At 40.3% G+C, this 132,824-nt stretch overlaps 8 protein-coding genes across 11 annotated transcripts; 7 read left to right on the top strand and 1 right to left on the bottom strand.

Moving 5' to 3' along the window:
• Positions 1-470: 470 nt before the first annotated feature.
• On the bottom strand, positions 471-3,498 carry evx2 (even-skipped homeobox 2). Its single transcript, XM_023801836.2, has 3 exons — positions 2,927-3,498; positions 2,292-2,539; positions 471-1,357 (listed from the first exon to the last, which is right to left on the bottom strand). The coding sequence occupies exons 1-3, from the start codon at positions 3,339-3,341 to the stop codon at positions 752-754; spliced, it is 1,269 nt and encodes a 422-aa protein (XP_023657604.1). The 5' UTR covers positions 3,342-3,498; the 3' UTR covers positions 471-751.
• A 16,826-nt stretch (positions 3,499-20,324) lies between these two features.
• hoxd13a (homeobox D13a) lies at positions 20,325-22,306 on the top strand. Its single transcript, XM_023801769.1, has 2 exons — positions 20,325-21,035; positions 21,765-22,306. Exons 1-2 carry the CDS (start codon positions 20,471-20,473, stop codon positions 22,004-22,006), a joined length of 807 nt encoding a protein of 268 aa, XP_023657537.1. The 5' UTR covers positions 20,325-20,470; the 3' UTR covers positions 22,007-22,306.
• Positions 22,307-26,013: 3,707 nt separating this feature from the next.
• hoxd12a (homeobox D12a) lies at positions 26,014-27,460 on the top strand. Its single transcript, XM_023801768.2, has 2 exons — positions 26,014-26,626; positions 26,838-27,460. The coding sequence occupies exons 1-2, from the start codon at positions 26,059-26,061 to the stop codon at positions 27,074-27,076; spliced, it is 807 nt and encodes a 268-aa protein (XP_023657536.1). The 5' UTR covers positions 26,014-26,058; the 3' UTR covers positions 27,077-27,460.
• Positions 27,461-30,294: 2,834 nt separating this feature from the next.
• On the top strand, positions 30,295-33,555 carry hoxd11a (homeobox D11a). Of its 2 annotated transcripts, none has more exons than XM_023801767.2 (2): positions 30,295-32,248; positions 32,784-33,555. In XM_023801767.2, the coding sequence occupies exons 1-2, from the start codon at positions 31,648-31,650 to the stop codon at positions 33,014-33,016; spliced, it is 834 nt and encodes a 277-aa protein (XP_023657535.1). In that variant the 5' UTR covers positions 30,295-31,647; the 3' UTR covers positions 33,017-33,555. The 2 variants fall into 2 exon arrangements, with proteins under 2 accessions (XP_023657535.1, XP_023657534.1); XM_023801766.2 differs by having other exon boundaries at positions 30,295-32,254.
• Positions 33,556-37,859: 4,304 nt separating this feature from the next.
• hoxd10a (homeobox D10a) lies at positions 37,860-40,805 on the top strand. The gene is made up of 2 exons (XM_023801764.2): positions 37,860-38,978; positions 39,842-40,805. Exons 1-2 carry the CDS (start codon positions 38,249-38,251, stop codon positions 40,114-40,116), a joined length of 1,005 nt encoding a protein of 334 aa, XP_023657532.1. The 5' UTR covers positions 37,860-38,248; the 3' UTR covers positions 40,117-40,805.
• Positions 40,806-42,759: 1,954 nt separating this feature from the next.
• On the top strand, positions 42,760-44,614 carry hoxd9a (homeobox D9a). Its single transcript, XM_023801676.2, has 2 exons — positions 42,760-43,449; positions 43,738-44,614. The coding sequence occupies exons 1-2, from the start codon at positions 42,900-42,902 to the stop codon at positions 43,980-43,982; spliced, it is 795 nt and encodes a 264-aa protein (XP_023657444.1). The 5' UTR covers positions 42,760-42,899; the 3' UTR covers positions 43,983-44,614.
• Positions 44,615-54,842: 10,228 nt separating this feature from the next.
• Positions 54,843-57,673, top strand: hoxd4a (homeobox D4a). The gene is made up of 2 exons (XM_023801736.2): positions 54,843-56,377; positions 56,791-57,673. Exons 1-2 carry the CDS (start codon positions 55,969-55,971, stop codon positions 57,090-57,092), a joined length of 711 nt encoding a protein of 236 aa, XP_023657504.2. The 5' UTR covers positions 54,843-55,968; the 3' UTR covers positions 57,093-57,673.
• hoxd3a (homeobox D3a) lies at positions 56,770-88,676 on the top strand. 3 transcript variants are annotated; one of them, XM_072700215.1, is made up of 8 exons: positions 56,770-56,887; positions 65,410-65,474; positions 68,371-68,936; positions 69,785-70,495; positions 82,876-82,949; positions 83,281-83,340; positions 84,243-84,381; positions 87,650-88,676. In XM_072700215.1, the coding sequence occupies exons 3-5, from the start codon at positions 68,489-68,491 to the stop codon at positions 82,887-82,889; spliced, it is 1,173 nt and encodes a 390-aa protein (XP_072556316.1). In that variant the 5' UTR covers positions 56,770-56,887; positions 65,410-65,474; positions 68,371-68,488; the 3' UTR covers positions 82,890-82,949; positions 83,281-83,340; positions 84,243-84,381; positions 87,650-88,676. The 3 variants fall into 3 exon arrangements, with proteins under 3 accessions (XP_072556316.1, XP_023657503.1, XP_023657502.1); XM_023801735.2 differs by lacking the exons at positions 82,876-82,949; positions 83,281-83,340; positions 84,243-84,381; positions 87,650-88,676 and adding an exon at positions 76,047-77,961; XM_023801734.2 differs by lacking the exons at positions 82,876-82,949; positions 83,281-83,340; positions 84,243-84,381; positions 87,650-88,676 and having other exon boundaries at positions 69,785-71,552.
• Positions 88,677-132,824: the final 44,148 nt, after the last annotated feature.

The raw sequence follows: 132,824 nt of genomic DNA, 5'->3' as shown, positions 1-132,824 counted from the left end.
TTCCACATTCGAAGGAGGTCCGGGTACATGATTGGCAATTTTCGTCATAATCTTCACATCAAATCTGACACGGTGGATGCAGTGAATTTGATTTTCCAAGCTCAAAGTTTCGGAAGTACGCTATAAGGTAGGCTGCATCCTTATGGAAGATATGACTAACTGCCCATGGTTGTCTCATTAATGTTAATGTGACTAACCCATTGTGAATCTCACTTTTGCTATACACTGTTTTAGGAACGACACATGAAAATGGGTTACCAGGTTTCACAAAATTTGGTAATTCATCAACGTGTATTACTATTAACTTTAGTAAGAAATATACAAAAAAATTACTAGGTGACGGAGAACAAAATAAATAAATAAATAAATAAACAAACAAACAAATAAATAAATGAACAGCAAAATTTACTTGAATGAAATCTGTTTTCCCCTTCATTTTAGAATTAAATATACTAAAGTTAGTAGTCTGCACTTAATTTGTCATATATCTGCCCAGGGCAAATTTAATTTTATTTTCGAAGAGCTCACAGCTTACATAACAGTAAATTAAAGATTCTTTGAAAGTGGTTTTGTAATATATACTGACGTACTATTTCTGAAATGTACTTACAATAAAATCGCTGAAAACATTCTGAAATAGACAAAAAGCTATTTCAAATTATCGGAACAATATATAAAGTAACATACCAACAAATATGGTAACATACTATAGCTACTTGACGGTCATAGTGTTTTAGTATCCATTTATTAGTTATCTGTTCAGCGATGCCTCCTCTCTCTGATCCGGCGAGGGAACGGCAGTCTTGCTCAGCACAGCCGCAGAGTAAGGCAAAAATCCACTCTCGGACCTTTGCCCTGCCGCTGTACAGGTGAAGTCTGTACTTGCACTCCTCGAACCCAGAGCGCTGGCCGCCTGGCTGCTGTGACAGCTGAGGCAGGAGCATGGGCCGGCGCCCGGCGGCGCACTGGCCGCAGCAGCCGCCGCTGCCGCAGCTGCTGCCGCGGCCGAGCTGTTGAGGCCTGCAGGTGACTGGTAGAGTCCTGGGTGTCTGAAGCTGCAAAGCAACTCGGGGCGCGAGTACGGATGCGAGAGCGCGCGGAAAGTGTCAAGAGGACGGATGGAAGTTGCAAAAGGTGACGCTGCAGCACCGGTGGCGGCTGCGGCAGCGGCTGCTGCTGTGACACCTACATGCGGGTAATAGTGCAGAGGCATGTGGGAATGAAAAGGGTATGGCAAACTTCCGGTAGCAGCGGCGTGCGTCATCATGTAGGTGTAAAAGCTTGGATCTGCCGGGTGAGGCCAAGACATTGCCAGACGCTGTCTTTTATCTTTCATCCTCCTGTTCTGGAACCATACCTTGAGATAAAGAAAGTGGAGTGTCATTAACACAATATATATATATATATATCCTGTGTACATGCACGCCACTATATTCATTATATATATATATATATATATATATATATATATATATATATATATATATATATATATATATATATATAGTGTGTGTGTGTGTGTGTGTGTGTGCATACAGAATATTAGTGCTCAGATTTTTTTTAAATCACGACCTCAAGAAAGAAATTATCGAAATTATCTATTAACGCACAGTTCAGGATTTTCTTATAAACGCAAACATAACGCTCAACGCTTTGTTAGAAAAATCCGGGTAATGTTGGTTCATAACAGTGAAATAAAATTGTATTTAAGCAATAATTTGTTTTCATGGATTTATGTGAAATTATGATATTTGAAATAAATCAATGAATGCACATACAAAGTCCCTGATTCAAATCCATTTTTTGGTTATATATAATTATGTATAGGCCTACATAAATATTACATAGATAGGAAATATCTGCTGAATTTCATATTACATTAATAAGTATATACATATTAAATTATGAACAAAAAAACAAAATATAATATATTTCCCAGACGCTTCCCCAAGGGGATTAAGATTTCTGAATTATGACTATATTCGAAAATGTGACATTTTTGCGTTTTACAATTCCGTTGAATTTATATGGAGCAAACCTGACAGAATTAAAAACGTATATATTACCTTTTATATGTAAAATTTTAAAAAAGACTTGAACGAATAATCTGCCGCAACGAGAAAATTTGTTTTCTGTTGTGTTTTGCACTAATATATATGTGTTTGTGCTTTATTTGTGTGTGTGTGTGTGTGTGTGTGTGTGCGTGTATGTGTGTGCGCGCAACGTGTGTATACGTGTTAGAAGCGAAGAATAGCTATACAACGTACCAATTATTGGTGTAAAAAACATACCTTTATCGTTGTTTCTGGTAGATTTAAAGCAGCGGCTAGTTCACATCTTCTTGGTCTTGAGACGTAATTTTCTCTGTAAAATTCTTTTTCCAGTCTTCCTATTTGTTCCCTTGTAAATGCTGTCCGGTACCTTCTCACCTGATCCGCATTCGAACTGCTGGAACTGCCTATTGAATTTCCATTGGTGTTTACACTAGACAGTGATGTTGCGCTTGTGGTTGAAGTTCCTGAATTACTGTCGGAAAAACCTAGGAAGAAGCAAAAATAAGAAATAAATAATGAGAGAAGCCGTTACCGTTAGGTTACCAATAGCTGACATTTGGTATAATGTATCAATATTTTACTTTCAGACGTTTGAACAAATGGAATAAATAATGAAATCAATGTCAATCGAGTGCAATATGTTTTATTTCGTATTTGTATAGTTTTAAAAATATGTTTAATGTACGTCTAAATAAAACATCAATTCTGTTATTATTCAAAGTATGTTATATGTGACTTCATTCTACGGAAAAATATAAACAGCATATTACAAAAATCTGAACACAGTTTCTGCACAGCTTATGGAAATTTCTCCACTTTTCTTGTCACCAATATAACATATTTTCGTTTCAAATGTGAAAACTACAGCATACCTTTGTTGTTTTCCTTGTGCTGGCTGGCACTGACGGAATTAGGAGATCGGTGCGCCGGGCAGCCCACCTCCACATCACTATTCATGTCTGAGTCTTGAGAAACTTCTGGATATAGGATGATTTTCTTCCTGTTTTCCGAAGATGTAATCTCTACCGAGGATGCATTGTCGCTGTTGTGGTGATGAGGGCTGAACAAACTGTCTATTTCAAACTTGCCTTTGGTCGGAATATCCCCGACGTTACCGTGCAGAGATGTGGAAGTTAGTCTCGGGCTGAGGCGACCACTGTGCTGGTTTTCGAGGGCCTCGAGCACCGCATTTCCAGCCGAATCTGATACATTCGAAAGCCTTTTCCCAGTACCGGGGCTGTGTAGTCCCCTCTCCATCAGAATCATCTCCTTTCTGATTCTCTCCATGATCGAGCTTTATAAAACAGACCAGAAGTTCCGGGAACGTCGCTCCAATGACTTGCGGCGGGGGCTCAGATCGCATTCAGCTCTGCACCTGCCTAAATAATATTTCACCTTTTATGCGCGGAACGCAAAAACAGAAGAATGCCGCTGCAAGCAACGAATGACTGCTCAAAATGACCCGTGCATCCTCTCTAGTCCGAAATGTCATTCATCAAAAAGTGGTTGCTCGTCATTAAGGTGCGAGTGACGCCGTTCGAATAATCATTTCTTATAAGAGTTTTATAAGCAAATAAATACAAGAGGGCTGTCAGTGTCTGATGGAGGCGGCCTGCGGTCAAACGAATTCATCCCAGTAGAAGGAGAGATGAGAAGTGAAGACTGGAGCTGCCGTCCCTTCGTTGATCAGAGGCTGCCGTAGACTGCTCTTGGGTTGGCCTCTGGGGTGAAATTGACAATCTGATTAATAAAATGAGCGCCGTAACATTTCCCTCCTCGTTTAGGAATATCATTATATTTTGATTCTTCGTTGTTCCTCCCTTCTATTTTAAACCTCAGTTTTATCTTCATCTATAAATAATTTTACTGGGATGTTTTAGGATTTGTCATAATCTGTAGCCTTTATAATTAAGCCTTTATAATTTTGTAGATGCAACCGTAAACATTTACATACGATATTTTTGCACCAGATGATGAACAGTAAAACATGGAAATGCTCGATTTCTTCGAGCATATGCGTATAAGCTAGAAAAGGGGTAGTATTTGGTTTGCAAAACTGGGCTTATATAGTATGGTTTTTACGTTTATTATTACCGTCTTTCTATTCGTTGTTATTTTCGATAATTGATTTTGGACAGCGTATTTACAACTCTGCTATTCTAGTTAAGTATATAGTTAACTTCTGCTTTCAATATTCGGTTGAAAAACATTTTTACTTCAGATTATTACTTTTTATTAGAACATTCATGTTTACGGACATGCTGTTCTTATCGATATTCATACCACGAAGATATATATCAGCTGTAAATCTTTTTGTCTATTTATTTTACATGTCGAACGAGTACATTTTCTTTTATTACCAGTGTTGTAATTGCTAGTTCATAACTACAGTTACCGTTCGGGGTGTTATTATAGTAGGTTACGTGGAATAAAGAAACGTGTTATATTATTAATAAAATAATCTTAAACTCCTCTAAATGACTTCACAAGCCTAAATTTAAGCAGCTATTTTTGCTGGGATAATAATTATCCCAATTCTTTATTTTTAGCACGAATTACTTACTAATCCGCATAGGCCTGCTATTATCCACAGTTTAAATATTCGTAAATTTACAACTACCACACTCTCTATATCTCTTTGGTCATATATTATTGGTCATACACTCGGTGAAAGAATATTTATTTTTATTTCCGTGATAAACATCTATTGTAATTCATTTAAGAAACAAAAACATAGTATATCGCCATGCGTACAGTGTAATATAGGAAATTATTTTAGGAGCATCTTGCTTTTAGACAGCATGCGCGTGACAGAGGATGCTTTATGTCGGTGATACGTACGGAGAATGAGAGTCGGTTCACTGAGGAAGAGGAGACAGAGCAGGTAAAGGAAACACCCCTTGCGCGTCCTTTGGCGCCCCCAACAGATTTTACTAATTAACGAATATATACGAGGTACAGTTTATCTCATTAAGACCCTGATTTGTTCAGGTTTTACGGAAATGCACAATTAGCACCGGACATTTTCTCATCTGATCCGCAGAAGTGCTTGATTTACTTATTGAATTAGCATTGAAATTCCAGTTGGACACTAGTGGAGCAAGTTCTGATCTATATTAACGCTGTTGTAAAGTTTGCAAATAGAGTTAAATACTAAATAAATAAATAAAAAACTAATAAGGTTGTTTCGGATTTATATTTTATTGCTTTTAAGTATTGCACTAGATACGAGATTGATAGCCCATGCAGACAGTAATATAAATTCGCAGAAATTTAAAAAAATTCAAATAAAATCGGTAATAAAACTCACATTTAATCTTCAATATGTATAAAGGCATCACACAATATTGCGTGCGTGCTACAACCATATTTAAAGAATATCTATATAAAGTATTACATATCAAAGTGCAATTCGTTCATTTCCAATCCTTGAGACTAAAGACCCAGACATGGCTAAAATACATGGTTCATTTCAAACTGCATTATAATTATTGATCTACTACCTAGGTGTTAAAAAACAGTAAAATTGTAAGCCATGATACATGTAACCATCCATCCATCCATTTACAAACGGAGTCTTCTGGTCCGGTTTGCTTGGAGGCTATCATAAGCAGAATAGGGTAGTGATTCTCAACCCAGTCCTCGGGGAGCCCCAGACAGCCCACGTTTTTCCTCCTTCTCAACTCCCTGCCAGACAGTCCATATTTTTGGACCCTCCCAGCTCCTTTCCAGGAGCTAGGAGGGACCAAAAACGTGGACTGTCTGGGGGGTCTCCAAGGACCGGTTTGGGAAACACTAGCATAGAGCACAAGGTTGGGATATACCCTGGATGGGATGCCAATCCGTCGCGGAGCACATACATGCGATCAAGCACTGTGGCAATTTAGAGACTATGCATAATCCAACACAAATAGCAGAGGCGGGGTTTGAACCCCCAATCCTGGAGCTGTTAGTGACACCTACAGTCCTGTAGGTCAGATAGCAGTTAACTAATATTGAAATTATAACTGTAATCAATCTTTAGTAGGTCAACTTCATTTATTTATTTATTTTTATGCTACTGCTGTTAGAGAAGTTCTAACAACTCCAGAGGAAACTGTGATATTTCGCTCGGTAAAATAACTGACACAACTGACCAACATTTAACGGTGCTCCCGCGGCTCTAAACTGTATAAGCACTTGGAAGATGGATGGATGGATGGATGGATGTTTTACAATGTCTTGGGCCTGATAATCTGATAATGCTGCTCTTGCTGGCTGAATGGGCAGAAAAATTCTTAAAAGCGTTTATCGAGCATCCATACCTATTCAAATAGCCTGTGATGAATGTGTAAAAGACAAATGTCGCAGGGTGTATGGCCAGAAAATACATGTTATTTTTTTTTTTAAAGTATGAAACAGTGATATTTATACTTTATTGTCATTAGTCACCCTATAATAATCGTTATTGAAAAGTAACTGAAAAACATGAGTTAGCCTATAGTTGAACTTTGCACACAATAGGGAAATTTGGAAATGTAGTTAGAAAAAATGTTTTTTTTATAAAAAAAAATTCATTTTAGTATTAATTTAATAATCCTCTACAATGAAAATCTAATGAGGTTTTATGAAAGAAAATGTAAATAACAAAATGTTTATTTTACTAAATTAGTTGTATAAATATAGTGACAGAAACAACAAGGTAGAGACAAAAAATTGTAACCTGTTTTCTCATTTTTAATTTACTCGAATTAAACTTAAGGCAAATCGTGTGGTACTTATCTGGTGTTTTTCGAAATTTTAGGGAAGCATAATAATAGATAGGTTCCCTTTGTCTTTGGGGGTCTTTTTTACCGATCTCTTTTCCCAATAGGGGTAGATGCTGTAAATAGTTTTTTCTGCTGAATATATACCAATAGGGCCATCTAGTGATAGTATTGCAGTATTACAGGCTGGGCCGGTTTAGTGGTAGTTCTAGGTTGACAAATCATTTGTAATCGGCCTACTGGCGGACAGATGCTGGAGACAACCATATTTCAGCACATAACCCTTAGGGATTTACGATTCTTTAAAGGTGGGTTTGCCAGTCCTGGTGCTGTCGGATGATGTGCAACCTATTTTTTTGTCCTGGATGAATTTCTAATTAATAATGCATGATTGAGCTGTGGTCTGCGTTTTGATCTTGATCAGAGCTGTTTTTCCTGAAAACAATAGATCATCGTGAATAACGAACAAAAATGAATGAGTTTTGTTAGTGTTTCTCCAAGGCCTTTGTTATCCGCAGTTTAACGAATTAATTAAAATTTCTTCTTTGTTGGTTCCCCTTGCGATGGGTTTGGTGCCCCACCCTGGGTTATTCCCTGCCTCATGCCCAGAGCTCCATGTTAGGGTCCAGCTCCTCTCCAGCGTCCACGTGGGAAAAGCACAGTCTGTCAATAACGGGATCATCGATCCTACCTATTTCAGCTGTGAAATGTGTCTTACTGTCGCGTCAGACAGGTGAACAAAACTAAGAAAGAATCAATGCAAACACGTTAGTGTATACAAAATTAACACCAAATTAAATGAAGTTATTAGTCAAAAATCTATAAATGGGCTCAAACCGTGATGTAACTTTCTTGAAAAAAAGAACAACAGCGAGCAGCAATATGACAAGGAAATAAAAGTTCCCAAAGGAAAAGTCAAAGCAATTTATAGAGGAGGAGGCCAAAATTAAGTTCGGAAGCCAATACAACTGCAAGAAGGAAAAACGTAGGATGGGATTGTATAGAAAATATGTGTGTGTAATGCCCTGGCACTGAAGTCAGAAAAAGATGGCATGAATTTCCCAGTGTTGCCAAAATAAGGGATGATGAGGTGAGAAGGCAACGAGCCAAAACTAGTGGTGGGCAATAACAGGCAGGCCCTCTCCTGCCAGAAGAAGAGCAGGTCCAGGTCAGACTGGGGCCAACTACTGAGGAGCTCTCTGGAGGGGTGGATGTGTGATCTAATGAGTTTCCATCCATTTCACCCCAACCCGCCTCTTCAGTGCACCCATTCCCAGCTTCAGTTCTCTCACACTCCACAGTCGGACCAGATAAGCATCATGTTTTCTCCCCGGCCACTTGGCCACATCTGTACAACCTCCTTGATGGTTGCATATAACTTGGACATTTATAGTCGAGAACCTTTTTTGACGGGTGCAGATAGGAGTCAAGAGGCTGGAAGTATGAACGGGGATGACCGTTCCGTCTGCTGCACCTACAAGGCCAGGTATGCCTTCACTGGCATGAAAGCTGATTTTATTGCCATGCAAAGCAAATCGTTTGCAGTTGACATGGTGCAATAGTCCATGCATGCAGGAATTTGGAAGCCGCAGCCGTGCATCACCAACAGTTAATAAAAGAGAAGCTGTCAGAAACTGCAGAGTGGGACTCAGGGCAAAGTTCCGGTGTGTTCTGCATTCCATATCATCATGCACCAGATCTAAGAGGCTTATTATATCACCTGTATTTCTCTATTAATTGTTCATTACTGAGATGGTCTAAGGCAGAGGTGGCCAATCTTATCCGCAAAGGGCCGGTGTGTGTGCAGGTTTTTGGGATAACCTTTAGGTCAGCTGTTCAAACCCAGGTGTGAGGACTCTTCAGCCAATCAGTCCTTTAATTCGTGACCTAATTAGGGAGTTGCAATGAAAACCTGCATACACACCGGCCCTTTGCGGATAAGGATGGCCACCCCTGGTCTAAGGGGTTCATGTCTGCCCACAAAACAGTATTTAGACCAGCAACTTAGCTTCTTGGAGGACGCTGTCTGGAACCCTGTTTGAGTTGCACAGTTTTCTGCATGGCCACAGCTGTGACACCTTCCCATTTTGAAGGATGTGACTGAATACAGTTTGATTGGTGAAGTAATTATGTTCTCAAATGGTATACAAGCGTCAAAACTACAAACAGTCCTTTTTGCGGCAATTTATAGCCTACATTATAATGTTATATTATAATATTGACAAATTATATTATTATTATTATTATTATTATTATTATTATTATTGTGTTGTCCAAAAAAGAACGTCAGAATGACTGCTTATGGCGACTTCCATCTCTCTAACAGAAAAGCAGGCAAAAGTTCAAGTGGCCCTAAAGAACAATGTAGAAAATAACGAGCGGCTATACAGGCTCATTCGTTAATTTGCTAACGAGATTACGAACTACGGGTGGGGTTTCCTGAAATCGATCTATCTTAGCGAATAACGAAGATAACAAACAACGCAAGTTAAGAACGAGTGAGATCCGCAGGTGCTTCCCAAAACCCTCCGTTATTCCAGAATTAACAAACAAACTTTAAGTAGTACTTTGCTGGCTCCTCCCCAGCCTCCGCGTAAGAAAATCACAGCCTGCCGATAATAGGAACATCGATCCCACGTATTTAAAATGGTGAAATATATGTTATATGCTTGTCCTACTAGGCATATATAAATGTAATAAAAAAAACTAATTTGTACTAATTCGAAATCAATTAAAAAAAAACACACGGAAGCACCCAAAATCAAGAACAACATTAATTAACCTATTTGCTGAAATTATAAAATTGGGCTCCAAATGTGGTGTCGCTTCCTTGTAAAAAGAGCAACGGTGAGCAGCTGTAGGAAAAGGAAGTAACGCTTCTCAAAAGAAGCCATAAAACAAGTCATTGAGGCAGTGGTCAAAAATATATTTAGTAAAATAATTACTGCAATGCATACTACACACAATAAGAACAACACAGTGACATTCAGGGGGAAATCGTAGAGCTACTTGTGGAAGCACCGGAAACACATCTCTTACATGCCCAAAGCGCCCTCTACATGTTCTTTGGTGTGAGGTGTTACTCCTCTCCTCACCCACTGTTTGGGGGTTCAACACTGGAGTCAGCAGGTATTGGCTAAGAAGATACCTGCTGTCTCCCAGTAACTAGCCACCAGCAAGCACACCATCCTTTGCCATCTGATATACTCTAAAGCTGGACCAGATATAACCATCATACGTCCTCTCAGGCCACTTGGTGACAATGTCTGTAAAATGTCCTTGATGGTTGCATATCACCTGGACATTTAGGCTTATGCCGCGTTCCATTTACCTCGGAGGTCGGAACTGGGAACTGAGAATGACGTCACACACGAGTTAACAGTGTACAGAAAGTCGGAAAACCATTTAGCAGTACCAGGGACCTGTTTCAAAAGGGTACATTTCTTGCTAACCTGGGGTGTGTTTCCCAAACAATGACAGAATTTAACATTAACGATGCATCGTACTTTGGTAGTTCAAACTAACCAACATTCGAAATACGACTGTTTCCCAAAACCGTCATGCCACAGTAGTTTGCACCACGCAAGTTGCTAACGTAGTTAGTAACTATGGTTTTAGGAAACGCACCCCTGGGTAACTCTTCGGATTTAAGGTACCCCAGTTTAAATGGCCTTTATCTTTGTTCACTTCCATTTAGCCCAGACTACCATAAATTCGACAAGCTGTCTGCTTACGCAAGAAATCCTGCTTAACGAAATGGGCCCCAGTTCTAGCCCAGTTATTTGCTAGCTGTTGTTAGGAATATCAGAGGATAACACATTATGGGGTATTTTGCGTATAGCAACATGTGCACAGATAGCGGTGAGTACGACCGATTTAATGAGCCACAAGTAAGATGTAAATCCTAGTAAACAGCATAAAACTACAGCTTTAACTTCTGTTGATAAAGGGTGCAACCATCTTGAATTCTGAGCTCGGGGTTGTGAGTTCACGAGTCGGAATTCTGACTTCAGGGGGCATTCCAGTTGAAATTTCTGACTAGGAACTTGAGATTTATGAGTTACGAGTTCAAGTGGAATGCAGCATTAGTGCCAAGAACCCTTTTCGACAGGAGCAGATGGGATTCAAGATGCTGTGAGTATGAATAGGGTTGAGTGTCCCATCCACTGCACCTACAACGGTAGATATGCCTGTACTGGCATGCAAACCCATTTTAGTGTCATGCAAAGCATCCCCTCCTGCTTGAAACTGTAGGTAGTTGTGTGCACTTTGCAATGGAAAAGTGATCAATGCATGCACAGATGCAGAATACATCAGCCATGCTGAGGCCATGTGCATCTGTAGGCCTGCCGGAATCCACTGGTGGCGTAGAAGCAGAGAGCTGTCAGAAGCTGCACAGTGCACTGAGTGCGAAATACCAGTGGGTTTCCCTTTTCAATTTATCCTGCCCCATGGGTGTTGTTAGGTCCGATCACTGGGGATTATAGCCCCGAGTATTTTAGCCCAGATGCCAATCTTCCTTCAAAAAAAAAAAAAGTCAAGCCTCAGGGACTTGACTTAGCCCCTAATTTTTCCAATAGCTAGACCAGACCAAGGAGGCTCATTATTTCACCCCAGGCCAGCCTGTATTTCTCTACGACTTGTTCATTACTAAGATGGTCCAAGAAGATCTTGTTTGCCCGCAAAACAGTATTTAGACAAGCAACTTGACATCGATGGACCGAAAGTCGATCATTCCCCCCACGCAGCAGCTGCTTGACTGTGGCATGAGAGATGGTGGTGTTCTTTATAAATATAGCACTGCAGTAATGCTTCGAAATATTTCAGTAATCAGAACTGGGGATAACCTAAAATACAAAACTAACAAACCAAATCCTGAATTAGCAAATGACCGGTAAATATGATTTTCGCTGATTGAGTGCACAAAGCCGCCTCCCCAGATTGTAGTATCTCACCATTTTATTTTTATTTGTTCTATAAAACACCTGCATGCACCAATATGTGTGCAGGACATTGCTACTGGAAGGAGCGATAGCACAATAACCGAAAGTTGCGTTACTGCCTCAACATAACAGAATGTGCAATGTGCTTTACTGTTGACTACTAAGGATTATTCCAGGGTGTTTTGGGGAAAAATATATTTACTTACATGTAAATGAACCTGCAGTGTCGACTCTTATCAACCTCATGAATCAAAGTGTCGATATACAATGACTTTGGCATATTAGACAGGTGTGTGCATTCCAGGGGCGCTAGAAATAAAGGGAACCAAATCAAATCAAATAGAGGACAAGAAACAAGGCAACTATGTCAGATTGCTGTTTGTAGACTACAGTTCAGCGTTCAACACAATAATGCCCAGTAGACTGTTCACAAAGCTGAGGGATCTAGGACTCAGCAGCCGTTTGTGTGCATGGGTGTTGGACTTCCTCACTGGCAGATCTCAGGTGGTGAGGGTGGGTAGGTGTGTCTCCGACAGCGTCTCCACCAATACTGGGGCGCCACAGGGGTGCGTACTCTCACCACTGCAGTACTCCCTCTACACTTCTGACTGTGTGGCCACTCATGGTTCGAACACCATTGTGAAGTTTGCCGATGACACAGTGGTGTTGGGCCTCATCTCCAACAACGATGAGGAGGCCTACATGGACGAAGTGAAGAACCTGACATCGTGGAGTCAGGACAACCACCTCCAGCTGAACGTTTGCAAGACCAAGGAGCTGGTAGTGGACTTCAGAAGGAGTCAGCAGCGAGTCTACAAACCCCTCAACATCAACGGAGCTCCAGTGGAGAGGGTGCTGTCCTTCAAATATCTCGGTGTCCACATGTCCTCTGACCTGACATGGTCTGCTCACATTCAGGTCCAGTCCAAAAGGGCTAGGCAGCGCCTGTACTATCTGCGACAACTTAGGAAGTTCGGGGTCTCTCCAGTAATTCTCAGGACTTTCTATTCAGACGCTGTGGAGAGCATCCTCACACAGAACATCACATCCTGGTATGGAAATAGCTGTATTCAGGACCGTAAAGCTCTTCAGAGTGTGATCCGGGCGGCAGAACGCTGCTGCAGGTCTATCCTACCTTCCCTGCAGGACATTTACATTAAGAGATGTTGGTCCAGAGCAGTCCGAACATTGAAGGACTCGTCCCATCCCAGTAACGGACTATTTCAACTTCTGCAATCAGGCAGAAGGTTCCGCACTATCAGGGCAAAAACAGAGAGACTCAAGAGGAGCTTCTATCCTCAGGCCATTCGAGTCCTAAATCAGACCATGCCCCCACTCCCCTCATAGCATTCCTTAATGAAACAGGACTTTATATGCACACTGTTTTTATATTGCGGTGCTATTATAGCACAATGCACTTTAAAATTATGCACTGGCCTTACATTTATACATTTATACTTATTTAATTGCACTCATTTCTTTACTTATTTTTTAACTTATTTTTTTACTTTTGTTAATGTTTGCACAGTCAAGGAGCGGCTCAGGGTACATTTCACTGTGTGTTGTACTTGTATGACTACGCATGTGACAAATAAAGATCTTGAATCTTGAAAAAAAAAAAAAAACAATAGAGGGAGCCATCCACCTTCAAAAATAAATAAGAAAATACATAAGCAGCAGGGGGTTCCTTATCTTTCATTATGAATTCATTATGAAATGTGATGTTACTTCCTTGTAATTAAAATGCAACAATAGGAAAAGGAAGTAATACTCGTCAGAAGAAGCCGTAAAACAACTTACTGAGGTCAAGATTATATATCATATACAAATCATGTATTTTAATAAAATAATTACTACATTTCTGTACCTTTAAAGGTACAATTGCCTGCAGCTAAGGGTACAATTGGCAGACTCTTGAGGGTACAGCCCCAGTGACAAGAAAAGGTACAAATTTTTACCCTTTTTTCTGAGATTGTAGGCACCGGAACCACATCTCTTACATGCCCAAAAACCCTCTGCAGCAGTCTGTGTTCTTTGGTGTGTGGGGTTACTCCTCTCCTCAGCCACGGTTTGGGAACTCAACACAAGAATCAGCAGGCATTCGCTAAGAGGATACCTGCAGTCTCGCAATAACCAGCCACCAGCAAACACACCATCCTTTGCCATCTGACTCACTCCAAAGCTGGACCAAATATAACCGTCATGTGTCTGTAAAAACATCCTTGATGGTTGCATGTCACCTGGACATTTAGGCCTAGTGCCAAAAACTGTTTTCAACAGGTGCAGGTGGGATTCAAGGGATGGCAAACATGAATTGGGTTGAGCGTCCATCCACTGCACCTACAAGGCCAGGTATGCCTGCAATGGCATGAAAACCAATTTTAGTGTCATGCAGGGCATCCCCTCCTGCTGGACATTGTATGTAGGTGCAACAGAAATGTGATCAATGCATGCATGCACAGGTGCAGGACACAGCAGCCTTGCTGAGGCCATGTGCCTCACATATGGTCTGTAAGAATCCACCTGTGGCATAGAAGCAGAGAGCTGTTAGAAGCTGCACGGTGCACTGAGGGCAAGATTCCAGTGTGTTCCTCTTTTCAATTTATTCTGCACCAGAACAAGGAGGCTCATTATTTCACCCCAGGTCAGCCTGTATTTCTCTATGCATTGTTCAGTACAGAGATGGTCCAAGGGGTTCATGATCACCAGCAAAAGCAGCTGGATGGTGTTGTCTCAAGCGTCGTCTTCTGTTAACTCGCAGAGCTCTCTGCCATTGCTGGTTGTGAGGGGTGATTCGCCTTCCCAATTCTAAAGATGTGACTGAACACATAGCAAGATTGTTTGGTTAGCTCATTATGTAGCCTACCAGGGTTGTTCAGAATTTATGATTTGAATTTTGAATATATCATTTTGTAAGATGTTGAAATGACAGTAAAAAGATTTTAATTCAATGCAATCATACAACACATGAATGTCATTTAATCTAGCAAAGCATAAATAATTACTAAGCAGATTTACTTCCAACATGACAGATGCATATATTGACCTCATGTAAGTACTACTGAGTGAACATTATATTTGTATGATTGTAAGACAATAATTGCTTAATTGTTTCAGCCTATTCTAACAATAAAAAAAGTCCTTTTCCATGGGCACATTTTTATAGCTGTTTTATATTTAACTGTTTATGTGTGTTACTGTTTGTGTGGAGTCTGCATGCATGCAGTAGCTTTTCCTGGGGGTTGTCAGATGGTTAGGGCTGTGATAGCATTACGTTTATGACTGTATGAAGCGCTCTTTCACCATGGAACAGAAAATCACAGTTTATTCTATAGACGACACTTTAAGTGTGGTATTTATTATGAATAGCAGTGACATGCACGGACTTTTCAGGCAGGTCCTGGAAAAGGGGGGGCATGGCCGACGGGTACTTTTTACTGCGGTAAATATTTGTGATCACGTGATGGGGGTATGGGCGGGATTCAGCGTAAACTGTTTATGTTAACATGCTGGGTAATTCAAATTGAAATATTAAGCTGTATTGTTAATGCTGCACTTGCACTGTGTATATGAATTTTTGTGAAATCAATTCATTTTAATTCTACTTTCTTATATTCAAGGTTTAATAGTCATTCTGTACCGTCTTTTCAACTGATTTATGAATTGAATTTGTTATTCAAGGTCATTCTCAAGTCACTTCTGAATAACAACCCAGTTATGTACCCAAATGGCACGCAAGTGTTACAACAACGAGTTCCATTTGTGCTAATTTATAGTCGACATTATAGTTTTATATTGCAGTATTGACCTCTTATTATATCATCAGCATTATGACGTTGTCCAAAAAAGATTGTCAGTGTGTTTTTGTCATCTATTTTGGCCGATATCTGTGACAGGACAGCAGGCAAAAGTCCAAGTAAAGAACGACATATAGAAAATAACGAGTGTGTAAATCTACGAAAGAGATAACGAACTACTTTAGTTACGAAAGGTTTCGGGAAACGCGTGTTAAGTAACGATTGATCTTAAGTACTAGATAACGAACTAATTATTGTTACAAAGCCACCCAAGATTGGCTCAGGCCAACCTTACGAAAGAATATCTTACGTTAGACATACTTAACTAAGGACATTTTGGGGACCACGGGTGAGTTTCCCGAATATTCTTAATGATACGTCATTCGTAAGTTATGTGTTTAAAGATATAACTTACGAATGACGTACCGTTAAACAAGCTTCTGAGAACCCGGGCGAAGCTAACAAACGACGAAGATAAAAGAACGAGATTCGCGTGTGTTTCCCTAAACCCTTCGTTATTCCAGAAATAACAAACAAACTTTAAGTAGTACTTTGTTAGCTCCTCCCCAGCTTCCAGATACGAAAAACACACTGTTAAAAACACCTACACATATTTAAAATGGTGAAATATATGTTATATATAGTTGTCACCTCATACACATGCAAAATGTAAAAATTATACAATGCAAAATATATAAAAAATGTAATTAGAAAATCAATAAAACACACACGAAGCAACCAAAATTAAGGGTAAAATTAGCCTATTTGTTAAACATATATAAATGGGCTCAAAATGTGATTTTCTGCCTTGTAAAAAAGAATATCAGCAAGCAGCAATAGGGAAAGGAAGTACAACTTATCAAAACAACTTATTGAGTAGGTGGTCAAAAATATATTTGAATAAAAAAATTACTGCAATGTTGTGCAGGATATAACACAACAATAACAGCGCAGCCTTGTTTGGGGGGAAACCTTAGAGCTCCCAAGGACTGGTGTAGGCACCAGAATCGCATCACCCACATGCCCAAAGCGCCCTCTATGGCAGTCTGTGTTCTTTGGTGTGAGGTGTTACTCCTCTCCTCACCCACTGTTTGGGGGTTCAACACTGGAGTTAGCAGGTATATGTCCTTGATGGTTGCATATCACCTGGACCTTTAGGCCTAGTGACATGAACCCTATTTGACAGCTGCAGATGGGATTCGAGAAGCTGCAGGTATGACTAGGGTTGAGCGCTCCATCAACTGCACCTACAATGCCTGCCATGGCGTGAAAACCAATTGTAGTGTCATACATGGTACCACCTCCATCTGGAACAGTGTCCTCCATAGTTACTGGCACCCCTCATGAAGATTTGTATAAAGGGTTAGAAAAACAATCCACCTTTTGGTGAAGCAGCTTCATGTCACACTGAAAAAATTAGGAAAATCCAGTCTTTCACTGAAATAAATTTAATCAGGTTGATGTGCACATTTTTTATTATTGCCCTAGCAGTAGAAATTGGCATTTTCAGGTGGGTAGCTATTTTTCATACCCATTCCCTGACTTATGAAGTTCAGTACACTTCTCCTTCATTTGGTCTGTGTGTTCTCTTATCTTTAACATGTTGATGGATGACTAAAGGAATTTGGCCTCTGTGTCACCTCCTGTTTGTACCCCAGTTAATCAGGAAGTCATGGATTACAGCTTGAATGTCCCTACACACTCTAATCAACTCAAAGATGTACAATTCTTAAGGAAAACATGCTTCAGTTACATTGTGTTCACTATAATTTCCAGGGCTGCTAATAATTGTTGTTCATGTGTTTTTTTGAAAATAATTATTTCTTGATGATGGATTTGTTTTTATTTGATTAAATTTATTTCAATGAAAGTTTGGATATTGGATATGGCTTTTCAGCGTGAGATGGATTTTTTCTAACCCTTTCCAAAAATGTTTACAAAGAGTGCCAATAATTGTGGAGGGCACTGTATATAGTTATACCCATGGTTGAAATTTGATAAACGCATACACAGATCTAGACAAAGCAGCCTTTCTGAGGCCATGTGCATCACCAACGGTCTGCAAGTATCCACCAATGGCATAGAAAGAGAGAGCTGTCAGAAGCTGCATAGTGGACTGAGGGCAAAATTGGTGTGTTTCACTTTAATCTGCACCATTCAGACCAAGGACACTCATTATGTCACCCCAGGTCAGCCTGTATTTCGCTATGAATTGTTCATTACTGAGATGGTCCAAGGGGTTCATGTCTGCCCACAAAACAGCATTTAGACCAGCAAAATGACTTCCTGGACAATGCTGTCTGAAATGCCGTCTTTGGTTGAGTTGCACAGTTCTCTGTCATTGCTGACCATGAAGGATGGTTTACCTTCCCACTTCATAGGATGTGACAGAACACATAGCAAGTTCGATTTGTTAGCTCATTCTGTATCAAGGTTGTGCCCCATTCCATTCATCAATTTCCTCACCTTGTAGGATGTTGAATTGGAATTTGAATTTGAATGTCAGGAAGAAGAATTTAATTAATTTTATTTAAAAGAAATTCAATCTAATAACGTAACACAAGAATATAATATAGCAAAATATAAATATATATATAATAGATTTACTTTCTAGATGGTAGATGTTGAAATTGATCTTTTATATGTGCAAGTAACTAAAGTGTACTTCATATTTGCATAATTATAAGATAAAAATGATTCCCAGACTTTTCAGCCAGGTACTCGAAATAACATACATTTTCGTGATAGTGGGGGGATATTAATATATGCTGCTTATGTTAAAATGCTGTGTAATTCGTATTCAAATATTAAGCTGTATTGTTACAACTGCACCTACACGATGTAAATTTATGAGAATTCAACTCCGTTTTAATTCAACTTCCTTATATTCAAGTTCAAATTGCAATTTTGCAACCAGGTTTTAACTAATGTTTTTAACTGAATTTGAATTCAAGGTAATTTTCAGTTCAATTTTGAATGGTGCACGACCCTGTAATGTACTGAAATAGTATACAAGTGTTAAAACGGCGAATTCCTTTTGCGCTTTTATAGCTTACATTATAGTTTTATATTGCAGCATTGACTTCTTATAATTAATACATCATCACCAACATAATTCAAGAGTAAGTGTGTTTTGTGATTTCTGTGTCTCTGTGGCAGGACACAAGCGAAAGTTCTAATAAAGAACCACGTACAAATAGCAAAATAGCGAGTGGGTCGGCGCACTCATAAATCTACGAACGAGATAACGAAGTATTTTAATTATGAATGGATTCGAAAAACACTCGCTAATTAACGATTGATATTAAGGGCTAGATATAACGAACCACTTATTGTTACAAATCTGTCAGGAAAGCCACCCCAGTTAGGTAGCATATTAACTAACTTTTATTAGTTAATAAGAAATAAAATGTAAGCTAATTGTTCAATAATGTGCTGTTGTCCACGTAGCACAATGACGTCACAATGCCATTTAGCAACTTTTGGCAACAAATCGACCTGCCAGTAGCAACTTCGCCTGAAAACTAGTTGACAACACTATGGAAGACCCCACTGTATGTATCACTTTAATAAGGTTTAAATAAAGGAAGTACATTTTTAGAGTTATATTTCTTGACAGTAATTACACCCCGAATTTACATGAAGTTTTTACCATTTTGAAGACTATGCAAATGCCAGGTTTAATAATTACGGACTGAGGAGGATCATGTACGTTTTCTCTTAAATAAACTGAATACATTAGTCTCTCTGTTTAGTCTCAGGCTTGCTATATATGTGGGTCTAAATGTGGTTTCAGTTAAAGGGACTAATATTTTTTTAACAAATGCGTTTTATAAACTGTACAATAAAATATGTGAAGAATTTTCTGTTATTACCGTCAATTCCACACATATAATCATTGTTAATGTATTTTTGTGAGGTGCCGGCCAAATGAATGAATGTATGCCCCAAATATTTTCACTTCAGTCTGCACAGCAAGGTGATACAAGGAGAAAATATCATGATGATTCAGCTTTAATATAGTATCACATTAATCTGTCATTCAGCTATAATGTTTCAGAACAACTAGACCCGATTTAAAAACAAAAGTAGTTTTTGATCGTGTCATTTAACTAATTGTTATTCTAACGATAATTTATACTGCGATTCATATTAGTGTTCAGTTGTTCTCCAGTTATTATTGAATCCTTAGCTTACTATTTCGGTTGTATTTTTATTGTGCAGGGTCTAATAATAATCTCAGTTTACGTTTCCGTTTCTGTTTTCTAAAGCGATTCAACAGGTTATAAATAAATGACGATTCCATATGTGTTAGCCAACCAGAATGCCAAGTTTGCTGTTCTAAACCTAACGCGGCAGACCTGACTAATTTCATCGGAGTGAACAGGCTATTGCACATTAGCCTTATTTTTCGTAAAGGCGATATAGTTCTCCTTTCAAAATTTCATTGGCAGTTCAGAAATAGGAACACTTGGCATACAATACCGGTTAACTTAAAAATTAAATGGCACCATTCTGCCTAAAAAGGATTAAAGGGTATTTTTTTCAAGTTCACTGTCATGTCCTAACGATTATGGTTTAAAATGATGTATTTAAATTTAATTTACTATCTCAGATATATTCATTATTCACATTTTATTTGTTCGATATTTACTACCAACTGCTTTATACATAAGTCCAAACGATGAATTTCTATGGCGAAAAGATAAATTGGAATGTGTTACTAAATTTCAACATATTTGCATATCACGTGATCACAACTAACCAACCGGTAAACGAGTAATCTGTAAAGTAAACATGGAACAAAAACAGCAGAAGGTTATGTCTTCAGCCGTCGTTCGCTTTAATAAATTTACAGAATAGTCATGATCATATTCATTTCTAATCAGTTTGGCCTATTATAATGCTTTGGAAAAAATCATAAGGTGGAAATGGCGGGGTTGGGGCTGGATATCCCTTCGGTCCAGGGAAGAGGCTACTGTCCGTCCTTTCCGACATGTTCAGGCCGTTCTTTTTTTGGGTTAGGGTCATACTCAACAGCGGAGAGATCTACGTCTATCAACCCAGAATCTACTAACCTATATGGTCAGGGTCCGTGCTCTTCAGCCTCCACCACTTCACCAGCTAGTTTCGGTTGTTGTTTTGGAAACAGTCATTACAGTTTCAAAATACAATATAGTACTGGATTCCAGCAGGACATAATTAAGCAACCTTTAAATGAACATTTAAAGGAAACGCTTACGGATACTTCACGTGTCGCAAGACAGATGCACTGCAACGAACTACCATTAAGGACCAAAGAGTACGGTATTTTCCAAGACTTCACAGGTTCTTCCCCACGGATTCCAGGATATGTCGATGTACCTGCTTCTGGATCATCTGGGCGCGATATTAACATTGGCTGTCAGTGGAATTGGTCAAGTAACTGGAGCAGACCGGTGTCTTTCATAAAAAATCAGACCGAGAACCCGCATGTGTGGAAATCTTACGTTGCAGGTATAATACTTATTATTATTATTATCAGGGGGGAACTATCTCCTCAACTACATATACATTTTAAACATTCTTTCCGATAATATACACATACATTTTTTGCCGTATATCTGGAGAAAAAAAAACATTAAACTTGGCCAAAAAGGTATTCGTTTCCGCTTACACTCTTCAAACAGTATATTTTCGGATGGGAAACATGACAGTGTGGGTTAGAAAAGCGTGAAGCATTGCCCAATTCTGGCCAAGTTGCCAAATTCTAGCAGTATGTATAATTCAGTTATTTATGGCATTTGGGCAGGGAAGTTCCACGAAGGTTTGATTTTAGGTCTGTATTGCTAAACCCCAGTGCATGTATCTAAAGGAAAGTGTTGATGTTGTACCACAGCATAAGTCCAAATAAAACCATAATTATAATTTACTGGTGAAAGCTGTCGCGCGTGCATGTATGATTCTGTTATCGTCAGTGATTATGGACAAAATATCAAATTTTCGTGAAATAGTATTAACGCATTATCGCTATTATAGAATTAACTTAAGTGTCCACATTGACACCGGTAGGAAATTTACTCAGATGCGTAAGTACTAAATAACTAACACATGACAATAGGCCTACATTAATACTGGCGAAATGTAAAGTAATACATAGATGGGTTCTAAATGTATCCATTTAACGTGTTTTCCTTCCGGGCCTTGCCATTCATTTTAGACGTATTTTTCTCTATTTGTTTCAAGGGGGAACAGCTCTAAGCCAGCCAGATGTCAACAGTGTATTACGGCGTGGGAAGAAGAAACGGGTGCCTTATACAAAGCTGCAGCTCAGGGAACTTGAAAAAGAGTATACAACTAGCAAGTTTATTACCAAAGATAAAAGGCAACGGATTGCATTTTCAACCAATCTATCGGAGAGGCAAGTCGTCATTTGGTTTCAGAATCGTAGAGTCAAAGAGAAAAGGTTGCTTAGGAAATCAACGTGAATTCTACTGCTGAATTTCAATGAATGTTTGGGACGACGTTGTGTGAACGGCAAATAATCGAGTGAATATGTGCAATTCTTCCATTGAAAACTTTAATTTCATGCGTATTTCTGTTTTTTCTTTTTTTCCTGACTTTTGTGCTCGTGGTTAATACGCTGAAAATTTTTTTAAATAAAATGGCTTTAGACATTGAATGCTTGCCACTAAGATGACACTTTGGATATCTTACGCTGATGTGAGATGTATCGCGTATTTGATTTTCTTTTCAGTTCAGGTTTTTAATAAAGTACGTCATAATTACCTTTATTTGTCTATTTTTTAAATGAAATTAAATTATATTTTCTTGTTTTGTTGGCAGCATTTATAGATTAGTCTATCTTTCAGAAGATTTTCTAGACAAATGTCGCTGGGAACATTTACATAGAGCTACAAATAAAGCAATAAAATTATATTTGGCTTATTTAGCTAAGAAAGCAAAACGTTTAACCAGTTTATTTTTAAAATTAACTTGTTATTAATAGTTATTTGAAAATAAATATTACAGATGGAATAGGCCTATATGTGACTGATGGCGGTGTATAGTTTACAGAATTCGGTCACCCAGATATACATTTTAGAGGGAAGCCTAAACATATTTTATATATCCTCTCATCGAAAACGAATGGTTCCTTTATCCAAAAGGAATCGAATTCACGTGCATTTATGCCTTATTGTGTATTGTGTTTTCGTTGTCATGTAAATAATTTACTAAATGATTATGGAAACAAGAAAATGGTCTGTGACATTCTCCGACACAACTTTCACTGTGAATTACTTAAAAGACAAAAAACATGAATATCGCGCTAATTTGATTTTTGTTTGCTTTCCCAACAAGTTTTTCTTTATATGTATAAAATTACTAGGTTATAAAACATTTAGAAAATATTTAAGTCATGCAACATTTTAGTTTATGTACAGACCTATTAAAAATTCTTATACGCAATAGTACATTCAATTATTGTAATTGAAATTTACTTACTACTTAATATTTTACGATGATGATTATTATTATTATTATTATTATTATTATTATTATTCTCAAAGCTTGCTTTGGTTCGAAGATGGATGATGGATGGACGTTTTCTGAATTTGATTTTTACCGTTGACCTTGACATGAAATTAGAGTCTTTGACCTTGACGGCAGTGAAGCTCGTGCATAACGAAGAGTCTGCGATCCATGGGACTGCTTCGCCATCTGCTGGATGAGATATAAAACGGCATGATTCGGAAGCAGTGTTTTTCACACGTGGTTCATTGAAAAGGCTACATATCACTATGTTTTGTGAGGAGGATTTAATGTGGCCAAATGAAATTGCATTTTTAATGATTACATTCTCTCTGTATTTCGGCAACGAGATGGCCACAGGGAATCCGTCCATGCGCAGTGAGGCCCTAGCGCATCGCCTCAAAGGCTGCCGGCCAATATGGCCCATTGTATATCTATGACCGCGCTTGCGTTTCTTCTCCGTTCAGCAGCCCCTGGATATGCTGTTTCCTCTGTTTTGCCTCAGCTGTCGTAGGTATATACACTTAGATCTCTAAACTGGCAGCAATTCAATTCTGTTACCACTTAACCGATTCGTAACTATTTTGTATTTTTGTAAATGAAGTCGAAGAGTGTGGATTATTCATATACAGTAAGAGTGAACAGACGGAACTTTTTTTAATATAAACATTTCAGATAAAGTATATATTTTTATGGAATAGGGATGAATGGTGTGGAATCTTCCATATGTTATTTAACCGTCCTTTTAAAGAATATGGGGGCGTTACACCAGTTTTAACAAATGATATATTTCACTGCATGAAAAGCCGACATTGAGTTACATTTACAAGTACAAAGTATTTGGGAGTATGATGGCATTTGCCTGCCTATATTATCATGATTGTCGTTGCTGTTGTTGTTCTAATTGTTCTTATTGTTGTTATATATTACATTGCATCGGCCTAATATGCGATTCGATCTAAAGTGTGTTTAAAGTCGGTTTTAGAAAGCACGGAATTGAATTTAATGTCAAGTGTGTGTTTTAAAGGCCTATTTTATGTTGTGCATGTATAAATGAATAATATCAACTTGTATAATTTGTCCAGGACTTTTTGAAGGATACACATTTCTCTGGTCTGAATGAAAATTAAAAAAGCAACCCCTTATTTTGTTGTATGCTATTATTTAGGCCTACTAATTGTGTCATAAACAGTTTTGTGAAATGTTGCGATCTGTATATATTTCAAAAGTGCATAAGGATTGGATGCAATATTTTTACAAAACATTTTTTGACAATTCATTCATGTCATTGTGTTAGGTTGTAGTAAACCCATAATATTTAAATTACTGAACCTATGCCGATATACCTAAGCACAGACATAGATTATTATAGCTGAAATACACACACACACACACACACAAACACACACATAAAGTTTGTACAAATCGAAAAAGCATACTTCTTGTAAAGTTTTTACTTTACAGTTTCAACGAAATATTTTCCAAACACGAGTCATAATGTTTTATTTAATCAATAATGACCAATCTGTATTTTAACAATTAGTAATGTAACAATGTATGATTTAATAATTTAAAAAGTCACTGCGTATAATTATTGATGTTGGTCCGTTTAACAAAGTGGATACGAAGTGTAGTGTATTAGTATTTGCAAATATGAGCATAATTATGAGCACAATGAAAAAGCTATTAATTATTATTGTTGTTGTTATTGATTATAAAGACGATGATACTGATCACGCTGTTGTTTATTATTATAAAATAGCACAATATGTACGTAGACGTATAGTTTGTTTTAAATTTTCTAATTTTCGGAAGTTTAATGGAATGTGTCAATATTATATTGTTTTACACAAGTCAACGACACATATGAAATTAAACTTGTATAATTTTATGAATGATTCCCTGGACTACATTCCATTTCTCTGAATAAAAATGAACACCTCTTGTTTTCATGTTCTATCAGTCTATCTTATCATTTTCTGTATTTGGTCAGAAACAAATTAGTAGTTTGTGAAATTACGTGATCTAGGTATATTTCAACTTTCTAGCGGAATTTTACAGCGAACTTTATGACAAATTATTTCAGCGGTTTTGTAGTCTTAAATTAAAAAGGGGTTATGTTATAAGCGTACACACGGTGGAAACAAGTGCCCGCAATATTTACATTGCTGTGTCTTTTCCCAAACACACATGCATAATCATTATTGGTAATTGTGTCTTTGAAAGATTTTTGCTTGATTCCGGGAATTGTGCTACAGATATGCAATGGAGGATTGTGACTGTCCTTCCATATTACAAAACTATTTTTGTATTACAAACCTACATACTTTAAATTCGATTTCAGCGAAATGTTTTCCAAACATCAGCTTGAATCTTGTATTTGAATAATAATCTATTCATATTTTAGTAATTAATGACGTAATAAATTGTAAAATTAAACTGAGTCAGTTATTTATTGTAGTATTCCCAAAAACTGGCAAAGTGTATTGTGCTAGTATGCAAACACGAGCAGAATTAGGCCCCTATGAGCACGTTGCAAAAGTTGTCGATTCTTATTATTAATATTAAAACAATAATAATAATCTTAGTGTCAATCAATAAAAACAAGAGCTATTGTTTTGCTGCTGTTTTTATTCAATATATAATTAAGTCAGTACATGAGAAGACATAATCGTGGACTGGTTTGGGTTTTATTTCAGTTTTACTAGGCCTATGAATAGACTAAGCACTATAGAATTGCTATTTACGTTACCATATCATTTTGCTTACACGACAATTTCCGCCGAGGCACCAGCAACGACGATAACGAGATTTTCTGGAATATGCTTACGTTGAGGTTTCTCTAGAGGATGTTCTTCAGGACACCACCCTATGGTGTGAGAGGGGGGGCTCGATAACGTATTTTGTATGTCACGTGACGAACGTTAACAAATCAGAAATCGCCTCCTTCTTATTCTTGAAGGAAGCTAAAAGGGTTGTAAGAATTGTATCTCTTATCTGCTTGGAAATGTGTGACAGAAATTTTCTAAGTTCTGGCTTTGTTGGATCCCTCTTGAATTTTTCCACACAGGATTTTTATTTTCCCAATTTACGGAGTAACGGGGTTCAGTCCTCCGAACTAAATCACATTTCGTACGGCAGAAGAGAGGTGTGCTCAACCCCGTGGACTTCCCCAAATCCGTGCTCATCTCCACCACAAAGCCGCACGTTCAGTAGCTTCAGTCAACCCTTTCTGGCAACTTCAGTGTCTCTAAGTACCAATCCCAACACTCATAATAAGGGTCCACTGGAAGAAGCTATTAAGTACTTCAGTCTTCAAGATGCCAATCATAAACCAGAGGAATCAGTCAGACATGGACCGTCTTCAGGCAGTGAACACGGAATTATTCACCCTGCTTGTGCTGCCAAATATAACTTTTGTAATATGGAAGGACAGTCACAATCCTCCACTGCACAACTGGAACAGAATTCCAGCAATCAAGCAAATATCGCGGGCTTCAAGGAACCGGTCAACTCAAATGTCACAGTGCAGCAAAACTTAAGTGGCCCCTGTGTTAGGGCATCCCTCACTGATGGTATGCGACGTCAGTCTTCTACATCTTCCACGTTATATGTTATATTCATAATCGTAAAATGTGACTTATGCACATATTTATGTCTGAACACATTGGAATTCTCTCTACTGTGGTTTTCAGGAACGGGAAGAGGTATAAAATAGAGAGAACATGATATATTGCTTGCGTGGAAGGACAGGGTTATTTTATTATTTTGTTTTCTTTTTTTCAGGTGCTGTTTGGTGTTCTTCACAAGTGAGGACCAAAAAGAAACGGAAGCCGTACGCCAAGCAACAGATTGCAGAACTTGAGAACGAGTTTCTAATGAACGAATTCATAAACAGACAGAAAAGAAAAGAACTTTCCGACAGGCTGGACTTGAGTGACCAACAAGTTAAAATTTGGTTTCAAAACCGAAGGATGAAAAAGAAAAGACTGTTGATGCGCGAACATGCATTTCCCATTTACTGAGCGGTTATCTTGGCGCAGAGACCAAGGTTTTTATGTAGACGGTCATAACTTTACAAGGCTGCATTACATCTCATCATCGTGTCTCTCCTTGCTAATTGCTGTTCTCAAAGCCTCATGTTCTTCAATTTGACATTGCAATGTTTACATTAATAATGAATAAAGAAGACACCTAAGATGTACTTCTAAGTATTTCCTGGACATCTGCGAGTGTGCTATTGATATCACCGAAATATATTACAAAGTATAGACTATGCACCATTGTTTAGTAGAAGCAGGCCAAGAAATGGAAAGAACGTTTCACATCAACTGTTTCACCCAGCAAATCACCTTTCGATATCAAATGCCGATTTGTGTATTCGTGCATTAATAAAGGGCTGTCATGGAGTACCTATCTATTCAGTTCTCTTTAATTATGGCCGCATTGTTCTCTCAGGGGATTGTATTAGGGATCTTGGAGGTTTATTGGAAAATCTCCAGTATCTTTCTTTGCATCGATATTTCAGATTTGCACCCACAACACTAAGGATATAAACGTATAAACGATTAATAATTAGGTAGGATCAAGACTAAAACGGGGGTCTTATAGATAAGATTCCCATTTGTAGCCCTTATCGCACATGATTATTATGATAATTAATACACACCAGCTCACACGCGCGCGCACACACGTGTATACACACGCGCACACGCACCAGCATTACATTTGCTGATGTATGCGATTTTTCGTAAGAGATATCAGTAAGAAAGTATATTAATACACCATGTGAATTGAAACGACGGATGGCAGGTGAAATACAGGGGTTTAAAAACTATTTCAGAACTGTAATTGCATGTCTAATGTAAGTACATAAGATACAATTCACATATACATATATAAATATAATGTATTTTATTGTGAATAAGCTGGTGTAATTTAGACTAAATTTATGCATAAAACGCATAATGGAAATATTTACACGCTATTACCATTTAACCATTAACATTTTACCGATAGATCGATATTAACATGCTCCAAAATGTGTTGGCTAATCTAGCAACCAAGGATATTTGAGGTCAACTCATTTAAGATCAAAATTAAGATAGACTTATTAAGTATCATTTGAGGAATAAATATGATAGTATTAATATAAATTAATTATTAATGCATTAACTATGGAGGATTGATTTTAATCCATTGTGTTTGTGTACAGTATGTTTTGTTTTTCGGTTATATCTCTATATTTATTTAGTTGTAAAATAAAACTAAAATTGAAAGAACTTCTGTTTTAATGTGTGTAAATGTGGTTCTTTTTCTCACGAATACTGCTGGAAGTCTTGATTTTACATTATCGTTGTGTTTATTCTATGGTTCTTAGTATCGTTGCGTTCTTATGCGTAAAGAGAATTCTACATTTGAAAGGGAAATACAATATTTTTTTGAAAATGCAGCATTTTTTACATGATCATAAGCAGGAGCTGTATTTCAATTAACCTGGTGCCTAGGCGTACAGACAATGATTATTATAGATTCATGTATTTATTTTTATATATTATGATTATTATTATTTTATTTTATTTTTTTTAAAAAACCTTCTCTCTTATTTAAAGTCATGTTCTTTAAAGCAATTTATAACAAAAATGAAGTAGCCCATTGAAAAGCGGAAAACGTACACAACTCTTAGGCATTTCATAAAATGTATTTTCCGTACGAGCCATAGTTCAAAACAAATATTTCCTCCTGACGCCACATTTCTGATATTACAACACTCAACAGGATATTTACAAATATTCTTTTGAGTTGATAATGTAACATACAATATCTGTAAATCTAGGTTAGTTTAACAAATAATACCCATATGCGTGGGGTTGTTTGAAAATAGTATATACACAATTAAATTATCTAAGAAATAAATGCATTAGTTAAAAAGTGCAGAACGAGATATTATTTTAACAACAAATTCATTTTGATTTGGTCGTGGTGTTTAAACACACAAACGAAGAATACGGCGCCGCTTCATCAGCCGCCCCGTCCAACGGTGAGTCTCTGACGGCGTCTTTTTATACTCTCTAGATACTGGGGGCGCAATTGCAAAGTTAAGGTCAAGTTAGTATACCTTTCCTACCATGACAATTTTAAAATATACACTTTTCCCAGATTTTTCTTTTATTCAAGCCAAATGTAAAACACTTTAAATGAGCGTAACATACTGTTTTGAAGAACATGCACTCATATTTTAAAAATAATTTTAAACACAAAAAACAGGACCCAGCGTGTGTGCTTATAAATATTCTTTAGTTCCACAATTTACTTAACGAAATGCCCTGATGTCCAGTAAATTTTATCGTGAATTTTGAAATTGTATTATCGACTGAAAAACACGTGAAAGTGTCCTTTAGTTAATTGTTGTGTAGGCTTTTCCTAAATATAAGCAAAACACGAAAGCTGAAGAAGGACAAATTCATAATATTCACTGACAAATAAAACAAAGATAATTCGGTTATTTGAAATTCATCATTAATTATCCATCCGTGCTAAAAATGCACCCATTGGTAATATTTTTAAAAGTTAATTTCTATGTTGTGAGGATTATGTTTCTGAGTAGACTGAATAGACTAGGACGAGGTTAATATTAACTTACAGGCTAATAAGACGTAATGTGTTACCAGACCTTCATCGAGTCTAGCCAAGTGTTGCACAAAAATGCCCAAACGTTTTCATCCTTTAGTAAAAGATTAATTTCTTTTAAAAATCCCATGTTAAGTTATACATTTTAAGCTTATGTACAATTACGAGATTAAAGGTGATCTATTTGAAATACCGCAATGATAATATCTGAAATTTGAACCATTGGGTCTTGCAATAAGATTTCAAACGCTGTTTAGTTGTTTAAAGACAATAACCCCCCGAAAGACACACACAGACACGCATACACACACCCCACCACCACCCAAATTACTCACTATAGCCTACACTTAAACTAGAACGCTTCCTTTTGTCTGTGCAATAAAATGATCCGACTGCTGGCGCTTATTGGGGACGGCTGGGTGAGCGTTGTTAGACAACGTTCAAAGCCAGAAGATCTGTTTTGTACTTGGCAGTGTGAATCTTTCCGTGATCCATTGATTCTTCTTGTTATCTGACTTCTAATTACTACCTATGGACCTAAGAAGAAGTCAGAAAAACTTGACCAAACCAATCCGATTTGGAGTTTTTACATATATCTTTCCAGGGTAATGTAGCATTCTTTTCTTCATTAGTGTTGCTCTCCATTTTGTAATGAATTTACAAATTACAATATAAGCTATTTATGACGGGGGATTGCAGGATTTCAGTAAGCATTATAAAATAGTTACGCAGCGGAGAAATTTGGTATACTCAAAAGCATTCGCTAACTTAAAAAACATTCGAGTCTATATTGTATTCCGTAACAGTGTGCTGTGATTTCTTTTTTTTCCTGATTTTGCTTCTTCTTCATGTGTTATTTTAATGTGCGTATGTTATTTTCATTGAATTGCTTCAATAACCTTGCTAACTTCCCCATTTTATCATTAAGCTTTAGTTTATATAGATCAGTGTAATTACTATGAAGAAAGACCCAAAAATGACTGAAAACATTCGTCTGAAATCTAAATCGAGAAGCGGAAATAACATTACAAAACATCCGTCAATTACAGTGATTCCTTCCTTTTCTTTCGGCATTAAAATGACGATTTCTGTTTACTTTCCTTATTCCGTAAAATTATACATTTACCACAATTCTATGCACAGATTAACAATCAAATAAAGTAAATCTGGTTTGAAAAATTGCTATATTTGGCCGTGTGTCCGAGGCCCTGATTGGCGTTTATGAATGCTTTTTTTATGAAGTTTGTGTAATGCAAAGATTTACCATATCGTTTTAATCGAGTATATCTTTATTGAAATGTTTTGTTTAGTTCAATTCAGCCTGAAGTGGTTTTGGTTATTTTTTAAATTAAAAGTTTACGTTTTCTGTAAATGGCATATTACGAAATTTATTCTTCTGTTGTTTTAGATGCTTGCGCGCTACAATTTAATGCTGTAAAAAATGCAAACACTAAATAAGCATATATGTAGGCTGTCGAAGATATAGTACTTTTAAACGTATAAATCCCAATTAAACTACATACACACCGTGTTATTGTTAAAATTAACGTCTTATAAAAAACTATAATACGTTTAATTTTCATGTGTGGCATTGTCACTCGTATTCGTTTTTGAAGCAGCATGATTTAATATTTCAAGGACTGTTTACTGTCTACTAATTCGTTGGTGTAAATGTAAGATTTACATTTGGATATCCGCATGACGCAAGCAACCAATGAACTGACTTCTGCTCTCACCTATGAATTTCTCTATATCGGTCTTAATGACTGATATTGATATATGGTAATTTCGTTACCGGATCACATGACACAATTGCCTCAAGAATCGATCAAGATGAATTGCACGTCAGCCTACGTTTCCGATTTTTCCCCCACGCGGATCCTGTCCACATGCCTGTAGTGCAGTAGATGGACGAAGTTTAACACACCGACGCTGCATATAGCTGCTTTCAAACGCAAAAGAAGTCATGACGGAGTATGACGATCGCAGCAACTGCGCGTCGAATATGTATTTGCCGAATTGTACGTATTATGTATCAGCACCTGATTTTTCATCTGTCACATCATTTTTACCTCAGACGACTTCGTGTCAAGTAAATTTTCCGTATACTTCAAACATTGCTCAGGTCCAGCCTGTCGGAGAAGTTGCTTTCAGAGATTATGGCATGGATCACAAATGGCATTATCGGAGCAGTTATGCATCGTACTATTCGACCGACGACATAATGCACCGAGATCTAATTCAGTCATCTAGCAGGACGGACATGATATTTAAAAACGATTCCATGTATGGCCATCATAATGGCTCGAACGCGCCGTGCAGTTTTTACACCAGCGTTGGCAGAAATGGAGTTCTTCCTCAAGGATTTGACCAGTTTTTTGACACTAACAATAATGCCGAGAGAGCCAACTCCGAACCCTCAAAGGAAAAGACAGAATCAAGTCTCCCCGGAGATGCTGCGCCCAGTCAGTTGTCCTCAGAGACGTCGTCGCAGGAGAAACAACAACCAAACGAAAACATAGATGAAGAATCTTCTTCCTCCAACTGCACAGAAGAGAAGAGCAACGGTGCGAGTAAGACCAAACATTAAATGGGGGTTAGAGTACAAGTCCACTACTTTGTCGGTTTGATTTTATGTGCGGCTTTATAAGCATGCAAAGGATTTTATATACCCTATAAGACTTGCTTTGCTGCTGTAAAACTGTTTACGACGGCAGGACAGTTTAGGTGGGTTTTAGGATTACTACTGATTGGTTATAAGAGTCAAATTCGCTTTTAAGAATTTGTATGGAATTTATAGATTATTTTACGGGGAAATCGTGCCACGTAATGTATAAAGCAACTCTATCCGCAATTGTTACTTTGCGGAACAATTGTAACAGAAATGTGTTCTTGAAAAGAACAAAAAAATCCTGCAATAACCCGTTAATGTGTAACCAGTCCTGCTGTATAACTTGTACTCGGCTGCTTATATAAGAATGGAATTAACTGTAAATTCAAGTGTACGTTCGTAGAAAAATCTAAATATTAAATAATTCAGGTAACATAATGTGCTCAATATAGATATGTTTATGAGGGATAACTTGTTATTATGTTTTTTAGGTTCTTCAAAGTCAAGAAAAAAGAGGTGTCCCTACACTAAATACCAGATACGAGAACTTGAACGAGAATTCTTTTTCAACGTGTATATAAACAAAGAGAAGCGTTTGCAGTTGTCAAGGATGTTAAACCTAACAGATCGGCAAGTGAAAATTTGGTTTCAAAACCGAAGAATGAAAGAGAAAAAGCTAAACAGGGATCGGCTTCAATATTTCACTGGGAATCCATTATTCTGACATTTTGATTTTAGATCGTGTAGAACATTCCGTGGCCTCCATGATGGAATGGCTTAAGGTTTCCGGACTTTTCGGGCACAGAATCTTTTCTCCATCACGCAGCTACACGGGGCACCAGAAGAAATAAGGATAAATTGAATTTTTTAAACTATGCAATTCTTGTATTATTATCAAAAGTAACGTTTACCTCGAAAATCTATGGATTCTTATTCACATTAGGCTATTTAATGTTGTGTGTTTCCTAATTAACGTGAATCGTTCGATAAAACAAGAACGACAAGGAAATTTTGACAATCTTCGTGTTCGCTCTTATGTTATTTAGATTGTGAATGCTACTTAAATGTAATTGATGTATACTTATTATGTTCTATTTATGTTTTATTGCGTTCATTATAATGGTTCATAAACAACATTGCAGTAAGCAACAAAAATTTGATTACAGTAATCAATATGTAATTTTATAACAGTCTAATGTATGCATTTATTTCTTAGACGCATGTGATGTACGAAACTATTAAATAAAACCAGAATATTGCAAATCCTTTCCCCATAAGTAGTTTTTTTTTAATTATTTCAAATGTGACACAACTCAATAGTTAATGTACAACATTATACTCATGTATGTGCTTTTCCCAGCAAAAGAAAGAATTTGATAACATTTTGTAGTATTTGGTGGAGCTTAATTGAAGGTTAATAGTTTGGGGCTTGACAAAAATAAATTATTTTTGTTTGAGACAATAGTTGTGTGAAAACGACTTAGATTAAAACGATAACAGCGCAGTCTACTAAATTGCTAAATTTTTCAAAGTGCAAAACAATTGCGTTTGGTTGTCAAGCTGGACACATTTACCTTAAAAGCACAGCTACTTAGTACTTTGTTTTCTTTATGTTGCGCAATTTGATATAGTTTACACTAGCTTTAACGATCCAGACAAAACAATAAACATTGGCATAGTCTAAATTGGGGGCTATTTCGGCTTTTAGTCTCTCCAGATTTGCGCTAAAATAAGATAAAATAAGAACATACTCATACTGTATTTCATACAGAAAAAAGAAGGCGTCCAAACAAAAAACACTGTCTGCACGAGTATTATATGCAAATACGTATAATGCTAATCCTGATATTAGCCAGAACAGACGCCTAACCAAATGATTGTTCAAAATTTCATATATTTAAAAATATATTCCATTTTGCCTTTGAACTTCCATAACGTCAAGGTCGTCCCCTTTAACCCTTTTAGATTCGTTTAGGCGCCTTTTGGCTGTTCTCTTAACAAAAGGGCGCCTTCTGAAAAATATCTGCACTGCAGCACTGGCGCTGCAACATGGCTGCAAGGCAGTCGGTTTCCTAGAATTCAAAAAGCGCATAGTTTACCATTATGATAAATTTCTTTTGTTAAACAAACCCCAGTTTAACAAGGAAGAATTTAAATGAATTATTTTTACTTTGCTCTTATGCGAGTCTATGTTAGCATGTAATTTATATAATCGCAATTTTTTTTACACCTCCTGATCCGCTGATGGGATTTGTTGATTACTCCGCAGTGATAAACACCATTTTAAAACCTTATGGTTTTTAGTTTGTTATATCAAAATAATTAAATAGGAGTAATCAATTGTTTTCTCTCCAAGAATGGGGCCGTGCTTACCGCTATGTTACAACCATTTGTAATGACCCTTGTCGTTGGTCGCATGTGTAGCCTGATGCTTGAAATCAGCATAAAAATAAAGAAAATGTTACATTTCTTAATATTTTCAAGTATACTTCAATTGTTTTTTTTTGTGTGTATTTTATTTCCGACACGTCCAAGTCTTTCTTTAGTGACATTCAAATATCAAAGTAATAACGTATGATTTCGGCTTTAAGTACACGCCAAGTAAAATATATCACATATTTCAAAGTGCAATATATGCAATATATAATCTATATATTACTGTATGTGTAATTTCTTATGTAGGCCTACGTTTTACTACTGACGAATTGAAATCGCCATTTAAAACCCAATATTCGCTTTTAAACATATATTCAGTTAAAAATAAGTTATGCTGGGCTGTTTTTCATAACAGTCTATATTAGTCTGTTGAACTGATTGACTACTGGATGCCATTTGAATTTGTAGACTTAAACGTGGATACATAACATTTGGATATACACAGAAATTCCGTTATTTTTGTAATTTCTGATAATAACCACAGGATGGCGTTATTGCAACATATGTAATCGCTCAGTTTTATGAATTCTAACTATGACCACTCCATTATTATTATTGCCGTCGTTATTATTGTTGTTGTTACATGCATGTGCGTTCTTTGGAACCAGTTAAGGTTGGATAATAGGCGGTTGAAAATTATGAATGATTTGAGTAAGGAGACCGGCAGTAATTGGCATTTCAATATTTCCAGTTATTTCGTCATTTAATTTTATTATCCGGAATCTTATTTAAATCATTAAACAGAAAGAATTTATTGAATTACTTGAATTGTGTATATACGTGCGTGTTAAAATAGGTGAATACACATTTCTTAGTTTGGTAAATAGCAGGAAAATGTTTTCTTATACACGAGTTAGGCAAAATGATGTACAACTACGTCAAGCTGAAATGTTTTTAGCTTGGAGGGAAAACGTATAACGTCTTTTGCTGTTTTAATAATGTTATCCAGCGGAATAAGAAGTAAACAGGTTTATACGTGAGATATGTTTGTTGTGAGCTACAACATACGCGCGTCTGCTTTGCAAAACTGAAGGTACTCAAGTCAGCAAAGTCGTTGTTTGGTACAAAGAAATATTATCCCAAGAATCTGATTTACAAACGAAAACCATGAAGCAACTGGGCAATATTTTAGGATGTTTCAAATATAAAGAATAAAAGATTTTTTAAAAACAAATCTATTTATGTAATATGTTAGTTGAAAACAAATGAAAATGAGATAGCGTTTGTATGTGTACTTTAGCATCAAATCATAATATAAGTGCAGTTTTCTTTTTAAGACTTACTTGCTAATCCGCTGGAATTAAATATATTAAATTGCTAAAAATTAAAATGCAAATTGTAAATCCAATATTCCTTCAGCGATAAAAATGCTTGTTTTAATAACACAGGATTCCTGCTTTTTGAAATTGTCCTGGTGTGCCTACACAAAATACAGGAAAGAAATGTTACTTTTAATGCACTAGCCTATTGCAACGCCAAAAATAACAATGAGCAGAGTTTACATAAATAACAATGAGAAGTTGAAGGTACAAAAATAGCATAAAACATTTCTATACTCAAGATCTTCATTTTATCATGTTACTCTACAACTGTTGCTGTTAATACCATTGATAAAATGATGACAAGGATGTATTATATATTTTGTGTTGTGTTTTTCATAGGTTTGTGTTGTTTGTGTATTTTATCATTATTGTGCCGCCACGACCTTCCATTGCGTTTGATATTATTTAAATAATTTGAACAATATATGATGCACCATGAATGCTCGCACGGAAAATATCCATTATATGAGTATTTATGTCAGGTTTTTTTTAGACGAACAGATATATGCCACAAAAACACTATTAGTTATTACCTAGACTTAGTTACAGTTATCGTGGCAGGGCTACCCGGATTAACATTTTTGTTCCTTATGAAGTCTCGTATTAAGGTATTTTCTTTGTTTGCGAATTCTCAGTTCAAAAGCTACTATAGGAAGTTAAATGCTGTGAGAACGAGCAATAAAAATACTCCCATCTTGGAGTCAGTTCGGAGGGACTTAAACCCACTGTCTGTTGTGTTGAACAAGATTTTCCAGTATTGCAGGCATGGTGATCGTGTCAAAACATAGGTCATTCCACCTATGCTACTATTTGCTGGTATCACTTCAAATTCAGTTTCGAAATGACATTCATTTACAATTAAATATAAAAATGGCACAATGCAAAAATATTAAACCCTTGTATTATAAAACTGTGGAAAAGAATTACTGCTATGGGAAAATGTGAACGGCCTAAAATAGAAGTGTACCGGTACAGTTTTTCAGAACAAAAGAATGCGTTTGAGAATTATAGGCTCGTGTCCGAATGGATATTGTTTTGTTTATTTTTGTGCTTTCCATCGATCACAAAGAGGGCTATTCAAATAGCATTGTATCATATTGTAAACCAATATTGTACTGCATGCCTTTCAATCTGTTTTCAGGTTTCATGGCGATATAAGGTTGTGAATGCTATGTATTTGCGCACGTTAATGCACCCATTTCATTAATTTAATTTTTAAAATAAAACCTGACCAAACGCCGCTTTCTAACAATTCATAATACTGCCAATATCTTACAAATTAAAATGTGCGCATCCTATCTTTTACAAAGCCACAATCGATATCTTAATAAAATAGCTGAACACCTGCTTTAACTAGGAGTATAATTCTCAGAAAAGCCTCGGGAGCAGGAAAATTACCAGAAAGCTCTCGAATGCAGATGAGAAATATATTGATCGCCCTGATTCTCCTTAATATACATTCATAAATTAAACAACCTTTGATACTCCGACTGTGGCAGGCAAAAATGCTTTTACTTAGCCTATAAAACAAAATGTATATTATTCCAGGAATTATACCCAAAATGTCGAAGTTCAAGGAACAGTGTGAAATGGACTTATATTGCAAAAGAGTTCAATTTCAAATTCTTGAACACCTCAGCAATTAGTTTCCTGTTTTCATATACAATACTGCGTGAGCATTTATATGCCTTAGCACTTTAAATACATCAAATGCTTCATCAACAAAAGCAATATGTTATGTTAAAAGTAATTTTAATAGTGAAGTCTAATAAACATATTTCATCTTGAACTTGGAATTAGCTTTACAAACAAAAACATTTTTTAAATTAAAAAACGATGCCCCAGGTAAATCGGTCTTCAAAATAGTTCAAGAAACCATTTGCACATTTTTATATTGGTTGTGGTTTGTGCTTCTTCGGAAGAGTGAGAAGACGTGTTAAATGCCTTTTAAGTTGTTGTCTTGGAATCAATTTCAAGTCCTTGTTCTAGATGTCGCTGTTGACCACATTTGACAAACCCTCCGAAGTGCTCGAGCGTCCACGTGACAAGAAAAGAGGCTGCATCTCAAGGCCATTTTCAAATTTCATTGGTGTGGTTGTCATGTGGTGGCTGAGCGGCATCCTGAGCTGCACGGGATTGTTTTGCTAGATATGTCAGCCTATAGAGGACATCTCTCTCTTCTTTAACACATTTCCAAAATGTCCTTTCCCAACAGCTCTCCCGCCGCCAATACTTTTTTAGTAGACTCTTTGATCAATGCTTGCAGGACCGATAGCCTTTACTCCAGCAGCAACATGTACATGCCATCCAGTGCAGAAATGGGAACTTATGGGATGCAGACCTGTGGACTTCTGCCGTCTCTCGGTAAAAGGGGAGAACTTAGCCACCAAAACATGGGCATGAATGCCCATTCGTATATACCTCAAATTGACAATTGGGCAGATCCGGATAGACCGTGCAGAATAGAGCACACTTCCATCCAGATGTCCTCTTGTACTTTTTCACAAAGCATTAAAGAAGAAAGTAATTGCTGTATGTACTCCGACAAAAGAGCAAAGGTCAGCTCGTCCGAAATCCCCACTTATTCTAATCTTGTTCCTGAACCTTGTTCTGTCGATGGTTCCGAAATCCCGGTTCCGGGCTATTTCAGACTGAGTCAAACCTATGCATCTGGGAAAAACCAAGACTTTAATCACGAAACGAGCCCGAACACCATCCTGCAACTAAACAGAGTTATTCCAAAATCGCAGCTGTCTACGGTTCCCGAGGCGGAGAAGAAAATAATAGAAATTCCGACTAATCGAGACGCGATCAAGACACCTACACCAGCGGGAAGCCCGGATCCAAACGCGAGTGTGCAAGAGGAGAAAAATTCCTTCTCTGAAGCGTCAGCCTCAAGCCCCGAATTGGCACAGACGGAAGCGAAAGGTGGGTACAATAAAGGGATGAATCCTGTCGTGGTGTTATACGAACGCCCCACCACCATAAAAACCAGTATAAAACACAAACAACCCTAAAGTCGTAATGTTTAATGAGAGTCTTACTCAAGTTACAGTAAAATGCTTCCACAGGAAACAGTGTTGTCTTTTTAGACTACGGGATGCAGATGTGAGTGTTTTTTTTTTTTTTTTAAATGTTATTCGTTTAAAGATGTAATTTTGTTTTTTTATTATGTCAAAATGCTATGTTAGGTTTAATATGTTCTTTTTAATGCTCTTCAGCGTCACTGTAGTTACTTCACGTGCATGCTGTCCTGTTATTGTTCGGTGTTATTTTATTATCTAGCTTTATCTGGCTGATTTTTTCTATCTGGATGATTTTAATAAATATTTTTACACATTTTATATTGTTTACTTTGCTTTTCTGGTTAAATGACTGGGATTCTCTGTGCGTTAGGGACGGTTTTCTCTTTTTTTGTAACAATGAACAATATTGGAAGCAGTGCTGTCAATGATTACGGATGATTTTTTTGCAAACATTCCCGAAAAGGTAAAGTAAACTGGGGGAATGAAAATCGTTGTCGGGTTTAATCTTAATGTATATCTATGCAATTTAATAATACAAAGCAATGGCTGTTGTATTCAGTTGTGTATATGTAGAAATATGGCATGTTTGATTATAAATAAAAAAAGTTTGCTTTTAAAATGTATTTCTATCACAATCCGCTATTTTGGTGGTTAAAATGGATTGCTGAAATTGCTGGAATGCTCACGTAATTGTACTTATCTCACGGAAACAACACTGTGTTCTCCAGCATTTACTAAGTTTGTTTATTTTGTCATCTTTTTCAGAATGCAAAAACGACCCCCCAACAAGCAACTGGTTAACTGCAAAAAGTGGAAGAAAAAAGAGATGTCCTTACACAAAGCACCAGACCCTGGAATTAGAAAAGGAATTTTTATTTAATATGTACCTGACTCGAGAGCGCCGTCTAGAGATCAGTAAAAGTGTCAACCTTACCGACAGACAAGTCAAGATTTGGTTTCAGAACCGCAGGATGAAGCTGAAAAAGATGAGCAGAGAGAATCGAATTCGGGAACTTACCTCAAATCTTACGTTTTCGTGAGCGTCTGCCCAATGCATTTCTGCTCTTTCCACCGTTTACCTTTTCTCATGTGAACTATTTGCTGGGGTCAATTAGCCATCTTTTATGTTCCACGTTCAGATACTGTGACTTGTATTTGCTACTTCGTGTTTAGTTATTACTTTTTTGGTGGTATATACAAGTGACACGTTGTGTACTTTAAATATGTTTCACAGGGTAACTGTCTTACATACGTCTTAAATTATTAAAGATTTCAGATTCCCACTAAGGGAGTGTTTGTTATTTTTCATGACAAAGGCATCTTCGTACTAGACACCTACTGATTGAAATTAGTTGAAGACTATTATAATACTGAATATGAAAGCACATTTACTGCTGGCAATTATCATGAGGAATATTCGTTGGTAAGAATAGCTATAATGTTTCAATTTTATCTAGTCGAAGTTGCAAGTTGCTGTATATATCTGTGCTAAATATCGTTAATATATGGGTGTAACTTCAATGCATGTTTTGTGGCATGTACCCTGCAATAAATTAAAGTCTGTCTACATGCTGATCATTTGTACTGATGTAAATCAGTTGGATTATTCAAATTAAAAATGTAACAATAATACCATTACCGATGTAAACACCAAAACACTTACAAATTCACCAAATACAAAATGTAACCTTCACAAAATAATGCCGACATTTCTAAATACCATATAACAAGTAACCATGTGTGTTGTCTTTGAAATAATCGTAATTTCACGTAGACACACAACATATAGTAAATATACTATAAGTATTATACTATACTGTAATATATAATATGTAATAAACAAATATTAGCCGCAATTTTATCCAATACCCTACGTGTTCATAGAAAATTAATGAATTTTTTCGCTATATATTCGAGTCCTTAGTTTTACAGAGGAAACTGTACCTAATTGTTATTTATATTATTATTAACGTTATCTTTTATGCTATACAAGCTTTGGTGCCTGTTTCCTATATGTTAATAAAATCTTCACATTTTCTTTAATCAGTCACGCTTATCAAGTTTATCAAGTGGAATTCCAGATGACTGAGGACACACCACGGTATCTTACGTTTGATACTGATATACGCAGTTTTCATTACTTTGCGCAGGATGTGAAGTATAATTGTGAAAAGTGGATGTATATTACTTAGCAAAAAGCGATGACGTTACATCTGATGTTAATAAATATTTTACTTACATTTTAGTATATATATAATAATGTATGCACCACTACGCATGTTTAAGTGTACAAAAGACCGGCTCTTCATTCAGCATTCGAACTTGATCATTCCTTACTTTAAACCACGCGTGGTGCAAACGAATAAACCACAAATGCAGGTAAATTACATTTCTGTAAAAATTACATGTTTATAGATATATAAATATATTGACACAAAGACACACAATTGATATTTATCACACAGTAGGCCTGACGCATAAGCTGCCTACAAGTTAAATAAGCTGCTTTTCTGGAAACGGATGGATAAAAATATTTTTGGTTAAGTTTTTAGCTTATATGCACTTATATTTATGTTACCGTCTATGTGTTTATATATGCTTGTACAGCGGAAATCTAGACTTTCTGGCGTTCAGAGGTATCGTTTATAAAATGTTACATATTTGCGTTATTTGTAGTTATGTTGTGCAGGAAAAAAAAACAAAACAAAATATAGATTTACTGTGGTAGGTATTACCATTTAGAGACTTGATTTCTTTTTTAAATTTCGATGTAGTTTCTCACCAAATGTTCATGTAGATAATTTAGTATCTGGTAACGAACACCCTGGGTAACAATATGCACAAAAATGGTGCAGAATAATCAACTCGTACGCAATTTACATATTTATAAAACCGTTTCCACACATACACGGACAATGTAATATATATACCCTAATCTTTTGGCCAGAGTAACGCGTATAGGAATTGTCAATATGGAAAAATATTTCTTGTATGTTTTGCACTGCATGGTAAACCTTTGGTATCAGGCCTTAAAAAAAAATTTCCAGAAGAAAAACTATTGAACATCTTTGTGCAGACACTTAGTAACTGCAAGAGTCCGTTTTTATTAAGGGCACATTAATGTATAATCAAATGCACCTCATAAAAAATTTATTGATAGACATAAAAACATTATGACGTGCTTCCTAATAAATACAATCAGTACACAAAGATTACTTCTTAGGCCACATATACAACAATACCTGAACAAACGTGATCGGATGACTATGGAACAAACAGCAGAAAAAAAGTTATTCGCAAATCCGTTAAAAACCGTATTCTTCATTTTATAGCATGTTATTACGAACATTTTACGAGGAGTTACAACTGACGAGCCTATAAAAATATTTTACAAGAGTCGAGTGCGCGACATATCACGGCGATTTCTTGTAAGATTTTACACACATTTGAAATAATTTGCCAAAGCATCAATGCAGAGGGGTGGTTATGAAATAAATGGGTGTTTTTTTCTAGCCGACGTAAAGAAATAGTCCCGGGCCGCCCTTTGCTGTAATGTTTGTTTAAACAAGTAGATCTAGCAACTACTTTACTTATTAAAGGCGTCATATACAGTTAAATAAAGTACGGTTCGCGTTAGTGATAATATGTCGAAATTTAAAATACCGTTATATGCGGATTGATTTACTCACTTTATTGGTAAATATGGTCACGTGATTCATGCAACCAATAGCTGAAGATGAAGCCAGCAAAAATACTATGATTGTTCAGAGAGAAGGTATCTGTAACAGTGTAACCTTTTATATGACTACGAAGGGATCCAAAAATGTCGACCAGTAGTACAATTAGTAATTATTATGTGGACTCCATAATTGGACACGAAGCAGATGATGTGTACGGAGCTCGCTTTGTCCAGGGCTCGCACGCCACGACCTCAAGGCCATCAGGTGTAGGGGATAATGCTGATTTTTCTTCCTGCAGTTATGCACCAAAGTCTGCCGTCTTCCCTACGTCTTGGTCCTCGGTTCACCCACCGTCCACGGCCGCAGTGTCGGGAATTTACCATCCATACGTGCCACAGTCCCACCTTACAGCGGCAGATAACAGATACGTTCGCTCATGGATAGACCCTATATCGAACTCTGTGTCTTTTTCTGGATTCCATTCAAGCAGTCGGCATTACGGGACGAAGCCTGAAAGTTTACCGTCGAAAAGGACTGAGTGCTCTACTTTCGAGGCACAGACTCCGATAGTGCCTGAATATGTTTGTGGAGCGGTACCAGACAGTAAAGACAATGCAACTAAAGAACCAGCTGGCAGCGATATTTCGAGTCAAAGCGAGCCCAGAGAAGAGAAACAGCAGCAACTTGACCCAAGTAAGTAAAAGAAATTGCTCCTTGATTTACAGCCCCAGAAACTGTGCGAGCAGTGTGTGTAAAACTGGGGGTTTTACTAAGCAATAAAAATGTCCAGAGTCTTACTATAGCTAGTTCGAATGAACTATCTTCACAACTGCAATTTGTGTGCTAATTGCAAATATTACATTATTACACTTGCCGATCCTACACTTATACTGAAGTCTGTGAGTTTCACGTAATCTGTTAAGCTTTTTAGTTGTGCTTACGTGTTTTTGAGTTTTAAAAGTTACCATTATTCTATTCCAGGCAACCCGGCTGCTAACTGGATTCATGCTCGCTCAACAAGAAAGAAGCGATGTCCGTACACGAAATTTCAAACACTAGAACTGGAAAAAGAATTCCTATATAATATGTACCTGACAAGGGATCGTCGCTACGAAGTCGCTAGAATTCTTAATTTAACTGAAAGGCAGGTGAAGATCTGGTTCCAGAACAGAAGAATGAAAATGAAAAAGATGACAAGAGAGAGGGGTAATAAGGATCAACAATGACTTACGCTGGAATGAAAGGACAAGAACTGAACTCTAAAGTCTTTCTCTCTTAGGTGTGTATATGGTGACAAGTAATGTGTTAGAATTAAACTTTCATAGAAGTTTGTGTATCAGATATGACTGTTTAGTTTCTCTGTTAAATTGTTCGTAGAATTAATGGAACGGTTAAATTGTCTACATTTGTGTTTTCTTGCTTTTCAACAAAAATAAATTTTGAGTCTAAATTAATCCTACACTGTAACTGCGAATCCAGTTGTTATCCGATCACGAAAATACTTAATATATAAGTTAGTTTATAATTACCTGGGAAATGTGCTTAATTGTATGGTAACGGTTGCAGCTATGTGTAGCCTATAACGGTTGTAATAGTTATTTCTTGAACATGCGCAAAATCAGTATGTACATATTCAGAAAAGAATAATAAACGTGTTGTTTTCTAAATTACAAAGATGAAAAGCTAACACAAAGCGTATATATGTGAATTTTCTTGGGTGGATATTGCATTAAGAATTTCGAACTGGGTATGTATAACAGGCCTGTGAAAATGCATAGATGCAATGTCTAAATATAATTTTTTATTAATTATATGTAGGATAATGTCCAATACCTTATAAAATTTACATTTCTGGCAACGGGTAAGAGTCTATTTTATTTAATGTCTCTTGATGACATAATGTTGTGTTTAATGCTCTTATATACCTGAATCAGGGACAAAGCAAGGTAATGCAACCATGAGTTGAAATTTGTTGGCCTGCAGTTTATTAAGTAAATGTAAAACATATGCCTCATTACTCAGATTAAGTCACAATATGCATCAATTTAATCTTACTTAGAAAAACATTGTCTGTAGTACTTAGTGCAGTAGCTTAGTTACCCTTCAGTTCTCATTCTGCGAATACCCCTACGTGTACTTCGTGGTTTCACCTTCTTCATTTTTGTTAAAAAAATATGACTTTCACATCGAGGATATATCGGTATAAACTGTGGGAGGATGAAAAACGCTCTAAACCGAAATATTTCAGCATGAAACTTAGATAAATGCTCTTTATGTAATATTTCACAAGTTAATAGTGTTTCTAAACGTTTTACAAATTGTATTTTGCTACTAAGCATGCAACGACCTGAACATGCGTACCTTTGTAACTTGGGATGTTATATTACATTTTATATTTTAGCAAATTGCGATTTGATATAGCCCTATTGGGCAACTGGTCTAAGGAACCGGTCAACAATTTACCCGCGTTTATTTAGTAGTGTTTTGTTGAGTGATATGGTACTAATAAATTGTTTATGATTGGGGAAAGGTGTTGCTCTGATCCCGGTTTATTGGCAAACCTTTACCTAGAATTACTTTAAAGCAGGAAGAAACTGGGCCCAATAAAGCCATAGAGATTGGCTAGACGTCTGGTCTAAATGGCTTTATGGAGGAGGGTTGTAATTGTACTCGTCTTTGAAACTATTTTATTTGGGTGTTTTGTCTGTGGGTGACAAGCTAAAATGTAGACACTTTTGTTACTAGGTGTCTGGTCGATAAATTATCTGTTCGCACTTCGAAGCAGGAATCAGTTCCCGAAATACACAGGAATTCGCATTTATGCATCCCGACCTTTCTATTCATTCAGAACTGAAACGATCGAAATCGTTTTATTTCCCTTATACCTCAGCTAACATACTTTCCATTCTCATCTTAAATTGTATAATGTACTTTTACATAAAATATGTTAAAATGTTTTAACATCCATTTTTAGAAACGAAAAGTTCTTAAATTCTTAGAAACGAAAAGTTCTTTAAGGTTAAATTTAAATATATCTCAAAAATGCATACCTACATTTGGAAACAGATATAAAGTCTAATGTGTAACTCAAAAATTGTTAAAATGTAAATATTTATGCTCTGTTATTATATATTGAGATAGTAACACTGGTCTGGGAGAAAACTGGATATCCGGACTGGTTCCATTGAAGTTGAGCGGTGCTATAGTAATTAATCATGTAGCCACTAGAGGGCACTGTTGTTCTACTGAAGAACGTCTGCAGGTCGTACCATTGAACTGCATGTTTTTAATTTTTCTCTTTCTGTTGTTGGGTTTGTTTGATTTTGCTGTTTATTTTTCGCTCGAATTGATTTTTTGCATGGCAGATTGTAATTTAAACTAAAAACCAGCACATGTATAGAGATGTGACGTAAGTTTCGGTAGCCGCGGTTTTTCGAGACACTGGCAGCAGTAGCCTATATCATCGGATATTGACTTGCATAGATCTACCGTAAATATCAGTAATTTAAATTTTTAGCTTTTGAATCATCCATCTCGAACAATTAAAGTATATTTGCATTTTTTGTTTTTTGATTATTATAAAATCAGAATATATGTTTCCGCCGCAAACGCAAAAATGTAAACATCGAAAATTATTTGACGAAATATCGGAATTGAAAAAAACACAATAATAATAATTATTATAATAATAATTCTTATTATTATTAACAGGAGTATTTTTAGGATTTTGTATGTATGTGTTTGATAGGTGTCTGGCGTAGATTGTTATTGTCATTATTATTAGAATGTATTCCATGCTACTACTCCTACTACTACTACTAATAATAATAATAATAATAATAATAATAATAATAATAATCATCATAATAATAATAAATAAGAGCACTTACTATAGAACAAAACATTTTTAACTATTTCTGTTTACGCGGCCATTACTTCCGCGGATAAAATCTAGTCATATTCAGCATATTTAGCTGTTATTTTCCCCACATTTTTTTTCATATCCCGAAAGTCCACACGGGGTTTAGCAATCATTTTTCAGTCATAGACTGATCTTTTCAAAATGCCTTCGTCGTCACCGCGGTTATTCCTTCCCTTATGGTTTTATGGTTAATTTCAAGGAATGTGTGGGACGTCATTCATGGCCATTCACTCTCACAGACGCGCGTTTTGTTCCTTAACAAAAATATCTCCAATATAAACTTCGATTATCTGTTATTTGTATTATTCTACAGAAAATCTAAAAAAAAAAAAGAAAAAGAAAATCAAATCAGAATTCGCTTTATGTGTAATTTTGTCTTTTATCTCTGGGATGCATTGCACATGCAGCAAAATCCCACATTTGCTGAGCTTACTAATAGAAAACACGAGCACAGACAGGCCGCTGGGTGACAAAAATCCCCAAAGTCAGATGGCCACATATGAATAGAGTTAAAATGGAATTTTCGCTTAGATATATCACTTAGAGTTGGTTGCAATAAAACTGCTTAAATTCGCCAATAGGAGTAAAAGACTCTAATTCTAATATTAAAGAAGGGCCGGACCACGGACATTTTTTCGTTATTGGCGTAACAAAGATCATTTCCAAGGTAATCTCTTGAGTACCCGCAAACCCATGTTTTTGCTATGAAGCTTTATATACAGAAACACACACACACACACACATGGAGTTTTCGCTTAGATATATCACTTAGAGTTGGTTGTAATAGAACTGCTTAAATTCGCCTATAGGAGTTACAAACTCTAATCCTAATAATCGCACACACACACACGAACATACGTGTGTGTGTGTATGTCTGTGTAGCAAGAAAAGCAGAAACAAATTTTATATATATATAATGTTTCCCAATTATTTGGTAGGGTCTATATGTCGTGCGTATGTTTTAACCAAATTTCTGGTAATAGAACAGGATAATTAATGAACAAATGAATGATATCCATCTTTAAAAGAGTTTAGTATGCTAACATGTGGATATGTATTATTTTCTCAACATCATGCCAACAGTGTGCAGGACGCCAGTCTAAATGAATCCTTTTTTCCCTGCAATATCTCAAAAATTTCAATGTAGGTTTTCAACATTTTTTTCTAAATTGAAAGAAAACTCTAAATCAAATTGTAGGCATTAGTCGATATCTTGAACACGTTTCAACCAAAATAAGTCGAGAGTATTTTTTAAAAAGTAATGGAATAGGCTACGTTCCGTGTTTTTTTTTTCCTGCACATTATTTGAATTATTGTTCTACAGGTATCTTATGTATTTGTACAGTTTTGATATAGGCTTCTTATATATTACTTGTGTGAAATTAAACATAATAGCATAATATTTTAGATGCAGTTATCGATTTCGTTTTTTAATATTATCTACTAAGATTTTCTTCAAAAAGCGAATATCTTCCGTCATTATGCGGAAAAAAAACAGAACACAACTGCTGCAGCAGTCTAAATTCCTTTTTGTTAGAAGACAATTTACAACTTCGTAATGGTCCTTTTTACGAGCCACTATCGCCTGTCATTGGATGCCACTGGTCATGTGCGAGAGGCTAACGTCTTCATGGCCCTTTTCCCTATTTCCCAAGCGATTTTTACACCGCATTCCACCGTTAAAGCGCCTGAACCTCGTCCTTTCTGCCTTCTTTCTCATGACTAGTGTTTTGCCATAAGTAGTATGGAAGTGTGAAGTCAACAGTTCAGTTCAGGGTTTCAGAGCTTTGATGTTGTTTCCCTGTCTGTCAGAGGCAAAAGTCGAACCCTGCGTATTTTAGTTATGTTCTTCACCAGAACGAATACCATTCCTGTTTCTGCCCTCTTACTGTAAACCATAAATACGCCTTTTACAATATCTGGTAAGACGCAGAAACGATGAAACAAATGGATTACCAGTATCAATCAACGTTTGTTGGTAAGTGAACGTTTTACCTGATCATTTTTCAGTTGTCAGTCTTTTCCTCAGTTGAGAACGTATTTTGGATAATGAAAGACGATTCCGTCTTAAATAAATGAACCCAACTGAAAGTTAAGTATCATTTTCATCACAAGTTACTGCATTTAATCTCTTAGCGATTAATTTTATCGATATATATTTATTAACTATGAGGATTTTATTCTTCAGAATAATGGGCAAAATCGTATGTGTGAGTGAACACAATGTGTCAAAATATTCAAGTCAAGATATCATTAATTAAAGTGTTTGTGTTGTTATCCCATTGATAGTGGACAATTGTTGTGCTATATCGAAGCATAGCGTAATAACAGACCTATATACAATGACTGTTGATGGTTTTCTGTCTTACAGCTGAAAATGGAATAATCTCATCGTTAACAGCTTTGATATTTGAAGATAAATTCCTTATACACTGACAATTTGTATATTCTTTTATAAATAATACCAATACCAAAAAATAATAACAAACGCAAAATAATAAGATTAGATTAATACATTTCCCATTTGCTCTTGATATCAGTACATCGGTGAAAGGATGGTCGTTCATTTGAAGCCCATTAGTAGATTAAAGCGGTCTATGTTCTCTCACATGTTTTTGTCCTTTCAGAAACTATCACGGTTATGTATTTCTTCTTGGAGATAGACATCATAGTGGATACATTAAACCATTTAGTGTGTTCGTTAGGAAGTGTAGCTATTGGATTATATGCATAATATAAATGAATAAATAAGTACACATATACACACATATACATATCTACTTTATATATACATATATATATATATATATATATATATATATATATATATGTAAGGACATCAGTCGTGATTCATTGTCTATGTTAGATAATACTACCTACACATCAAGTGAATCACAATTTCTCTGCAATACTATCAATAATATCTTTATACTTATATATTAAAACATTTTATCATGCTTTTTTCGGGTTATTTGCTCTTTATTCCTTTTGCTTGCAAAAAAATAGATTTTTATGTATTTGAAAATTGAAGCAATGGAATTTTTTAAAAAAAAATTGACTTTGTAATGATGTTTTATATATATTTATATGTATAATATAAATATTTAAAGATAGCTGCACTATGAAGAGTTGTTTTCAGCGGCCCAAAGCCGAGGGCTGGGGAACAAAGACAGTATTTCACTCCTTGGCAGGCAGCTGCTAAACTATTTACAGCTTTACTGCAATGCGGCAAGAGAGCGCGCGCCGGAGAGCAAGGCGAGGCCTGCAGCCGTAGATGACGGGCATTAACACATATATATTCAACTAAAAACTTGCGTTTTGCTTTGCTCGTCCGAAGTAATGACACGTCCATCTGTTGTGAAGTTGGTATATTTTAGGTGATGCCAGGCAATTGTAAGTCTTGGCAAATTAAATGCAGCACACCGTATGTACTGTGGGCGACACGATTTACAATAATATTTTAAAACTTTTTATTTATATTATATGTTGTTGACTACTGCTATGATGCAACAGCATATACGATTGTCTTTAAATCTAACAAAATAATCCAGGAACGTAATATATAATTGGTAACTTGCGGAGGCCATCGAGTTTATCATTTTTAGTTACAAGCATTCTCCAGTGGCGCAAAGAACAACACGCCTAATAGACACAGACCTAATCAAAAATTAACAATGTGCTGATGCGACATTACTTTTCCACACAGTGATGCATCATATACCTAAGCTGAACAATGCTCTAAAAGTTAACAAAATCTTAACATATGTATATGTTTTACTATTGTCAGTATCGTCGGACATGTTCAGTTTATACATTTTTCCTTTCCTATGATTTCTTACGGCATTTGTTTGTTTATCTGAGAAATTTGTTGTTGTTTTCCACACATTGTCTCTATCAATTTTACCCTATATTGCTGAATATTATATGAAGAAAGCATGACCTTTGTGAAAGATACTCAGATTTTTGTTCTTCCGCCATCAAAATCCGCGTTGTGCGAAGCCAGACACTAAATGCAGCAATCTAACGCCAATTTCCAGACGCAATTCTGAACTGAAGATCCTCGCTTGTCCAGCAGAGGACGCTGTTGTCCAACAGTCAGGTTGTTTCTTTTATTATCTCTGCATCTTTCATCTCAGACGTCACGAAAAAAGAGTTACTATGGATTCGTCGAATCACGTGATCCATAATATGTGCTCTCTTTTGTCTGGGTGGGGAGTTCATGATTTTCTACTTTACATTAGCGAAGTGTGAACGGGAGCTGGCAACATCGCTTCGAAATTCTTTCTCTTTGAAGTTGAAACCAAGGAAAAAAGTAGGCAGTATTTCAGGAAGGCTGAAGTTTCAAAATGTTTATATTAGACAACTGTAAAGCTGATAATTATTAGTGTCTCAGGCCGCAACTGAGGATAACTGCTGCTTCGCTTCTGATATGTGATGCATGGATTGTGCAAAAAAAAAAAACGATACTTAGCAGTTGCACATTACAATAATATTAATATCCATTGGTGTTGTGTAGATTTAAACTTAGCTCGAAGTATCTCAACATCTTTTAATGTAAAATATTTAAAAGGTATTTGAAAATTCTGTTGAGATCGAAATAAATGTAGTTTACTTGAGAATTGCGTGATAGTTTGCGTTCATAAAACAATCACATATAAAAATACTTCAAATCCATGATAACTGCACTAAATGATTTAAAGATTAAAGGGTGGTTATAAACTAAATGTGGTGTCTGATACACTGCCCCACGTGTGTGGATCAGATCAAGTGTTCTCCACCTAGAGCATTTTATTGCTTTATTGCCTCAGATATCCGGAATGAAGCTGTTCAGAAAAACACTCTCACAGACGTCATATTGATTTGTTTCAAAAAAATCATTGGGCACTAAAACACGGCAAGGTTTTACGCGTTTTTTCGTTTTGTTACATATTATTTTACTTTAAAAATAACTTTATTGCAGCCAACGATAAAAAACCACGATAATGAAGAGATAAAATGAAAGAAGAGCGTTGCAAAATGTATCTAAATTTAGAATTGTGATGACAGTGGGTTATGTTTATCTAATGGTATTAATATATATTTTTTTCAGAAATAATCTGAAGACCATTGAACGTATAATAATTACGTATCGCTAGTATTTTCTAGTGACGTCAGTGTAACCGCCGTTATTGAATAAGTGCAACTTTGAGGGTTATTTATGGTACCACAGCGGTGTCATGAATGGCTATGGGGGAGCACGTGATTCCATTAAACTTTGTTTTATGGCCAGGGAGTTGACAAGCCAAAATATAATTCACATTGTATATTAGCAAGGAAGTGCAGATGGTTTGGAATTGCAGAGCGATCTTTGAATAGGTGGAAGCAAGGATTAACCTTTCTCGAATAATGGGCGCTTGTGCTTACTGGGACCTTGTCTTCAGTCGTCCTAAAAGTAAGCTTTACGTTTATATTTTTCGGGACTTTGTTTAAAAATACGTGCTTAGTATAACACTATTTGTAGATCTCTTCTGTGCATTCAGACTTCAGTTTCTTTTACATTTGCGAATGGGATTTGATTATTTAGTGAAACGTAATGGTATAAGGGTAATTAGAAAGTGTTATATTGAATACACAAACGACAACAGGTAATAGTTCATACGTAAGGACGCAAACAAAACTGGTGTATTTAAAGGTACATACGTATTACGAGAAAACTTAAATTTGAATACCTGCGTATGTATTTTGTTCTTGTATTTTAAATCAACGAGATTTTCAAGTGGCAGTGCTTTGATCCAATTCGAGTTTCCTCTTTTAAGTGCTCACTTGGAATTAATGTGATAAGCTATTTTTTCATTAGCAACATGCTGTGTGACGAAGCAAAAATACGAATGTAGGTGGACTAAGGTTCTTTTCGACCTGTTGTTAGCTGTTAGTTGTCCCTACAGGGAATGTGTGGGGGTGTGTAAAATATCAATGAGGCGACATTGCATTGGTTGAATGACTAAATAACCGACATTACCTCATATTTTTGTATTGGTCTGGAGGTGGCCAACGATAATTGTTTAATTTACAGGTAATGAGTACGTAGGCCTCTTTGGCTCTCAAAGTTTTTTTTTACTATTATTATTCTGCACAGCGCCCCCCAGGCCACAGCATGGTATTAGTCTCCTTACAAATATTTCTCTTATGCTTCCAGACGATTGTTGCACTTGTTATTCTAATTTTATTGGGTGCTTCCAATCACAGTAATTTTAATTTAAAAAGGCAACATACTTACTGTTTTTTAGCCATACAGTGGGTTCAGCCAATAGCATTCACGGGCGCGTGGAGTAAGAAGCCGCAAACGCAGAGAAAAGTGCGAGTATATTTGGTATAAACATGGTAGTCTGAACACCAATTTGTACATTGATTAGCATAAGGAACACACAGGCCTACTTGCGAGAAATATTTAAAATCCACATGTCGCTTTAATTTATCCATCCGACTCATCAAGGTCCCCTTATATTCGTGTATAGGTTAAAGTATCTTCGGTTTTATTTACGAATTAAAATGTTTATTGACAAAGCTTTGTAATTGTTTTGTTGTTATTGTTGCAAATGGCAGTGACTGTTTTTTTTATTGTATATACTTCATTTTAAAATATTCAGTTGCTACAGGCCTAAATAATTTTCTGATTATATGATTTCGCATTGCTTGTCTTAGTTTAATTTCTAAAAACTCCGAAATAATATCACTACGAAATACGCACATTGTGCGATTTCTGTAGGTATTGTAAACTATCTGCTCATATTATTTGAATTAGAAGATTGAAACGATCAAGACAACGTTTTTTCTAAAAAAACCTTTTTATATTACAGCAATCGAATTAAACGCAAAACCAGCAACAACAACGAGGAAAGTTACGGTTTATGAACAAAATCAAATGTTACCAGTTTAATATTTACTGGACATTTTAAAACAGATGTGAATTATTAACACTTTTGTTGACCAGTAACTCGGCTTTGACCCGTCTGAAGAACAGCGCAGCAAGGTGAAACGCAGGTCACGCTGTCTGACAAATATGAAAATGCGACCCATCCAACTGGGGTGGCTCTTTATACGTAGAAAGAATGTTTTCGTCACAATAAAACAATGCAATGAAATGTTGTATGTTAATGTAACGCAAATAGCATACCTTTTAAATTATTTATTCAAAATAGTTAATATGTAATTCTTGCGTGATTCATAAAAATAATCAGACTTGATTGTAACTTATTAATAAAATAATTCCAGACGTTCAATAACTATTTTATACTATTAAGTACAAAGAAAATAAATCAAAATGCATTGAAATTCATTAGTACAGCGTTACATGATTTTTAAAGGTATAACTCAGCATCTAAATTATGCGTCTGCTTAGTACAGTAACTAAAACCAAAAACGAATTATTTGGTATGTAATATAATTAACGAAATACTATTCCTCAGGCGTACAGAGTGCTCTTGCATTTTCTGAAGGCCTTTCGATGCACCGATTCTACCAGACAACCTAGTTATCAGATGGGTCATGAAGAATTCGTGAACTTTTGTACTCCTGGCTAGAGCTGTCGGCAGCGAAAAAATAATGAAACTTTGTGATATATTAGTAAATGATTTTGTTTGACCTCGTGGCCTTTAGCCTTTGCCTTATATGCGTCCACTCCTTATTCGAGCTTTGGACAGTGTGTTGAGCGCGTGGCCCGTAACTTTATTTTCGAGAAGTCGTGAGTAATTATTGAATTTTGGACATTTTCTTAGTCATATGTTTTAGGATGCGACTATATAAAATACTGGTTTATTAAAATATATTTATTGTGATAACTTGATTGTTCGTCCCACATAGCATGATGGAATATCTCTTATATAAATGTTACAATATTGCAATGCATGTTGCCAGTTTATTTAGTACGTGTATTTTAGACCGCACATAAGTTTTTAAATATTATTTACTAATTACTTTAATTCATTTTTATTGCTTTATCTACATAGATGCTAACAATGTAATAGTTTTTTTTCCACTCAGAATACCTGTGTTCATATGAATTCGAAACAATCACATAACTGGCTATTTTCCCACCCCTTTCTGTTATCTGAGCTTTATAATCCGTCGTCTATATATACCCTGTAGAACCGAATTTGTGTGAGACATCACGGTCACAGATTCGATTCTAGGGGAGTATATGGTCGATGCAAGAACTTCGATTTTGTTTGTGCATTATTTTGTTCGAAAATAAGCATTTCAGTAGTAGCATCAAATATTCTGTAGGTTGTGAATGAAGGACATTTTTGCAAGACGCTTCTATTGCATGCATTATGTCGACATTTGAGTTTGATTGAATTATTTGACAAATTAAGTGATTTTTTAAAATCACCATGGCATTTGTACTATCATAAAGGATGCAAAAAGCAATCTATGTGTTTGCCTCTAACTTTTGCCTACATCCATATTTGGTCAACTATATATAAGTTCTAAGAGAGTATTATTTAACAAAAGTTAATGAATAAACTATATTCAACACAAAATTTGCAGCATGCAACAGATTAATTGACATAAATATTGATAAACATGATAGGCAGCAGACAAAAGCAGCAAAACTTCAGTATTGAATTTTTATTGTTTTTGTCATACGTAAATTATTATATTTCATATTTTCCTATTGGTTCGCTTTACCGGTCATCAAGCTCTTTAGTTTGCTTTCAGAGGAGCAGATCAGATGAAACGATGAGATCCTTGTAACTTTTGGATGACCCCTTTTCCACAAAGACGATCTCCATCAATTGTCTCGAGGCTTTATTCACCTCTTTTTGTGCCACGGGACGTTTTCTATCTTTTGTTTGTTTTTTTTTCGCCAAGCGTTTCTCCCTCAATACTGGTTTATTCTAATTTGCAGCCGTTAAAATGTAACTAAAAAGTATCTAACCCAAAGTAATATTTGTCTCTATGGAGCTCATTATTTAATTAAGGAAGAATAGAAATTGTTAACTAACCGTCACAATTACCTTTGATATTATGCACTTTTATCTCGCCTTTGACTTATATATATATATATGTATATTACATCAGAAATATAATAATGCATCATTTTTATCTCGTATAACTTAAGTATATAGTAAAGTTTGTAAAAATTGCAGCTAGGTGTGCACTTACTCTATAATATACTCCCTTTACTATGATTGGCTGATCAGGTCACGTGGCTACCTAACTTTATTCAGTTGACAGCAAGTAGGAGGGCTTTATGGAGAGAGAAAAAAGACAACTCGAGAAAAATTAGTATTTTCTACCTTCAGAAATTAATGGCCATGAGTTCGTATATGGTGAACTCCAAGTATGTGGAGCCCAAATTTCCTCCTTGTGAGGAATATTCGCAGAACAGCTATATACCTGATCAAGGCACAGGGTATTACAATCCAGCGCAGGACACAGATTTCCAGCACCCAGGGATCTATTCACGGTCAAACTACAGCGAGCAGGCTTTCAGCTGTAACACGGTGCAGGGTTCCACAGTGCAGCCGCGAGGTCATGTACAGGAGCAAGCCAGTCTTCCTAGTCCATTCACCGCTCAGACCGAGCAATGCCCTTCGGTCCAAATGTCCGGCCCGCGGACCTGCGGGCAACAACAAAACACAAAGAACCAAAACGGGATACAAGCCAAGCAACCAGCAATAGTTTACCCATGGATGAAGAAAGTCCACGTTACAACGGGTAAGATTGACAGTCTCCCATCTCTCTCCATATCCTTTTGTGCAAGTTGTGTTCCAGTTCTCTTTCCACCCTACGAATCCTTCTGTGAAATATTTATGGGCTCTTTTGAAGGGGCCGCCAATTACACCAGTCATAAATTTTTATTGCTTAGGAAATAGGCCGCTAGCTATGTGGCCGGCTCACAGAGTTACTGAGTAGGCTACTTCACCGCTTCCACGACCAAAGCCTGCTGTATTTACGATTTCCTCTGAATCGTGTTTACTTTTGATTGGAGACATATTGTAAGAGTTTGACGTCTGTTTTGTTCAGTTTTATTTAATTAAAAAGTTAAGTACGAAATTTCCCCTGAGAGAGGCAGATACTTTGTAAACAGTGTTGCTTAGTTTTCTCACATTAGTATTTATTTCTTTCAGTGAATCCGGATTACACAGGACCTGAGCCAAAACGGTCCCGGACAGCGTATACAAGACAGCAGGTTTTGGAACTTGAAAAGGAATTTCATTTTAACAGGTATCTTACTAGGCGGCGTCGTATTGAGATCGCCCACACGCTCTGTCTCTCCGAGCGTCAGATCAAAATCTGGTTTCAGAACAGAAGAATGAAATGGAAAAAAGATCACAAACTCCCAAACACGAAAGGCAGATCATCGTCGGCATCCAGTCAGCATTTGCAAAGTGTTCAAAAGGACAACCAGACTGATATCACAACTTTATAAAAAAAAAAGAAATCAGAAAGAGGAGGGAGCGCTTTTACTCTCTTCAAGTGCACAATGAACTGTATATAACAGACAGTATTACATCTGACTCTGCATGGTTTCCATACATGACATTTCTGGTCGTTGTCATTTAAAGTAAAACAGAAGCAAACATGACACAGTCTCCAGGCGCGTGTGTGGACTTTGTACTGAATTCCTATGAAGGCGACCATTGTAACTCTTAATTGGCACAGAAGATACAGGGCATCGTCAATTGCTTCAATGAGGTACAGTAGATCATTAGAAAAATACGATGCTGATTTTTTAAATCTCTTCTTAAAAGTCTAGTACTTTACTGTTGTAAAATTGCTAATTCTAATATCTTATGTGTATTTTACTGAAATGCCAAGTCTTTTGTGTGCTTTATAGCACGTCTCAGAAAACGGTCGGTGAATTTATGTTTATTTAAATGAAAGCAGAAATATATGTGAAGCTTTGTGCATATGAAATTGCTAGTGTTATGTGAAAAAAAGTAATTAAACTTTTTTAAGATGACTGGATGGATATAATTTTAAATAATAAAAGTAGCCACAACTACAAAATCTTCGGTTTGCTGTAGCGTTGATTTATTAGGTTCTTGAATTTTGAAATTGAGTTTGAAAACAACCGAAATAGACGAACGTTTAGATGTGGCGGTGTGTGCGTGATTTTTTGCTACTTAAAAGTTTCCTCTGAAAAAGTCCACTGATTTTTAAAAAACTGAGCTATATGCAATAAAACCGTCAGAGACTACGGCGCACAATCAGGACAGAATTGTCCTAGTGTCGAACAGAATACTCGACTGAATAACTCAGTTATAAATCCTGCCCTGACATGTTTGTAAACACCTTGCATTTTAAGATTCTGTGTCCTGTTCACCATATGTTATTTAAAGATATTAAATAAGAGTAATCCTACCTTGACCTATATTTTTGAAAATACTGTATAAAAGAATTCTTGTGTTTTATACTTATTTATATAATATTAATTCATTAAAATGTTCGTGTAAAATCAACTATACAGAACGCATCAAGGCTTCTGAGATACCCCATCTTGCAAGTTTTCAACGTAAAGAAATTATTTTCTGCTAATAAATTTCAAAATGTATATTGTCGGGTCGGCGTATTCACTTAAGTTTAATTTTAAATAAAAATTTATATATCTTCCACGTAAATCTGCAACATTACCTTGGCAGAGTTATTTGATTTTACGCTTAGGTAAAAGTGTTACATTGTGTATATGAACACGTTTGAAGGAACAGCATTACTTTGTCCTTAACCCATCCATTTATGCCTCTGGAGCCAGAACGAGATCTCTTTCACGTTCTGTTAATAAGTATGCTGAAATTCTTGAAATCCTTGTGCTTGGGCAGGAAATAAATAGACAAATAAGGAAGCTATCAAACAAATAATGATCATATATTTGACGCCGCTACTCACAAAAAAATACAAAATAATAAAACAAAACAAAAAACATTTTTTACTGAAGTTCGATGGAGCTTCAGCCATCGGTTCACCCAGAGGACACAGTTCTATTAGATTACCCGTATTTCAGCCGCGAGGACTGACCTCGAGACCCTTGACCCGCTGGACCCGAAGTCTTTTCCACCACACACAGGGTTTGCATTCATTTTTAGCAACTTTATTTCATACTTGACTATCGTATACTTAAATAACAATATTGTTATACTTTTTAAAATGAAACACTTCCGTTTTATCATTTTATATAGTCTTTGTTCAAATAAAATTGTTTGAAAGATCTCGGTTCTGATTATTTATTTTTCAGCACAAATGCCGTAGACTGCGTAGAAGAGAATTGTTCTACAAGCAGTTGCTGAATTAAGGATATGGTTTACAATAAATGGCCTCCAGGAATATATTTTAAATGTCTCATTTGTAATATTTCACATATTATATGTAGACGTTAAGAACATTTACGTCTCATTGTGGGTTTTGGTTAGGTTAGCTTGTAGGGAATGTTTTGGACACCTGTGTTTAGTTTTGATGTCAATTTACTGCGGGGTATGACAATACAGACAAAGAAGACAGAATATTCAGCTCTTTGCCTGATAAAAACCCCGAGTACGATTTTGCCACATTTCACTTATTTATGTTAGATATGCGGTCTTACTGCAATATCTTTTAATCTGACTCTTAAAAAATGGGAATAAATTTCTCTTTTAATTCTAACAATGAGGTCAATTTGGTTTTACTCGGCATGTAAAATACAGCATGGCTATTGCATATATATAAGGTCGTTTACGTTTTGTTTGGTTCGTACAAAAAAATCTGGTTGCGTAGTAAAGTCTAATAGCAAGATTTTAATCTGATTTGAAGCATTAAAGCAAATCTATGAAGACATTTAAAGCATCGACATATTCCTTTTAACTTATTTATTAAGGATATGCGCTCTGTATAATTAAAGATCTGTGTATTGCAAAACAATATTTCCCCCTCAGCACCAAAACCTTATAATAAACGAAAAGGAAACTTTCATTTATATTCCACTGAATCTTCCCACCAAAATATCACGGCATTAGCTCTTTCAGACATTGTATCTCATTTCAGCAGCGAAATGATTGTGGACGCGCGCGCGCACGCGCGGCTCACAATGCCCAAACAAACGGACATGACATGCAATGTCACTCCTGTAAGGTCACACTGATATGAAACATAATTCCAAAAATCAGCTACTGTTGATGTACTAATATTGAATTATATACAATGCAACCAAATACCTAACGGCGTATGGAAATTGAACTTTAATCTCAAGTTATTTTTCAGTTCAATATTACTTTTGTCTTATTTATCATAGGCTACTTCTAAATAACAACAAAATAATAAAAGTGGGTGTCTTTTATCTAAATAAATTAGACTAGTTTTATACTTTTTAAGTACAGAGGGATCTGTTTTTGTATTCAGTGGGCATGCTTCATTAATATCAGGAATAGCAGTCACTTGAAAACGGTATTAAAGATGTAGAATAAAAATGATTTGTTGGACTGTATAACAAGAGTGTACAAAACCAATCTATTGCACAAGATTGGTCCACAGCGTGTTTTCTCTATTCGCCTTCTGGTAGAGACGCAAAAAAAATGAAAGCCATGGGCAGAGCCACTCGCAACAATGACACTGCTCCAAACATACCGCCGCTACGCTCACCAAGGTCCACAAACGGCCATGTTTGATATTCAGCTGCTCGCAGAAACTGTCTCTGCCTTGCAAGACCGCTCCTTAAGACATAATAAACTGTGCTGCCTGCATCCGAAGATATAACAGGGGGACTGTAAGGCTCTTTCTGTTTCTTTTTTTATTTGACCACGTGATTGTCTAAATAATTAATGCAGCACGTCCCCTAGAAACACGGCGTCGTCATTAATCGCGAGGACTCTATCAGACTTGAAAACTGAAGAGATCCCAAGAAAATAATATACAAACGGTCCGGTATTCAACGCTACTGTAGCCAGAACATTTGTTTAGGATCTGAGCAAATGGAAGCTTGGTAGGTAAACATTTAAGTTTCATTTTTAGCAAAAGGGTAAATGAACTTATCCGTCACTTATGTGATAAATAGCACCCTTTGGTACTTGCACTGGGGCTACCTTTAGACAGCCTGAAGTTGTAATGGGCTGCTATATGCTGACCTCTCGCTACTGAAGCCCTCTTCTTTACAGAATAAACCAGAGGTAAATTAACAACAAACAATGTTTGGGATTGTAACATTTATTTTGCTTTCATTGAAATCTCATGTCAAGATTTGTACAATTCTATGTCCACATATTCTTCAGTTAATTAAACGTGGTTCTATTTTTATAACGTGGCTTTAAAATCTGTGTAGTATAATTGGTCAGACATTGCTTGTTCTTAGAGGATTCGTGCAAGGGCCTCAGTTTGATTTATTGCAGGATCCTTTAGAAAAGGTGCCTTGCCGTCATGAGCTCATTCGTATATATTCACCTTGTTAAATATATTTACGTGCATGTGGTCATATAAGATACTATTTTAAATCTCCAGGAAGATGGATACATTAAATTTCATTTTGCTAGTAAGTCAAGAAAAATCGGAAACAAAGCGGAATAAAACAAAGGTTGCAATTTCTTAATGTTAAATGCACTGCATTGGTGATGGATAAGAAAATCCGAAAAATCTAATTCGGTTATATCAATCGATTTATTTTAAAAATATATTGAATCACAATCTATTGAAGTATTTATTTGTCGTATTTGTTTGCTCATATTCAGATAGTCTTGGGAAATGTTGGTGATATTACAACGATTGCAATTTTCATTCAGGGGAAAATGGGAGCGCTTTGAGCAGGGTGACAGTGTCTGTGCCGTTGTAAATCATTTCCCGTAAATCCTGAAAGGGTGCTAGGCTGCTGGGGGCCGGGCACGGACTGTAAATCTTTCAGTTTTATTGCCCCATGAACATATGCTGCGAAGGTAGAGGTCTTGCATCCTTTCCTCTGGACAGGTCTTCGCTCCGCCAGGTTCCCACCGTTAGGAAAAATTATCACTATCTTTTTCGGTTTTCGGTTTCCATCTTCCTGTGGGTTTCAGGAGTAGCAAATCACCATTTGAAAGCATTCTGCATTATTACAACAAAAACATAAACGGAACAAGCCATCAATGAAGAAAAAATATTTTAACTTTATGATTCGGCAAACGGTCATTGACAAAAAGCTATTGTATGCGCTACGTCATTTCATGCAGAATACAGTAACGTTTTATCTTCTCAGACCCGGTTATTGCTTTTCTATGTTTATCATTTGCGATGACATATATAGTTCTAAAAGAGTTCCATTGCTTTTTAAATGCAAATCTTAAAAACCATGAAACCGAAGTATTTGCAATATTTTTTTATAAATATCGTAAGGGGGGTTGACGGTTTTGACAGTGTTTCAGACAGACTAGCCAAATGTCTAATAATTCCATAATTTCCTTTAGTCCTAAATATAATGGCTAATCGCTTCATAATTCAATGATTTTTAGTGTTAAGATATACTAACGTGCTATTATTGAATCTTTTTTTCCCAACACAAATTTCAAGCAAAAATGTATTTAATTCAAAAGCATTCTGCTTATTTAGGAGCAATATTTGTTTCACAAACTACTGCGGGAGATTGCGATCTCTAATTTCAATTTCAAACCAACGTCAAAAATATAGGCCTATATGTTTGGTTTATCAATCATGTTATGCAAAAATTATATAATTCCAGATATGATACTCTAAACGTGACAGTTCGAGGTAATTTAATTATCTGAAAACCTAAACGAGTGGGAACATTATTTTGCAGCAAAATACACAAAAAAATATTAAAATCAAATAATTAAAATTTAAGTGTACATAACTGTTAGGAATTTTTAAAAGGTTACATCGGTCACATTAGAAGCTGTCCAACAGAAATATCACTTGATATCACTGTAGTTCACAAAAATGAAACAATAGATGTATATTCTACTACGCCGTCTGTGATACTCCTTTAAAGTTCCGTAGTTTAGATGCGGATTTAGTGTGTTCGTTAAAATTACAAGCTAGAAGGAGATATATACGTGGGCACATGAATGAAACGCGCCTTCTTTAAAAAAAAAGTGCATTTGTGAGGTAAAAGCGTGTTAAAGTCCCATCCTCAATTAGAACAATCCGCTACCCAGATCACGTGGACAAATATGCCAGTATTTTAAGGCAGTGCCTTTATTTGTTATTGTAAAGGGGTTCTGAAACGCTGGCAAAATCATGATTTTTCTTTACTTCAATAATTTTATCTGGAACGATAAATTATTATGTTTTTTAATCAGTGCCTGGTCAATGATTAGCAGTATTGTGGCATAAGGGTATCAACTGCATTCGCTCTTTATTGGTTGGGTGCGAGTCTCTTTCCATTCTATCGGGAATACTGTCTGCATTGGTATATGGAAATGTCTGAAAAACCGCAAGATCAGGTTTAGGACAGTATTGTCTGCAGACAAAGGGTGAAGGATATATTCTGGAGACTGCAGGTGAAGAAATTTATAGTGAGAACCTCGGGTTTATGATAAATTGATGCACAGGTAAGCAATTGCATAGCAAAATGCAACCTTTAACTGTAGGTTTAAATAATACTGGAATATAAATGTGATGTATTCCATTGAAAAGGTTAATCTTTATTAATGCTACTTCTCGCCTAATTGTTAAAAACGCCTGTTTTGCATACATTTTTTTCATTTTTAATCATTTTGTCGTTTTTACTATTCTCTGTGTTTTCGAGGTGGTTCATCAGACGCACGTCAGGTATATATTCTGACTGTGGAGATTTTTGTCTGATATACAATTTAGATGGTAAGCGAAATTTAAAGAATTAGTTGAGAAGGAAAAAGCTGGACTCATCATTGCAAGGATAGAATCTTACCATTGCAAGAATAGATTTTGACATATGTACTACATTAGGGATTATTATATAGCCTAATCATACAATTTTCTCTTCTCTATTTTTTAAGTAAAAGTATAATTTGTAATACGCATTTTAAGAAAATTCACTGTGAATCTTTTTAAATAGTTACTTATTATAACCTTTTATGCTTTCATGATATTTTTAAATCATCACTTTAAATAACCGCAAACGACTATATAGTATCTTTTATTTTTCACTAGAAGCTAGGTTTGATTCTTTCGCTATCACGTTCTAGATGAACAACAAGACATTTTCAATTTCGGAATTTAATTTAATACTTAATCCTCAGACATCCTTCAATTTCGGTGTTTTAACGACAAAAATGATCGATCTTGACTTTGCACGTAAATTTGGAAAGGTGTACACAACGGACTTAAAAGTAGGAAAAACTAGGAACTTCATTTCATTGAAAATAAGACGACTTCGGCCCTTTTCTCGGGAACATGCCTGGAAGCTAAAGTCCTGACAAGTGAGCGCCTACAATCTAATTACCGAGATTTCCTATTTCATTCACCTAGACCGATTCACAGTTAGTTAGTTACCTATAAATTCTCTACACGTTCAATTTTCTGCATATCTTGGAAAATAGGCATACCGTCTACGTAATTATTTTGACACATTTTGCCGTATTTTCTATTTGCCCGTATTAGCGAAGAGGTATATATCCACTATATATCGATCATGGATCTTGAAACAATAGCTTCCCATTTCATAAAATCGACCCCGTGGTCAAAAAGAGGCAAAACAAATCGACAATGTAACAAGAAATAGTCACATCTATTTCGAAAACCATTCTTGTAAGTATGCAAATAATACCCTATTGTGTTATTATATCTACCAACTTACCGTAGCAATGCGTGGGCGAGATACATTGTTGCCTCAGAAAAGAGAACCACGCAAAGCAATTGAAATTACAATAAATAATCCCATTAAATACACACAGAACATGACGGACTCGTTCCTCTGGACCAGCGTTCTTTAGATGTAAGGTGGTTAAGTCATTCGTCCTTAATTAATAAATAATAGCAATAAATTAACTCCAGGGAGCCAAGACCACTAAAGTACTGTTAACGAAAAAGGCCAAGGATCGCAAATTTTCACCGTGAGCCTGCGTTCTTGTTGTTACTTAGATAAAATGGCTCTTCCTAATAGTGGTTATAAAGTATCGTATCTTCGAGCTTTGTTTTGGCATGAAAGACGACTGGTGAAAAGTTGGGTGATCGGATGCACTGTGACTTACTTGGAGGGCTTCCGTTCGTTGTTCATTAATCTGTGAGTTATTACTCAGCGTGCCAAAGGTCAGCCAAAAGGCTTATGACTGCTAAATATTTCTGGCCAGATATCCTTTGTGAGGATTCACTTGAGTCATTTTTTTCCACCACAGAAATAAGCGCTCAAGTTAAATTCATGACAACAATATACTCCTGTAATTTAAGATATTTCCTGAATTACATCCGTAACCACTGACACAGAGTACCGTTATTCTGTGCATTGCGGTTTGGACATAACGGATTCCGAGTGACTTTCATTTTGTATTACTGCACTAAAATACTTTTCTGAAATAAGATTTACGTAGCAAAATTTTTAGAACGTGATTTTTTTTTCACTTCCTCTCATTCACGAATTACTACTCAATATTTATTCTTTTCCTCTGAGACTGAAAACGATCGCTATTATTATTATTATTATTATTATTATTATTATTATTATGCCTGTTGTTGCTGACGTTGTAGTCATAGAACGAAATAGCTAATTTGTTAGTAGTGGCATATTAAGTTGAGGTATTATATTTAATGGGCGATGGTAGATAGAAGAGCAACAGTAACAAAGAATGCCTTGGTTGATAAATGGATTGTTTTTCTTCCTCCAGGTCAGGGCGTCCACAATGAGAAAGGCATAAAGGAAAAATTAAAACCCAAATCAGCACAACAAACGGTATGTATTTTTATTAATTAAATGCATTTAACATCATAAATGTCATTCTCCTATAAGACAAATTCTCTTGTAGCATAACACATACTTTTTACAAGTATGTATAAACAAAAAATGCTTTATGAATTATTTGCTGTCTTTGTTGCATTTAGTCATTTGGACAAAGAAAAAGTATTTTACCGTAAATTAAGTAATAAATAGTAATAAAACAGTATTTACAAAGGCTTTGTTAAAGATAGGCCTACCATAATCCAAGGCAGACTAACACAAAAACAAACACGCTGCCCAACAAATATGTCCCTAAAGTGGACTTGGAAGTATATACAAATCTATATATTAAACTGATTAAGTCCAATGACAAGAAACGCCAAATGTGGTCTTTTAAGCATTAATTGCGATCAGTACCATCCCAGAACACGGATATTCCTTTTGTCACATGTGTAACTCTTCATTCTTCTGCCCTTCGGACAATGTTTCTCTTTGGCATTTGCGGCAACATTTTGTTTCGATAATGGTTTGTGGAAGACGTTTGCTGGGTTTATATAAACTGGTCCACCATTCTTGCAAGGGAAGGAGTAGGGGGTTTCTTTTCGAGTCTTCCTCCTACGCTCAGACTGTTTTGCACTTCTGAAGGTAGCAACCCTCGAGAAGTGTTTTTCTTTTCATTCCTCGGTGAGGCGTTTACTACCATAACATGGCCAGTCATAAATTTTACCACAGTCCACAGTGACAGGTGCATTGATATGCAGTGCGCGGATTTTCGGGCATCTTAATAACCACGGTATTTGGCTGTCCACTCGTATGTTTCATGTATCTTGGTATATTGTTTTAAATAATTAATTTAAAGCTCGAGCTACAGCGGGCATTTCCCTGCTATTTTCATCAGGCAGTAGAAAAGGGATGTAATACTTGAGGAGTAATTTTTCGTGCCAGAACATCTGTCCTAGTTCTACTTTAACATTTACGTTGAGATTAGCGCGGAATACACATTCATCTCGACAATAATTACCGCGAGGAGAGGCCGGAGAGCCGTGTTTTTGTAACGTTTGCCTGTAGCAAGGCTAAGACAATGCATTGCGCTGGAGACTGGATTACGGATATTCTTCCAAAGATCTCAAATGATTTCGCCGTTGGCGAAATTAGACAAACACCGCCACAGGGCTGGAGAAGTCAAATCTAGAATCAGCTGACCATTGTCGAAATGATTTATATCCTACACTTTTTAAAAAAGTTCAAGTAAAGTTCAGAAACAGACATATCGGCAAAAAAAACGTGTTTTAACGCCGTAGATGAACATGACATGTAGGCCTACGTTGAATTGCATATAAAAAATAGGTGGCAGTTGTCAAAAATGTAATAATTTTGCATTCCAGTATACATTTTTAAAATGTTTCGGAATATTTCAACTATCCAATATAGCATAATTTATAACATGTTATGAAGTAATGAACAGGCTGGTTACCACTTTGCGGCCACTTACTGCCGTCTCAGTGGTATGCGATTCCGGTGTAGTGATATTTTTTCAGCTTCGTGCCCTGAAAGTTTATCTCTTATGAGTTTTGTCTTAGTTATGCTGGGGCACAGAAGTGAAAGGAATAATATGTGGCTCTCAATGCTGATGCGACCTTTTTCTTTGATCGATTTTGCACAAAGGGTGTCTTTACGGCACAAGTTAACTTTTAACTTTTTATTCTTCTTCTTTGTAACCCAAGGCTTTGAAAGCGAAAGGTTGTGGGATCTAAATATTTCGCATTTTTAACAAAATAGCAAAAAAACTAATATAGTTTCTTTCAATTTTTTCTGTCATGTTTGTGATTTTGTCACCAAGTTGGGTTAAAGGTTTCTTTTCAATATAGCTACCATCGAATTTTATTTAATGCGATATTAAATTGCTACGAAAGAAAATGTATTCGTCTATTCGAATTTTATCTTCAAATGAAAATAAAAAGCTGTTTAAGGTAGAACATGGGACAGCTTCAAGGCAAGAACAGTAAGAAGTAATGAGCATTAAAGTTGTTATACGCTAAAAAAGCTTTTAATTATCACATTATAAAGCCTTGTTGTCGTTGTCGTTGTCGTTATTGTTATGTTTTTGCCTAAACTGGACGACTGGGTAAACTGGTTAGTTGCAGATTCCGGTGCCTTCAACAAAATAATGCACTTTGAAAAAGTAGTTTGAAAACCAATAACTGTCTTGTCATTTTAAATTGTTGTATTATTTTTGCAACATTGTTTTGAGGATTGAATATAAATGCTGGTAAAACTTTTACTGGGAAGCCCAATAACAAAACATTTTTCTGCTGAACCTCCCGAAACACTGACCAGCAGACATGGCTACATGTTACTTTACTTCATGCTTTCTTAACTGATTACATGGACTAGTGCAATATAATGCTGTAGAAATTTCCAAGTTAAATTTCATAATACAAACTTATGATCTGAATAACCAATGAATAGCAAAGACTCATGGTAAAATCAATGATGTGACAGTAGTGGTACACTAAGGCGATGATTGAACATTTGTAATTAGTTACGGAGTACATAAGCTGTTTAAGAGCAAGAAAGAATATTGAATATTAACTATATAATCGTTGTCTCTTGCCATAATAATGTCTTTCTTTGAAGAAGCAAAACGATATTCAAAGAAATGTGGATAAAAAACAAATAGTATCGTCAATTGCATATGAAGTAAATTGTAGGTATATACGAGCTAATAAGCCCCTGAAATCCATCCTATACCTAAAGGTCCACGTGGTTCGTTATGATTGAATTTCCCTGCCTCTCTATCGCAAATTCGTTTCTAAAACGTTTCAGGGTAAAAACAGCAATTAAATCTGCACGTATTTTAGTATAGCGGTGGTGACTTAACGTCTAACGTGTTCTCATTGTATCTTTACAGGTCAGAAAGGAGTGGGCGGTTCCTTTCACGTGACAGGTCAAAAAGCACCAATAAAAAGGAAAACAAAACTCATGTCATTGGATTAGGGCAGACTGGCCCGCTCGGTTTGAATCCCATAATGCAGAAAACCTCTTACTATGATAATTCTGGACTTTTTGGAGGTTATTCGTACCCCAAATCTGATTCTTTTAGCTATGGTTCCAGTCACCAGCCTTACCCCTCATCAAATATCGAAAATGATTTTCAGGGTCCAGTCTGCACAATACAAACATCAACAATTCGACCCCCAAATCATAAAAGTGGTGACATAAACGGCAGCTGCATGAGAACTGGTAACAGCCAAGGCAACAGCCAGCCAGTAAACATTGGTGAGCACCAGCAAGCACCTCCTCTGCCTGCCTCCTCACCGAACCCCAGCAGCGCTTCAACACAGAAAAAGAAGACATCCCCCAACGGGGCGTCTAATACTGCCACTCCTGTTATTACAAAGCAAATATTCCCATGGATGAAGGAATCCAGGCAGAACTCAAAGCAGAAAGGCAACAGCAACAGCTGCACTACTGCAGGTATTACAACTGAAGGGCTGCTACATCTGTGTGGGCTGTTTGTTGTGGATTGGATCCTGTTCTACGGATGTGTGTATTCCTGTGTGCCCATATTTAGAGGATAGGTAGAATGAGGTCTGTCAAAAACAATATAATCAGATATTTATAGTCTCGGATAGTTTGTTGAGATTATTCACAAAAATGTACTCTGATCTGAATTGTCTGACAATGACACAAAAACAATCAATCTGCAATTCAGCTGCATTGACGGTTTTATTTCCTATGAAAAATACAGACCCTGACTTCTTGGAGATTCAAATGTTCTTTAAATTGGAGTAATTTCAGAGCTGTGAAAGCAAAATCAGGAGTTATCATTAAAGGATGAATTCTAAAATTAATTTCAAAACCTTTTCAGTCTTTCATTCACAGGTTAAGTTAGTGCTGCTCTAAGACATATAAACGCAATAAGGAATGGCATATAAATAACGGATTATATGTTCGGCTAGAATCACAAACATTAAGGTATACTTACAGCACAGAGACCTTTTAAATTTCATCTAAACCCCCACTTTGTAATCCTTATATGTGACAAATAAGATCACATTTTTTGTGTGTTTAAAAATGTAATATCGAAAGTGATACATTATTTATATATGTGGTTAAACATACAGAATAACATCAGTTTAATTAAAATGGTTGTGCTAAACAAATTATTGTGGTAATACTTTGGTTTGTCGTCAGCGGTTGTAGAACTGAGTATACATCTTTTTAATTAGAATGAGATCACGATGTTGCCTAGTGACATGCTATGCATTGTGTTCGATTGTATAAGTTGTATTCGCAACTACATGTCTTCTTACTTATTTCAGGCGACACCTGTGACGACAAAAGTCCACCAGGACCAGCCTCTAAGAGGGTCCGCACCGCCTACACCAGTGCTCAACTTGTTGAACTTGAAAAGGAATTCCATTTCAACCGTTATCTCTGTCGTCCCCGCAGAGTGGAAATGGCTAACCTATTGAATCTCACAGAGCGTCAAATAAAGATCTGGTTTCAGAACAGAAGGATGAAGTACAAAAAGGACCAAAAAGCCAAGGGTGTTATGCATTCGCCCATCGGCCATTCACCGGACAGGAGTCCACCGTTAAGTGGTGCGAATCACATCGGATATTCCGCTCAGCTCCCTAACGTAAACAGTATTAGCTACGACGCGCCCTCGCCTCCGTCTTTCGCCAAACCACAGCAAAACATGTACGGCTTGGCTGCATACACTGCACCATTAGGTGGCTGCATGCCGCAGCAGAAGAGGTACCCGGGCCCAGAATATGAACACCACACCATGCAAGGCAACGGTGGCTTTGCCAACACCAATTTACAAGGCAGCCCCGTGTACGTTGGAGGGAATTTCGTTGATTCAATGCCAGCTTCTGGCCCCATGTTCAACCTCGGCCATCTCCCTCATCCCTCATCCGCCAGCGTGGACTACAGCTGTGCCGCTCAGATTCCCGGCAGCCATCATCATGGACCCTGTGACCCCCATCCCACATACACAGACCTTACGTCTCACCATGCTTCTCAGGGTAGGATTCAGGACGCGCCTAAACTAACGCATCTGTAATGGAGTTCATCCGTGTGCTGAAGCGATGATCTCGCTATTTTATTACCTCAGTAGTTTAAAATACTTTATATAATTGCGCTTCAACAGTCACATGTATTAGCCCGTATTATTATTGTTATTATCGTTATCATGGCTGTTAGCCTGTTGTTTTTATATATAAAGCAGCAATGGTTCTTTTTCTTCACTAACGAAGATCCATCGACGGATTGTTTATCGTCATCTGTTTTATTTTCTAAAGTGCAATGCTAAACTGAAGAACTGAAAATTTTGTAACTTTTACTTGAAGGTAAGTCCTGTAGATCTGTTGAGTATTAGCGACCCGTTATAATACGGATAGCTCTTTCACAAAAGTAAAAGAAAAAAGGGGAAAAAACGATGTTTTTGTCTGCATTTGGTTTCAGTTCAGAAAGCATAATTTATTAGTTTATGTCAATATTTTATGACAGTTATCTCGATTAAGGTATTTATTATTTAAAGAGCTATTTTATACCATTTATTATTTATCATTGACTTCATGTAAGATATTTGTATGGACATCTGTAGAATTTATGCAACAATATTTGGACAGACTTACGTGGTACCGCACCACGACCCCCCCTTTTTAGTGAGTCGGTTTAAATGAAAAAAAAATAGTTTGAAGCAGTTGTACAAGTGGCTGGTGTTTGTGGTTTTTGTAAGGATTCATTCTGACCAATTGTAGCTCTAATCTAAAATATGTTGTTATTCAATGATATATTCCTGGTTTGTTTTAATTGAAATGTCAGAAACTATTTAAAAAGAACGAAATTCAACATATTTCTTACAACAGATTGATTTTACTGTAGATATACAATGCCCGAGCATGTCATTGTTTGTGTTTGTTCAGATTCCCAGATCGATTTGTTACGTTCTCCCTTTCTCCGTTAGACCGTTCATGCATAAACAGACTAAGCACTAATGATATTGAAATGTTATATTTTAGTGTGTTGAACATTTTTGTAAATAAAGTGCTCAAAATAATGGATACCAGTAAAAACGAACCTTTCATTCCCCAAGTCTTGTGATTAAAATCAATTCAGTTCATGTACAGCGTGTTGAAAACGATTGTTTAAAACTAGGAAGCTTTAATTTTGTTTCTTTTAATACGTGCTTTTATTCATTAAACAGAACGACACCGTGCCGCACTAAGATCGCGAAGGAGACGGGGCTTTGTCCGGACACACACACACACACAGTCACACACACACACAGACTCACAAACACAATAAGGCCACAGAAGGATGGGGGAAGGGGACGTTATACATGTCCTCTTCAGCGCGGTCTTAACCGGTGCCTTGAAAACAATTGGTTACTAAACAGCACTTTTTAAATTGTTGGCGTAAGAGCTGACAGTTCTGGAAAAAACTGACACACACACACACAAACACACGCACACACACACACACACACACACACACACACACACAATCTAAAGTAAATGCCAAATAAGCATGTTTTAATCTTCAGTGCTGACACCTGAATGTGATTGTGACAAAGCGCAGCATTAAATCACTGTTCAGTTCTTGGTTTTATAAAAACAGTAAAAATTTGCTCGAAATGTGACAGAAATAACGAATGATAAACTATATTGTTCTCTTTAATCAACATTTGTAACAACTAGCAGTGACGGTGCTGTTCGGGTTAAAGTTATTTATACATGACTATTAAGGCATTGTTATAGATACAACATAGGCTGGTCTATTGTCACAACTTCCACTGGGTCACTGAATCATGTGACGGCAATATATTCCTTGCATAAACCTGGAAGGTGATTCTTGCATTTTGTATCATGCCCTAACTGTTTGTTGTGGAATTAATTAAAAAAAAATTCAAGAAACTGAGAACTGCATGAATAAGTAGAGATGAAAAAAGGACTTTCAGAAAAAAAATGTTCATCATTAGCTTAGCCAATTGAATCCTTTCCTCTGGTTGCTAAGACGTCTTAAAGCTCATCAATCAAAATCTCGTCGCGTCCAGATTCAACAATGATTGCTCCTCCTTGACGAACTAGGCTTTATCATGGCGAGTTTAACACACATTTCAACATGCGCGACACCAAACTTCACTATCTATCGAATAAAAGAGTTATGTGCATATAACATAAGGTAACAAGCTTCTGTAACGTAATACGACTCTTCTACTGAGGGTACATTACATTTAGATACTATATAAATAAATACCAATAAATATTAAACTTGCTCGCTTATGTTTTATTCTGTTTTTTTAATGATACTTCAACAGAACTTTGGACAAAAAGAATAACGTATATAGCAGTTGTATGGAAGACAAACTATAGATGTTACGTATATGATATTTGTTGCCTTCGAGACTTATTACTCGTTCAGTCTTCTCGGGGAACTATTACATCACTGCGTTGTTTATGATGTAATGCCATTTTGTCTAGCGTACTATAAAAGGCGGCCATTTTATTATCGTCCATCCTGTTCAATACCCACGTAGGCATAATTTAATTTCATTTAATTTTCATTCCAGATAACGATGAGTTGAATAACTTGCGATGTGGATAGTTAACATAACAAGAAGATTAAAGGATTCCAGAAAGTACCTATATTAGATACCTGTCGAGACCAAGTAAACCGTCTTCGTAGTAGACGCACGCTAAGTCTGCATTTGTATAGAAATATACATACCTAGCAAAAAGAATATCTGGTGTCATATTAAATTATATTATCATATTAAACTTGATATTATAGTTGACGATGGGATTGGTCGTATACTGATGCTCTGCATCAATATACCTGGAATTGATTATTCAGAGAAGGAGAATAGCTTACCTTCTGTCAACCTGATAAACCACAAAGCCCAGGCGTTAAAGTTATTCTCCAGGGGACGAAAACGGTGTTTGCCGAGCATCGTGCTTTTATTTTACAGATTTTTCCAGTAGGTCGATACTTTCTTAGCAATTTAGATTCCACGGTGTTTCGTCCTCATGACACGAAATTCTTGTAATTTAACGAATCAGGAATTCTCATTATTAATGATAACGTGACAAATTTAATGTGACATTTGTACCTAAAAAGACTGAAACTCAGTTAACAGCATATTATACTGTTATATATTAAAATATTACGTCTAAATAATGATTTCTGAGTTGAAGGTGATGTGAAACGCATAACATTAGGGTAATACGTTTTAGACTGGAATATTAACATTAGCAAAATGTTTGTCAGGTGTTTCTATAATAAAGTACAGTGCCTTAATGCTTTATTATCTTCAGAAATGTTTAAAAAATTATTCTATTGATGAGGCAAACGGAAGACAAATATTGTTAGATAGTATGAAAACATTCTTGGTTAATTTAACTGATATTTTTTCATATTAGAAGGTAAAGATTAACCCATAAATACAAATTGTACTGAAAGACTAAAGAAGTCATTCAGACTGAACAGTATTAAATTCATCGAAAATGCGTGTGAGCTTAGGTTACGATCATAGATATGAAAACAAATTCTGAAAACTTTTTAAGAACAACAGCATAAGGATGCAGCAATTTGGACAGCTTCCAGTGTTATAGACTGTGGAATGTATGTAGGGTCACATTTTATTAACAATAAAGTCATTTCATTACGTCAGTAATGATTGGAGCACTTTTTACAAGTGGGACAGGATTTCATCATAAATGTGGGTCAGTATGATATATTCGACTCTTAAACGATTGCAGTGATTTCAAATATATGTTATACTGGGCTTTGGGTTTTTAAAGAAAACGCCTGATACGTTTTGACTGGGTCGTAGGTTTTTAATTGTTAAAGCAGATTCTCAAAGCATCCTGATATTGTAAATTTTAAAGTCAATATTAGATTGTGACAGCATACACATATTATAAGGTTAAGGTTTTGCAATTATTAGCTTCGCTATAGTTAAAGACTCCACGTAACGGATCACACTCAGGGGTTTATTTATTGTATTTCCTGATTATGTCATCTTTCATGCCGTTTGAATTGGAGAATTTGATTGTTTTCAACGATTATTCCTGCTTATGGAAAGAATCTTTATTTTTTGGCTAGAAGTATATTGCAATCTGCTCCAGCAGAATCATTTCCTTATTTTATCCATTTTACGCGACAAAGCAGAAGACGCCTTCCAACCTTGGGCGCGCTCTCCTTTGTTATGGCCCGCTCAACCAAAACGCCCCACCTAAGCACGTGACGACATGCCGCACAGAGTGACATCTTATTGGTTTATAGAAATACAATAACCAACGCGAGAACGATCGGCACTTTAATTGGCTCCTCCAAAAAAGAGCACCTCCCATCTGTTGTGAAACTTATTTCATTTTCAATAAATGGCCTTTGTAAAATTCGTTTATAAATGACATGGTAGAAAGAAGTGGCCAGGGAACTACGGTAGTCATGATATTATTCATTGTCAGTCAATTCGAATGAACACATCCCTCTATTGTCGTTTCACTTCTTCTGAAGGCCCACAGCCAGATGGGATTCGTACTTATTAGTAAATGAAAATCGTAGTTATAGTACAGAATGTATATGTTTGATTTGGAGCAAGACAATTTGAATCGTGTTTCCATGGTTGGTTCAAGTCGAGAGAAAAACGCTAGGAACAGAACGCTTTAACTAGACTTGGATTTTGGGAAAATGACGAAGTTGGAATAATTGTAACTGACAATGAACAAATATATTGCAACATCCAAAAGAAAACAGTATTAATGTGTGTGTGTGTGTGTGTGTTTATAAATGTAACAGTAAAATAAAGTAAATAACAAAGAAATGGGATGCATTTACGAAGAATTTTTATTGCTTGATGTAATTAAAGTTATGAGTGGGAACCCTGACAGTGTGCTCTCATGTGAACCCGTGGCTATTGTAATAAGGTACTTTCACCCTATAGTCCTTGTGTTCAGTTTTTGACGAAGCATTTTTACATAGAAACCATACTCCCTTGTGATTGGTGGAAAGATCGCGTGGCCACGCCCTATGTTGTAGCGGTAATATTTACATCTTGAGCTTAGGAAGTACACTAAGCGAACACAATAAAGCGCGATGGTAATCATTGCAACGGATCACTGAAATGTAATAAATAAATTAATAATACTTAGACTATCGGTGTCGAAATCTTTAACCAATTAACAAAATAATCATCACAGAGATCAGAAATGTACAGTAGGCTACATGCCATGGATTCCATTGGAGCACCTGGTCGATACCATCAGGAGCGAACTACTGGGGTACGTGTGAAAAGCCTTATGACAATAACGCAAATGAAGCTGAGTTCAGTTACGTGGCTCAGGGAGCAGAGCACCAGTTAATGCGTGGATTTTACAATACAGCGGTTGGCAGCGAAGCGCATATCCTTTACAACAACTCGTTCACTGGAAGAATTTTGCTTCTACCAGCAGCGAAGGTGGTACCGTTCGCCGTCTTGAGAGAACCGTATAATACGCAGTTAAAAGCGTAGAAGCACATTTCTGTAGTAGGCTATTTAAAAATTCTCCATTTTTTTTTTTTTTTTTACAGAAATACATCTGACTTCGACTGAGGAGTGACAAGTAATCTATACAACATTTATGGTCTGTTGGACGAGCTTCTACACCGATCGCAGCTTTATTATGCGCCTGTTAAAACTAGTTTCATAACAGAAGGATGAAACAGAGGAAGGCCGTGCCGCCTGTCTCTCTTTTCAAAGAACCCGGACTCATCCTCAGAGCTCAATTCCCTGTACTCCACCCTGCTTCCCCCTGTTCCTCTCAGCCCTGTTCTCCCCACAGAAGTTAATGATGCGTTCAAAATGAAAGAGTTATAGCGTGAATATTTATGGGATGTCCTTGTTAAAGGTGGAAAAACAACAGTTGGTGGTGACGGGTGTGGTATTCCACTTATATTCACGTTATAATCAATTTTGAATGAAAAGTAAAATTACTGGCTTTTGTTTATGTCTAGCAACCTCTGTAAGCGATAAAGACAATCACAACGGTAATGACAGCGTGTTCCAGTATGGTTGGTCATATTAAATAATTTAATTGCTCAAATTGTACTCCTGCAATACACAATAAATCTGTTTTTGCCGACATTGATGTTGCACTCAAAGTATTTCAGATTGAAAACTCTAAGTAAAAAGTAGTGACATACGGATAATGTTCCTCAAGTCAGGTCAAGCTTTCTTGTCATATCAGCCATGTAGAATACACAGTGAAACAAAGTAACACTCCTTCTGAATCCATGGTGTAACATTTGTGACAGGACAGAGTTTGAAATTATTTTATATAGGTCACAAACTCCTGTACAATTATCAATAATTTTAGGTAATGGGAGCCAAAGGGAAGACTACTACCTGTACTTTCTACATAACACAACTATTCACACTAGACCAATTAACACTTGGATTGTGCAATCATTCAATTCATGAATTTTAATTGCAGGGCTATAAATAGCTTAAAAATATCTTGCACTAGCCGATAATGCTTTTTGGCAACAAGGTGGTTATCTTCTTCACACCTTTTTAAGTTGTAGGCCTATGTAGTAACACACTAGGCCAGCATTTTGCCATGTATTTTTTTGTAAGTCAGCAACATTTTCTCTTGACATTTGTCCTTTCGTCTATGTAGGAATTATCCCTGCAGATGTGTTAACGAATATAACCTATTCAGCACATTTTTCTTCTAGTAATAAATGAATCTTGCAGATGTAGGGATGCATATTCAGACTTGCAGCAGGGATCAAGCAAGAATTATTAAGGGGACCCCCTGCCCCAATTTGCTAGAGGTAAACATGAAAAGCCATAGTATCTGGTTTTCCTAGGTTAAACTCAAGACCTTGATCTTGATACTCAGTATATGACTTCAACAGAAACGCAATCTTTCTACAAAAGAGAAGAGCATCTTAAAGGAGATAAGGGCAGAACTTATGTGTAATTCTTAATTTCCCCGTGTGAAAAACTGATGACAGCAAAAACCCATCATTTAGGCCAAAATCACTAACATAATTACAGGTGACATCATCACTTACTGTACAGAATTAGTCCGTCATGAGAATATGTTCTGGCCTTAATTTATGTAAGCAGATTTGATTCTGCAGATGCGGTATTCATCAGATATAAAAAAACATGGACAATTTTTTGGAAAAGGATCTGTCAGGTCAAAAACTGTATAATAAATTTTATGGCCAAAGTATTATCACACAGATTAAAAGGAAGATTACAATGACAGGAAATACTGCTAATGAAACGTTTAATGACCTCTTTATTTGGATAAGGGTGGTGTGCCATGCATATCTCTTAACAAGTGGTCTATTTAAAGTCCCGGAATGATTTCTCTGCTAATGTTCAGATACATTATGACTTTAACAGCTCCATGTAAGCACATTTATAATGAGGAAACTAAAAAAATATGTTGGATGTAAGTATGGAATTTATTTAATATAATTACAAAGAATGTGTATCACATAAATAGATAAACAAAACAGCTATATTATCCATAGTATACATGTGAATAATGTAAAATGTAAAATCAGTGATGACTATATAACCATTAAGTCTATATTAAATCCAGTTGTGTTTTCATTTATAGCAATATATCTAAATATACCAAAATGGATGGAAAGCTTTATTTGAAACTTGAAACTCTTCCGACAAAATATAATCTAAACTGGATAGTAGCTGTTTACTTGGCACAGCTCTGCCAGCGCTCTTCTTAGTAGTTTTGCCCAGACATACCATAGTAGCCAGGGCATCCCGCACGGACAGAAGATTTCCTTCCACAGCCAAAGCTGATGCTTTTACTAGTCTTTGTCTGGTCTTTGACCCAAGGGTGCTCCATTCAGTTACTCTTAAATCATTCCTGTGGAATGCTCATTATTTAATTTACACATGCTGTTCCCCCGGGTAGATAGTTGGGGAAGCCTTTCTCAGATCCACATATACGCTTTTCGAAATTAAAATTAGAGTAATTCTGGACGGGTGTAGGTGACCATATGCTAATTGTTTCCCATATTTGTCCACAGAAAGAAACAACAATATAAACAATGCGCAAGATTGTTTTACCTCGGAAAAAAAAATCCTTGTCATTGGTGATGAATAGTGAGCCATTCAGTGTACACCACTGAGTTACATAGCTGGAAACAGTGAGCGGATAGAAGTGTGCAGCATGCATTTGTGTGATAGACGTTTATTTTTCAAAGTTGCAATTTTAACACAAGCCATTTCGAGTTATCTCTAAGTAACATGCTTAAAAATTCATGGTGTAAAAACTAGCTGTTTGTGACTGGTGTGCGAGCAGAGTATTAATCATTGCATTGTCCTCCTGGACAGCATGCATAATTAAAAGGGAAAGAAAAAAAATGCATTTTCTAATTCCTATTACATCCTTTTCAACATACTATAGTGTTGTTTTATATGGTTGCACTTTTACATTCAGGGTCTTAGCTGATCCATTTGTCTAAAGCAAGTTAGAATATTGTAACTATTTTTACCATTGGATATTTTACGCTTCTCAAGAGTAGAACAACAGTGCATCTCCTGGGACTTGAGCCAGCAACCTTCAGGTAACAGGTATATGTCCTAAAGTTCTGCACTACCTGCTGCCTATAGAATACATATGGAGAAGAGAGAAACCCTGGGAAGGTTGTGTATGTCATTTCTTATTAAACCCAATGTGATTTCAGTAAAGGTTTGTTTCTGTGGAATCATTTACTGACGGTCTAAGATTTAATTGCCCTTTGCCTGTCTGTCAAGAGAGACCTTAACACTTCATATTAAACTATCTATTCTTATATATATAACATGAGTGTCAAACTGCAGTCCTGGGGGACGGAGCCCTGCACATTTTTGGGTTTCCCCTCATTTAACACACCTGATTCAACTCCTTGTCCTAATTACCACACAGCTCTTGAGGTGAATCATTTGTGGGAAAGAACTATGATACACAGGGCCCCAGGACTACAATTTGACACCACTGATATATAATATCACAGAGTGATTCCTGTTTCTCAATATCCTGATTTCCTTTAATATTCTAAAACTATCTCAGGTATTTACTTTTCTGAAAGAAATGTAACAGAATGAAACATGAAATAAAAGCGACTACATTAAATGATAAGGAATCGCGTACTGACCCAGTACTGACCTAACAAAACATTATTGTAATATGAATAATTTGAGATGATTGGGAAGTTTTATTCAAATGATTCTCTAGCTTGCATAAACATAAATGATTGAATTGAAAAGTATAAAATCACAGTTTGAGGGGAAATCTGAAGAACAAGACAAGGTTAAATTTGTCAAAAAAAATACCCAATATCCGACGTGTTAACGATATTTAATTGGTCTATTTAATATTTTTATTGTAAAGCGCTATGAAAAGGTGGATCCTTCGGTATCCAGAAAACAGTAAATGCAATATTTCAATAGGGTGACAGGAAGCTTAATTTGTGCAGATTTCTATTCTTGGAAATAGCTTGGATCCATTACTCAATAATTTTTTAATGCAATTTTTAAAATTAAAATGTGATGCTGCAATTTATACATGTCCCTGTGCGTTTCGGTGCTGTGTTGTAAAAACATTACATCACAGCTGGCGTATTTTTAAAAAGAAATAAAAATATATCCAGTTTGAATATGGAACACATAACATGAGCAGAAGGTTTAACTAAGGATAACGTGAGCCTGACACGGTGTTCAAGGTCACGGCCAGGCAAACCATTTTTATTCCAGGCAGATTAGCCGTGGAAGACTTTAATTATGTACACCATTTGTTTCATACAGCCAAAGATCTCAATGATATCCCAGCTACCGAAGGCTCTGCCTTTCACTCCTCAATTAACGGCGAGGGCATTACTGTGACACGGAAGACGGTGCGATCCAAGTACGCTTTTTGACAGGGGACGGATTAGCAGTAGGACGAAAGCAAGCGATGACGACAGCCTCCAAAGTCATACTCTGTCAGAGGAATAAACGTTTTCCTTTATTCAAACACAAAGAGGAATTTATTTGTCTTATTTCTGCCCAAACCCTTGCCCCTTTTCTATCCTCCGTGCGAATTTAGCGTAAGGAGGTCCTCTGTTATTGACCTGTTCTTCAGGCTGCTGTGGGTTGAATAAAATGATGTAGCAGGAAGGTCTGGTAGATATACAATCCTAATAGCTGAGCCGGCAGATTTGTGATGGTTTGAGGTAATGTACAGCTTTACAAAAAAAGGGTACCGTTAACACCAAGTACGAAGATTTGGGCTGGCGTTAGCAGCTCTTCATATATCATAAGATCACATTATAGCCCCCATTTGGGGCCCCGTAGCACGCCACAGTTGTCAGACGACTGCCGAATAATGAAGACTAATAGTAACCAACCACAGTCCTCTAACCAGATAGTTTTTATTGCAGCAAACTTGTCATTTTTCTTTGCCATGTCAGCCTCAGACAAGGTTTACAACAGTCATTCATGGGGATTTTTCTACCACAGCATAAGCAGCTGATATGTCCGAAAGCGTGTTAGCATAGATGTATGCACGGGTCATCGCGGGGTCCGGCCGGGATGTAAACTTTGACGTGCAAAGTTAACCCTTTCCCTCTAAGCTGATTCCTCATAGCCTATGACTTCATATTTCTTTATGCCGCGTCAGACTCACTCACTGTAGAGTTTTTTTTTAAGGCAAACTGCTCCTGTCCCTTTTACGATTGCACAAATGAAAGGGATAACTTATGCATGTAAGCGTTGCTTAACGAGCAGCTCTTGCAAACCATATTAACAATATTAATATTCATGAAATAATACAAGTCCTTATTACAGGACCTTTTGTCTACTTGAATTGCTGACCCTAGTAATTTTGTTAGTTCCCATACGTTCTTATTAGCTCAACCATAACACTTTGTAATGCAAAAAACTTTTATATCCACTGTATTTCCGAAAGGCGGAATATATTTCTCGCCTGTTAGTTTGTCGCCAAAACAAATACATGCATTTTCAAATTACAATAATGCATTTTTTAAACCCGAGCAGCCGTGGAGGGTGTACTCAATCACGGTTTGAAATGACACCGCTGTATTTGGAACAGACAAGTTACCTGAGTGTAGAGGCTAAAATTATCTGTACGGATCAAAATGAATGGTGCAGAATAAAACGGTCACTCCATCTGTTCGGGACCGTACTGCCGCCCTCGGGTTTCGCCAAACATAAAAGGCAACTCGCTGCGCATGTAAGAAAAGTGTGCAGTGAGAAGTCTCTGTCCGGTGCTTCACACGCGCAAACACATACATAAAGAGTACCGTTTCCTTTTTCGCCGTGACCCTTACGTTCACCTGTTACATCCTCTTCAATATGAAATTACGAGTGAATAAATTGCGTGCTCATTCATCTTCAACACCCCTCTGCGATGACTGTGATTCCTGGCTTTCGGCGCTCCCAAGAAGAATTGCGTTACATCATTATATTAGTCTTTTGCTACACTGAGAAATTGATTGTTAAGGAAAATGAACCTGGCTTTGCTATAAATTACACCTATGGATCCCGAGGAATCTGTTATTTTGTTTAAAATGGTATCTAATATAATTAGAGTTCTAATTTATGTTAAGCTACAAGTGTGCCTATTACAGTAACAGGGTTTGGAATTTAATCTGTCTGAGGGATAAAGGATGATCCAGTACACTTTTCATTTGTAATCTCAGACACGTTATTTCAGTAAAATAGTCTGCAACCATTAGATATAAAAAATGGATTACGATACAGACAGCTTTATTCATGATTTTCATTTTTGAAGTTAACAGTTCACCCACGAAGCCGGAAAAGTTTTAAAATGGGTAATTAAACAACTTATCATAGGCTGGCGACACCTTAAGTATAACAACGGAAGTCCTAGCCACTGGAAGGATGAAGACCTTACCTGCATAAGGAAAATTAATCAGTATCACATTCAGCCAAGGAGCGTATCACTTGGGAGTATTATGCATAGGTAGAATTGTACAGTTAATTTGAGCATCATCTCCTTTGAGTGCTGCAGGGCATCTCTATAAGCCGTGGAAGTACTTTGGTGTGCAGGAGGAGATGAAAAAAAAACCAATAAACCAATCTGCTGTTTCTTTTATATTTTTTCTGCATATAAAGGGCGCATGCCGCCGAATGCTATCAGTTTGTCCACAGCGCCACCGTAGGAATATTTGCAAATTGCACTCATGAACCTTCAGGGTAAGAGCGCACGGTCAAATCCTAACTCTGGTGTGTTCGTGATGTGCACGTGAAGGAGTGCGTCCCGATGACAGAGGAGAGGAATATGAATGCTCGTTCAACTTATGCAGAACTTCATGGGTAACCGAAAATAAAAGAAATACACGCTGATTAACCTGTTCACTTATCCCACCCAAGGAACCCTGGTGTGATCCTCAGCAGATGGACGGAGCTCTGTGAGATGACTTCCACACTTGCCTCATAAAGCCAAGGTGATTTTTTCCTCCAGTGTTGACAGTACTATGGGAATACCGTCTCTATTCGAAAACGGAAATTGTATACTTCCGGGATTAAAAGTCATTCTACGTTCTCTGACTAGAATCAGTCAAGTTTCCACAGGAATGCACGTCGTGAATAGTTTTCACCATTGAACAGTACACGTTTTCTCTTTTTAGATTCATTTTTCCTTTTCGTTTTGTAGGTTTGATGTTGTCCAGTGGCTCATTAAAGTAGAGATGACAGTTCTGGGGAGTATATAATGGATGCCTTAGAAAGCCAAGTATGAATTCAATATCCACTAAGGCCTTCTTTTTTCATGGCCAGCCAACCAGGATAGTGTCCACTGCTTTCGGAGAGGAGCAGCTGCCCCAGCGGTGAGAGCAGGTTAGCCTCGCCCTCGGTGCTGCCTCAGTCGGGTGGTAATTAGTGAGGTAGAGGTGTATGTGTGTGCATTGGGGCGGGGGGGGTTAAAAAAGAGTATCTCCTTCAGAGCGGAATCCCTGGAGTGGCCTTTGAATGGCTTCATTAGGAAACCTGCACATTGGTAGCTAGATTGTTTAACCTTCTCAGAACCGCAAAGAGGTTAAGAGGTTTTTGGTCTTCATGAAATAAGGACTGTGACTGCATGCCTGTGAAGAACCTGTCATATTTGCGTCTGAACGCGTGTGTGTTTGCAAATACACACAAACACACACACACACACACACATATATATATATATAGGAACCTATGTATTAATGTATGTTTTCATAACACATTTATGTTATCTTTTCCCATTAACTCGTTTTTATTCATTTGACACCATTTTTGACCAAATGTAAATGACAAATAAAAACTTCTGTGACACATCACATGACATTATGTTGCGCCGCAGACGGTCATCACGTGGACCAGTGGAAACACAACAGAAATACAAATGGACCATGCAGCTTGATGATGAAACAAATTATATATTTACAGCATGTGAAAAAAATAGCATTACACAAGCCACACCATGTCCTACTACAAAAATGCAGACACTGATGAAAGCGAAAACATGATGATTATGAGATCACTATTCTGTGCGCAGGTGCAGCACACTAGTTATGCATGCATACTGTTTGTTATATAAATGTATTATTTATTCTTGATATCACTATGAGAAATTTGATTGAATTAAAGGAACTATCTTATGAACAACAAAGGTAAAGTGGCTTTCGGAGTGTGGGGAAGTATCGCTGCCTGCAGAGATACCAAGCTGACAACATATTTATCTCTCGGTGATGTAAATGGCTGCAACACATCAGCGCTACGTTGGGGAACGTGGGAGGAGGGGTCGCTTCCCCAGCGGAGGTGCCCCGGCGCCCGCGTTCCCTGGCCTCGCTGCACAGTCATTTGGACACCATCTCCGACCAATGCCCAGTGCACCTCAGGCAAAGATTTCAGGTGAGCATTTAATTTACTATCTTGCTTCTGAGGGAATAAACATGGGGAGGCTGGTAAGAATTTAACTCGCGCGCTTTCTCTTTAAGGAGAAAATACGAGGCCGCAAATAGGTTAAAGCACCAATTACGGAACCTCGCACGGCTCAGCGCTGATAAAATGCACGTTTTTTCCCCCTTACCCTGGTAAAAGGGAACGCCGAGTGCGACGTGCATTAGCTGAAACACGTCAGTGCCTGGCGCACTCCCCCTCCAGAGTGATCGTGGGGATGTGGCGATTTCAAATTAAATACTTTGTGGGCAGCCTCTCCAAAATGTTATGGGCTGGTGCCTCAACAAATATGTTTGTTCAAGTCGGGTGAGTAAAACATGTATGGCTGGAAATGAATGGCCCCTGGCCGCTGGCAGCGCTGTTCAGTGAGGCAAAGTGGCAGTAAATTGTTTGTCTTCGGCAGTAAGGTCCTATAATTCTTCTGGGAGCCAATGACATTGTGCATGCCAAAGAAAATATTGATAAATAGCGGAAAATCAAAACGGTGAGAATTTTTTTAGAGGAACCCACGTCCCTGTACCCTCTGCCCGTGAGGCATGATTTGAACGCATTTGGCTTCTCCAGGTGCAGCCCCAGTGCTGAATGTTTCTCCTTTTTTTAAGTGGTTTTTTTTTTTTGAGAATCAGACGAAAAGATAATGTGATATCTCATCATTTAAAAAGGTAGTTAAAACATGGCGGGGAGCTGGATGATCTTTAGTCCTTAATGTCTGCTCGACTCACCTTTTTCAAGGCAGACCTTTTTCTCAATTTATGATCTAATTTTCAGTCATTTATAGCCTCGGGTCATGAAGTACATTGTCTCTTATCAGCACTGAATCAGAATGCGGCGATTGCATTTCTGCAAGTGGACTGCCAGGGACCTACACTTCCTTATTCCCACTAAATTGCATCTTCATCCACGGCAGAACCTTCTTCACGGCTTGGACCACTGGCACCTCCCAGCTTTAACCCCACACAAGTGGGCGGCTGGTGCGTTCAACTCGCTCGCTGTTTTAAAAGTTAGTCGCATGGGCAGCCACCTGGAACTCAAATATCTTGGACCCGGATCAGTCACTGGTAACCAGTTGGGCTCCTCGCTCCATGGGTCTCCATGAAGTACACCTCCTCACCTACGGATCTTGGGTCCTGCCATCAATATTGTTTTGTGTCTTCCAGGGTTTCTTATTTTTATTTCCACACAGCCCTGCGAAGGCAGGAGCCCGATTAATATTTAAAAGGGGGGCATGACTCTGCCCCCCTTGTCCCAGGCCGCCAACGTCACTGGCATGCGATTTGTTATAAGCCTAGCCTTGTCAGTGATGACCCAGTGAGGTGTGAGCGCGACATGGCCTGGGGCATCCAGAGAGCTGTTTTCTGGGTTGGGAAACACAAAAATGGAGGCACTTTCAAATGATTTTGGCGTTGGTCGGGGTAACGCAATGATGTCATTAATCTGAACAATTTATTTTAAACTCAGCCACTGCACTTTCCCGCATGTTTTCTACACCAAAAGCACATTGACATAGGACTGTTTTGCCTTAAAACGTAATTATTCTTTTACAAACGTGAAAATTTAATGAAAGTAGGTTTTATGTCAGTGTTTTCCATGTTTTGGGGTGGCAGTATAGCTGGGATTATTATTATATTACGGTCCTGTTTGAATAATGTGCCTTTTCTACCATCCAGATTTAACCCACCTTGATGGTCAATGGTGCTAACAGTCAAAGCCAATGGACACTGTAGTTGCTGTTTGGGCAACCTGGTATATGGACGTTCTTTCAAACTGTGTGTGAGGTAAACCGGCAGCCCCCCCCCCCCCCACTTTCCGTTCAAAGCAGCCCCTGATTCCTTTGTCATACATTTTATCATGTGGATGCAGGCGACGCTTTTGTTAGCATATCGTGCCTCATCCATAACCCTCCAGGGCTGCTGAAGAGATAGTGGAGAATGGATCTATTGAATAGGACCATGACAGAACCTGCTGTTAAAGTGAACTCTCCGTGAACTGGGCTGAACAGTGGGGTCCATGCATCAAAAAATATACACTTTTTTCCACCCCCCGTTCACTCTTACTCTCCAGTGTTTAATTCAGTTTTGCCTGGACAAACGCAGTGCGGCTCCCATCCGTCCATGAATCAATCTGTCAATCTCAGGGCCGCCAGCGAGCCGAATCTGCCGTGTCCGATTCCATCGAAACGACGCGACACTAGATCCCGGGTTTTACGTCCGTCGTGTGAGCTTTGAAGATCTCATCCTTGTCTTCATCTTCCACGCATGGGGGAAAAAAAAGGATGAGGGCGAACAGCTCTCCTTTTAGCTGGAGCCCACGTTTCCCGGCGTGTGCCGTCTCACTCGTGCGTCGCACGTTCGGACCCATTTACCGCGCGCAGCTTCCGACATGCGAATGGTTCCGGTGTCTCCGGTACGTCCACCGCTGGCTGGGGCGATGTTTTTTAATACGGCATTCAAAATCCAATTAGAACTAGATTTAATTTCCTCTTAGGAAATATGAGCACGTTGCTCTCTTCTCCAGCTCGTACGTATAATAGGCCATCTTTCATAGGCCCTGAAAGAATGTTATTAATTTCAGCTCAGCAGAAAATAGATTTGCGGCCTCAGAGATCTAGTTAACTGATTGACTGGGGCAATTGCGAGCCTGCGGAGCGCCTGGCAAGACGTAGCCTGATGGAGGAGGTGAGGAAATTCAAGCTACCAGACTGGAAGGGAAAGGCAGGCCACGCTTTGTGACTGCCATCCGGGGGTGGGTGAGGGGGGGGGACTTAATCAGGACTTCCATCGCTGTCTTAAACAACACCATCGCCATTGCCAAGTAGTTCTTATCCAACTTGGCCATTTTTGGCCCATGCTTAATCTAGCTTGTAAAACGCTAGGAGATTTATTTAGTGGAAACCTTTTTTTTTTTTTTTTTTTAAATAATATTTTGTAACTTTAGATGTTTTTTCCCCCACTTCTTCTCAAAGAGAGGGAATGTGAGACTAAGTGCCCATGTGGAAACAAAGAACCGGTTTTGGTACTTGACTCGTGCAGAAGCCCCATGGCAATATTGTCACAGACTTTGTGGTCATATATAAAAAGCCTTTGGATGCAATTTAATTTCTGTCAGCTTTAAGGCTGAGCAACTATAATGGATTTCTTTTATGCCTCTGACTACACAGCTTCGCTTGCGAGTTATACCTCTACCTCTCTTTTTTATCTCCCTCTCTTTGCCCCTGAGGTAGGGTCCCCTCCTTACTCCTCGAAAATCAGCTCGCGTGGGAGCCGGCTTACTGAAGCGATGGAAACTTCCAGCGTCTAGGAGACCACGTATGTCCAGCCGTCCCCTGCGCTCCCCTCAGTTTGGAAAGCATCACAGGACCCCTCCTGCCTTGTGTCATGTGATCTGGAAAAAAAAAATGAGAGGGAACTGGCGCTGGCAAGTCTGGTATAACCAACTGGTCCTGGTAGCCCGATTTCAGCATGTTGCGTCGCTCTGTGCTGTCAGCCGGTATTACGGCACTTGTGCTTTGCTTGTACTTGGTGCAGAGACCCTCCACGGCCATCGGCAGCCCTCGCTGCCAGGGCCCACCCAGGCCCCAGTATCGATTAGATTTTAGTGTGATTAAGCACTGTTTTACAATAAGGTCACCGCTCTCCCACCCGCAATGAGGTCACCGCCTCTCTCCTCGGCTGCAGCCCACAGCTAGGCTGCCGGAAGCCCGGAGCCCCCACAGTCTGCCAGCCCGACAGGCTGGACAAAGTCCAGCGGCTGAGCCAGAGGCCCGTGCGGCGGGCGGTTCCCCGCCGACACTGGAGGCGAGGCGACTCTCCAGGAGCGTGCCGGCAGCCAGCGGAGGAGTGCGTGACCCATCACCATGGCCGTTCTGTTGACAGCAGCTGACAGGACTTTATTAAGACATCTGAGGGGGTGGTCTGTCCCTGAAGGAAGCTGCTTAAGCTAGAGCTGGTCCTATGTCCTGCATCCTGCCTCAAGTTTACTTAAAGCGGTACAGGCTCCATATCACCGCCGTTCATACAGACTTAATTGGAGCTGTGTTGCACAAATCTGGTCTTCATTGTCTTATAACCAACATAACTTTACAGTTTATTTATTACATATTTTATTTTATATCTTTATTATTACATATTCTTTGTCTTACTGCTTCCAGTATTCTTACAGTGGAGCTTACAGTGGAGCTGACGACTTTGCACTTCACTGCATGTTACAGTTGGACAAATAAAACCCTTGAATCCTTAAAATTCTTATAGTGTGTCTCAACCCCCCCCCGCCCCCCCCCCCCACGTTAGCATAAATGGGGGCATTGTAAATGAGATTTCTGATCAAACCTCCATGTTTACAGCTATTGCAGTGTTTGTACACCATATTCAAATATGTGTTTTGTTAAAGAGATTAAAAAAAAAAAATTTAAAAAAAGACGGCAGATACATCTATTAATTTGGTAAATATACTTTTCTGCAGCTAATTAAACAGAGCCCCGCTGAGTGGCTCCCACGAAGTGCGGGCGACCTTTTAATAGCCCAATCCTGCCTTCTCGGGCGTCCGCTGTGACTGTCCCCGTGTGAGATGGTTCCTCCCGGCAGAGATGCCCCCCCCCCCCACCTCCCCGCCATGCACCCAGCTCCCCTTTGTCTGTCCTCCTGCAGCTGCACCTCCAGGGGTGTGACGAAAGCACGGCGGCAGAGGTGAGCGCCTCCACAGCATTCATCTTAATTAAACTTTAATGAAACGGGCCTCTCGTTACAGTCGCAGCTCCCGGCTCATAAATGATACATGGTACTCAGTGGCATTAGCAGGACTGTGTTCATTCGCTTGGGCTGCACATACATCCTGCGCCGGCTGCTTGTCAGCCTCCCTCACAGCCTCCCTCACAGTCTCCCTCACAGCCTCATTCGCAGACCCGCTTCCTCTCCGGACCGCTAAGCACGTACCATTTCACCCGCACCTTAAAACTTAGAAACCTGCCACGTTAAACTCTTCCTATGGCAACCGCATTCATTTAGTCACACAGAGTCGTCATGACAATTTTATTGTGTTGCCTTCAGTGTCACTTTTGCCGGTTCTGCTGCATATGATCCTGGCGCCGCTGCCTGGTACCGCTCTCGGTTCTGATCCATACAATCTAAAGGGGTCATAGGAATCCGATCGCTCCTGTCCCATCTGGTGGTTTGGTGGGTGAATTACACTGTAAGTCTGAGAAAATGGTTGATGATGTACGACTCAGCAGGCGAAGCCTCCGTGCCTGGGATTGGAAAGTCACTGGTTCGAGTCCTGGGCTTGGCAGTATAGTCACATGTCCTTGAACAAACTGTGACACCCCCCCCCCCCAAGCTCACTCTCACCTGTATATGTGTTTGGTGAGCAAGACAGGGTAGGAGAAAAGTAGATTTTTTTTTCCTCCCCATAGGTATTAAAAAAATATCAGTATTCTACGGTGTGTGAGCGATCATGGCCCGCACACCCAGATTCGTGACAGCATGCCCTGGTCCTATCAAGCCTTGTCACACAGGCAAGGGGTACAGCTGTAATCCTTAAATAAGCCACATGCTTCAGGGGCAACTGAGCTGCTCTGTAACATAGCAACTCACCCGAGCAACCTATACATAACAGTAAATGTAGAATGCTATCCTTGTACGTTGAGTCACAGTTTAAGAGTGGTGCATTTTTGTAATCACTGCTGTTCAGTCTTGGGCTGCTTGACTGGGTCTTTCATCTTCTACCATCAATTGTTTTAAATGGTTGTGCACAGATATTTCCTTAAACTCTTTCACTACTCATTTGTTGCTACGCAGTCCAGATGCTTTTAGGAGCCATATTATAGCTAAAAAATCTAGAACCACAGATTTTTTTTTTGCTGTGCAATATGTTGTTTTAAATAAAATAGATTAATCAAATGGTGTTATATTTACTCTTCATTTTTCAAGTTATGTTTTATGTTTTTCTCCACACAAAACCAATGGTCACTGTACACCTTGCTGAACTCAGTCAATGCTCTCCTGTCCGTGGGTTTATTTACAATTCTGTGAATCACTGGAATGGGCCCAGCTGTAGTCTCCGATTAAAACCTCAAACCAGAATGACGGCACAGTGTGAGTTTATGCACTGTTAACAAGGTTAGGTGGCAAGCAAGCTGTTGAATCAACCGTGTGATATAGAAAGCAAACTTTGAAGCCCACACGCTTATTGTACAGGTTCCAAAAATTACACTCTGCTTCCTTTTCTGAACCAACCAGCTATTTATAACGATTCAGAGGTTTTATTTTAGCCTCTGTGCTGTAGATGTCAGGTCCCTGCTTTAATTTTACAGGGACGTATTATCAAACTGCGCTGAGCAGTGTTTCAAATATAATCTTTGAGTGTTACGCGAGTGAAATGACAGGACGATTTTTGATTGATGATTTTACTTTTTATATTGTCACAATATTATATCATCCCCAAGATGGTAGATTGCCAAGTCTGTCTGCGGTGGTTAACTTCAGGAGTGCGGGGAGAGATTTCTATTTACCACTGCGGAAGATGTTAACAGTCACTGGAGGTCACCCCTTTGGAAGCTGGGTCCTTCACTGTAGGTGAACCAGAGGACACGTCCCAACTGCACACGGCCCTTTAGCCTTGCTGTCATGTTTATTTCCATTTGTTTGGCCCATTCCACAAAGCTGCAGGAGTGGGGGGGGGGGGGGGCGCAGAGTCGGTCGCATTTCGACGCTGCCGGGCCCCCGTTGGCAGATGAAAGGGTCACGATAACTGCTCCTCGTTTGAAGGACACCCCTTAAATCGAGGCCATTGTTATGCATGGTAGCTTCAGGGAAGACCTCAGTCAAGAACAGCTCACTGAACCTCTTTCTTTGAAAGGGTGAAGGGTAGAGCCTGGGTATGATGAAAGAACGATACTTTGTTGTCGATCAGACCCGCTTCCACCCACACACACACTTCACTGTAATGTTCAGTGCAGGGAGAAATTATAATTAATCTGTTAATGACAGCTGGGTTTGTCGTAAGCTTGGGGAGCCGGTAATAAATTGCAGTAATAAAAATTAAGATTGCATACATCAGTGAAGCCTTTGGAGGATTTGCTGTAATGTACTTAAAAAATGCCAGTTTCCAACATGCCTTAGAGTTTCCATTTACCTGACTGACACTCAGCCTGCTGTAGCTTAAACTTAGCTGATGAAGAAGAGCGATAACCCCCCCCCCCCCCCCCCCCGACCGATTGGGATGGACGGCCTGTCCAACGACCACCTGCTGTCCATCCCCGGGGCCCCCTGGCAAGGCCGAGATGACCTGAGCGACAGGATCACGGCCCCCCCAGTGGCCCTCCGTCCATCTGCAGGCAAGAAGCACAGAGGTGACCCTAGTGACCTGCTGTTACACCATCATCCTGATTTAAGCTGTGCCCCCCCCCCCCGCCCCCACACACAAATGGCACTGGCATCTCTGCATTCACCTCCCTGATGTGGAACTTGGCTTACGCTTCCTCAGGAAACTCTGCCCTCATCTCTGACTTAAATGATATAATCTGCCTTGATTTAATGTGCCTTCCAAGCATAAATCGGCAGGACTCAGACTGGAATCTGTTAACCCCTATACACTGTACCCGTGTTTATATACACATACATATGTATGTGTGCTGGAGCTCCACATATGCACTCAGGTATAATAACATCACTCTCAGATCGGTATCAGGTAAGACTGCAAGAAAAATAATTTTGGGAAGAGCTCAACCTGTGACAAATTGCTGTGTTCCCTGAAAGCCATAAATAGCTCTGATGATGTATCGTACAGCTGGTACCAACAGCTTTGCTCTAGCTAGCATATGAAACAATGTGTTCAGTGAAGTGAAGCCAGTCTGGGTGCCTTCAGGTACATCTCATGTCAGGTGATTATCATCATTTGACCAGGTAGGTAATCCTTGAACAAATTCTTACCTACAAAAACCAACCTGTCCATGTTTTATGACCTTTTGGCTGCCTGGTCTCAGTCTGGGCTTGTGACCTGTTGGATAGTTTCACCTGAGTCAATCATTCATTGCAGAGAGATGTGGGGAGTCTTTTAATCCTCCGTGTCTCACCTGAATTATTAGTGACTCAAGAAGTGCCAGGACCTGCCCTTTGGGCGAGTTGGCACATAATCTGACACCAATTGACCCAATAGTGTTTCCAAGGTCATCTTGCCACAACATTGCCTTCTCTCCCAGAGTAACATCAACACAATGGAGATGTTTTAACTGACTGCTTTTGGCACTTGGAGACCCTGAGACACAGTTCAGGCAGTGGTTTTTTTCTTCTTCAAGGGCCATGAAGCTGTTAATGGGGACTCTGACCGGCTCTTAAACTTGCAGAGGTCAGCGTCTGGTATGATGGTCAGTATAGCCCTAGGTCAACCAGAGTAAGAGACACTACTGACCTCAGATCAGACTGATGTTATCACACAGCTTATCTGTGCTTCGGTTTTACCTGAAGGAACACTGGAATTGTTCTCCATAATAATAATAATAATAATAATAATAATAACAACAACAACAATAATAAAGTGCTACCGGTATGCTTCTAGAAATAAATGCACACCCCCCCGTGCAGTGATGGGCAAACAGGAACTCAGGCTAAGAAGTTCTGTCAAAGCAGTCATTAATCATTCTCCCCAGTAAATGTGTTAGCTACATTTAATTACGTTATACATTTTAGGCCTTGACGGTCACTACGGCACTGAAACATGCTAACTATTTGCATTTAATTTATATCCTTTCCTGAGTTTAGAAACTCCACACTTTTCCTCCTGACATTTGTTCAATTTACCAGTCGTTTAAAGAATTCCTGATACACACAGCCATCCAAGAACTGACTGGATTCAGCTTCTCATTTGTTGCGTGTTTGCCGGCTTATTGTTTTAAATCCTGTTTATTATTATTATTTGTATGACAAATAATAAAAAGACCACCCCCGTGGCGTGACCAGACAAGAACACAACACATTTCTTGGTGACCATAGAGTGGAATGGCCTGGAACCAACCAAACGATAAGAACAGCTTTAATCGGTTGATTTCTGCATCTCATAAATGACGGAATCATTCATAAAGGTCCATTAGAGATTGAGAGTGCTGTGACCCAGCTATGGTCTGGTGAAGACTCTGGCGTCCTCTGTGTTACACGTCCTCCCACTGACCAGTGGACACCTCCCATGGCTCTGACAACACCCCCATTCCTCTGTTCCCCCCCCCCCCCCCCCCACCCCCTCTTTTCCTTCAGGGGAATTTTGCTTTCAGTTGTTGTTATTTTGTTCCCCCAACCCCCTTTTATTTTTTAACTTTACTGCTTAAGCTTTATTAATCATGGTGCTAGTCATTATTTATCACCTGCTGGGCAAGAAATAATAAAGTTGGCATGAGTAGGGCAGTGGGCCATAGGAACAGAATGAAGGAAAACATCTGAACAGTAGAGAGGATCACTCCTCTGATTAATGAATCCTCATGGAGTTCAAGAAAAAAAAGATATGTTGCCTATTATTTGGTCCTTCTGTTGAGAGTGGGATTCGCTGCTAAATATTTCAGAAGGCCATTTGTATTGCATTGTTTATATGAGTGTACTCTCATTATTTTTCGTAGAGGTGGAGGGATATTGGCCTTTCCACACATCACCCCTTGCTGCTGTGTCTTCTCTGTGTCCAGTGATACGATTTTCTCTGGCAAGCCACAACTAGCAATATTATGCTATAAGACCCGGGGGCAGCCAACTTCAAGACGTCAGTTGTGATCTCCTAAGGTTTTCTTCAGTTACTCTCTCCTAAGAACAGCTTTGGTCTGTGCAGACATAGCCATTGGTTTTGGTAGAGTGCCCCAGTACCACAACCCAAGAGTTGGAATTCCATCACTATGGTCTTTGACCTTTGACCTCCCTTCCATTAAGTCACGTGATTGGTGGATGTCTTCAAAGTGACCCTCCATCCATCCATTTTCCATACCCACTTGTCCTATGCAGGGTTGCAGAAGTTCATACCCTATCCTGAAGCTATGGGCAGAAGACAGGGAATAACCTAGGACAGGGGGTAACCCATGGCAGCTTCAAAGTGATTGTATAGCTCTGTATCAGAGTCACCGTCACTTTTGATTTTTTTCGATATGTTCAGAGAAGTAAATTGCAAAATAAGCAGGCAATTTGATTGTTGATTTTGCTGGCAAAGGGTAGAAAACACTACCACATATGGGATGGGGACACAAAAATCCCAGTGTTCGAAACAAGGTTGCACAACTGTGACTGTCCCAACTCTGTCTTGTTGCTCCATTTTTATGTGACTTCTCAGCAAGGGGCAGAGCTACAGAGCATTACTTCATGTCCTGTACCCACGCAGACAGAAGGTATACGGGTAAGTCATTCTTCTCTGCTCTTTCATCCTTAAAACTGTGTCATTCAGAACTCCCCCTTCCTGGTATCTAAGGACCATATTTATTGTTATTAACACAATGGTGAAAATGGCACCAACACTACTTGGCCCACACTCTACCCCACCGCTTTTTTTTGTACATCTAGGAAAAATATAATCATTCTTTTTAATTACAGCTGCTAGGCACTCTATTAAAATTCTAATTTTTCTTATCCAGCCCAGTTGATGCAGGCCCGGTCACGCTCGGCAGCTGAGGCAAAATCTGGTGTATAATATTCACGTCCGTGCGCCTTGGCTGTCCGCCGTGTCAGAAGCCATCTTGTGGCGTATCCCTCACCCACCTTGGAGGGCAGCCTGCGGAACTGATGAGGTGAAGAGCATTGCTCCGTGGCTCCGTGCTAGTAATCACGGGACTGAGGAAACACATACATCATCCGGCACGCGGGCTGGCGTGCCGCGTGGAAAGCCTATCACGTCGCGTAAGATGCTGGACAAATGATGGGCCGCGCGGGCGTTCGTCTTCGTGCAGATGGCCGCGCCTTCACAGTCAGAGAAGAGCTGAGCTTGGTGCTTTCGTTGACGTTTTTTCCCCCCCCTTTGACCCTTCTCCCCCTCTCTGTCCCCGTCACTCGCCCTCCAGGTGTTATTTATTTGCCGCCCCACCAATGTGCGGTCGGAGAACCACCCCTAAAATCACGGGTGGAAAAGATGACACAAGAGATGTGCGACCCGGAAGAAAAATATGCGAGACGCCATTGCTGTGGTAATCATAAACGGTCTGTCGGGTAGGTGGCATAATGGCTGCTATGCATCTCTCGACAAAAGCCCCTCTGCTCTGCTGGGTGGCTACTTTCTCCCAGCTAATAAACACCGACATAATAATATCCACCCTACAGTGTCTCACTGTAGCTGAAGTCTCTTGTACATACGTACTCTGTGGAGGGAAGGGTCAGAATGTCAAACTCTGCACATTTCCTTATTTTCTGCATAAGGAAATTCGCTAAGCCAAAATAAAATGTCCTCTTTAAATAATTAGCACTGTTTATATAAAAACAAAACAAAAAATAAATTGTGTAGAAGGCCGCAGGTGAGGAAGCCCTGGTTTGTAAGATGGTGATAAAATGCAGCATTACGGGCTCTAATCACACCTTGGAAGGGATGTCCTGGGTGCAGTTAACGGCACGCGAGATGTGTAAAATAAATCAGCGACCTCATTAGGCACCTGGCAAATAAGAGAGAGACAAAAATCCCTGTTTTGAGAGCCATGTGCCACGTCAGACTCATTTTGTTTCTCTTGCAGTGATTCACCAATTTTTAAAAAATGTTTATAATCTCGTTCCTCTCATGCTCTGCGACTCACGCCCCTCCCTGGTACCGTCGAAGGGGAATAACCTCAAATTAGATCATTCCGATTTGCAGATGGATAATATGGAGATTCATATATTTTGTAACACCTGAGACGGATGCGCTCTCCTTCCCGCTGCGCTGTAGATCCTCAAGGTGTCAAGGGGTAAGTGGAGTCACAGTTCTGTTAAATGGAGCTGCAGCCCGTTTCCCCATATCAATCCCCCTACCAGGGCCCATCCCAATTAGGCCAAACCATTTTATCAGTCTAGCAATGTGTGCTCAGACACATCAGAACAAACAAAACCTTCTGTTAAATGTCCATAATACCACGAATACCAGGTTTCCCTGCCTACCTTTGACCCGTAAATCAAAATATGGACTGTATTTTTTTTTTTACAGTGGTGTTTGATTGCCAGTGTTGATGAGGCATGGGACTACAGTGGAAGCATGCTGTTTGAGAATAAGCTAACAAACTCCCACACGGAGTGCAATCTGCCTTTGTGTGACGTCCTCGGTCATGGTGGGGACCCACGACTGCTTTCATGTTGCCGTTTACGTTTGTGCCTGCGAGCATGAAGAAAGATCAGAGGAGGCATAACAGACTCTGCTGTTGTTTTCTTCTACACGGCATTGGTTCCTGTCCGAGGCAGCATGGACAGTGGCCACAACTCCAAGCACGCTGTAAAGATGATTGCACCTCTCACATGTCAACGTGTGAATGAAAACTGTAGGATCAAACTGAATTCGCCTCATCGGACCCCAAGCTGCCCATGTGCATGAAACAGTCATCTTCTGGCAGGATAGATCACCCCAAAAGAGGAAAATGACCAAAACATGGGCCTTGGCCTGATTCAAGCAGCAATTTAGCCTATATTTCATGCTGATTACTGTTCTGCATAATGCCAGGAAACTCCTAGATGCTTGTGCCGATAATTATGCACGATGAGCACATTTTCATTTCTTCCGAATAGGAACGTTCCACAAGGATGCTGGTTGACTTGCCAGGAAAACGTGGGTCACGGATGATTACATTAGCAGTCCCCATGTCGCGTGTCCGTGAAGGCGGCAGCCCTGGGAGAACACAAAGGCGCCACATTAAGGAGTGACACAGAGCGAAAGAGGGAGGGAGTGAGGAGCACAGCTCCAATGAAGGGCAGTAGCTCTGGTACCATGGTAGCACAATTCCTCGGAGCGCCGTAATTAATGCATGCCTTAAAACCAGGCAGCATAAGTGGCTCACCGCACCAGAGGAGAAAAAACCCACACGCTCCTCATGTTTAGGACTTCCTCATGCTATATATAGATTTTTTTTTTTCTACAATTTGTAGAATGTTGGTTTTTTTGACCAGCGGTGAACTCAGACAGACACATGATGGAAGCCTTTGCGCTGTTGTACACACGGGACGGGGAGCCAAAGGATTGCATACATTTAGACTGATACCTGCTGGCTCGGGGCGTGGCGGGCTTGTCCTTGAGTTGGGAGAGAGCACCTCTACTGTAGCTCAGACAACCGGGAGCCAGTCAAGAAAATAAACTTTGCAGAGGGCTCGGAGATTGATTGCATGCCATTTATTTAGGCAAACATCAGTGACTCAAAAGAAGAAGAAAAAAATTTAAAAAGCAATCCATCTGATGCATCCTTAAAAGCCGTTTGAGTCTTTTCTTTATGAATAAGCAAAATAAAAAGATTTCATCCCCGTCTCAGATTTCCCAAAAAACATAAATCATCTAATTAGTGTTGGAAGAGCCCAACGCTGCCTCTCTTTCATGTGTTCTTTGGATGAGCTGAGAGCACCCTTTTCATCATACTGTTAGACTCTAAGTGTTGTAATTAATGTATGCCTAAACTGCCCCCCCCCCCACCACCACATTTTACTTTTGGACACACCGACAGATCTTTAACCCTTGCTTGTCTGGCAGGGGCACCTTAGTTTTACGGACTGGAAGCTTCCAGTTTCCCATTTATGCTAACCCCTGGCAGTTAAAACCAGCAGTAAAACCTGCACGTATGTCCCCTCCCACAAAAACAAACACAAACAAGTGGTACAGAGGACTCCGCATTAACACAGCGTGCTCTAATGAGGCCCTCGCTGGGCGCTCACGGATCGTTCCAGGTTACGTCGAACTGCCAGCAAGGCAATGTGTGAGAGCTTTCTCTAAATGTCTCAGTATGTGCTTGTCAGCCATCCATGTATCACACGCCGGGGGCGGGGAGGGGGGGCCTCTCAGAGCGCGCCCTTGAACAGCAGCCGGTCGGCACGGGACCAGCCTTTCTCCGAGCCACGACGCGGTGTGCGGACCCCACTCGCCGCTATATTTAAACTCCCAACCTCTCTAAAAACAGAGCCTCCGTGGAGAGGAACGGTGGCTCTGACCTCCCGTAGCACGTTCCCAGTTAGATAAGTGTGAGGGAAACGGTTTAATGAAGATGGATCGTCCGCTTACCCTCACGTTTTATTTTCATAAGGGCTAACATATGGTTTTATTACAGCCTGTGGTCACCTGCAGCCTCCCCCATCTTTACAAACTATAAAGAGGTTCTGCACTTCAGCTGCCTTTGTCATTTTTGCCTTCTGCTTCCATTAGGAATTCTTATTCCATAAAAAAAAAAAATGCCAACACAGACATCTTCCCTACCCATAATTTTAGCAGGAGCGTTTGACAGTTCAGCACAGTTCTGCCCATGCTTCCTTGGTCTAGCAGTGCCTTGAGGTCTCCTGTGAGATGTTGTCCTCCATCGATGCTGAATGTCACACAGCCTATGCTATTACTGCAGACCAGGCTCCCCAAAGGCTTTTGGGAGGAGACTCGTTCCACCGTTTCACTCGTTCTCACTTGCTGGGGGGCTCTTCCAGACGAAAGCCGCCTCTTTGCAGGGCAGGCCAGTTGGGGGCACCATTGACAGACACACTTTAATCACATTCTGACGGTCCGCAGACCCCCTGTTTAATTTACGGAGTGACAAAGACCGTTGATCTTTAATGGCTTGTTCTACAGGACGTTAGAAGTTTAAGGACAGGAATTTTCCTGTGGGATGCTATGTGAAACTCAGAGGGTAAACACTTGGAGGAACGTTAGATGGCTGATTTGCCGTCACCCCCTCCATAAATAACAGGACTGCTAATTAATGCTGTCACAGACCAACTAAGTGGGAGTATATCAGGATCTGGAAGATCAAGGTGGAACTTGAAGGAGCAGTGGAATGAGGTGTCTGGTATTAGCAGAAGAATGTTAGAAGTGGGTGGAGTTACAGGCTCGGGCTATGATGCCAAACCAGGGCTGACGGTATGGCTGCCAGGCACAGCAGGACCAAAAGTTGGCAAGAAACATAGTTGTAACTGCAAAAACGTTGCCCCAAGGCATTGTCCCAGTCATGACGTAGACCTATTTAACATGTTCAGACTCCTTCACCGCAGGGCGAAATTTCTGCTAGTCCAGCTATTTTCTCTATGGCAGCTTCCAGCTCAAAGCAGGCCCCGTGGACAGCATTTAGTTACCCTCCAAGGCTCATTATGGCAACTTCTGGGAACGGTGCTCATCTGTTAGGACAAGTCTCTCAAACGTCAACAGCTGGTGGAGGGAGAAGCCCCGCTTGAGGCTTGTCAGTTAAGCACGGGGCTGGTCTACTCCACCGAGAAGAGTTTTGCCAGCAGATTCATTATGTTTGCTGTCTGGCATCCTTAGCCATTGTTCGAATGCTGCTGACTGTAGTAAAGCTCGAAGGACTGTATGGACAATATCTGGCAGAAGCCCTGGACACTTAATCGATGACATGGGTTCAACCATGGGGTGATGAGATCCAGCTGTACTGCCAGGGTATTGTATGCAAATGATTAAACACAAACGAACGGAGGGATCAGTGAGGCTCATCCCTGCTTACTGTCCATTCTTTGGAGTCTCTCATTGATAAGAGAGATGCATTAATCATCAGTCCTGAATATGTGACATTAAAAATTAGAATATATATAACAAAGGCACAAATTAATACCATAATTTTTAATGATTTTGCTTAAAATATTTCGCAAAGCTTTACATTAATTGCACCTTCATGACGCCCTTATAATGCATTTCGTAGAATATTCAATGCACCTTCATAATGCATCCATAGCACATTCATAAGCAGCGTGCACGTATACCTTAACATTCTAACACACCTTAACAGCTTTTATATACATTAATAAACATTATCTATTATACATACACTGTATGTTGTTCCCTCATATAAACATTAATGTTATGTTATTATATATAATAACAAGCATTATAGTCATATAATCATTTCATGTTTGCTCTTAATGTATATTAAAGCTGTTATGGTATGTTAGGGTGTTAGGAAGGTATACTTACACGCTGCTTATGAATGTTGTATGAATGCATCATGAATCCTTCATGAACATGCAGTTAATGTTAAGCTTTACCAAACATTTTCGTTGTGCACTTAGATACAAGAAGATGCTGGTGCACCAGACAGAAACACACCTGGAAGTGTGAGGTCACTGTAGTACACAATGAGTCACCCTCACCCAAAATAATTGTCTTTAGGACAGAGAATACTGAGAATCTAATCAGTACAAACATGTAGGTGGATCATTGGGAAATATGGATGTTTACTAAGTCCTCTTCATATTAAAGTATGTACAACATGCATACAAGCATGTGTGTGCGTCTTTTTGATGTGATACGTGTAGCATGTTTTTAACGAAACTAAGTGATTAATTATTAATCAGGGGCACCAACGCTGAAGAATCTTGCTGTGGTCGAGAGCTGAGGGAAGCACTTGCCTGGTATAATGCAGACTTATGATAACTGAAGTACACAGTTCAGTAGCCTTAATTAGAGCCTGTAATTTCAAAGGGGAATTGTAATGGAACTTGTAATATCGCCACGGTGAGCAAGCCACAGCTTGGTCGCATAACCTTATGAATTTATAAAGCCGCAACTGAGGCATGAGCACAGAGCACTTAGGCTGGAGAGGTTGTGCAGGAATACGTAATGGCGAGCCAAATTGAGTTTGGTTTTCCCATGCCATTTGTGTGTGTCAGCTCTTGGCTGGAAGATCAGTCGGGAGGGGGGGGGTTTGGTCACCCTGGGTGGTTCTGGCTCAGACCTTTTATGGATTCCTTTTTCTCTGGCATCTACTCACATCCCACTTTCCCTACTTAATGACATGCACCTATTATTTTCACGGACCTGTAAGAAAAGCCTTGGGCAAACAAGCAAGCCGACAGATAAATGTTACAGATGTGTGTGTGTGTGTGTGTATATGCACTTACTGCGCGGGAGAAAAACTCTCTGGATAAACTGGCACGGATATTTCATAACGGATGCATGTTTCCGCCTATCATGGGCAGAAATGTTTCACAAGCGACGATGGACGCACCGAGCATATCCATCCCTCATCATAAAGCTTCTCTCGGACATCGATCCCACCGATGGCAAGCCGGCTACCGCGTCGCTATGGTTTAATGTTTCGTTAATGCAGTTTTACGGCCATTCGTTGGGCGACATGTGAGCCTCCAGCCCGAAGGGAAAACCGCATCTAGCTTCCCGCTGATGTTTCCAAAGGTCCGGTCTGATGGATCCCTGGCCAGCATCCTGTTACTCCACCAGTAGATTTTGCTTCATGCAGGCATCCACATGTAGCTACGCCAGGGGTGGGCTATCTTATCCGCAAAGGGCCCGTGTGAATGCCGGTTTTTGGGATAACCTGTAGGTCAGCTGTTCAAACCCAGGTATGAGGACTCTTCAGCCAATCAGTCCTCTACTTAGTAATCTAATTAGGGCATTGCAGTGAAAAGCCACATACACACCAGCCCTTTGTGGATAAGATTGCCCACCCCTGAGCTAGGGGCTGCTATCCCATGAGGCTACAGTTTTCGACACTTTGGAGCCAACTGGACGAGTGCTGCTGCAAACAGTGAGGATAAGGGGGATTGTGGGATAGCATAAACCTCCAACAAATCAAAGGGAACTAACATGTGCATTTTGTCTGCCATGATGCTTCTCCCGTCTTCTAAATTAGGAATCACCATAGTATCCCAGCCTCAGCTCTGTATCCCATGGAACTGCAAGTTCTTCTATGCCCAAACACATTTTTCCATTCGTTTGGCTGAGCTCAGTAATGACCCGCAGTCCAAGGGGCAGCTTACTCAACCTGCCCCTTTTAATCCCTGGGCTATTAGCGGCCTGTTTGTTTATGGGGCAGTATTATTTTAATGGGGCAGCGTCCGATGGGCTGAGCCAATGGGTTAATTGTTCCTGAAGCAGAGATGAGCTGCAGGAGTCATTAGCGCTGAGCCGCTGTGTCACGGCACCAGGCTGTGCCTGTGTTGTGCTTCGGAAGCAGAATAATAGCAGGAAGCCGGGGAACCCGAGTAAATCACGCCAGGCCGGGGGAGACGAGGCCGCCGACAGGAACTTGACCATTTGCCCGTCATACGCCAGCCTCTGTTTCCTGCAGCCAGCTCCCCGACCCAGCTGTCTCCCATATCAAAGATGCTCTGTTTATGGTCGGATATCAATCGATGCCACTATGCTTAAATCTGTGTGATCGATGGCTCGCTGACGAAACCGGTCCCATCTGCGGGGCGGTGTCAGAAGTGGCTTAATTTAAAGTTGGGGGGAGGGATTTGGATCTTCAGAAAGACTTTTATCCCACAACCACCGACTGCTATCTTCACAGAAGACGAAAAAAACAGAGACCAAAAGACAGAGAACTTTTGTCCCAACTGTGGTACCACTAGCCCAACCCCCCCCCCCCCCCCAGCAGTTCAGGCACCTCCAAATGCACTTCGAGATCATAACCGAAACATGGAACCAAAGGCAAGAATAGCTGATGTGGTGAAGTTGATCTAGAACAACACTTGGTAAGGGAGGCAAAACTCAGCCTAGCTCTGGTGCCATCGGCATCCCAAGAGAGCAGTAAATCGAGAATGTGGGTGAAAAAAAAAGAGGGTGGAGCTCTTGTCATGATGTGCATCGTGGGAAGGGATCTACTCTACTCACCAAACGCTGTGTAGTTTCAAACTGAGCGTTACATTTATGGAATTTCAAGGTCATTCACGTCCTTATATGTGCATAAACCAACAGTTAAATCAATAAATACTAATACACTAATATACATGCGCTGCAAAATAAATGTGAACGTGTGTCATTGTGCATGAGGGACGGGAAAACAGTGGGCATTGTACTTCTTCCCAGTCCGGGATGAATACGAGGAGCCCAGTACTACCCAAAGCCTGGACGTCTGCTTTCATCTGGGTGCTATTTCTTGCTTCCAGCGATGAGAGCGGATGACCTTTCACTGTCAACCCCCGCAACATGACAAATTGCAGAGCCTGGATGACCGTGTTTTTTAGGAATGCAGGAGTTCATGCCGTGGTCAGACCGCTGGCAGGGCCCGGGACCCCTCCACTGCAGACAGATGTATTAATTGATAGATAACGGTTGCAGAAACGCGGATGCGGTGCTTCAGGTTCTCGCCTTGGAAACACGATAGCCAAGGCGGCCTTTGAGCCTTCCTGCGTACCTCACCTGTGGGGCCAGAACGAGACCAGAGCGGCTGGGGAAATATATTACGTTTCAGGCAGAATCAGGTCTGGAGAGTCCACTCTGAGAGGAGGATGTTTACAAAACGCTGGCTAAAACACACACCCCTCCCCCCATGCTCGGAAGCTGATCTCATTTTGCGAAGCGTGTTGAGGATCCCTGATTGCATCGGCACTGGGGTCCATAATGGAGAGCGTGGCCCGCACCGTGCTTGTAACACACAAGGCTGTCGGCTCCCCTATGCTGTGCTGTTGCTTGGTCTGCATCCAGAAAGAATCAGGGTAAAGGAATAAGAGTTTCTCTATGGGTTCATCCTTCCCTATTTCCTACCAGCTTCTCCAATGCCGCCCGTCTATCAAAGTCGCCCTATCTGGGGACGGCTCATTTCATGATGCGATATCACATGACTCTACACGTCTGCTTCCTTCGCCAAGTGTTTAATTATTTGCTTTTCATTTCATCCCGTTTTTTTTGTTCTTGCTCCACTTCCAGTTCTCCGTCATAAATGCTAAGGTAGTATGCATCTTTCATTTCTCTTTAGATCATATAATTTCCACTTGCAGCCCTTTTTCACGATGCCTATCATTAAGCCATGTTTATTTCTCAATTTGCCCTCTTGCTTGCCCGGATTGTGGCCATTTCAACTGAACGGTATGTAACGCTTCCAGGCCAAACTGATAACACAGAACCTCAGAGAGATAGCCCACGTCTGTGGGCTCCCCTGGACGTCATTTCAGAGAACACCTTGCCAGTTCTGGGCTTCGTTTGCCAAGCAGAACTTTAATACACACCCTGGGTGGACAACTCCTTCAGATCGAGAATTCCATTAACTTCCGTCATCTACGTGAAATCGTTGCCTTTATACGTTCTTGAGAAACCGGCTACAAATCTCTCCCTGTGTTCAGCGAAGCAGGGGTGGCTCGTGCATGGAAACATTACCTGCCGCCAAGTGATATAGGTCAGAGAATTACATAAAATCAAACGTGCAGCCTCTCCATGATATCATTGTACAGAGGCCAAGGCTGCCACTTGCCCGTGAAGCAAAAAAAAATTATACAGAATCATCAGTAGGCCTGTAGGTTAATGTTTATAAATCTACCTATCTTAATGTGAGAGCTCACTGTTATTCAGACAGCAAAGGTAAAAAAATACCAGTCAAAAACGTTAGTAGAAAAAAATTAATTGCACCAATGGATACATTCTCTGTTTGTCCTACATTTTCTCTAAAAAGATATTTTGTCCCAGAAAAACTGTCTTGATACTATTCTAAGGCTGTAAATTAAGGCTTTAAAATGCAACATGATGGGTTTAAAACTACAAGCAGCCTTAATGGGTGCAACGTTTCTAATAATTTTCTTTCAAGAGGTTCTTTCATTCAAGAAAAAATTTACGCAAGTTCAAGTTTATCCTGATCGGAAGCTAATTCAGTAGTTTATTCTACTGCATTACAAATGAATTGCACCTTGCATATAATTATTGTTTAAAAAAAAAAAAAAAACTTAATCTTCTAAAAATATTTGGGGCCCACCTTTTTCAAAATCCATCAATGTATTCACCCTGCGCACGGCCTAATTGGCTTTCTGGTAAATGCTGGCATTGTTATTTTTGCTGCGAAACTGAAATTTACTTCCATAAAAGGAGCCTCATAAAAATGGCGAAAACAGGCTGGAGGCCTGGATGTGAGGCCTTCAGCACATCTGCATCCCATTTCCAGCTGTGAGCACAGGCAGTCCCATCTTCCGCCGCTCGGCAGCGTGGAGGAACAAATGTTTGCCTAATAAAACCTTTCAGGCAGTTGGAAGGGCTTCGCCACAGAGTGGTGATTAAACGGAAGGCTACCTAGATTCATGGCTAGTCCCGCAATAAAATAAACAGGTTATAAAACAAACTGAGCGTCCGCCAGCCCCCCCCCACCCCAGGAAACCCTCCTCCATGAAACAACAGCGTTTTAACATCATCACCATTTCCATAGTCTTTGCACAAGGACATATACGCTTTTGCTGTTTCCCATTACGAGCAGGCAACTGTATGAGCCCAGGGGGAGGAAGGAGGTTTGGTTGACAGTAGTGGTGGTTGTGTGGGAAGGGGGGGGGTTGTGGTTTACTTAGCATTACACGGGGCAGTGCTCCCCCCGTCGTGTAGCGAGCGGGTGCGTGTGAGCTGGAACATGGGACCAATTGGTGCTCCCCGTCGCGCGTGGTGATTCCACTTCCACCTCATCACTCTCCTCCGCCGTCAGCAGAATCCAGAGGCACATGGGAAATACACATTCGCCCGTCGCCGCTGCCACCCCACCCCCCCCCCCCCCCCCCGCCACAGGATTACGAGAATCACATATGGCCAGATGTGGTTCATTCTGTCGGGAGAGAACGTCACTTTTGGTCGTGCTCCGGTGGAGCCCACGCTAAATAAAAGATGGCGCAAATGAAATGCCGATTTTGCTGCGTGGCAGATATGTCGTTGTCACGGTGTCATTAGTTTTGCCAGACAAAAGCAAACAGATATCAGTAACGGGAGGGGGACATTCCGTATACTTACATCAGATCTCGTTTAACCCCCACTCCTGCACACAATGCTTTCCTCCATCACTATCTGCAGACGTCGTATCTGTAACAAATTTTGTGAGAGAGGCGAGCCGGACGGTCCTTGAATGCGGCAGAACAAAACATTCAAACGCCGCCACGATGCCCTTCCCCCAGCAGGAAAAGAAAAAAAAAAACAGAAAACAAATAAAGTCAGAAATGGCCGAGCATCAGCTGAGCTTATTCAGAGGATGCAAATGAAGCAAGGCCTTCATCAGGCTGAAATTACACTAATATGATTATACTGCAGATGCTGGGCCAACTTCAGCCTGTTCTGCTTACTAAGTTATAAGGCCCGTGCCAGAGGATTGCTAAACTCAGCCGTACACGGGGAATATTTTCACGGAGATTGTCATGAAGATTAATTCTCTGTCACAGTGCCGTTGGCCTGCGAGCCTGTGCTATGCTGCAGCACTTAACCCACGTATACAAAGGGATTTGTAAAGGTCGGGAAGTGTGCATTCGCCACCAGATCTCAATAAAAAGGGCCCTTCTTAAATACTACTGTAGAGATAATAAGCCAGAGCCCGCTTGCGAGTAGAAAGTCGACCTTCCAACCCAGCCATGCTTTGGCATATTTTGCCTTTGGGGTTTTTGGTTGCAAAATCTAAATATCAAGTTTACATTTGGTGACAGGCTTTTTAAACGTTTATTTATTGCAAAGGAAGATTGCTGGACTTAAAGGCATTTAATAATAACTGCCAGTTAAGTAAGTAGTTACTGAAACATCTTATCTTTAACAATTCTGGTTTACGTGTGCTAAACTGTGGTTAATCCCGGGGGTAAGGCGGCCTACGCTATCATGCAGTACTGTAGGCACTGAAAATAATGTCAATGGCAGTGTTAACAAGGCATTAACTTAATAAGGTAGTAAATACAGAAAAATATTATGACATACACATTTGTAACATAGAAAAACGAATAACTCTATGAAACCACGTGCTCAAATTAAAAGGCGTGCGCTTAGCCTTGATGCTAAGTCTGTGATCTACCACTGGCAGGACTGGGTTTTAAAGGGGGAGGTGGTTAAGTGAACACTACAAAACGAAATTATTCAAGTTATTCAAGTTAAGAATGCGTGTTGCAGATAAAAGGTTGCACTTTGTCGAGAATTACGGATAAAGTCCATAATTACCTACCGCTGACAACATACCAGGTCTCGTCCAAGTCCCGTGTCATGTTTGCTTGTGCGGATATTCAGAGCTGAGTGAGAGCTCCCCCTAATGGACGTTTGTAATATTGCGGAAAATATTCTCAAATGGGAATCCGGAAACGCAGCATTGTCCCTTTAATGAAAGAAAGCATAAAGAGGCTATTTTCACCTTTTTGCTCTGCATGTTTTTACATGTATTTATTTTAAGGCTGCTGAGAAGAGTGTAGTGCAAGGTTTACCTGGAAAATGGAAGGAGGGAAGTTGTTTTTGCCTAGCTGATTTGCATTTATCTTCATACCTAATTGTCAATGATATGGGTGTTAAATGTTAATACTTCCAGCAAAATGTTTTGTGGATGTCCAGATTCATTCTGGCTCTGATTTCTGACAGGGTTTCTGGAAAAAAAACAACAAGAAAAAAAAAAAAACAAAAGAAAAAACTAACTGCATCTGCATATTTTAAAAACAATGCCAGTTTCCTACCAATATGTTAAAAACAGAACAATTTAAGGTGGCTTAAAAACCCGTCACGGGATGATGATAAACGTGCGCTAATGAGACAGTGAGTGTCGGTATTAGAAACAGAGATCTTCAGCATATGAGCACTGTGGGGAAATATTGCCTGAACACATGACGTTCTAAGTCACAAAGCTTGGCAGAGGTCAGCAGTTATCCTCTTCCATCACATGAGAATTTAAAGCCTCTCTGTCACTGCTCAGATCCCCTCAGCATCAGAGCCACACAGCGACGTCTGGGAAGAGCCGCTTACATTCACATCTCCTAATGGACTGGCCCTTCCCTCACTCCCACGTGCTAATCCTGCATGGAGGCACAGGAACACTTCTGCTGTCTCCTCACATATGTTTATTTTAACGTGCATTTAGCTTTAGCCACTACTACGTACGATTCTGCCGGGGGGGGGGGGAGCGGTTTATTGCCCCCGATTGCCCTGGAATGCTAGCAGAATTGCGGCAATGATGTAAAGCAGAGAGTCATGGAAGCTGCCAGGCTTAATGGCGTTAATGATAAGTGCGGGAATGCTGTGTCTGAGAGAGCCACAGGCTACGGGGCTGGGCACGGCCGGGGGGGCCATGGGGGGCCAAGGGGGGCGTCCTCAGAGTCCCTGCCTCAGTCCAGTCTGGCCAGACCAGTGATGGGGGGGAGAGAGTTTTTATCACAAGTGTTAAAGCTCTTCAGATCACTCCCACCTCGCACTTTCACCAGCAGCCGGAAAGGGGAGTCACCCCACCCTCCAAGAAGTCTGTGTGGTTTCAGTTTTATTACCAGCTATTAAGGTACGTGTTAAAAATCTGTTATTCGGAGATAATAATAACGAGCTCTGGGGTTTTGCATTAACGGCTATTTTGTTAACCTCCACAGTGAGATATATACTTATTCTGTCAATATAAGATCCACATGGATTTGCTGGTTTATCTCGGACCCCTCAGTCACGTGTGGCTGAAGCAGGCCCCCGTTTTTCAGACACTGCCAATGTAAACACTGTCACCATAAACATGAGCTCTTCCAGAGGAAAGGAGGTTCTTTCCCTGGCACGCCTGGGCCAGGGCGGAGGCCGCCAGCCACAGTCGGCACCAAGAGCGCCGTTTAGGAAGCTACAGAAACACGCCCACATGCCAGCTGAAAAGGAAGAGCATCTCGCCGACAGGATTGCTGTGCTTTTAAATTGACTATCTGCAGATATCCCCGTGTCCTTAAATGTCTGTCACATGCTCACTGTTCCTTAAAAACACTCTGGTCCTCAAGTTCTCAGGTTCTCAGACACTTAAAGATTCTTGTATCCTTCTTAGACCTTCACAACTTCTCATGTTCTACTCAAAAAATCCCCACATCTTCTTAGATCCTCACGGATCCATACAGGTCCACACATCCACACTGACCTTCTCACAGAACCTCACGGTCCCTTACCAACTGATATATTTTGATAGATCTCCACTAATTCTCACAGATCCATAAAATCCTTATGAAGCATAAGATTAATAATTCTCCTAAATCCTAGTCATTTTTCGAAGTCCCAATTTTCCAAAGTCCATATCTAAAAAGATTGAGATAACGTTAGATCTGGTGGAAAATGTCCCCTGGTAGAAACTATGTCTGTTTTTAGCTACAGCCGCAGTACTATACATATCCAAAATAATAACTGAATTGGTCTCTGTGCACGCCTCGTTCCCTGGGGCCGTATCCGTGACGCAGCCCCGTTTCCTACGGCGACGCCAGAAGGAGAACCGCTAGGGTGTCGGGACACGTTTCCACTTTCGGCTGCGCCTGTTCTGAGATCTCTTCCTGTGACTTTACATGTTTTTCCACCCCCCTCAACACTTTACTGCTACCTCGGGAGGAAATCAAGCTACAGAGCATGGGTCTGACATGTCCGTCTCACGGGGGCACAGGCTAACACTGCCACCCAGGGCTGGAGCGAGTGGGGAAAACAATGAATACAACAGAATAAAACAGATCTCAGCCGACTTCCACGTTTACCCTCTCGCTCTCATTCAGTTTGACTCGCCGAAGCACTTGCTAGACGATTGAGTTAGTTAAACCTGACAGAAGCTTTATGTATTTCACTCCGAAGCAACATAAAGAATGTGGTGAAGGAGGAATTTCTGTTCCTGGGGTATTTTACACCATCTGTAATACATACTGTGATGTGGGTCTGTAGAAAGAGAGTGATAGATATTCTGTCCGTGAGAATTTATGTCAAGCAGCCTGAAATATATTTAATCCAGAGCAGATTCTCTGTGAGCTGCATTAGTTTGTGCGGCATATGGATTTTTGGTCATGATTAGATAAAGAAAGCAGAATCACCCATACAAACTTTATTAAAATCAGCCAATCAGCAGCGGCTTCCGCAGGAGTCGATTCAAGCCCTAACGAATACATGCCAGTTTGCTGCTGTTTCTCCTTGCTCTGTGCTCTTAATTGCTTGTTTTTATTTCATAAAAACGATTTAAGGGCATGATAGATGTCACTCTAATAACTGTGTGTTGCATAATTAGGGCCACATTGTGTGTCTTTGGGAGATGATCATTGTCAGTCCCAGAAGAATGGGCTTGATTTATGAAATAAGACGATGCTGGGACAGTCATGATTATTGATTGGTATTGTTAGCAGCCATAAAGGAGCCATAAATCTTCATCTCCAGCGCAACACAAGTTAAACAAATAAGTTTTGAGCAAAGTAAACAGAGTGGGTTTTAAGGCACAGCTTAGCGGCAGTAATACATATTTCAGCTTTACTTTGGTATCTGTGATCTTGCAGCGTGAATGAATGACCCGTCGCATGTAAAACGTCCTGCTTTATTCTGGCATGCTCGTCCATAAGGCACAGCAGGGGAACTGCGATTGTTTCTGTGCCACTGAGAACGACACGTCACAGCATAGCTGTGGTGTGGTGTGTGGCGGAGGGTGTGCATGCAGAAGGAAGGCACTGTGCTTCTGTTCGGGGTGTCCTAGGACTCCGACGCAGGATGTCACGGGGGCTGAGGAGAACTGACAGTCCAACCGTGTCAAAAAGCTGCTTGCCCGAGCGAGGGGCGATCTGACAGGTGGGTATCAAGGTTCAAATCTGGACAGTGTCAGTTTACCGGTGTTGCCTAATTGCTGCAGAATTTGTGCGGAATGAGGGGTCTCGTGCCTGCCGTTTTTGCAGTGGAGGGGCGGGTGGGTATATTTGTGTGGAATGGCCCTTGTGCACAGGATGGATCTCACTACCTCTGACATTGGGGACCTGCATCCAGTTTGCTCCAAGACATCAAGGAGTGTTAAGGTTGTTTAGCTCCTCTACTGTCCATCAGAGACGTCTCAGGACACAGCCCTGGGGTCAGGGTAGGGGGAAGGGGTCCAATCCCAGGCCTGTCTCTCTGTATCTGCTCCCCTATCGATAGCCCACCCGCAGCAGTGTACTTCCGTTGGTTCAAAAGTTCAGACCCCACCCCAAGTGCTGCCCCTGTGCTTCGCCCGCACCTGGGCCCAGCCAGAGCCACGCCTGGGAGCCGGCCTGTCAGAGGAGATACAGCGAGGAGGCGATGATGGAGGGCAGGGGAGCAGGGCCCGCTGCCGGCTGCGTGGCCTCCCAGCTCTGTCGTTCAAAACGCAGGTAAGATGAAGCTGATAATAAAGCGGGTGCAGCAGGCCGCAGCCTGCGCCCACAGAGAGCACCAATTGATTGTTCTGGAAACTGATGAAGCTTCGGCACAATTAGATTGCGAGGCAGTGCTGTGAGGTTAGAGAGTGGACCTGCCTCTCGCTTTGATTGATGGAAAAATCATAACTGCATCATATTAACTGCAGAGTTCAGCGTCGGGCTAAGGGCGGCCGGCAGAAAACACACAGCAGCTCCTGTCAGGTGTTTGGAGGAGCTCTGTGATACTGACCGATGTTTTTTTTTTTTAAAGACATCAAACTGGGTGGTGGACGGCAGCCTCTTGCGATGCAGTGGTGTCTATTTACGTTCGACAAGGCTGTCGGAAACGAGCCCCGCGGTTGGCACCGTGACCGCAAGTAACAGCTCTTGGACTGCAGCCTCTCACGAGTGTCGAAACTTGTCCACAGGAAGGCCCGACGCACCCGATCGTCAAAAGTCTGTTAATTCATAACTCACTGAGATTTATGAGCTCTGTATTGTTCTATTTAGTGGAGATTCATACCTGGAGGGGGGGGAGGGGGGTTATAGTCTACCCCAGCCCAGGTGGGCATCAGCTACCCCCCTCTCAAATCCAGGATGTATCTTAACCGGCACGTGGTTACAACAGCCATCCTGCTGCCTGATCAAAGAGCATAATCACCCGGGTCGCTTGTCAGACGATCCATCTCGGGGGGGGGGTTGGGTAGAGTGCAAGGACAGCCAAGAGGTTCGCAGTTGGTAACACTCTGTCTTTAGGACCTGGGGGGGGTACAGCAAACTAATTCATCTCAATGTGCAACATAGAGATACACACAGGTGTAAAGCGGCGTTTATTACTGAGTGACAGCATCTCTACATTATGGGTGGATGGATGGATGGATGGATTAAACTTTCCCTAGAACTGCGTTGACATTACTTAGTGAATAACCATTATCCTACATGAAAACCCCACACCTGCTTTGACATCACATGCCAACCATTTTGTATGTAATGCTGCCTTGATGTAATAAACCCGGTTAAATATTGACTTTCATGCCTGATATGCTGTGAATCCCTCTGGCCGTTGTAACGGCCCTGTAAAACCAAGGTGCGAGAGGCTCGGGGGAGGGGCGGGGGGAGGGGGGGTGGACAGGGGACCCATGTGTACCAGGCTCAGCTTCACAAGGGGCAGATATGACTCCGAAGCCTCTGGAAGGCTGCTGGATAATCATTCAGGCACATGAGGAAGTGTTTTCTTCCTCAGTCCGGATCCTGGGTCAAGGCGTCTCGACCCCAGAAGCGGCGTGACAATGGCAGCAAGGCCACCACCACTGTCCCATGCTTGTGGGGGCGATGATGCCACACTCCGCGGCCCTCTGGGACCCCTTCGAACATATGCAGTAATCCTCGCGGACAGCGACGTGGACCATTATGCTGTGTGTCTGATCCTAGACACATCTTTTAAACACGCCTGAAGCTGACCAGACTGCCAAGTTCGCTAACGAACCGACTGAGCTCCCAGAATGCCGAGGGGGATGTCATCGGCTGGGAACACTGCCCTCACGTACTCTCAGCGTGATGAAGTTTCGGCTTTTCGTTAATGAACTTCATGCGCTATGCTGATTCTGTTAATTGACTCAACTAAGTCAGGAAGGGCTCATCTTCACCCACACAAGATAAAAGTGAATTTATGATCTTGACGGTGTTGTGAACGGCTGCTTTTGGGGCGAGGTCTTCTTTCGGCTCTCCCCTATTCCTGTATCATCCCAGCATAATGCCTGCTTCATTGCTGCAATTTGCATTTAAAAACAGAGATCACAAATAGTGACATTATAATTCTGATAATTTCGGTAACCTTAAAAAATTCAGGTGCTGTGATACAATCATTTTGTGGCCTCCTGTGATATTAAGAGGGATGAATAAAGAATGCAAACCTTTATGACAAATTGCAAAGAAAAATCTTCTATCTGCAGTTCCAAACAAATAATTTCAACATATTGTTGGCTTCAAAATACAGTGATAGGTTGCCTTAGGTCACACTGTCACATAACATTGTTAAAAATTCACTGTAGGAAGAACAGGTGAAAAATTAGCATGAGTCAGTGCTGGTATAATGTTACATTAAAATGCCTCTTAATGAGATCTGTTGAAAGTTTGCAAATACTCTAATTATATCTGGTGTGGATGGAGCAGCATGCAATGGCTGGGGAGCTAAATCAAGTTATTGTTTGTGGCCAGCAGGGAGGCTGACCTTTGACCTTTTTGGCCGGCCCCTCCGTCTCTCTGGAAGTTCAGCCTGGGGTCAGTGCCCCCCCACCCCCACTTTACCCCTGCTCAGTAGACGCCTGGGCTGCACCGACCTACCCCTACACCATGGTCCTGCCCCCTCATGCCCGCACAGATGTGCACGGTCATCTAGCCAATCACAGCCTCCTCATTTGCATATGAGTCACATAGCTCCACCTCTCTCACCCAGTTGGGCCCACAATCCTATAACTGTCGCTTACTGATTTCCTCAGCACCCAACACCCCCCCCCCCCATTAATAGCAGACATCCAGGGCCACCTGCGTTGAGGGCCAACATTTTCTGGTACGCTAATCACACAGAATATTCCATATTCCCTCACAGCCCGGCTCATCCACCAGGAGCAGAGGACCACTCGTATCGCTCGCATTCTGCGGATTCTTCGATGCTGGGTGATTAAATTAGACTTCTCTGTGTGGATAATTTACATAATCTACATGTGGAGAGGGTGGGGACAGGCTGGTGTGGTCTCTAATCCTGTGTTTCCCCGTTAGCCTGCGAGGAGGTGTCACTTTAACTCAGAGACGATAACAAAGGGTGCCTTCGCCACGCTGCGTGTTGACGTCGTTACTCATACAGTCTGCCACGCGCATCAATCTTCAGGCTCTCGCCGAGACCATCTCGAGGTGAATGAATTTTTCATCTTCAGGTTCAGGCGCGGGTCACTGGCACAGCGATATCCCCGGGACAGGAGAGCACCGTCCGCAGGTAAGGTAAAACGGTCTGAGCGGGAGGGGGAATCTCCCCAACTTTAAAGGATTTGGGGTCAAGTTCCTCAAACAGCGCCAGTTACAGTGCCCGTGACCCCACTGCCAAAACACAGCAGATAAATGAAATTCTGCTCTGGATACAAAAGATGAAGAGGCTGTGGTTAGAACCACGGGCAAGGCTGTTGACACATGCACGTCACCCCGAGCTCCTGGGCACGGTTGGATGTGCAGCACTGCCTGACATAGCTGATATCCCACAATGCATCTGAGCACGTTAGCAAATTGAGCGGTTGCCTGGTAACAAGCCTCCCACCTTCGCATGTAGCCATTTAGCGCCCTGCACCTGCATTCGGTCCATGATGAGCGATCTCTGTTTGAAGCCCCCGTCCACCCCCCCCCCCCCGATGAAATGTTGACGTGGAAAGTGGTCGTCGCTGGCGACAGGCCCTCGGCGCGCTGAATCAAGCGTTGTCATTTTTACAAAGTGTCTTTAGCGGGCGTGAAAAGGATCATTAGTCGTGTGGCGGGGGAAGCGGCGCGTTGTCGGCTACCTTCTATTTACTTCCTCTCATTACGCCACGCTGTCGCTGGTGTGTCAACACCATTAACATGGCTGTCATTAGCGCCGCTAAGAAAAATCACGCTGAGAAAAATCACCGCGGCTCTTCGCCGGCGAGTCGCGAGGTGCCCCGGCGGGCTGGTGCGGCCCCTCGGAAAACATCAAGGTGAGGAGCGGAAGCTCCTATCCTGGGAACTATTGGGGCAAGGCAGGGAATAAGCCAGTCTGAGGCACCAAAAATATATACGGGAGTGATTTGTTTTCCACTTTCCTGGTACAACATATGTAACCTAATGATAACTGCATTTTAAATAAGACAACATTTTTCCAGAGCCCTATATAAGGTTCTTCTCTGTGGCGGTTAATGGTCAGCAGGGGGCGTCTCAGCCCACTTCTGCAGCAGTGATGTAGCCAGGGGGGCCTGTGTTGCTCCTCCGGATGGTTTGCATGGGGCCTCTGACGTCCCGGCCACACTCTCCGCCTCCACTTCGCCCAGTCCCCCTCTGCTGATTGATAGAGGGGCGACTGTGTTCGCTTGCTGCCCCCAGGCAGGGGCAGTCAGGGAACACCTGGACTGGGAGGGCGGATGGGCGGCAGCCGTCCGCCCGAGAGGAACAGGGCTGCTTCACATCCCCTGCTTCTCCTGGCCAGACTCGACCTGGCAGTGCAGCTCCGCGCCGCAAGAACAACAAACCGCGAGCGGCTCTGACATCCCAGAGTTATTATTCCGCGCGACGTCGTCGCCGTTCAGGGGGAAGCCGTCACGCGGTCTGGAGCAGAGTGCTGCTTTCATTGGTGGCAGATTTCTGTTTGCACCGCTGGTGGAGGGTCGTAAATATCAACGCAGTTGGCCAGACGCGCAGCTCCCCCCCACACGAGTGACAGGCCATCTGAAAGAGGCATGTTCCTGCCCGCAGGACCCACGCCTGCCTGTCGCATGCCCCCGCCGCATGCCCCCGCCGCATGCCCCCACCATGGCCCTATGCTTTCTGAATGGGCTCTCTTGCTGGGAGTTTCCATACTGGACTGCAGCACTAAAGCACTGCTTCATTGCCAATAAAGGAGGGGGGGGGGTTACTGATGGCTCAGCATGGATGTCGTAGGACCACCCTAGCAGCCTGCACTCCTCCCACCTCCGCCACTCCCAGATGCCCAGCTCTCTTCTTTTAGGTCCAAGTTCATAAACATGGCTATCAGGGTGTTTTAACTGGAGAGGGAGTCTGGAACTGACCGTTTCCGAACAGGGAACATGAACCCCACAGGGGGGGTGGGAGTTGCGGGCCTGCCTGTCCAGCTCCAGGAAAACCCCTCCAGGAAAGGAACTACCTGGGAACGATCGGCTAGCTGTGGCTCTGGGCCGCGTGCCACTCTGTCCCAAACCCTGGCCCCAAGACCTCCCTGTCATTACCCAGTCTGAGCACGCCGTTACTGTCCTACTGCAGCTCAGAATAATTATTAAAAACAATTACTTTCATCATTATGTGGATATTAACATGCCAGAAAACATAACATGTGAAGTTCTGACTATCTACAATAAAGCCACAGAAATAAAATAATGTCAGCATCAGTTAAGAATCTGAACCTGTGAGTTTAATGAAGCAAATCGTGTTACATATCTAGAGCATAATATAGCATATGAAATATTTATACTTAATATAGCCACATTTTAAATCAGGATCTGAAAAAGAAAGCAAAATAAAGAATCCTGGTCTGTGTGTCCGTGCTGCAGAATTGCACCCAGCATCGGACAGGAGAGACAATTATGTTGTGAATGTGGTGTGTGTGTGTGTGTGTGTGTGGGGGGGGGGGGGGGGTGTGACCGTGTGACAAGGCCGTTGTTGTTTTTAAGGCTGAGCAGGAGCGGTTCTGTGAGGGAGATTAAAATAAACAGGCTCTTTCACACCTTGTCATCTGTGTGACCTGAGTGGATGTTATTGTAGCCCGACTTCAAGGCCCCGGTAGCGGCTGCGATCGCTTACAGCTGCCCGCCTCACGGCCCGTCTGCACCGGCCAGACCGCATTGCGACCGCGGTGTCCTGCTTATTAATATTATCATTATCATGATGACGATTTCATACCGTTTAACCCATTCATGGCTATATTTTTATTGTTATAATAGACTTATGAGCTTTTCTTATGGGTACAAAGGCGTAAACTGTGCTTTCCTGGTTCATCAACATCAAGGTAACATCTCCCAATCTTCCTGCCTTTACCCACCACGCTACCTGGTATTAGCCTGATCTTTACACTGTAGAGAGGATAAACTCCATGAGGCGGGCTTCAACCTAGCAGGCATAATTTCAGACGGGCATGTTGCCGGGACTCCTTGGGTCCTCTGCGGAGATGGGGCTTGACCAATGGGCATGCTCGCCTCCCCTCCGCGGCTCCCCTGATTTACTGCTCCCCATCAGAGAGCTGCATTCCTTCCCTGCGCTTAGACCCAGGTGGCGGCAGTGTGGGGGGGGGGGGCATACTGGGGTGGGGGGGTGGAGGACGCGCAGGCCCTGAGGACCGCCGGGCCGCGTGGGGGTGCAGCGAGCTTGGGCGCGAGGCCTGCCAACATCTCTCAGACAGGAAGTGCCTAATACTGTCCACCTCAACACCCTGCGCGCTTATTGAGCTGGCGTGATACTGTATTTACAGGCCAGGACATCCTGTTTCCAGAGGCCGTGTGCCCCCCCCCCCCCCCCTCCCCCGGGGGGGAGACCGTGCTGCTGTCCTGAAGGACGGTGCCGGCACAGGAAACTGACAATGCAAACATATATATAAAGAGAGAGAGGGTGATAAATATGTATAGTGTAAATCCTCAGATATATATATATATATATATAAATATATATAATGATATACTGTATACATATTCATACACACATATATATATGCATATAATATATAAAAGCCTATAGAACACAATTTTATATTCTTGTGTAGATATAAATGCACATCTCATCACTTTGTTTTCCAATGATATTAATCTTAAATATTTTATCAGTTTGCAATATTGTGTTTGTTATGTATACTGTATATATTTCTGGATCCATAGGCCTAAATAAAAGTCTGTTTGTACAGGAGTATCTTCATAATAGTATTCTGTGCAGAGAGTAACTTTTTAAAATATATCTAAATCCTAATAGATTGAACGCATTTTATATTTTATTTATGTTTTACGAGCTTACATAACTAGCTTAAGTACTAGTGTTTTCACTATTACTATCACTCGTAATCTAATCTAAGTTAATTTAGTAGAATTATTTTGAGATATTTTATTATTTTTGGGGGTAAATTGTGATTCGTCGCAGCTGCCCAGTGCCGACAGCGTCGTCCGTCAGACATTTTTGGATTCCTATTGCCCCCTAGTGTCAGTATTGGGAATTGTGCGCAGGACCGTTGGGGGCTGGAACGGAAAGCTTAATAATCGCAGCTAGGTTGTAGTGCGTTTCCTTCCTCCTCTGTATCGGAAGACGCTTGGTAATAAGCTTACGGTTTGATCCTAATAACATTATTTTCCACTTGCGTTACGTAAATATACATTCCCACTCGGGCCAGATGTATATGCACTTGGGACAGTAAAAAATTGTGAGTTTGCATTGTTGGATTTCTTGTTACTTTCTAACACTTTATAAAGTTTTACTGGCACACTTTAATGTTTACAAGACCACAAATCCCCGAGCACTTTCGCTCTGGACGTTTTCATCCCAACCCTGAGGAAATATAACTTTTAATGAGTTTTCAATGTTGCAAATCCATGACTGATCGCTCACCAGGTCCTCATGTAACCGTGGAAGAGAGGTAACAGGGGACGGAAACTGTGTAAGTACGTTAAAGTGCAGTAGGAGAATCTCCATGTAAACAGTGGTCACCTCCTTTCCGTTCATGCATTAAATTATGATATTTTTCCGCAAGTCGATTTATGTGACGATTTGCAGAAATGTGAGCAACACCACAGGGGCCCATGAATGTCTGCGGGGAAATGGTCAGTGATGATGAGTGTTTGTGCGGGTGAGCGCCTTTGCTTAGAAGCTCCCTGTGTCTCCCACCATATAGGCACAACAATTGGGACACCAGATATGCTGATCACACGGACAGGCCATCCCCTCTGCCTGGCTCCTGGCACTTGACTGCTAATAAATTATTATTATTCAGCTGGCGGTTTCACCAGCAAGGCATTTCTGCAGGCAATAATGATACGCTTCGTTTTTCAGAACATTTTACAAGTTGTATAATGTTATGATGAAAGAATTACACAGGATTACATGACCAGGGTTTTGTTTTGGATTGTTGGGTCCTGGCGCCCAGCCAGTAGCTCATCTGACATCTGATACGTCGCCTTGCTGGTGCAGTTTGTGCCTGACGGGCTCACAAAATACGAGACACGAACTACGGAATATTACATAGGTAGGAAAGTCGCAATAATGAGGTGTGAGGTGTCACCTAGGGCTCACTGGCCCCCCCAGCCAGCGGACCCCCCACTGCAGAGTGGGCTAAATGAGGCGCCTCCCCCTCTCCTTTAACGGAGCTGCGTGAGTGTTTTGGGGGGGGCATTGCCGATTTATTTTGTGGAATGTCCAGGAATGACATTACCTCTCCCCCAGATGGCTTGATTGGCAAACGCGGATAGTCGCTGTGCCATGGCTTAGTTGGTGGGGGTGGGGGGGGGGGGGGGGGGGGGTCACACAGGTGCTGTGCATACTGTTTTGCTGGCACCAGAAAAGGGGCTGGGCCCCCAAGCCCCTGAGCCCTGGGTGTCGTCCCTGTTTCCCCATCACCAGCGCCGAGCTAAAGCAGGATGTTTGTCGAACCTGCTGCCGCGGCTGAGATCAGCATCTAGATCGTGAGCCCAGCCATACGCCGGCCACTGAGACCCCGCTTGAGCGTGGGGCTGGTTGCCAGGCGACGAATCGCCCATGTGGCAATACCATGTGCCTCCCCCCCCCCCCCAGTCGCTAGACACATTACCTCTACCCGCCATCTTGACCCAAGGGGGGGCGATTTTGAGCTGGGAGATGCTGCGCGGTTTTCCAGACCTGAGCATCCACCCCAAAAATTCCGTAGCGGTCACCACGCAAATAAGTGACCCCCCCCCCCCCCCCCCCCGCAGGAGCCACCCCCCCCCCAGCCTCGTGTTTGGGACGTCGTCACTCTTGTTCAACAGCCTGACACATATCTGTGTAGGATTGTCGCCACAAGAAGGAAGTTGTAAACCAGTGAGGCTCCCAGTCCAGGAAGCCTCTTTTAGTCACTGGTAATCCTGCCCCGGAATCATGCTGGGCCTCTCGTCAGAGTACTGCCATCTCCGTGCCCCCCCCCCCCTCGTCATCCCAAGAACGTGAGACCCCCCCAGGGCCACAGTCCACGCTGCGGGGTTCTCTCAACTGTATTCGCTTCATGAAATCGGCCTTGGTTCTGGAATTTGCCCTATCAACGGACCCTAGGCCTCTGGGTGGCTTCCAGAAAGATATATCTTTGTGGCAATCGACTCGTCGGCCTCCCTAACGGAGGACTGACGGCAGAGACACGTGCCACGAGGGGCGGGTTTATTATAAGTTCATTAGCGATTAGGGCTTGTTAATGTTGTGTTTATTTCCTGCAAAATAATCTGGTAACTCAAACTATTCATTAAGTCTTATTACAGCCTCGGCTCGGCATCTGGCTGAAGGCCGGCAGAATGGCTAATTTGCCGTGCTTTTTATTGCTGTCATATAGCCAGGGTTGTAAATGCCTGTCTGACTGAACATTGTTCTCTGTTGTTTGGACCAGAAAATGGTCTGAATGCTCTCAGGAGGAACTGAACACTCAAATTTACAACGGCACTGCTTTGAACTGGACCTAGCCCAGTGAGAATCCACAACGGTGCAATTGTGCTTCTTTGTCGAACACCATTTTCTTAATTAACCTAATTACTTGCAAGCGCTGGATCAGGCCGAACGTAATAAGGGTCGCACTTGTACCACAAAATCCACGACGTGACGCAATGAACCGAATTTCGATACGGACCTCCTCTGTGCTGACACTGGCAGGCGTCAGCCATGCTCTGATTGGCCGTCGGGGCATTCCGAGGTAGATTAGCAGGTCCGCTATACACAGATCCATCATGGATGTCGGGAGCCCACCGGGAAACGCCCCCCCATATCAAGCCAAACGCAGATGGAAGAGCAGCAATCCAGCTGTTTGGGCGTCGCTGGGAGCCTGCAACGGTCGTCGGGCTGTTGCATGACGAGCATGAGGGGAAGTGAACCACTAACTGGGGACCTGGCTGATGCCGGCCAGCGCCATGGTTACCGCCGTTCCCGTGGATGCAGGCGGAGCTCAGTGACGTGTCTGGGCTCAGATCTCTGCAGCGCCTAAAGTCACATGTAATGAGACAGGTCACATCCATCTGGGACGGGGGAGATTGTGTGCATGACACGGTGTTTAGTCCGATAACATTGTGTGTCTGCCATTTTCCAAACGCGTGTTTGGATTTTTTGGGCAGTTTTCAGCCTTTCCCATCATTCGATTGTCGCCCCCCTCACCACGGTAACGCCCAGCCCCCCGACTGAATGAATGCCGAATTGTTGAACGTCGCTCTCTCAGCCTTCAGCACGCATTGCACCCAGGGTGTTAAAATCTAGATCATGGCAGGAAGGAAGGAGGGCTTGGCTGGGAGGTCGGGTGAGTTTGGTTGGCGGTGGGGGGGGGGGGCTGAAAGCATGGGGGCCAGCCATCCTCCGCCATTGTTCCCAGCAGCCCTGGCACCCAGCGTGAGCCTTGCTCACGCTAGACCCCCCAGTCCGTTCCACACATCCTGTGGTTTTATGGCCTGTAAAAGCTCCCCCGCTCTCAGCTCGGGGGGGGGGTAGACTCCATATCCTGTGCATGCCGGGCCGTTTGCCTTTGTTCCACGGTGACGCCACATGGAGAGCCGGGGGGGGATAGCTTCAGAGGTTCAGGAGCACGACGCTGCCACTGGGCTCAAGCGGCCTACACTCCAGCTCAGCGGATGGCGCAGGATGTGAGACGCCGCAGCCTTAATTCTGACCACAGCTCCCCACCCCCACACAGGAGCCGCCCAAATGGCTTCACGTAGCGCCATCTTGTGGCCAGATTTTGAAAGCAACTCACCACCGTGGGGACTTAAGGACTGCATTTGGTGCAGTGAGTAATCGGTCAGTTATGAAACAGTGAGGTACGAATAAGCTGTGAAGCGTGTGGCCACAGGGTCACTCTGCTATCCAAAATGCTTCTTTAGAGTAGCTGATCCTTTACTTTATTGTCTCATCAAATCTCTTTCACAGAATACATGAACAATAGAAAGACATAAAAGAAGATTCTTCTACTTCTTAAAAGTTTTTGTTATCATTGTGAATGAATAAACATTGTTACTACAATAATTTTGTATTGTGACTGATTATGTTGATCCTTTTGAATGACAGTCCAGTCGTCTTGGCTTAGACGGCGTTGCCTGCAAAACCAAAATGAATTGAGCAGTAGGTGCCCCCTGGTGGCAAGAGAGTAAAAATAAGTCATACTGAAAATTCATCACCGCAAACCCTGCAACAATCAATCCATTTATAACTTACTACACACCTGCCTTTGGTAAATATATCGTAAACATACAAAAAATTTATTATCGACCAGCCTTTTTTGGTGTATTTTCTAACGAGAAGAGTAATGTTTTCAGCGTCCCTCTTGCAGACTTGCACAAACGCTTGTGACGGATGCTCTTGTCTCACCTGACACTACTAGTTAAGGACTGCAGTGCTTTTATTGGGACTGAGGGTCGGCCAAATTCCAGCAGGCGGCAGGGGTGGGAAATCCTCAGGCAACGGAACACTTTCGATCAGAGAACAGCCATCCTGCTATGCAGAAGAAATTCCCTCTAGGTATGAATTGTGCTGGATGGGCCTGACCATTCACATCTCGTTACTTTCGTTCATTATTCCAGAATTACACCCTATTGTGCGTGGGGTAATTTGTGGAAAAGGCACACCTGTTTGAAATGAGGGGTGGGTTAGTACTAAAGGGGACTGCAATAATATACATGACCTTTCAGCACAACTCTGTTGTTCAACATACATTTATAATAAATTAAAATGCATGCATTGTTTTAATACTGGGTTTCCAGTTTGTGCTACTGACTTCAAAGCTGGTTCAGGACAGTCTCAGTCTTCGGGAAATGTTCTTGAGACAGTATGATGGCAGGGAAGGTCTCCTGCTTAAAAAAAATGTGAGAAAGATAGTGTAAGTGCCCTGGGGTGGCTTCGGACTCCTGTCCTGTAGGGGGCGCACATGCCGCACGTGCGTCTGTGACACTAGTGCCGGTCCTGAGGCTCAATGGGCGCCCTACTTGCAGTCTGCGAGTCACGCTTTGCGACATCCTGGGGATGGCAGACCGACCGCTCCAGACTGCCGGGCCGAGCCGGGTCTCCAGGTACTACAGCAACCTGCCATCCTCATTTCCATCACAGATTGGCTCATTTACAGAATCGATAATGCCAGTTATCTCAGTCATTCATAGAACGGCTGCCATTTCATACCAAATGAATTTTTACCTTGTTAATGTCAGTTATTATCTGTAAAAGTGCATTATGTAACCAGATTAATTAAAACAGACCATTTTAAACACTTACAGAAAAAGACACAATTAAATCCCATCAATAATTACATGCAATACGAGGTTTATTATTATCTCAGTTACGCTTGTTATGCCAAAAGCAATAACAATAATAATAATAGCTGAATGCAAAAGAATTGTGTGACGTATTGAGACGGCCATTTTGTGTCTAGTGTGACAATGTTGTAGACTTATTATCAGGTGCTTTGGAATAAAGGCAAGTAGATGAGAGAAGGGTAACAAACAGAGGAACCTTGCAGTCCATGGCATAAATGCGGAGGGCCTGTCTTTGCTATCCGCTTTTTTTGTAGCCGTGATTTTTGTTTCGGTTGATTCCTGAACATCACGGCAATGGCAGACATGTTTTCAGTAATTGTGTGCTGCACAGAGCACTTTCATATTGATACATTTCTCAGCTCCATAAGCCTTTGTGCTCAACAGAGTTGAACTGTGCTGTGTCTGTTTCCACAAGCATTTTATCCCCTGTTGTTCTCAGCCAGGAGACTGACTCCCAAATCTTTTTAACTTTCCCAGATAAAGTACTGGTTTATGTTTACGAGCGTTTACATTCATGTGATTAAAGTGCAGGCCTAAATCGTCTCATCTGCAGACAGACACTATCCCAACATTATGCTATACAGTACATTTGAATAGTACTAAGGCTTTGGAATTCAATCACTGGAATCTTATATATATATATATATATATATATATATATATATATATATATATACTCCCACAATATTAGTAGGAACATGAGCCTACCCTCCACTCCCCAACCTGTGCCGTGGGGTTATATAATGCACAAGTTTGCTGGTGTATAAAACGCTATGCAAATGTGCATATAACCACAACAAGCCGAAACTGAACTTATTCTAGTTATTTGACCTGTTTTTAACATTATTGTCGCCAAACAATTTGTCAACTTACAATTTTGTTAATTTAATTTATTTAATCTTAAAGAGAATAGATCCTTAGGCAGGAATAGAATACGCTATTATAACAGAGGCCATTAGAAAATTACAATTTTTATTTGTCTGCACTAAGATAAAGCTAATTGGATCATTCTGGGTGAGCCTGTAGCTTCTTGATAAAAGTGTTTCGCATTCAAACTCTAAAGGTATTACATCAGAGTGACGGCGGGGTCGACCAATCATATTGTGATATGTGTAAGGTGGGAATTATCTTTTTTTAATTTCAGAGTTTTATGTTTCTCTCAAGCTGTTGTTTTCTCAGGATATGTTTACAACTCTGTCCCGATATTTGTATTATTTGGACAGCCGTGAGGTACTGCTGTAAATATATATGCAAGCCTGTCTTTCCCAAAACAGACTTTTAACAAAAAAAGCTTGAAATGACCTCATCTACCCTCATTCTTTGTCAGCAAACAACTTCCCTAGGCATTTTCCCAACAGACCATTAACTTTGGCCCAAAAATATTCTGTGTGCCTCTTACTTGCAAGCTGACGTGAAACAGTACTTCACCCATTAAATAAATCAGCAAAGCATCAAAATTCAGCAGAAGTGGATTGATTTGGGAAAATTTCACAGCGATCCATACTGGTCACAATATAGGAGTAAGTGTGAGGATTTGATTCAGGGGTATAAGAAGAGGGAAGTGGTTCAAGACAAGACAGTAGATAGGCAGAATGCAGACAGATTATACATATGTATAGCTATTGAATTTTAAATATTTATGCATCTTAATAGATAAAGAAGTTATATTAACTGCTGGCACTTATATTACTAAGGAATGAAGGCGTACTGTAGATTTACTGTAGAGGTCTTTTACTGGGGGATAAATTAAAAAATTGAAGTAATACAGGATACAAACTGACTGTGTGAGCTGGAAACTGTTTTCCTGAGGGAATCAACAAAGAAATTAGAAGAATATATGACAATAAAGAAAATTGTAAGTCACAAATGCTCACTTATGTGTCTGAGCACTAGTGCAGGTGAAGTATGTTATTGCACGTTGCTTATATATTGTATATATTGTATGTGTATTGTACATATTGCATGTATGTTGTATATATTGCATGTATATTGAATATATTGCATGTATATTGTGTATTGCTTGTAAATTATATATTGGATGTGTATTGCGTGTTATTGCTCTCGATCCTGTTGTTGCTATTCATTGCTCTTCATCAATATATGTTGTTTAAGTCTGCAGGGAGGTACAGAAGGAAATATTTAATTGTACTTGTACAAATGACGATAACGCTTGAGTCCTTGAATCTTCGAATCCGTGTAATGAATATCGACACAGATGTAAACACACGCGAGGGGGCCGCAGGCAGGAGAGGTGTTAATGGTGTGCTGCCCCTTTGCGAGGAGCCGTTATGGCCGGTTTGTGCTGTGTTAACGAGCGGCTCCCTGTTACAGCAGGATGTCCTGGGGAGCTGAGATTGATGCCCTGTGGGGTAACATAGTCCTGGTCTTGATAACCAGAGCCAAGTTACTCAACACCCCCCCACCTCTCCAGTGGATTTATATGGTGCTTCGTTGACTGGGGGCCAAACATACGCCGCACGCAAACATGGCCCGTAAACACCCCGGCGATGAACTCGTCTATTTTGTGTAAAAAGCACTCTAACCACAGTTGTTTGTTTTGTTGATTTTTTTTCCCTCTCTTATTTGTATGAAATCGTAAACAATGCACACAATCAGAGCCCTCGTATGTTAAAGCTCTAAAATGAGAGTAGAAATGAGAAATGCATTCCCGGAAAAGTATCATAAACACCAGCCGTGCCGAACGCCAAGCAGACGGCCGTGGCGTCAACCCAAGAGCGGGGGAGCTATCGGCGCCGCCGCCGTCGTCTCCACGCAACATTAGACGCAGCCCGTGCCCGCCACCATCCGCTACGCCGTCCCGACTGCTCGGGGGTTGATTACATCAGCCTGGTGGCATTGGCCACCTCCGGCACGAAGCCCTGGAACGTGGCGCCGGGGGCAGTCCTCTCGCAGCTGGGTTTGCGGGGACTGTGCGTACGGCTTTACAGGAGGATGTTTTTATTATAACGCGCCTGCAAATGCTAATAAATAAATGAACTTCTTCCTGTGTACAGTAGTGAAAAGAGCCCTGTTGGTGGTACTGAGGACAATCGAGTCAGGAAGCGGCAAAAGGGTTTCGATAAAAAATACGTTGGCAGTCAACAATAATGCAGTGAGTTTCAAAAAATGCATTTTCTCGTGTAAGGCGATGGCTACGAATATCCTCATGGGTGGATTTTTATAGGTGAGTCTGTATGAACAACAAGACCATAAAAAACACAAATAATGGCACAGCAAGACAAAAGAAGACCTCAGGTCTGCAGAGCCCAATCAATCCAATTTAACTAGAACAGAATGTGTACACAAAACAGCTCAGTTGGAAAGTTCTGGAAAGCTTCGGTCAAGGTAAGGCAGGCTCCAGATGTCTCCTTCTCACACGAGTGTACGTTCGCTTCGTTAAATATCCCGAGGAGGTTTCGAGAAGCTGCTCCAGGATTCCGCTCACCCTACTTTACACGTCAATCTTGTCAGGCCGCCATCAATCACCGACAGCTTCTGCACAAGCTCAGTTGGCCATGAGGTCTGTGGATGTGCATTAATATTGATTCCGCTAATCAGCGTTCCTCGAGGGATCATCTTCTGCTCATAGCAGATGAGCTCCCTCGATTCCCAGTTTTTAAAATCATAGCATCACCCTCTATAGCCAAAACAATACTTCTTACTGAATCTTGTCTGTTGTCCGCATGCTGCCAACCAGACCATTGAGAGAGATCAGTCTCACATCCACTGTTCTTCCTTTTCCTCATGTTCTTCAGCCTATTGGCCTGCTGTCTGTTTCTACCAGGTAGACATTCAGAACTCTGACCCTGAAAGGCAGCTTTCTTTCAGACACGGTACAGTTTCTCTGCACCAGTTTCCTTTTGATGGGTAAAGACACAAGATAATGCATCATGTCTATGGCATCAGTGACACCTCAGATCAAGCCACAAACTCAGAGGCGAATCAGGCCGCTCAAAACAACGTCTTTCTTGCAATAGTAGATAGTTTAAGTTCAGAAAAAAAATCCAGATCAAGATTTTGTTTCAACCAACCAGTTGAGTTCTCTGGGATTGTGACTCTTTATACTCAACTGGTTGTTTGAAATAAATCATGCTCTGGATTTTTACTTTCTGGACCTGATCTACCCACCTCTGCTTTCTTGTGATGTTCAGAATGTAGCTGAATAGTAAATGTAAGTGCAGTACTGGGACGGGATCGTTCAGAGAAGCGACATGTTTGACTCCAGGCCTTGGTGAAGATTTTCCACACTTGCACACCATGGTATGCAAAGGTGTGAAATGCAATGAAAGCCTTGCTTGCATGGTGCTGCTTGGTACCCCATGTGGAATCTATGTGGGTCACATGACTTTTCCATGTATTGTTCTCTCCAACACAGAATATCAGATCCAACAGCTGTATTGACTGCTGATTAGTGCTTCTGTGGATGGCTGTTAGTTAAAGTGTGACCTTTACTAGGTGAACCGCTCAGATTGCGCCTACACTTTTTGGGGTCATTAACTAGATGTGTCCATAACTGCCGCCCCCTATCATCGCACAGGGATGTTATCGGAAGGGCATTGATATATCGGGTATTAATAAAGGGAGAAATAAAACTGTGGTAACGCAGGACCACGTTATAACTGCGATTCATGCATGATCTGCATTCTCAGTGCTGAACTGAGCTGGGATTCAGCACAGCTTTGTTGTATGAAATATTAAAGCTTGATAGATGTAACATTAACAAACGATATTTTTGGTTAGACGATTCAGAACTTGGAGTGCTGACTTTTGATGAGATGTGTCTGTGGATTTGTTTACCACAGTATTCATGAATCCGTCAGCTCACTGGTGTACAGTCCAGGGGGTGGGAGGGCTTGCGGGTTTAACGCTATTCTGCGTCTGATTTACGCAGCTCTTGCATGTGTTGCTGTTGTGTGGCATGTGACCTCGGCCTGGGGAGAATTGCTCCTCTTGGCCTTCCATAGGCTTCATCCAGTCTGCTGGCCGCTCCATCAAACCACCGGTGCTGAATTTCCCTATCTTTGCATATGAGGTGTGAGAAAACCAATTACAGGGAGATATAAGACGTTGGAAAGGCACTGAAATGACAGTATAAATCCGAAATGCTATCGTCCTCACAGAGCAGACAGGGCTGACAGATGAATGCAGTCGTTCAGAATTGGAGGCTGGCTGACTGGTTTATTCTTCAATAAGTTCTGTTAACAGCAAAGGAAGAAACCAACTCAGCTCTGCTTTACTCTGTGTTGATTTCTTCATCTTTCCCTAGCTGCATTGTGGAGATTTGGCTGTGATAATTGATATAGTTTTGCTGCATTATGCATGTGAATTTATGCTCCTTGACAAGGTGGGAGATCAGGCAATAGGCCGAATTCATATATGATATAATAGCATCTTTGTTTGATGTCATTTGGGCCCAGAAACTCACACCAGCAGTATTTTTCAGAGCAGGTGCTTAAGAATTCATGTTTTTTGAATATTTTATTTTCAGTTTTTATAATATAAGTTCCTTTACTTTTTATCATATATTTTCCTTCTTTTAATTATCTTAAATATTTTATTCTGGTATGAAAGGCTAATATCCAACAAAATATCTAATACATTTGAACAACACTGGTTCGTTACTTCCAGAGCAGGTTTACGAGGGTTGTTAATATTTCGGACTCACATACCCCAGTGATGTAGTCAGATACAGGTTTTAGCATCGCCCTCTTCACGTCAGGTATTGTTACCTGACTGGGGAATCACGTGATCTCTAGCACCCCCTTCAGGTCAACACTGACATTTGCTTAACAGTCCAGTGAAGTAACTAGGCTTACCATTATCAAATACATTTAAGGCCACGCCACTGAGGGTGATCATTGTGGCTGCTTTCCCATTCTCTGTATTTTAAAGACTTTTATGAGTGAAAGGTGCAAAAAAATTACAAAAAAGGCAAGGTTTTTTTGGCTGTCTCTGTGAAAGTTGTACTGTGCTTTGCAAATGTTTTAGGCAATCAGAAAAAATGTTTAAGACTATTTGTCTGGGTAGCAAGTGCCTATTTGCTAAAAAAAACCACACACACAATTCAATATTAGAATATATATAAATGAACTGTAACACAATACAAGCTAATAAGATTTTCTTCCATTCTCTAAAAAGTTACTGATATTTAGTTGGATGGCTAGAAAAACAATTCCCAAAACTCTCCTCAGCGACACCCCAGCCATTCCATGTATTTGTTAAATGAAGCTTACCTGCTCTGAATCAAAATACTCGGATTTCTATTTACCAGGCAATGCCACTACAAGTAACATAAAATATAGCCTCTTAATTTTAGATGAACTGCATGAATATTCTTTTCGTTTAGCTCCTCTGAAATCCAATCTCACCGTGTCTCATGCAGAACAAGCAGAAATCTGTGAATCTAAATATATCACGGCGAGCCGTTAATCTGTGGCTGCCCTGAGTCCCTGCCTGCGGCTGCATGCCCTTTGTTTAACATTGTAAAATGCGACCTAAACACGGTCAGCAGAGACCGGTGAAGCCAGAGCAGGCAGCTGACAGATGAGCTGGATCGCAACCACCTCACCACAGGACCGAATATCCAGGGGTGAGTTTCCCAAAGCCTTCTTAAAGCTACGTCATTCATAAGCATCCTATCTTATAACAAAGAACTTACAAACAAGGTAGCGTTAAAAAGGTTTCGGGAAACTCACCCCAGTTACTTAACGCGGTATTTCCCAATCTGGTCCTTGGGGGCCCACAGCCAGTCCACATTTTTGCTCATTTTTGATTTTCCCGCCAGACAGTCCATGTTTCTGCTCCCTTCCAGCTACCGATGGGGGGAAAAGCAAAAACGTGGACTGTCTGTGGGTCCCCAAGGACCGGATTGGAAACACTGCCTTAAGGTACGTTTTTACCCTTGTGAAATGGTGAACTCATAAGTTGCTAAAGTAGTAGATAGTGACCATGGTCATTCTTTGTGTGTCTATAAATTCGGCTGCCATAATTGGTTATGAACATATCATTGCATTTTTCGGCGGAACGAATTTGTGATGAATCTGTAATGAAAAATTCTGCATGTAGGACTTAATAGCATCAGTGGTATCAGTAGCCTAGGGCAGCATTGCAGCTGCAGACTTCCTGGGCGGGGGTTTTGAAGCCCCCTTCTCTGCGCAAGGAGCTCGCATGTTCCTCAAGGTTCTCTTGTTTCTCGGATGCACATTTCGGCTAAATGACTTCACAGGTTTGGTACGTGTATATGCCCAGTGACCAGTGCTGTTGGAGGGGCATGGATATCTTGCCACATTTGCTCGGCAAATTCTACCCACCGTGTGAGAACTGTATTTCTAACGGGCACCTCGGAGTTCATAGCTACCCACCTGCCAGGGTGACCCCTACCTTGTGTTCCATACTGCCTGGGATGGGCTCCAGGCCCCTCATGAACTTGTACTGGATAAGCAGATGGAAGACTGGTGGATGGATATCAGCATCGCAGAACAAAAAAACTCTAAACAATAGACATGCTCTGGGTTCTGATGAGATGGAGTCTGTTCTGGTCTATTGTCTATTGTATATAGCAGTGTTTCCCAAGCCGGCCCTCGGGGACTCACAGTCAGTCCATGTTTTTGCACCCTCCGAGCTCCCTGCCAGACAGTCCACATTTTTGCTCCCTCCTAGCTCCTGAGCAAAAACGTGGACAGTCTGTGGGTCCCCAAGGACCAGAGGGAAACACTGGTATATAGTATTGTGGGCGTGGCTTCAGCGGTAACTGTAATCACTGTGGGGAATCTGTTTAGATTGACCAAAAAAGACTCTAAAACTGCCAGTATTTCTCCACCACTGGTGCCACATTGAAATGGTTTCAGCATTCATAAATGTGGTGTGTAGTTATGGAATGTTTGTTTGGTGTTATTTTTATTTTTTTAATTCTTGTAACGGCACTAGCATACAGTGCCAAATTCCTTACAGACGTTTGCATACCTGGCAATAGTAAAACTGATTCTGAATCTGACTCTGAGGGTGTATGACAGAGTCCAGACAGAGTGTCAGTCATCCACAGCGCACTCGCCCAGTAAATAAAATTTATGCCCAATATATTCAGCTGAATGGCATGTCTTAGGATTACGGGTCAAATATCCAGAGGAAACCCAGACGATTTGGGAGGAACACAGCTTCATACATGGACTCTGGCCGGAACCAAACCCACAACCTTGGAAATAAGATGCAAAAACATGACCCACCAAACCGCAGAGCTATTGAAACCTGTAATATATAATATTTTCACAAATGAATCAAGGGCTGACTTGACGTGGCCATACTTATATGCGTCTGACAGACAAAGGTAGACGCCACATTTCTGCTGTGCTGCACAGGGACTTTCTGCTCGCTGAATAATGAAGTGTCAGGGTTAGTGATAGGAGGCTTTTCACAGGGCACACTTGTTCCATATGAATCAGGCCCAGTTTTGCGGCGGGATAAATACGAGCTCGGCCCCCATATGTGATGAGTGCTGGAAACCCTTCTTCATTTTTATTTTTGCAGGAAATGGGAGCCGAATTCCTGCGGAATGAATGCAGAGGAAATCTCCCAGGCCTCAGTAGAACTCTCCAGAAAAAGAAGCTGGCGGAGAGGGGGGGTGGGGCCTCAGCCCTTCCTCTGGTGTGGAGCCGGGCCAGAGCTCTGTAGGTGAGAATGACAGAATGGTAACATGCTTCCTGTGTGTTCCTTTCATTAGCGATGTGTTTCAGTTGTTCCCATCATCCCGTGGAGAGACGTTTGGGGGACCCCAAGTCGGCGGGAGACGTCGCTCAGTGAATAATCGAGGGTGGGCGACTGGAAGGGGGAGTTAGGGACGCAGAGATTTCCTGCACCGACATGGGTGGAAATAATAATTAACCGCAGCCGGTTTGCCAAGCCCAGGACAAATGTTTGGCCCTTTCAGAAATCACACAGTCAACAAGGAGCCAACTTTGGGTTTCTCATTTCCTAATAGCATTTGACATAAGCCATGTTTTCTATTTGAAAGACCGATATGGGCTCTCAGCATTGGTTCCAGCGGTTTGGTAGCACG

The sequence above is a fragment of the Paramormyrops kingsleyae genome, chromosome 16 (genome assembly GCF_048594095.1).
Source record: "Paramormyrops kingsleyae isolate MSU_618 chromosome 16, PKINGS_0.4, whole genome shotgun sequence".
In the NCBI taxonomy this organism is placed as follows: Eukaryota; Metazoa; Chordata; class Actinopteri; order Osteoglossiformes; family Mormyridae; genus Paramormyrops; species Paramormyrops kingsleyae.
The sequence above is the reverse complement of the archived record's forward strand: the minus strand, read 5'-3'. Positions and strand labels throughout refer to the sequence as shown.

Coding starts and splice junctions, on each gene's coding strand:
- evx2 (XM_023801836.2), bottom strand. CDS start 3,341: ATGGAGAGAATCAGAAAGGAGATGATTCTGATGGAGAGGGGACTACAC. Junction 2,540..2,926: donor GCACAAGGAAAACAACAAAG/GTATGCTGTAGT, acceptor GCTTCTTCCTAG/GTTTTTCCGACAGTAATTCA. Junction 1,358..2,291: donor TACCAGAAACAACGATAAAG/GTATGTTTTTTA, acceptor CTTTATCTCAAG/GTATGGTTCCAGAACAGGAG.
- hoxd13a (XM_023801769.1), top strand. CDS start 20,471: ATGGCGGGGTTGGGGCTGGATATCCCTTCGGTCCAGGGAAGAGGCTAC. Junction 21,036..21,764: donor GTGGAAATCTTACGTTGCAG/GTATAATACTTA, acceptor ATTTGTTTCAAG/GGGGAACAGCTCTAAGCCAG.
- hoxd12a (XM_023801768.2), top strand. CDS start 26,059: ATGTGTGACAGAAATTTTCTAAGTTCTGGCTTTGTTGGATCCCTCTTG. Junction 26,627..26,837: donor TAGGGCATCCCTCACTGATG/GTATGCGACGTC, acceptor TCTTTTTTTCAG/GTGCTGTTTGGTGTTCTTCA.
- hoxd11a (XM_023801766.2), top strand. CDS start 31,648: ATGACGGAGTATGACGATCGCAGCAACTGCGCGTCGAATATGTATTTG. Junction 32,255..32,783: donor AGAGAAGAGCAACGGTGCGA/GTAAGACCAAAC, acceptor TATGTTTTTTAG/GTTCTTCAAAGTCAAGAAAA.
- hoxd10a (XM_023801764.2), top strand. CDS start 38,249: ATGTCCTTTCCCAACAGCTCTCCCGCCGCCAATACTTTTTTAGTAGAC. Junction 38,979..39,841: donor GGCACAGACGGAAGCGAAAG/GTGGGTACAATA, acceptor CATCTTTTTCAG/AATGCAAAAACGACCCCCCA.
- hoxd9a (XM_023801676.2), top strand. CDS start 42,900: ATGTCGACCAGTAGTACAATTAGTAATTATTATGTGGACTCCATAATT. Junction 43,450..43,737: donor ACAGCAGCAACTTGACCCAA/GTAAGTAAAAGA, acceptor ATTCTATTCCAG/GCAACCCGGCTGCTAACTGG.
- hoxd4a (XM_023801736.2), top strand. CDS start 55,969: ATGGCCATGAGTTCGTATATGGTGAACTCCAAGTATGTGGAGCCCAAA. Junction 56,378..56,790: donor GAAAGTCCACGTTACAACGG/GTAAGATTGACA, acceptor TATTTCTTTCAG/TGAATCCGGATTACACAGGA.
- hoxd3a (XM_023801734.2), top strand. CDS start 68,489: ATGCAGAAAACCTCTTACTATGATAATTCTGGACTTTTTGGAGGTTAT. Junction 68,937..69,784: donor CAACAGCTGCACTACTGCAG/GTATTACAACTG, acceptor TACTTATTTCAG/GCGACACCTGTGACGACAAA.